Here is a 144,179-nt window from a genome sequence, read left to right on the forward strand (position 1 = left end):
CTAACTTCTAAATTGGACATTCACCTTATTTTCAATGTTATAATTTTAAATACAAGTGTTTAAAGCTATATATTTTCTAGTTTTGCAATATCCTACAAGTTATGATATGCTAAAATGTATTATTGTGCAAGTTCTGAGCATTTAAAGGTTTCTATTATTCACATTTTTTATGCATCTACTATTTTATCTGATTTATATACCCATAATTGAGAAAGGAATGTTGAAATCTCTCCTGTTGGTTTAGAAATTACACACTCAATTTAAAAAGTTATACACTCTATAATTTTTAGTTGTTACTCTTAAAATTTTGCCGTACTTATTTCAAACACTCAAAGTTAATTTCCAAAAATTTTCCCTGAACAATACAAGTTGATTTTAAAACTCTTAACAATGATTACCCCAAACTGGATTTCTTGTGTGTGTGTGTGTGTGTGTGCGTGTGTTTGTGTGTGTGTGTGTGTGTGTGCGTGTGTGTGTGTGTGTGTGTGAGATCCAGTATTTTAGTTTTCTTCTTTTTAACTCCAGGATTAGACATTATTTTGATTATGTTACCCAACTGGTGTTTGTTTATATTTCCTACATATTTCCAGATTCCTTTGCCCACCATTCCTCCTTGCATCCCAGACCATTGTTATGAGGTCTTCTTTTCTTCTTGAATGCTTTTAGAAGTTTATGTAGTAAAAACCTGTAGGTAGTAAGTACTCTCAAATTCTATTTATCTGAAAATGGCTTTATTTTACCAAATTCTTGAAAGATAATTTTCAGGGTATGTAATTCTAAATTTACAGTTATTTTTTTCTCAAAGTCTGAAGATATTATACTACTATCTTCAACCTCCTGTTGTTGAGAAGATTGTTGTTAACTTAGTCCTTTTGTAGGCGTTCTCTCATCTATTTTTGGGTGCGTTTAATCATTGCTTTACATTCTGTGTTCTCAGAGTTGCCATCATGTAAGGTGTGAATTTCACTGTATTTATCTAGCTTTGCATTTACTGTGCTTCTTATATCAGTGGATTTATAATTTTCATTAATTCACAAGTAACTGTTTCTTTGAATATTGTTTCTTCTCTATTCTGTCTACTCTTTTCTTTTGGGACTTTGATTGGATAGATGCTACATATTTCTTTTCTTATACCTTTTTCTTTCTTCATATTTTCCATCTTCTTTTACCTCTATTTTACAATTTTGGCAATTTCTTCTGATCTGTCATCCAGTTACCTAATTTTCTTTTTCGCCGTGTCTACTCTTTTTAACCGTTCACTGAATTTTTATCGTCCATGGTAACATTTTTCATTTATAAGTTGTTTTGGCTGTTGTTCAAACTATTATTTATTTTTTATTCCATTTTTATTTCTTTAAACATGTCATGTATAATTATGTCATATTTTGAGTCTAATAATTCTAATGTCTAAAGCACTTGGGAGCCCAAATCTTGTTTCTTCTGATTATTATCATAGTGCTTTTTTTCCCTCTGAGGATTTGTGATCTCCTATTTTATTGACCTTAAACTGTGGAAATCATGAGTCCTAAAAATGAGGATGCTTTCCTCTGAAGAGGTTTTGTGTTTACTTTTGCCAGGGACGGAAGATATCTCTGACCTAGGACACTCAGGAGTCCAGGCTGATGTTGGGTTTGAGGGTGCTCAGATTCAGTCTCTGACTTGTGGTGAGCCCAAAGATTAATGATGGGGCCCCTTAAACACCTTCCTATCACACATCTACCATGCTCTGTTAGTTCTACCTCCCAGTATCCTGTCTATGAATGCATTTCATTCATCCTCTAGTCCAGCCAACCTGAACTTCTCAGAACTCTCTTTTTCCTTCCTCATGCTGGTCTTTCTGGTGAGAAGGTCCTGTCATCACTGTTTCCACTTGCAATATCTTTCTTTCAAGGTCTGGCTCAAATGCCGACTCTTCCAAGACACCTTTCATTGTCTCCTCAGCTGAGCAAGCTCATGTTTCCTGTGCATTAAGCATCACATAAGCACACACACACAGATGTACACACACAGATGCACACTCACACAGATGCACACACACACAGATGTACACATACAGATGCACACACACAGAGATGCACACACGCAGATGCACACATGCACATGCACACACACAGATGCACACACACACAGATGCACACACACACAGATGTATGCACACACAGATGCACACACACAGATGCACACTCATACACATGCACATACACACACAGATGTACGCGCACACACAGATGCACACACACAGATGCACACATGCACCTGCACACACACAGATGTACACACACACAGATGCACACACACAGATGCATACTCACACACAGATGCACACAGACACATATGTTCACACACAGATGCACACTCACACACAGATGCACACACACACAGATGTATGCACACACAGATGCACACACACAGATGCACACATGCACCTGCACACACACAGATGCACACTCACACACAGATGCACACACACACAGATGTACACACAGAGATGCACACATGCACATGCACACACACAGATGCACACTCACGCACAGATGCAGACACACACACAGATGTATGCACACATAGATGCACACATACAGAGTTGCACACACACAGATGCACACATGCACCTGTATACACACAGATGCACACATACAAGCAGACATGCACACAGACATATCCTTCCTTTGGGAATTCGTGGCCTTGTGCTTTTTCTCAGAGTTTCTTCTTTCTTTCCTACTACTCTGAAGCTGCCTTTTTGGGTCAGGTTATATTTCATCTTTGTAGCCAGTCCCCTGTTTTTTTTCCACTTCAACCCCATTTTTAATAATTCTTCCATATAAAGGTAAAATGCATTTATGGGATACCATGTGGTTAAAAAAATTTTTTTTAATGCTTATTTATTTTTGAGAGAAAAAGAGAGACAGAGCATGAACAGGGGAAGGGCAGAGAGAGAGGGAGACACAGAGTCTGAGGCAGGCTCCAGGCTCTGAGCTGTCAGCACAGAGCCTGACGCAGGGCTCGAACTCACGAACTGTGAGATCATGATCTGAGCTGAAGTGGGATGTTACCCAGGCATCTCGGGATCCTATGTGTTTTAAAGGGAGCACCGTGGAGACATCCCTGAGAAGACTGTGGTGGTTTCTACTGCATAGTGACAGCCAGTGGCTCCCTAGAGGCTTTCCAGGTGGAGGGTTGGACTGGAAGTGGGGTGTGTTCAGTGGGTGCTTTCAGGGGGCTTAATTCTGAAGGGCTAAAAGGCTAAAGTGCCCTCCACTGATGTGTGTATTTTATATGGAAAGGAGAGATAAAATCTTGAATGAATGATTCAATCTTGAATGAGTAAATGAAGCCCAGGGCTGGTGGCAGTGACCGCATTCAGAAGGATAACTGAGCAGAGCCAGGGTGTAGATGAGGGGAGTGGGCTCTCAGTCCATCCGATGGGGGGCCGTGCTTCTGGGGAGATGCTCCGTCCTCATTTGGGAAGCCCCGGCAATCTCTCTTCTTGGAGAAGCTGCAATTTGGTGGCTCAGCAGTTGCAAGTTTTCCTTGTGATATTTGAAAGTTTGCATATTTTCTCTCCTGCCAACAGTTATAACAAGACATCTTGCTTTTAGAAATACATTCCAATGACATTTTCATGTTAGGCTCTGCAAATCAAGCAAACAAGTGCCTAAAGAGAATATCCAGCTTGATTAATTAGCCTTATTTAGGAGTTTGCTAACTATTACAATATGCAAAGTGGCCATATTTTGATTGCAACATTTGAACTTCTATTTGATACAAAGTTTATTAAACCATGCAGATAAAGCACACATTAAAGTGAATGATACAGGATTTGACCTTGTACATTTTGCCACCAAGATATCATTCTGCTAAAAGATTATTCCAGACACTGTGTCTTACTCATGTTTGTGCCTTCAGTATTTATCTCAGTGCTTGATACATGGTAGGTATTCTGTGCATGTTTGTTGAAAAATCAATTAAGGTATTTAAGAATGATTTTTATGGCCTTGTGTGTTCTCTATGTTCTTCATGGTTCTATGAGATACTAAAGAAGAATGAGTTTGCCATCAAGCCAGGAACAACAACACATGATTATGAATGATGTAATGCAGACCTAAGTGCCAAAGGAATTTGCAGGAAAAAATTCTTTGAAGGTCTAGTCAGGGAAGGCTTCCAGGAGGAAGTGGCATAAGATTTGAATACATCCTGCAAAGAAACATTTGCTGAAATGCACTGATTAGGTGAAGGAAAAATGGGGGGGGGGGGCTTCTAGGTTAAGGGAGGTGCATGAGAGAGACAGAGGAGGGATGGCCAACCGGAACAATGAGGACAGAGACATCCACTCACAGGATGCAGTCAGGGGGCCCTGCTAAATGCAGTGGGGCTGCAAATGGAATCTGTCCTGGATGGGCCTCTGCATAGACTTTATGAGCTACAACATATGTCATATTTTATGAGCACACGAGAAGGATCCTTGCCATGAAAGCAAACTAGAAAGCCATAACCTGGCTAAGAAACATGCTCAGGGACTCGGGCTAGTAGGACACACTGACAAAGGACATCAGAGGCAAGAGCATAAATAAGAGAAGGCGATGGAGAGTAGGATATCATGTTCTGTGACCCTGTAGGGAAAACATTCTGGGGCCTGGGCAGGTAGTGTGCCTTCCCCAGCAGCATGGCTTCAGCTGGAACCAAGGTGAGTGAGCTTGGAGCCAAGATCCAAATCACTGGTCAGTGAACTGAAGAGTTTGCATGAAAGCGGGATACCACTCGCTGTGTCACCGAGAGAATATAATGTAAGTTGCTTTGGGTGACTTCCGAGGCTGGTCATGGAAGGCATTGCTGCTTCTTCCTTGGGCTCCTACTCTGCTTGCTGCAGGGAATGCCACCTGCCAAGCTCTGAGGACACTCAGCCCTGTCGGAGGCCCAGATGAAGAGGAACTGAGGCCATTAGCCAACAGCCGGCACCGACTTGCCCACTTGAAAGTGGGTCCTCCTGCCCCAACAAACCTTCAGATGACAGCATCCTGAGCTGATGTTCTGACTGCACCTAATGAGAGACATCCATCCAGGGGTGCCTAGGTGACTCAGGCTGACTCTTGGTTTCAGCTCAGGTCGTGATCTCACGGTTCATGGGTTCTGTGCTGACAGTGAGGTCCCTGCTTGGGATTCTCTCTATCTTCCCTCTCTCTGCCCCTCTCCTGCTCCCTCTCTCAAAATAAATAAATAAACAACAAAGAAAAAGAGAGCCGTCTGGCCACAGTTGCCTACCAAACTGCTTCTGAATTCCTGACCCATGGAAGCTGGGAAGGGCAATACATGAGTACTGCTTTAAGTCACCAATATTTGGAATAACGGGAAGACATGCCTTCTGAAAAAACACGAAAAATAAACCTGCCGTATCCTTGAGTAATTGTTCAGTCACGGACTAGAAGAGAAGGAGATCATCTGGAGAGTGTCCCTCAATCTGTGCCTTTCTCATAGGACAGTGTTGGTCAAGGTGATCACCGACATTAGGTCTAAGTTCGTGGACAGCTCCTTGGCGTCAGTGGTTAATATTGCATTTACCAAACCGGCTGCACCATCTGATTAGAGAAATTATGGTGTCTGCAAATCCCAAGGCACTCACCACCTATCTGTTGGGTGAGTTAAAGAAACAACAAACAGGATGAGTGTCACTAATTAATGAAAAAAACTGGATTTGTTACACAGTTACTTGCCACTCATTCCTTCCCTGCCTTGGAAACAATAAATGAGTATCTTCTTGCAATTCCTAGACTCAGTGCACCAGTTGTCCAGAATGGGAAGTCTCGTGTTTCTAAATTGTGTTTGCAGGAGCATCTCTCAGCCTGATGACGTCTGCCCACGGGTTCAATGAACCGCTGGGTATGCATGGAGGGTATTCAATACAGCCAGGATTTGGGTGGGAGTGGAATGGCGGCAGGGAGGAGGTCCAGGCTCACCTTGCCTTCCTGCAGAGGCCAACTCTACCAAGGTTGTTCTGCTGAGTACAGAATGTCCTTCAGCCTACATGCCTCAACAAATGTTTGCTGTGCACCTGTTTGAGTCAGGTCATGCACCAGTTCCTGAACCACAGGGTGAGCAAAAACAGACCTGGTCTCTGTCCTAGTGGAGCTTACAGTCCAGCCATGGTGATGCATAATGATACGCACACGGATAAGTGCAAACATGCAGCCATGAGAAGGAATGCAAAGGAAAGTTGTATGATGCTTTGTGTGGGTTTACAGGGGGCTTTTTACCAGCTTGCAGAGGTTGGGGCGGTGGGGGGGTACTTTGGTATGAGCTGGGTTGTGAAGGAAAGGAAGGAAGGCAGAAAGGAATAGGGGAAAGGATCAGCTGGTGCAAAGGCCCTGTGGGAGGAGGCAGCATGGTGACTCGGACTGAGAGAGGGTGGGTGACGGTGCACACAGTTATTGTAGCAGGAGCCTAGGGGGTGTCTTCCACCGAGAGAAGAGAGGGAGAGCAGAAAAAGGCCCTGACAGCAAAGAAAATGGAGGAGGAGCGTAGGAGAAATGGAGGAGAAGCCAGGACAGTACTGAGCGTCAGGGGCCAAGGAAAGGGTGCTTGCAGAAGGAGGGCGAGATCGTGGGGATAATGCTGTATGGCCGAGGCAGGAGCAGAAGGGCTAAGGTCCCTTCCCAGAATGGAGGTAACCCATGCAATGGCTCCAGAGCATCATAAACACTCAGTTCATGAATTATGTTATAGAGAAGCACACAGGTTTGAACGGTACAAAATCATAGAAAGTTTCTTCTTGGGTGCCACTTCTGTGCTGATCTTTTCCCCTAAAGGATGTAAGAAAAATGGACTTACTTTGCTTCTCAAATGCAGCCTGGAAGAGTTGGTTATAAAGCTGGTGCAAAAAATGGGTACCTTTTCTAAAGTGCAAATGAAAGAGGTCCTAGTCTTAAATGACTGCCTGCTGATATTTTGTTGCTGCTAATTCACGGGAGAAGTGTTCTTTGGACTGGCCAAAAAAGCAAAGAGGACTGAGTTTACAAATGGGGCATCACGACTTAGTTCTGGCTCTGACACTTACTAACTGTATATACGTGGGCTGGGCACATAAGGTCCGTTTGTCCCTCTGTAAAACGGGCATAATAGTGTGTTTTCCCTCTTCGTGGTTCCTAAAGGTGAATGAGATCACGCTTTGCGAGTTGAAAAGCACCCAATACTTGTAGGGAAGAGCACCGTCCTGAAGCCCTATCAGTCACTTACTCCCATTTCAGCCAGAAAGGGGTGTAGGGTCGACCTTGAAGGCAGGTTTGGTAGTGGTGTTGGTACTGGTAGAGTGTCCATGGGCGGTGTGGACTGGGGTAAGGGATATAAGAGGGGGTGCCACCCAGGAGGAAAGGGGCTGGGGCTCACTGTGAACAAACTCTCTTCTTCCTCACCTTCTCCAGGGCTGGTCACGCTGGGTAGCACGATACTACCACCAGAGGTGGGTGTTCCTGGGGAGAGAAGGGTCTTTTGGGCACCAGGATTATGCTGGGCCATTCTGTGGCTTGCCCAGGGGTAGCCCCCTGGGCTGTTGATGGCCAAGACCAATCGGCTGTCTGCTGGTCCATGCCATTTCAGAGGTGACCACAGGTCTGTGCCCCTGAATATAGGCTGGGTATGTAGTAGGAGCTCATTAAAGGCTTACGGAAGAAATAATTCACTTCTGCATTTTGAGCACGAGTACTTGTCCACATGTGCGGGGTCTGAGGCGTGTGTGGCTAGTGTGACATGCTCAGCACTTGGCAGTTCTGTGCCCTTGGCTCTGTGGTACCCACCAACCTGCCCCATGTTGTGCTCTGGACCAGAGGCGGGGCCAGGCCAAGGCAGGCTGGAAGGCGGCCAGACAGGAGTTTTGCCAGCATAATGCCCGGGCCAGTTTCTCAAACTGCCAACCGTGACTCAGATATTGGACATCTTGAGCTTCTGTTCCACCCCAGTTTACTAATGCCTTCCCCACAAACCAGATTTCTTCATTCAGTAGGATTAGAGTGAGTGCACCCTGAGTGATGCCTGCCTGTGGAAAGTACATGTAGGGTTAAAGCCCTCCTTGGGGAAAAAGGAAAATAAAGAGAAGAGATAAGCAGCATTTAGAACAATGCCTGTAAGCTTCACGGCCTAAATATCATGGCACTCTGGGTTGCAATTTTTTTGTTTGTTTCTGTCTTACTTCGAGGCAAGCACTGCCTGAGCCTCAGTCACATTTTATGTCTAGATTCTAACACATCACTTGGCAGAGAGACAGATGTTCAACAGAGGATAGATTAATGAATGATTCCTCTCGATCTAGCCCAAGTCCTGTGCCCATTGACAAATGGTAGGTGATAAACTGGAATATCTAGGTGCTTCCATTTGAGTATGTTTGTCTAATGGCCTGGGCCACTAGACAGAAGCTTAGAATAAGGTCTGTGGGCTTTTCTCTCATGGCAATCGAAACATTCTCAATGAGAATCTTCAACAGGTCATAGGCTAGGTTGGGTATCTGACATCTTAATCCTTTCTGTTCCACCAATTCCCCATATATTTGCACAAAAGAGAACTTGCCTTGGCAAGAGGAAACTTGTTTCAGGCAATGATGGATTTACAGAAATGTCACTACCACGTTTCTCCTCCTGCACCTTCCAAACCCTGAGAAGGTAAATGATGTAATATCGAGGTCTTGTGTAAGGATTGCTCGCCATTTGGATGATAAAGAAGTGTGTCTGATAAATCTGTACTGGGCGTGGGACATGTAAAATGTATTTGTCTTCTCTGCTTTGATCCTGATGCTTCTGACGAAAATATAATAGACAAGAGGCATTTGGAGGTGCCACGGCATTGTGGAAAAGATGTGCCCCTGGAGTCAGATGGTGTGGGTGGGACTCTCACCCTGAGCAGTCACTAGTGTGGGTAGACAAACCCCACAAACTCTCGGAGGCTTGGATTTCTCTCTGTAAAATCAGAGTAGTGGCTCTAAGATTATTGTGGGAATCAGAACAAAATAGACACCACTCAAGAAAAGTTGGGGGAAGCATTATGTTATTATTTTACTGCTGGTTAGAAGCAATCTCCATCTTTTTTCTCGCATGTCAAGGTGAAGTCTACTTGCTTACCTCTATTTTCTTTTTTCTTTGCCCCTTCGCCTCTGTTTATGGCATCCTAGAGACTGATGCTCTCCGGTTCTGTTGTGCCTGGACCAAGTGATCTCTCAGTCACTGCAAGTGCTGTGAGTACTCCCTTCCTTTCATTCTATGTGATGGAGAGTCTTCTAAAAGCTGTGTGCACATCACCATCATGGAATGGGGATTATATGGTTTCCTGATGCTGTCACAGCATACAGATATATTCAGGTGTGCTGCTTAAAAAGGAAATTAAAGAGCCATGTGAGCCAAACATGGATGAGAGATTGGATGAGATTGGATGTCAGATGATGGTATGAGACATGAACTTTCTTTTTTTATTTTTTTATTAAAAAAAATTTTTTAACGTTTATTTTTAACAGACCATGAGCAGGGGAGGGGTAGAGAGAGGGGGAGACACAGAATCCGAAGCAGGCTCCAGGCTCCGAGCTGTCAGCACAGAGCCCAACGCAGAGCTCGAACTCACAAACTGCGAGATCATGACCTAAGCCGAAGTCGATCACTTAACCAACTGAGCCACTCAGGTGCCCCTTTTATAATTTAAAAAAACATTAAAAAAAATTTTTTTTTAACGTTTATTTATTTTTGAGACAGTGAGAGACAGAGCATGAACAGGGGAGGGGCAGAGAGAGAGGGAGACACAGAATCTGAAACAGGCTCCAGGCTCTGAGCTGTCAGCACAGAGCCCGATGCGGGGCTCGAACTCACGGACCGTGAGATCATGATCTGAGCCGAAGTCAGACGCTTAACCGACCAAGCCACCCAGGCGCCCCAAAACATTTTTTTTTAACGTGAGACATGCACTCTCAAAACTATACTGGATGGGCATTGGAACTTGGTTTCCATTTACCCACATGAGAATAGCATTTTAATCTACCCACCACATTGGAACACCATGACAATGTGTATGGAGAGTGTTGAGATCTTTGAATGTATGGTTATTTAAAAAATAACTAGAGCCAGACATAGTGATGTGGACACAGACAGATTCATAAACCTGGAAATAAACCATAGAAACAGCCTGGAGGCCAGCTAGGAAAGGGCCACAATTAAGTACTGATAATCTGTCTGGCCCAAGAGTGACATCTACTCTGTTTTTTGTGTGTTTTTTTGCTTTTTTTTTGTTTGTTTTTGATAAACAAAATAGAAGCAACAACCAGGAGCTTAAGAAATTATGTGAAAAAAATAGAAAAGTCTATCAGGACAATAGTAAAATAAAGTGGAAGAAAACTTCAGGGAGCTTTTATTTTTCAGGTGGTCACATTGAGGATAGGAGACTATGACCCTTAGATCATACTTTTTTGAGATGTTTTAAACCTCAAGTTTGAAGTCTCCTTTTAGGACTTTTTACGATGAAACACACTCTCAAATTTGTAATCAAATCAGAATCCTGACTCATAAATGTTGATAACTGCATTTCATATCTAAGTCCCTGACTGTTCTGATCCAGTGGGAGGCCATTTTGCTCATACTTGATTGTGAGATGACCCCACAAGGAAGTTGCTCTAATAAGTAACACGCTGGGAGGCAGGCGCACGCGCACAAGCATGTCACATGGAAGGAAGGAAGGTACTGGTCAGGACTCAGTGGTCACATGGGATGGAAATCCCACTCTGATTTAGCAAAAGGGAGTTTTTGTCTCCCGGACCTTAGGAAGCACAGGGCTGGAGCTGGAGCCCAGAACTTGACATCTGCCTGACTCTTTTTCCCTGTTCAGTTATTCTCTGTGTGTTGACTTCATTCCGTCTTGGATGGTGCCCGTCAAAGCTGGAGCCAGAGACATAGGCACCTCTTGGCTGCTGTATCAGTTTCCTGTGGCTGCTGTCACAACTACCAACCTGTGGTTTTAAAACAACTGAAATGTCTGGGCGCCTGGTTGGCTCGGTCAGTTAAGTGTCCGACTTCAGCTCAGGGCCTGATCTTACGGTTCATAAGTTCAAACCCCAGGTCGGGCTCTGTGCTGACAGCTGGGAGCCTGGAGCCTGCTTCGGATTCTCTATCTCCCTCTCTCTCTGCCCCTCCCCCACTCACACTCTGACTCTCTCAAAGATAAACATTAAACAAACAAAAAAACCCCTGATATGTATTCTCTCCCAGTTCTGGAGGCCAGAAGTCTGAAATTTGTTCCACTGGAGTCAAGGTGAGGGCCTCAAGGTGCAGGCAGGGTTGTGCTCCCTGCAGAGGCCCTCAGGGAGAATCTGTTCTTTGTCTCTTCCAGCTTCTTGTGACTGCCCCCTACCTCGGCGCATGGTGGCATTCCTCCCGTCTCTGCCTCTGTGTGCACACTGCCTTCTCTTCTGTGTATGTCAACCCCCCCACCCCTTGTAACGGTGCATGTGATGGCATTTAGGGCCCACCAGATAACCGAGGATAATCTCTCCATCCCAAAATGCTGAACTTATTCATATATGCAACCCCCACCCCCATAAGGTAACATTCATGGATTCCAGGGAATTAGGGTATGGATATCTTTTAAGGGGCCATATTTCAGCCTTCCACAGCTACCATCCTTCAACATCCGTGAATGACTGGAGAAAGACTTAACCACCAGCTCCAGTTAGAAAATTCTGACTTTGATCCTGCTTGGGCCACTGGGGATCCCGGACCAAATGGGCTGGGGATAGGTCCCACTGCAATCACTTGATTGGAGTGGGGGAAGGGGTTGCTATTCCCAAAAGAGCAGGAGGTGGGGGCTGCTGGGCAGACAAGAGCCACAGCTCCATTACATGACTTATGGAGGAAACACTGCAATACTGTGGAGTAATGGAAGGAAGTGTGTATTTAAACATTAAAATGCTTGCAAACTCCAAGAGCTCTGGGAGCACACAGAGCTCGCAGGATGAATGAAGAAGGAACCCTCGCTGTGAACCAGGAGAAAGCTTTCCAGAAGGAAGGCCGAAGGAATTTCGGATTTCATAGATGATCACTGGGCAAGAGGCACCAGCCAAGGTTAAGGGCATGGATGCATTGTCGCTTTGTTTCAGAAAAGAGATGCTGTATTTCTCTTTTTCATCGGTCTACAATTCATTTTATAATCTTTTCCACTCTGCGGAAGGACACAAATCTGGTCTTGGGTTGTCCCGATGGAGAGCTGATTCAATGTTACGTTGTGAGCTTTGGCGGGATCAGGTCTGCAACGAAACTGGGGGAGGGGTGACGACAGCACCCTGCGCCCCAACCTGGGCCCGCCTGATGCAGGTGACCCTGTCGCCTCCAGGGGCGCTCCCAGCCCGCTTGCAGGAGCGGCGGGGCTTCCGAAGGGCGAGGGCTGACTACAGACAGGTGGGAGTCTAATAGGCCCAGGGGCACCCTAATAGATACTGGAGGAAGCAAGCCAGCCAAGTCCTCGGACTGGATGCCCTCCTTTGAGACGAGTTGACGCGCTCCACAGAAACGACAGCCAGGGGCAGCAGTGTCTAGGGACATTAAAGCCCCCTCTCCTGGGCGCGCGGGCTGTGGGAAGGCCCGGGCGAGCAGCAGGCAAGACCGCAATGTGCAGATAGAGGTGAAGGGGCCTGGCTCCAGTCCCCAGCGTTGAAACCAGGGTGTTTGTTTAAGGGATCATCACAGGGCACACACTCTTGGGCTTGGCAAGCGATTGGACGCGATGAGCCATTTCCCGAGCCAGAAAACGAGACAGGTTAGACAATGGGAGGAACGTCCCAGGCCACTTCGCCCGCACCGAAATCACCGAATTTTCAGAACCGCCAAGCGGGGTTCCGGGGCGCTCCGGCAGCCGGAGCCCAGGCGCGGCACCCAGTGCCCCGCCCGCCTGGCCCCGCCGCCCCGCCGCCCCGCCGCCCCGCCACCGGCAGGGGGCGCCCGCTCGCGGCTAAAAGGCACGGCCGGCGGCCGGCGGCCTCAGTACGCGGCGCGGCGGCCGGTGCGCGGGCGGAGCGACCAGCGCGGGGCCAGGGCGCCGCGGACACCGCGCAGAGCGCGCACTCCCATACGGACGGCGGGGACCCGACGGCTGTGCCCCCGCGCTCCCCGACTCCGGCCCAGCGCCCACCGGCCAGCCCGCCCGCCCAGCCCGCCGCGCACCCCGGGCTCCCGATGGCGCCCGAGGCCGGGGCGGCCCCGCGCGCGCGGTGCCCGCTGCCCTGGGCGGCGCTGCTGCTCCTGGCGGCGCTGCTGCCCGTCGTGTCCCCGGCGGGGGCTCCAGGTACGCGCAGCTCCGGGCTCGGCTGCCGGGCTCTCCGCGCCTCCTCGCCGCTTCTCTGTCCACCCTTCGCGCGTCACCCACCCTGCCTGTCGCTCTGGGGACCGCCGTCCCGCTCTGTGCTGTGCGTGTCAGTGTCACTAACCTGTGCGTCTTCATCGCTCGCGGGTCGGGGAGCGGGGTCTGGGCACTTGGCGCCGCGCGCGCGGGAGGTGGGCGCGGGGACACCGTTGGTACCCGGGGACCTCAGCGCTCTCGGTTTTGACTTTGCCGTCCAACGCGCAAAGTTCTGGAGACTCGAGTTCTGGAGGCTCGAGCAGTGTAACTTCCCGGAGAGATTCAGGCAAAGGGAAAAAACAAAAAAGAAAAAGAGAGAGTGAAAAGCGACCCCTCGGTGGTGATGCTTTCCTTTGCTCAGAATTTCCCCGTGGGCATCTTTCTTTCCCCCAGTTCACCTGCCCCGAGGTAGGATTGCCCGTTGGAAGGTGGCATTCGACAGACCAGGGGGGAGGCAGGGAGAGGGAGGCAGGACTCTTCTAGAAGCGCACTCTTCTAAAAGCTGCGAGCTGTCCCGGGGCGGTCGGGTACCTCGGTGCCCAAGCGGCAGCCGCCCTGACGGAGGCCAGTACCTCCCGGTGAGAACTTTGGAGCTGGGAGAAGACATCGGTCTTGAGAGCGGAGAGAGAGGGAGAGTGGGGGAGCCGATTTGGGAGAAGCTCCCCCTTCCCCAAAGACTGAAGTTGGAGATGGGATGGTGATGTGAGCAGCGCTTTTGGGAAAATGCCCGCGGGCCGGTTGTCAGAGTTTCTGAACGTTTCCTGCAGAAAGAGATACGTTTGTGGTGGCGTTTTCACCCTTAAGCCTTTGGCGGCCCTTGTTCCCACCTCCTGTGCAGACATTTTCACACTTAAAGCGTGTGGCCTTTATTTATGCCATCAGTTTGCAGGAATCCAAGAAGTCCACGTTTTTGTTTGAGACTGTTCACTCCTGGCTGGGTTATAAAAATTCAGATGTGACTCCAATGAGGGCTACTTGCTTTATGATGCTATTTGGTGTCCCCCTATATAGCCCTTTTGTACAAGGGGAATGGGACAATGTTGGGGGAGGGGTGTCGTGTTGTCGTCCAATTCTTTTTGGTGGGTCCATCCTGCGTAACGCTCGGGTTTATGTCACATGCTGGGATGTCAGAGGCACGTCTTCATAAAAGGCAGTGCTAGTGGTGGGTTTTGTTTTCCTCTCTGTTAGCAATCTCTAGGAAAGCATTCACGGAATATGTGGTACAGTGGTTCACAAGAATACAACTATTTTAAAGCCTTTCAAATTCCCCACCTACAACCCATGGCTTTTTTTTTCCCCCCTAAGTTAAAATTTCTGAATGTTGGAAGAGTTTTTGTTTCAGAAAATGGGCTGGAGCTGGAGGTAATGCTGAACCGGCCTCGCGACGATCCCACCTTCATTCCTGTTAGATCCCGCTGCCACCTGCCCAGTGGGTTACGTTTGAGTGCGTCTGGACTCGGGGTTGTTTGTGATAGCTTCAGAAATGCTTCTGTGTTCCGTGCTCTTCCTTCCCTTGCTTCTGCTCCGTAAATCCACTGAGCTGTGGAATGTGCAGCCTGGAATGCTTGCTGGCACTCTCTCTACTGTGTTGACGTGGGATTTGCAGTACAGTGATGATCAGACTAGAAGTGGACAAGCACATTTCGAAACGAGTATTTACTGCATTGTAGGGAAATAGAAGAAGGAAAGAAACAGACATCGTCTGCAGATAGCTCCCCGATGCTGTGAAAGAAATCATGGGGCACATAATGTATTTCATCTGCTCCTCTGGAAGGCTTCCTGTCTGTCCTGCTGGACATAGCTCCAGTCACTTGCAGACTTGTATTCTGGGTCTGACAGCAAGGCCACGGGCGCACTGCTCCTGCTCTGGCTGAATCAGTGCATGGGCCCAGCAAGCTGCTTGTTGAGTCAAGCCTCCCCCTACTCTCCAACCTTTGGGGGCTAGAATCCCTGTAATGAAATCACCCAGAGCCACTTTAAATGGCAAAGCATCACAGCTCAGAGGGGGCTCTCCTTAAAACAGAGGTGAATTGCAGGGCATGCTGAGGATCTATATAAACTCTTTAAGTTGGTGGCCCATTAATGTAAAACAAAATAAGCAGGCAATGCCTCCACCATCCATCCCATCAATAAACTAACAGGCAACCCTTAAAATTATGATGGCACTTGCCAGTCTGATAGGATGCATTTCTCTAAAAATGTGGGGACACACACACTCACATACATTTACAGCAGTTCCCTCAGGGTGGTTAGGGGTGACGTGACTTTGCTTCTTTAAAACTTAAATATCCTTTCAGGGACTGTGCCAGGTCAAAACTATTTTCAGAGTAATACGAAGATACTCTTTGCCTTTTTTTTTTTTTTTTTACCATGTTGACATTGACAGCAAGGGTGAGAAGCTTGGTGAGTAAAGCCACTGGTGCTTTAGTGTGAATCAAGGCAGTGGCACCATATTGTACTCATAGTCACTGAATTTTTTAGGCCTTTGAAGTGCAGTAAAGCTATGCCAGTTCCAATGAAGCATGTCCTGTGGCAACAGTAAAAATGATTCATTTTGCCAACTCTCTACCCTTGAATGCATGTCTTTTTAATATTGTGTGTGGAGGGGACAGGAAAGGGACATAAAGCAGTTCTGCTAACTACCCAAGTTCAGTGGTATTCCTGAAGAAAAGTTCTTGTGCGGTAGCTTGAGTTGGGAACTGAACTAGCTTCTTTTTTCATGGCACGCCATATTTACCAGAAAGAATGACCACAGACAAACTTGGGTATTTGGCAGACATCTTCTCAAAAATGAACAAAGGGGCCTGCCACTTCTAATAGGATAACTGATTGTATGTCTTGCTGGTGATAAAATTTCAACTTTCTAATGAAAGAATTTTGCCAAGTCATCTCTAACATCGATCGAAAGCTTCCTAATACTTAAAAACTTTTCTAATAATATTGATGGTGATATACATGAGTGTGATGTTTTAAATATTATCTTATAAAAATGTCTCAGCATACTGGGTGCCTGGGTGGCTCAGTTGGTTAAGCGTCTGACTCTTGATTTTTGGCTCAGGGCATGATCTCATGATCTCATGATCATGGTGTGTGGGTTCGAGCCCTGCGTTGGGCTCTGCGCTGACAGTGCGAAGCCTGCTTGGGATTCTCTCTCTCTGTCCCTCCCCTGCTCTGTCTTTCTCTCTCTCTTTCTGTCAAAATAAATAAATAAACTTAAAAAAAAGTCTCAGGATGTGACCTGCATAACCAGGTGAACCAGTAAATCTAAGTGACCAATGCCAAGTGTTACAAAATCTTGCCTGGCTAAAAGATCGATCCAAAGTGCAAGATAGCCCAATGGATTTTTCATGTAACAAAATGTGAAAAATTCTTGAGATGGTTTCAGATTCTGTATCACAACTAACCTTTAAGAAACTGCTACTTGATGAGTTTTGGTGTAGTATCAAAGATTTTCCAAACTTACTCATAAGGCTTTTAAAATACTTTTCCAACTATAGATCTGTGTGAGGCTGGGTTTTTTTCAGGTTCTCCAACCAAAACAACATATTTCCATAGCCTGAAGGCATAAGCAGATAAGAGATCCTGCTGTTTTCTATTAAAGAGATATGCTGAAGTGCAAAACAATGCCATTCGTCAATTACTTTTTGTATTGGAAAATGGTGATTTTTCATAAAATCCAATTTTTTAATGCCAATATGAAATGGTTTACTGCTGCTATTTTAAAATGATTTAATACATGCATAGTAACTTGTGCCTAGTTTTAATTTCTGGTCAGTAGATAGCATCAGATAAAACCCACATAAATATAAATCTCTGTGAGAACCTCATTAATTTAAGAGTAGAAAGGAATCCAGAGAACAGGAAGTTTGGCAACTGCTGGTGTAGACAAGGGGAGTAATTCCAAAATCAGGATGCCTGGGTCTGAGTCTCATGGTGTCATTCACATGCTGTGTGGCCTTGGGCCAGTTAGTCAGTCTCCACTAGTCCAACTGAATGGAAAGATACCTTCCATCTCCAGAAGCCCTCAGTGACTTTCTTGTGGCCCAACCTACACCCAGCTCTGTAGGGTTTCACTCCTTACTTCTGTCCTCTTTGAGAGGAGGAGGTGAAATACCCTTTCCTTTTATCTTGGGCATTGGAGCGCACCCAGATGAACTGTTTAATTCATCAACTGAACATGCAATTTGTTACTGTTGAATCAGAGGTTGTAAAAGAATTGCAGGGTAACAATTCCTGTCATTGGAAAATTATCCCTGGACAATTCCAGAGCATTGTCAATATGTCTAACCAAGGCTGTTCATATCTCTAGCTAAGTCATAAAGGCCCATTCCCTGAAAACAGGCAGGGGAGGGGGTGAGGAGTGTGTGTGTATGTGTGTGTGTGTGTGTGGGGGGTAATTAGTTTCCTATTTGCTGTTGTAACAGAGTACCACAAATTTAGTGGCATAAAAAACCACAAATTCATTATCTTCTAGTTCTAGAAGTCAGAAGTCCAAAGTGGGTTTCATTGGGCTAAGATGAAGGGCCATGTTCCTTCTGTAGGCTCTTGGGGAGAATCTGATCCTTATCTTTACAGCTTCTAGAAGTGCCCACATTCTTCTAGGGGCCCCTCCCAGCAGTCCGGTGACTCTGCCCCCACCCACACATTGCAGTTTCTGACTCTGACCTTCCTGTCTCCTTCTTTCACTTGTGAGGACCCTTGTGGTTATATTGGGCCCACCAGGATCATCCAGGATAATCTCACCAGCACCAGGTCCTGTCCTTCATCACATCTGCAAGGTCCATTTTGCCACATGAGGTCACATATTCTCAGGCTCTGGGGAATTAGGACATACACATCTTTGGGGGCTGTTATTCTGCTACTGCAGGGGTGGGTGGGGCAGTGGGGGGGGGGGGAGTCTGGAAGCAAACATTCCAGGAAAGACCCCATCAGCCTTCAGATAATTAGGAAGCAAACCTCTTTCCGTTGTTCCCTGTGGAACTTGGGGATTTCTTAAGTTATCATTAAACTTCTTATCAGAGGATTTTATTTCAGTTTGGAAATACAGAGGCAAGTATCTAAAGCTATAAAAATAAAGGAGAGAGGGGCGCCTGGGTGGCGCAGTCGGTTAAGCGTCCGACTTCAGCCAGGTCACGATCTCGCGGTCCGTGAGTTCAAGCCCCGCGTCAGGCTCTGGGCGGATGGCTCGGAGCCTGGAGCCTGTTTCCGATTGATTCTGCGTCTCCCTTTCTCTCTGCCCCTCCCCCGTTCATGCTCTGTCTCTCTCTGTCCCAAAAATAAATAAAAACGTTGAGAAAAAAAAAAATAAAATAAAGGAGAGAAAAATATGTATCTATTTACTTGTTAATCCATAGACTGTTTATGTTAGAATACATTGGAACCTGAAACTCTGGGTGCCTTTGAGGAGAGCTGGGTAGCTGGGGCAGGGGCGGATATTGCTTATTTCCTTTACCGGTTTCAGTAAGCACATATTGGAGCATTTGGATCAGGGTATTGATGATACGTATGAGCTAACCTCTTCGTGTCTCTCCTAGAATTTAACCTTGTCTTAGTTACAAAGAATGTGAATTTCATTCTGTTTTTGGGAATTGTGTCATTGTTGATTTTTCATTAAGGAAATTTCTCCAATATGGGCCAGATGGTTAAAATGTAGACATTTTGAACACAGTTATCTTTGTGCCGCTGAACATTTAGGGGACGTCCTGAGGAAGACAGTTTTCCTGTTCCTTTTCCTCGGCAGCGCTTGCGCTTCGCGGCCCTTAGGGGGCGCTGCTGGCCTGCTGGCGGCGTTTCCACCGCCCGCGGGCCCTTTGCATTGGCGCCCCGGCAGCTGTGGCTTTTTCAGAGTTCAGAAAATTAGGACAAACGTGCTCTGGGTTTCTCTTAGTGTTTGCCCTTGTTCAGTTTTGCTCCTCACTGAAGCTTCCTTCAGACGTTAAGTCAGGAAGGACAAATCATTAAGAGTGGAATTGAGTGCTTCCTAGTAATTTTCAACTGACCATTGGTGAGGAGGAATTTGAAGCCTAAAGTTAAATCCGGGGGTGGGGAGGAGTGTCAGCAACCCTTTAGCCCTGGGGGTCCCTGGTATTTCTGCTCTTCCTCCAGAGCTGCGGCAGCTGGAACACGGGGGACTGGAGGGTCACTGGCGGAGGACGCAGCCTCCTGAGTGCTGCGGGTCTGTTTCGAATGAGTTGATGAATCAGTTTCTCCCCTTTACCCTCCGTGGATTCTCTTTGTATCCGGGGAGTAATGCAAGTTCTAAGGCAGATTTGTAAGTCTAGCAAAATAGCTGGACAGCTGCTAGTGTCATTGCTCACAGTTTTCTGCCTCGGTCTCCTCTATGTGGAGATTAACTTGTAATGTCATAATGGTATAACCAACACAATTCCATTTTCACTTTACGTGGCATTCTTAGGTATGCATTTTAATTTCTTTTTAATAATAATTGGCAGTTAAAAATGCCACAGAGTCTACCGTTTCTCCGTATGTTATTTCATTTGATTTTCACGGCGACTTCGTGAAGTTGGTATCACCCTCACCTCACCACGAGGGAACTGCGTTCAGGGGAGTTAACTGATTTTCCCAAAGCCGGTCCTGTAGTCTGTGGTATCCCAGGATTTGGACCCCCGTCTTCTGGATCCACATCCTCCGTGCTTCCCGCAGACTCTCCCAGCTCCCATTTGGTTGTTTGCTTAATTTCCCTTGTTTTCTTTCTTCTTTAAGCTGGTGGTGGGAACTGGCACCAGCATTTCTGATTTGCTCAGAGCGCCCTTGTAAGTCTACGCTCTGGTGACACTGCCGTTGGCTATTGGGAAATGATCCTGTCACACCCCAAAGCGTATTGAGCTCCAGTAGGGCTTAATTTCCGATGAGCCTATTCCCTATTACAAAATATATTTGGCATTTGGGTATAAGCATGATCTTCATTGCGGGAAGTGTCTTTCCTCAGTGGCTCCTGTTAAAACGTGCCCTTCAGATGAGTGTTCTGTGTCTGGTTTGTTACAGAAACAGTTCAGTGTTTAGTACAGTGGTTCTCTGTGATGCCTGATCCTTATGGTGGAATCTGTCGGCCTTGTGTTGTCACTAGAAGGTTCTCAGAATTCAAGTTTGTTTACAGCAGACCACGTAAGTCAGGGAACAGTGCTGACAGACGTTAGGTGTTAATCTCGGGGGTTGATGGATCCTCACCTCTCCTGGATGGTAAGACTGTAACAGCATTATTGTTAAGGTGTTTGGAACTTCTCAGAAAAAAGTGTCCTCTAAATGCTGGGATTTGTGTTTTAGGGATTATTTTGCAAGGTCACATCTCTTCACCTGCATCCGCATTCACTTCACCTGACCCACGTGCTGGCTTGTACTGTGTGAACTTGGGCAGGTCATGACCCTGTGGGCCTGTTTCTCACGAAGTGACAGAATAGGACTGTAGACATGGCTAAGGGCCCCTTCTGGCTCTAACTTCGTGTGAGTCTCCATCTGAAGGCCATCCATCCATCCATCCATCCATCCATCCATCCATTCTTCCATTCATTCAGTCAGCAAGGGTCAATGCCCAAGCGTCAGTGCCCAAGCATCAATGCCTGTCAGACACAGGGATACCAAGTCCAACAAACACAGTCCGTCTGTCCAGAATGCACAGGCAGAGAGGGGGTGGGGAAGAGGGTACACACAGTGTGGTGTGTATGAGGGCAGTCCCTGGGGGGAATCAGACTGGAAGTCTCGGACAGCCGTATTTGAGCTGGGTTTTGAAGACGGGGGTGGGCATTCGTTAGAGAAGGAGGGCAAGGAAGGACATTTCGGGTGGAGGACCACCATGCGGTGGGTGTGAAGGCTCAGAGGCAGGGGGCATCGTGACATGTGTGAAGAAATGTGAGTTTTCTGGTGGCCCCTGCAAAGTGACCCCTTGGGAGAATGGTGGCATTCAGGGCTGGAAAGGTCAGCAGCAGGCAGCTTAGGAAGGGCCTGGAGTTTGACCATAGTCCAAAGCAGTCGTGGCCATTGAAAGAGCATCCACAGTGGGAGATTGCGTGGCCTCTGAGTGGAGGACAGTGCAGGAGTCGGGCCAGATGGGGGGGTTCTCTTATATCTGCTTATTTTTTTGAGGCTTGGGGAGTTTCTTCATTACATGCTAGACCAAGCTGACAGCTCCTAACTACTGTCTTTACTTCCAGTCCTATCTGAAATGTTCTAGAACAATCCCATTTTAAAAAAATATTCATTTTTGGGAGAGCACAGCAGGGGAGGGAGAGAAAGGGGTCAGAAGATCTGAAGTGGGCTCTGCGTTGACAGGCTGACAGCAGCGGGCCCAGTGGGGCCTCAAACTCACGACCTCTGAGATCATGACCTGAGCCGAAGTCAGATGCTCAACCGACTGAGCCACCCAGGTGCCCCTAGAACATCCCATCTTGGAATGGGTTCCAGGTTACCATGAGTCTCATGCCTTCACGTGTGGGCAGGTTGGTAGACTTTATAGTTAAGATGGGAGTACTGAATGTCAGGTGTCTTTGGGGTTGAGGGTGGTTCTGTGGACAGAATTCAGTGTGGTTTCCAAGGGAAAAAACCGTGGGCAATTTTAGGAGTTTGTGGCCGTGGCGGTGGTAGGTAACTTGGAACTGAAATCGATGGGCATAATCTATGCAGACTCTTGGAGCCTAAGTAGTGATGCTCCACTCTGAAGGTCACCCAAGCATCCACTCGTTTCAGGGTCTGACGGCTGTCACGTCGTGGACAGGTGGTTGGTTACAGCCAGCCGACACAGACTGGGGAGGAGCCCGGCTGTTTCTGGCAGAGGGGTGGACGGTGGGTCCCCTAAGCACGGCGCTGTGGCTGGACCAGCTGGCACCCCAGTGAGCAGTCCTGGCAGGGTGCACAGCGATGGCTAATTGGGGGTGACAGCACGGTTGTCTCCCGGTGACTGACAGTCACTACGGTCAGAAACAGCAGTGCTGGGCAGGGGAAGAGGCCAGGGACCCTGAGCGTCTCCCCTCTGGAGCAGCGACCTCAGCCAGGCCAGGCGAGGGCAGCCGGGGCAGGCTGTCCTTGTGCGGGGTGGGGGAGTGGCTGCCGTTGGCAGGGCAGTGGCGGGGAGGACTGCCTTCTCAGGGGCACCGCAGCCTCCATCCTTGTTTTGTAAAATGGTCTAAAATCCCCTACGGAGATTAGGGTCACACTGTGATGGTGCCGCCTTGTAAGTTGCCACACGGACACTTCCGCCTAGAGAACAGAAAGCTTAGGTGAGCCTTCCCCACAGTGACACCAGTGTGGCCTGTTGCACTCGCTGGGGCTCATAGTGCTTTCCATGTTCATTTATCACGAGTCTGCTGTGGCCTGCTCTTTCCCCAAGCACAGGGGTCAGGGGTTTGCACTCCACTGTAGGCCTAAAAGACTATTTCTTAACAACAGCTTTTTATTTTTTATTTCTTCAAAAAAAATTTTTTTAACGTCTGTTTATTTCTGAGAGAGAGACAGAGGGTGAGTGGGGGAGGGGCAGAGACAGAGAGGGAGACACAGAATCCGAAGCAGGCTCCAGGCTCTGAGCTGTCAGTACCCAGTCCGACTTGGGGCTCGAACCCATGGACTATGAGATCATGACCTGAGCCGAAGTCGGACGCTTAACCGACTGAGCCACCCAGGTGCCCCTTAAAAATGGCTTTTTAAAGTGTTTACTCTGAGGTAGTTGGAGTCACGTGCAGTTGTAAGAAATAATGCAGGGATCTCAGGTGTCCTTCACCCAGTGTCTCCCTAGGGTGACCTCTTGTGTAACTATAACACAGTGTCCAGCAGGAAGGTGACGTTGATACAAGCCATCGACTCTTCCCATCTCACGAGTGTTACGTGCTTGTGTGTGTGTTTCTACGTAATTTCGTCACGTGTGTAGATTGTGTGACCGCCACAGTCATGATGCAGAACATTCCATCCCCGGACTACTCTTTTGTAGTTCGTCTTCCTTCTTCCCGTCCACCTCAGCCCTTGGCAACCACTAACCTGTTCTCCACTTCTACAGTTTTGTCACGTCAAGGACGTCATGTGAATGGAACTATACAATATGTCACCTTTTGTATGGGTAAAGGCCTATTTTTAAGAAGTATGTTTGGGGTGCCTGGGTGGCCCAGTCGGTTAAGCTTCTGACTTTGGCTCAGGTCATGATCTCACTGCCTGTGGGTTCAAGCCCCACGTCGGGCCCTGTGCTGACAGCTCGGAGCCTGGAGCCTGCTTCAGAGTCCCTCTCCCTCTGCCCCTACCCCACTTGCCCCCCGCCCCACCCCCCCCCCCGCCTCTTTCTCTCTCTCTCTCTCTCTCTCTCTCTCTCAAAATAAATAAATATTTTAAAAAATAAGGAGTATTTTTGCCCATTCTGCTTGAGATGACTATAATTAGCTTGCAAGTATTTTTGCACACACTGAGATACCATGGTATATAATTTGGCATAGTGGCAAAATACTGCCACCGCCTGGTCCAAGCCACCTTACCTGAATTATTGCAATAACCTCTTTATTGGTGTCCCTGTTTCTGCCCTCTTTCCCTACATCCTATTCTCAAAACAGCAGCCACAGTGATTCTCATGACGTGTGAAGTCACAGAACCTTCTAGTAACTCCCCATCTCTCTTACATAAAAACCAAAATCCTAACAAGTTTTCAAGGCTACACATAATCATCTTCTATCCCATGCCCTCCCTCACTGTCAGGTCCAGCTACTTGGCTTCCTTGCTGGTCCTCTAATGTGCTAGGGACCTTCCAGCCCCAGTGCCTATGCACTTACTGTTCCCTCTGCCCAAAAAACTTTCCATAAACATCTATGGGTACATTCCTCACTGTCTTCAGATTCTTCATGCAACATCTCACCAGGTCTTATGTGACCACTTCCTCCCCAATTTAACAATGTAACCCTATCCCTACTCCCCAGTGCTTCTTACTCTGGCTCTATTTTTCTCCCCAGCTTATCCCTACCTGCTAGGTCATGTGTTTTGCTTTTGGATTTGATAAGTGCCTGTTGTCCTCCACTGGAGTATAAGCTCCACAAGAGACGGATATTTTGTTGGTTTTATTCACTGAAGTCTCTTCATTGCCTAGAATGCTGCCTGCACAGAGTAGGTGCTCCGTAAATATTTGCTGAATTATTGGATGCACTTTCTTTGGTATTGATTACATGTGCTATAAATATATTGATGTACACTGACTAACAACAGCAGGATACGTGGGGTCGGGGGGTGTGGGACAGTGTCCTGCCCACCTGTCTCCATAGTCCTGTGAGGTCAGCCCTCAAGTTTTGAAGAGTGTTGTCCCTCTGCGGCTGGAGCAGAGAATTACATTTACTAGTTTCCTAGGGCCACAAACTGGGTGGCTTTAAACAACAGAAAATTTATTCTCTCATACTTCTGGAGGCTGGAAGTCTGAAATCTGTAGGTCAGGGTCACACCGTCTCTGAAGGCTCTAGAGAAGAATCTTTCCTTGCCTCTTCTTTGTGACATGATTTCCAATACTCCTTGGTGTCCCTTGGCTTATAGATGTATCACTCCATTCTCTTGTCTCCACTGTCACATGGTCTTCTCCCTGTGTCTTCTTGTAAGGATACTGGTCATATTGGATTAAGACCAGCCCTAATCAAGCATAACATCATCCTAACTTGATTACATCTGCAACAACCCTATTTCCAAGTCACATTCACAGGTCCTGGGTGTTAGCACTCAACATAGCTTTTGGGGAGACACAGTTAAACCCACAACACATGGTGTGCCTCTCAACACAATTCCTTTTCAGTAGGTGAAAGAATTCCTGCAGCTTCTAACAGTGGGGGCCATAGTTGAGCCATAGGAAGACATGAGGCACTGTGTTGCACCCTGGGTTGAATTGTCAACCCACATTCTGAAGACCTACGCACATTCAGTAGGCCTAATTCATAGGTCAAGCCTGACTCCATCCTTCATTCATAAAGTAAGTAATTAATTAATTAACTTGGATCTTCTATGGCCAGTGACTATGCTAGGCTCTGAGGCATGTGGTACAAAGAAGAAGTAGGGATTGATGTAGCAATAAACAATGGCATTGAGTGTGTGGTATAGCAATATAGGATCATCTAGTACTTTCTAATCAACTTTTACTTGCCAGGTATTGTGTTAAGTTCTGAATGTTTTTACATTAGCATACATAAAATCATAAGATTAGCAACAGAAATTAGCAAATTTGTGTGAGGACTTTGCCTGATGGGAGCAGTTTGATGTTGACTCGATCTACATTTTTTTTCCTATTCGATAAAATTTGGGATGCATCACTGTCTTTCTCTTACCTGGATTGCGGTCTGTTCGTCTCTCATCGAGATTTCTAGGTGATGAGGTGAGGCAGCCTTGCTCTCCTACGAATGTCCAACTTTCTGACATTCCATATGTTACAGAAAGCTGCCATGTTCTTTTTCTGTTATAACCCATGTCTGGGCCCTGCTCTGTTTTTTAACATTTCTCTACCCTACCCAACGATTTCCTTCTATTATTTTATGATAGACTAGGAGAACTGAAGCCTCTTCTTGTGGTTAATAACTCTCAGAATCCACATAGATACCTACAGATATCTGAGCAAACGACAGGCAAGGGGAAGAGAAAAGAGGGGCAGAGGGTATTATGCCCCCTGACCTCCCTGAAACCTTGATCTTATTTTAAAACTGTGCTATCACCATATTTTTATTCTAAATAGTAGGAAGGAAGAAGTCCTGGAGATGAAACACAGGATATTGTCTGAGCAGATTACATGTCTGTCTTGGGGAACATGAGGGTTTTGACTTAGAGTCTCTGGGATGAGTTTAATGGGGTCCACTGATGCTCTGAAATTGTAATACATTTTGATTACAGGAAGCAATTCAGAGCATTCTCAGAGGTAAAGGGTAGGTTGGGTTGGAGTCACAGATTAAATGTCCTCTTAAAATCAAAAGTACTGACCAGTGCTCACACACATGGGGGAAATCTCTGGCAAAGGCCCTTCTTGAATGCCACCAATGTCATACTTTGTTCTCTTATCATCCTTACTTGAGAAAGACTTCCTTCCCTTGCCCTTCGGAGCCCTGATAATGTGTATTGTTAGTAGCATGCAGGTGATATTAAATGTCTGATACCCTTACTCTTTTACTCATGTGCAAGTAGAGTGCTTCCCGCAGAAGACTGAAGACACTGCCTTTCTTACATACTTGTGAATTTATTCACTGGTATTCCCAGGGCAGCACTTGCATAGTAACTCTGCATCATCGCCCAGCTGAGGAACACATTCATAGAAATTTACCTTTGAAGGTGGGGGAATGTGTTGGGATTTGAGTTAGGTAGATATGACTAGTTACAGAAACTACTCACGACCATTTTAGGCACAGAATAGATAGGCAGATTGAAGAGGGAAGTTGATCAGGTTACTTAAGTTTCCTTTCAACTCTTAAGATTTTAAAATTCATTTCAAAGACTATGTCTTAAGATTGAGGAAAATGAAGACCCAAAGCCCACTCCTGCTAGGAGAGGAGGGAGAATTGGTCACGAGGTCCCAGGTACTGGGAATCATGCTGGGTCATTTTCTATTAGCCAATAGAAAATTAATTGGTGACACGAGCCCCGCACTGTGCCTCTTCCTCCTCCCATGTGTGTCGAGTGCCTTATAGTTTTCTTTCACATTTTATTCTTACATCCGTGCTTTGAAAGTAGCACTAGAAAAGGAAGTCATTAAGTTTGATATTTTCAGAAAGAAAGTTTGGTGGCATATTAGCTTTGTTTTGATGTTTTGAATGGGGTGAACCTGTCCTAATTATAAGTGAAGAAAAATGGGCTCTTCTCAGCATTTATTTGACTTGACACTGACAGATATTCCTTACTTTCTGAAAATCTCTCTATTTCTGTCTTCCATGATGCAACTATTTTCCAGTTTCTCCTCTTTATAGCTAATATTTCAAATTAAAGTGTCTTCTTTCGAGTCGTCCTTCACACATCTATGTTCTTTGGGTTCTACTGGGGATGTCAAGTAGACTGTTGGACACACTGGAACTCAAAGGAAAACCCAGGACTGGAGTTATGAATTTAGGAACCATCATTGTATGGATGGTATTTGCAATCATAGAACTAGATGTGCTAACTAGGGAGAGAAGACAGCGGGGTGGAGTGGGGGCAGTGCATGCAGAGAAGAGGGAGGGCCAGAGGTTGGGCTCTGAAGTACTCTAACATTTGAGTTCTGGCAAAGGAGACAGATGATGTGAAAGATAAACCAGGGAGGATGGTGTCCTCAAAGGCAGATGACTGTGGGGTTAGAGAGGACAGGAGAAGAGGACTTCTAGGAGAAGGACTCAACTGTTGTTGGAAGTAGAATAAATCAAGCACCAAGAGATGAAGGTTTGGCAATATCGACTCTTCTTAATATTTGTAATAGTTCACTCAGCACAATGAGCTCATGTATCGCCATGAATTCTGCTGCCACTGATAACTTTCGGTTTTATAGATTTGGTTCTGACTTCTCTCCAGGCTTACATTTATCTCTTTTAGTTATAATGGCAGCTGAGAGGCAACAAAGAATAGTGGAAAAGCATGGTCTTTGGTTTCATGGTCTTTTGGTTTAGCCAGTGTAACTTACTAGCTGTGTGCACCTGGGGAGTCACTTAACTCTATGAGACTCAGTTTCCTCATTTATAAAAATGGGGATACCAGGGGCGCCTGGGTGGCTCAGTCGGTTGAGCGGCCGACTTCAGCTCAGGTCATGATCTCGCGGTCCGTGAGTTCGAGCCCCGCATCGGGCTCTGGGCTGATGGCTCGGAGCCTGCAGCCTGCTTCCGATTCTGTGTCTCCCTCTCTCTCTGCCCCTCCCCCGTTCATGCTCTGTCTCTCTCTGTCTCAAAAATAAATAAAATGTTAAAAAAAAATTAAAAAAAATAAAAAAAATGGGGATACCAAAGTACATTTGATAAGGTTTTTATGGAGACTAAAGACCTAATAGTTGTGATAGCATAGAACTCTTTTTAATCACCTCTGGGTCCCCAGGGCCTATCTCAGAATCTGACACATAGTAAGTATTCAACCTATGTCTGTTGCAGAAATAAATGAAATGACTGGCACTTACTACATGGGTATACAACAAGTGTTCATTTTCTTTCTTCTTTACCTCTCTGTCTATTTGTTCTTGATCACAAATGGCTCCATTGCAAAACCTAAAGTCCTTGCTCATTAGGTGTGTTGAACATTTTTTTCCTCTTCATTGATAGATTGTTTGCCTATGCCTATTCATAACCATGAGGTGATATCTGAAATATTAATTTTTAAAATATTAAAGCATAATGTAAAAAATTATTATCATTAGCAGTCTGTGCTGTCATTGAGTCCAGGTGGTTGTTGGCTTCTGGTCGTGTCTGCCTCATATACTCTGTTTCATACCTGCCTCTGCACAACATTTGCTTGGCTTGTCTTCTAAGGGTATTTTGCAGGGAACTTTCCGAGTAAGATGAGTGGTGATTTCAGTGACAGTAGTGCCCAAGTGTTTAACATAGTTAGACAATGACTTTCACATTTTGGGAAAAGGAATGAATTTTCAGGGAGTTTTTTTTGGCTGGCGTGTCAGGCAGTTTATAGTAGGCTGAGTTTAAGCTGGACCAGCAAACAATGGTAATTCTTTGAGAAACTATTTCTCAGTTGCGAATTGAATTTGAAGAATGTGCAAAAGATCCCACAAAAACCTGGAAAGTACTGGTGTCTAGTAGGATCTCTGATGCTGGTCAACAGCAGGCATGAATCCTGTATTCCTTTCCAATCCATAGGCCTTTTCTCTTCGGGGTCCCTTGTTTTCTTGTTGTTATTATAAATAGGCATATCTATGGAATCCCTCCAGTTCCACTTCCCTAAATCATTCTGGAAAGCTGGTGGTTTAAATGGGGAAAAATTCTTGTCTTTTCTTTGAACAGTAGCTTTTGCTTACATTAGTTCCTGAATAAAATGGCCAAGACCTTTAAGACTTTAAATCCTAATGATCAAATCCTGCCAGCTCTGTGGGTTAAGTTTACTCTAACTTTTGGCTGCATCATTTTCTGGACAGATGTACTGACTCAAGTCTGTGGCATACTAACAAATAAAGCACTGACATTGTCAAAATTAAATTTCCAGAGAGGATCCCTTAAAAACAACAGAAATAAGTTAGTTTAAAAAAAAAAAAAAGGGAGCTCTCATTTAGAAATCAAGGGAAAAAGTGACTTGATTTTATGGATCCAGTAATGATGATACCAGGTAGCAATGGATTGGGTTGCTGATAGCACAGTATCTGATTAACAGTGGCTAAACAGGCAAGAAAATTGTTTATCTCACTCATCAATAAACTCAGGAGCAGAGAGGCTCATGAGGGACCCAGGATCTTTACATGTTTTCCAGTTGGCCATCCCAGGCCTTCCCAGTATGTCTAGTTGGACATACTCAGGCTTGTCATTTCATATTCCAAGATGGCTGCCGCATCTCCAGGTGTCATGTTGACATCTCAGAGTGGGGAAAAAACAGGAAGGTATGAAAGGTCAAAAGCACAGGAGAGCAGATCCTGCCCCTGTATAATGCTTTCCCGGAAGTGATAGTAACTGCCTTGTATGTGTCGTTGGCTAGAATCAATCACATGACCACCCTTAGCTACTGGGAAGGCTGAAGGGTCATGAATATTTAACATCCCAGTTTCTATTGTGGAAGAAGGTGAAGGAGGAAAAAGCAGCCAGGAATGATTCTTGGGTACCCAACCCACTGTTGACCATTTCTGAATTCAGTGCAAGTTCTAAACTGTTATAAATTAGTTGGGAAACTGTACATTCTTGAATGAGACTAATAAAAATTCAACTTAAAACATCTCAGGAGATTCTTGAGGGAGAAGGCAGATTCATTTTAAGAATGTTCTTTGGGCTTGAGCCCTTTGTTTTAGTTTTGCCACTTGCTGCCGGTTTTGAAACAGAATTCCTTGCTGCTTCTTTTTGTTGTCCATTTTTGTGTTCTTCCACTTTATAGATCTTTCCCAAGGTGGCTGGTGGGGAGGAAGAAAGATAATTGAAAGGGAATAATATGAAGTAAACTATATTAACAAATATTCTGACTTTCTCTGTTCACCCCTTTTTCTCCCCAAATACAAATAAACAAGGTAGACTCTAGAACATTCTAGGCAAAAATTTCCCATAAGAAGCCATTAACCTTTGAGGTAATGAGATGGTTTTTGAATACAGCCTTTGTTTACCAACATCACAGGACTGTGGCCGCATTGGGGATGCAAGTGGCCTTGGGTGGGAGGTTGGGAGCCAGCTCCTAAGGAGAAAGGGACAGGGGAAAGAAAGTGCAGCCCATACAGCATTGGGACTCTTTCCTTGGGAAGTTCCTGTGAGCTGGCAGGAATGCCTGGCAGCCTAGGGCATGACCAGCTTATGTGTGGCCCCTACCCCTGCCCTAGGGTGCAGTTTACTAAAGCCACATATGAGGATCGTCTCTTTCTGTGACATGTGGCCACCGGAAACTCATCCCGGGGAGAATGCTTGCACAGAGGCAGATGAGGGTGGTGGTGGCCCTGACTGTCTGGAAAGGATAGAAGTGGTCTCAGACAAACTCTACTGAAGTGTAGCCAGTGGCTCAAATTTTGAGATTTGGATGGCTTCATCATTTGGCTTCTTTGAGCTGATGGAGAAAAAATGTGATTCACAATTGTATTCAGTGACCATCTAGTGCCCTTATAAGCTCATTGGCATGTATGCATGTGAATTTGGCCATTTAGTTTGAATAAAATGATGCTTTGTTGTGATCAAAACACTGGAAAGTGCCCGAGGGTCTGGGGACAAGGGCAGGGAAGTCAGGTTTAGCTGAGGCTTGGGAGAGGTGAGCAGAACACACACTGAACCTAGTGGCTTCCCTCCTCCCTCTGTTCATTAGGAAACTCTGGGAGTGTGAGTGGCGGGGGTGCTCCTGCCGCACCAAGAGAGGCCTGGGGCATTCTGAGTCTTCTGGTTTCTCACTCCACTTGTATACACCCTCAGCAGGTAAATGGGACAGGACACGTTGGCCACGGGGGCGGAACCCGGTTACATGGGGTTACATCGTGACAAGGGGAGATGGATTGGGTTTTGAGGAATGTGAACCAGGGATAAGGTCTGGAGAACCCTGACTGCCCTCCATCTCCCGAGGGACTCAGGACATCTGCTTGCCTTCGTGTTTCCCTCTGACGTGAGGACAGCGCTGTGTGGCTTCCCTGTGGTGGGGTCAGAGGTTCTGTTTGCAGAGTTCTTTTGGCTCCCTGGGGTGTTTTTCAAGTTTAAAGACTCCAAAGACCTAGACTCCTAGACCTGGGTTTTGTTTTTTAAAGCAGTTATCCGTACAGAATCGTGCCAACTGTGGAAAACACTTTTATTAAACCCCATTCATATTGTGAAATGTCAGAACAGGAGCCAGGCCATTATTTTAATACTCAGACTGTGTCTACCCAACCCCAGTCTTCCAGGTGGAAAATGCAGTCAACCATATGTAGATTTTACTAGTATCAGTTTTACTTCCCACCATGGCAAATCAACCTGTACTTTCTCTGTTTTTTTGTTCTTGATTTTGTTGTTGTTGTTTCGTTTGCTTTTGCTTTTTGTTTTGTTTTTTTGAGGGAAGAGCCATAATTATTTGGCAAATATAATTCCAGCCATTTGACAAGTTATTAAAACTCAGTCAGGCATTTCAGTGTTTTGCCCATGTGTTGCCAACCATCTGGATATTTCTACATTTGTGAATATTCCTGTGCTGTCTGGTATCTTATGGACAATAGCTGAATTTTTCCCCCTTTTCTTGGAATGATAGTCTCAAAGTTGTAGACCACGTTGATTTCCTACCCCCCCCCAGTTTACATCCTGACCTTTCCTGGCTTATCGATTGGATTTTTGGTCAAACATTCATGGTTGCAGTGAGAGCTGTGTTTTCTTCATTTCAGAGTCTGGGAAGTATTTGGCGGTTTCCAGTGGAAAGTAAAACTTGAATTTCAAACAAAGATGAAATAGGGAGACTTACATAAACACGAAGGTTTTGTTGCATTAAAGAACAATCCTTGGTATACTTATGAAATAATTTTAGAATTTGGGGGGTTTTAAGAGACTCGTTTATTTCGAAAAGTTCTTAACATTCAGTTGGAAGTTTCCTTCTTAACCAAGGTTGTCCTCTCCGGCTCCTCAGCATCGACTGCCAGACTGGGTGGGCTGCGTGGAGCGCTCAGCTAGGAATGGCAGCTGTCCCTGGCTGGTATTTGCCTTAAAATTTTTTGGGGTGTGTCTGCACCCTGGCAGCCTTTTGTGACTAAATGTACTGGCTTACTGGGGTAGCTTCAGAAAGTTATTTTTGACTTTCATAGAGGATCTTGATTAACCTATCAGGGTTTGACTACATGTGGCAAAATCCCAACTTGAACGAATTTAAATCCCATAATTCATTGCTTTGTGGAGCTGTACGTTTGGAAGTGCAGGGATTGAGCTGGCCTTAGGGGTTGAGCCCTAGAACCCAGGTTTTAACAGCCCCCAGACTCTCTCTCCATCTCTTGGTGTCTTCTCTGTGTGACATGAGAGCTGTCACTAGCAATTCTAGGATGCTCCCTTCAGAGCCTTATGACTGGAAGGCAAAAGCAGTGCCTGGGTTCCAGCTCCAGTTAAAACGATTCCAGTGGAGTCTTCTGAGCCATCTGGACTCAGATGAACAGAACTCTGTTACCAGAATTGGGGGAGGCTTCACTGGATAGACAAAAGTGATATGTATCCTTTACAGAGCACATTTTGGATTTGCTGCTTTATAGAAATTTTAGGGTCTTGCGGCTCCTAAAGAATTTAGGCAAGTGGAAGACTTTGAATTAGAATCCACATCAATCCCAGTAAAAGACGGAAGAAGCTGTAGTTGCCAAGGGAGCCCTGACCTCCTCTGGGCACTTGATGAATGTCCTCTGGCCGAGGTTAGACAGAATAGGAAGAGCAGAAAGAAATTTAGATTTTAATTTCTTCATATTTTAAGCTCTGAGACCAAGAAGGCTTCACTCTTGGACTCTAAATTTTCCTTGAGAATTTTGTAACGGGAAGGACTTATATTGAAATCGGGATATTTCATATTTCTGGTATTGTATTATCAGAATACCTATCATTTCATCTCATTGCTTACACTCTGGTGGGCTATTTTAGACAGCATGAGTTGGCAGAATATGGGATTGGGAAAGGACAGGCAGGAGTGGATTTTCAGCTTAGAGGTCAGCATGGCTTTGGAGTTGGCTAAAGAATGAACCCTCCTCCTTTCAGAGCCTTTTGGGGGCTGGGGGAGATCCCTATCTGTAACCCTAGGAGGACACATGGTAGGACAGTGGTTGGCAATGGGGAGGCTCCTGAAGGTGGAGCCGGTGGTCCTGATCCTCACTCTGAAGGGGCAGCCACAAGTTGACCTCAGGGTAATGGTCATGCCCAGTGGGGCCAGGTTAATGGTCATGCCCAGTGGGAATAGTCTTCTGGGGAATAGTCTTCTGGGGATGTTAAGGGGACTTCCATTTTCCTCTCCTCATGTTTCGCTTCTGGCCTCTCTCCTCATCCCGTACCCCTTTCCTCCACGAGACTTGCTGTATCTGAGGGGTAAGTGGAAAGAGCCCAGTCTCCATTGGCCTACTTTCTCTAGTCGGTGACAGTAATGGGTTAGAAGACACAGACATATGAGTTTCCTCTTCGGGTCTGCCTTGCCACAGGCTCCATTCCTGCTTCCACATGGGAGGGTCCTGGGTTGTGGCTCAGGCCTGTTGCTTTCTCCCCACCTGTGAGGCAGTGGCCCTGAGGGGTTCTGCTCCTAGGCTCAGCTCTCCCTTCTGTATTCACCTGAGGGTCTGGAATTGGAGAAGAGAGGAAGACAGAAAGCATGATGACGGTCACACATCCGATCCACCCTCTTTAATTTAACCTTATCAATACTAAACCTGTTAGTTTGATTGTTTGCCTATGTAGAGAATATAATGAAGTCACAGTATGACTTTTCAAAAGTAGAACAAAACAAAGAAAAAAGCAAAAACAATATTTTGGATCCAGAAAGGGTTCAGTTACTGTTTTTAATCACAGTATTCAAATCATGATTTTTTACATGAATTGTGTCCATTTTGGATTACTTTTTACCATTGAATCTTTTTTTTAATGTTAATTTATTTTGAGAGACAGAGAGAGAGAGAACAAGCAGGGGAGGGGCAGAGAGAGAGGGAGAGAGAATCCCAAGCATGTTGGGTGGTGTCAGCACAGAGCCCAATTTGGGGCTTGAACTCATGAACCGTGAGATCATGACCTGAGCCAAAATCAAGAGTTGGACATTTAACCACTGAGCCACCCTAGTGCCCCTACCATGGATTCATTTTATCAATCAATTCTGAACTTTCCATCCCTTTATTCTGAGAAATAGCCCTTGACAGAATTCCCTTTCTAGGAATATACGTATTTTCGTTCGTTGTGGCTATGCCTGTACCCTTAAGGATGGATGGTGATGTCTGAACCAAGATAGTGAGAAGTGAGATACCAAGTTCACTTTGAACACGTTACATTTGGAACTCACATGGGACTATCACATAGGCAGTAGGGACTGTCAGTCTGGGATGGTTAGGCCAGAGCTAGACATCTGGAAGTCATCAGTTTTGCTAGTAGCTGAAGCCTGTGTAGCATCCTACACTCCCCTACCCAAAACCATCCTGGGGTGGACCTTCCTTTCTTCTTTGGAGCCCAGGCCAGTTTTGTTTTGTTTTTTTTTTTGCAGAGCCTTTAGGTCTCTCATGGGACAGAGGGTGGTCTGGCAGTGAGATAGGAATCCTTGAACAGATCTGTACCTAAAGTGAGACCAAATTGTGCCTTTAGACTCAGTGGACACTCCTTAATATGTCTTCACTATTTGCTTGATCTTCCTGGTCCTTGGAGGTATTTGGGTTGGATATCCTTGGTTGATCTCATGAGTCTAAATCCTGCTAACATCTTTTTCTTCAATCCATCAGCCATTTAAGTGAGAACCAGGCATATGGTCAATTGTGGTGTCAAGAAAGATGCCAGAGTGGCAAGGTGAGCAAGGGGCAGGTGAAGAGTTTTGCCCCGTCCACTATGAAAAATGGGCCCTGCAGATGTTGGTCAGGCCAGCCTGCCTTGGGAACCTAGCTCTGGCATCCCAAGGGCATTCGTCAGCCCTGGAGAATCCCTTGAGGTCACTCTGCAGAAGATGAAGACCTTCTAAGGGCAGACATTACAGAGCCATTGGAATTTTGGTATCTATCCTTGAGCAGAAAGGGATCCATACTTTGACCCTTGAAGCAAACTGGCCTTCTAGAGCCCTCTTGGATAAGACCTGAGGTTTGGAGCTAGACCAAAGGAGCAACTCTAGGTACTGACTGTGCCCTTATTTTCCATTCCTGAACAAACCAGTAGAGGTCTCATGGGAACCATGGCTCAGACATGTCTAGCCTGGCGTGGCTGGGAATCTGAAAGATCACCAAAATACCATATGCCACTTGGTACATGGCAAAATATTCTTGAATTTGGGTAATGGTTACTGGCACAAAGTCTGGAAGTGGCTTTGTCATGGTATGAAATTGCTTCCGTCACAGCAGACTTTAGTAGCTTCCTTCTTCTGTCTAGAGCATCTTACCATCTGCTCTATTCAAAGACAGCCTTGAAAGGGGAGAAAAGGGGAAAGACATGGAGAGGAAATTCTTTTTTACTTAACCTAAAATCCCTTAGGCTGCAGCTTAAGCTCATTTCCTCATTTTGCATCCTGTGGAGAAGAAAAAAACAGCTTGTTGTGGCCCTAACCTGTCGTGCATGCTCTGTGAGATTACCTCCCAGTGTTCCCTCTGTTGGGCCATATAATTCCTGTTGTGTTGACTTTGGGTTTTTCCTTTGTCCTTTTTAAAGAGGCAGCTCGTGGGACACATAGCTTTAAAGAATATACCCAGTATCATACGTCCTTATCAGGCAAGAATACTGAAAACTATTACAAAAGGTCACATGCTGCATTTGTCTAACAGAGGGTGGTCTCTTATAAGATTCTAAGAACACTTAGAATAAATGAGGAACCACTTTGTCATATTGCATCTTTGTACTCCCAGAATGTTGATCCCACAGCACAGAACCAAAATGCAGTCTGCAGTCCTGGAAACCAATTTCAAAGTCTTTATGCCTTTACTTCACATTTAAGGAAGGAAATCAGGAGACCTACAAAATGATCATCAGGAATAGAACATATTGGCATGTTTCTAGTCCCAAGAAGAAGCTTTCTGTCAGGTAATCCAAGTGTATGCACATTGATTTGTGCTGCCTGGACTGGCTGTTCCTTAGATAGATGCTGATTTGATGAGTTCACCAAGAACTTGGGCTCAGGGAGCTCTGGGTGGGGCTGGAATGACAGACAAGATCACTTTTGATCTAGGGTCTCTCTTCTTCTCTTCCTCCAGTTCTTTCTGAGGAGGGTACAGATGGTAGGAAGCATCACAAATGACATCAATTTTAAATATCAAAGTTGATGAGAATCCAGGGGGTGAAAATACCTGCTAATCAAGCCTCCGTATAGTTTGTTTAACTCTCCCAGTTTGCCTGTGCTGGGGGGTAGGGTGGGAGGAGGGGTCATGGTAGACTGGCCTCAGGCCTTTGGAAAACCTTACATTCAGGATTGATCTTAAGGAGATTGATCCTAAGGCTGCTTTGAAAGTATGGTTCCAGGTCCTCCAAAGGTCTTTGTGTTTAAAAATGACCTTCATTAGGTGACTCTCTAAGGTCTAAAACGTTGCTATTAGAAAAGTCATTTGGTCTCAGGTTTTGTCCTAAGAGTGCAAATATCCCTGAGAGAGTACCTCATCCACTTCCATGCCTTCAGAGAGAGGGAGGATGAGGACACCCAGCACAAGGTGCCATGACTGGGGTGGGTCAGGAGTGCCCCCCCGCCCCTGCCCCATCCCGAGGGGAAAGCAGCATGGTGGAAGAAATGGTAATCACAACTACAACTACGGAGGCTTTATCTTTTTTACAAGGGTGGTTTCACTGGCAGTGATCACAGATCATGTATGGGCCAGAGCAGATTCTGAGGATCTGGGAGCTGTGGGGGGAAGGATACCTGGGCTTTAGAATGGGACAAAGCAGGGCTTGCATTTGGCTCCCCCTGGGTGCAGCTGTGTGACTCTGGCTGAACCCTAACCTCCTTGCTCCAAGGCCTTCTTTTCCCCTTCTGCAATATGGAGGGAGTTATGTGTGTTCTCCTAGGTTATGTGTGTTCTGAGCGTCTCCTGCAGCATAAGGTTGGGTGCTCAGAGCGGTGCGTGGTGGACGGTAGACACTCGATAAATCCCCTCTTCCTGGGGCGCCTGGGCGGCTCAGTCGGTTAAGCCTCCGACTTCGGCTCAGGTCATGATCTCGCGGTCCGTGAGTTCAAGCCCCGCGTCGGGCTCTGTGCTGACAGCTCAGAGCCTGGAGCCTGTTTCAGATTCTGTGTCTCCCTCTCTCTGACCCTCCCCCGTTCATGCTCTGTCTCTCTCTGTCTCAAAAATAAATAAATGTTAAAAAAAATTTTTTTTTTTTTTTTAAAAATTCCCTCTTCCTATCCACTGAACTCTCCCATTCGTATTTACTTTAGAGCAGTTGCACGCACCAACCATATGGCCTTTTTCTCAGCATACACATGCTGGCTCAGGCAGTTATCAAGTGGAGACACACTGATGGTACTTGATCATTGGCAACAGGAGAACAAACAGACTCATGCATGGACGCAGTTGGAGGCTTTGATTGTGTGAGCACAACGAAATGAGATTCATTAGGTTTTGGCAACCCAGAGGTATTTGCCCCTTGCCCTTCTTTACTTGTGCCCCTTACTGGAGCTCCTTGAAGGTTTTGAGTGTTTCCCCATATGCTGGGCTGATGCAACCATTTGAACATGGATTCTTGCGTGAGTTGGAAATTCATCTATGCCGGGTCCAAGGGTAGATGTGAGGCAGAGCCGGGAAGAACAAGGAGTATGTTTATAAATTGTTCTTCTTTTCAGATACCGGTTATGAAAGTCCAGCATTTTCAGGCCTAGGCGGGTTTGTGCTAATTGAATCACGAGTGCCCAAGAGAAGATGTGACAGTGTTTGGGTTTCACAGGCCTCTTGTTTCAGCTGTGTCTGTCCGGGATCTAACTTTTCTTAGATTTGGAATGGAACCGTAAAGAAAAATGTTATTCACGCACTCATTGATTTGTTTTCGTCCTTGGGAGAACCGCCCAGCCGGTGAGCATCCCTTTGCAGGCTTTGGAGACCTCGCTTTACTCTTGCACACCTTTTGGTCACTGTGAAGTAGCGGATTCCTGGAACTGATTTCTGCCATTGGGGGGAACATGGAATGCAACTAGAAAAACCTCGTTAGTCAGATGGCAGAGGAGGAGGAGAGGTTTCTGGAATGAAGCCTTGGGAAAAATAAACGGAACCGAGGGAAGGGAGCCCTAGTCCTCTGGCTAAGTAAGTCCTGGAAGGTTTCTTGTGGGTGAGGCGGGAGTACGTGAGCATTATTGAAGAGTAGCCGTGATTGCTAGTAAATGCGCAGGAAGTCAACGCCTTACCATGTGTACAGTCTCCTGAACTCAAAATTCCACACAGAGTACCAGGTTTCTCTTCTGATTTCTCCCATCCTGACACCCTCATCTCTGGAACTGGGGACGGGTTGCTTCGTGGGTTTCTCTTCGTGCCCGTAGTCGGACAACATGCTTTTGTCTCTTTCTCTTCTGCTTTGAAATCATCATATTCATTCTCTTCTTTTTTACTCCTTGGATTTCTTTGAGTGGGGTCCACAAGTTCTCCCCTTTTCTCATCGTGTTCCTCCTGAGGCAGCGGGGAATTTTGGGGGTATGTTAGGGTCATCTGTGCTTCCTGTGTTCTGAATTTTCATCCAGCATTAAAATCACATACTAACCAATCCACGTTTCATCATGAAACACTTCCCCTTTCTTTTTCCACGAGGTTCCAAATTCACTTTTCTTAATGTTACTAAGTTAAAAGGTTTCCAGGTTTTTTGGCTACTTTTTTCTTTCCTGGGAGTGCCTGGCATCACTGAATAAACAGTTTCAGATCCAAATTTGCCTAAACTTTATTTGTGTGAATGTTTAGCATGTGTTTATATTGTGTTATGTGTTATGTGTTAGGATCCATTACGGTGTGGGCTGAGAGATTTTGTTTGACAAAATGTTATGTCTCATTTGGGTTATTTTTGAAAATCTAGAATACTTTTACGGAACCTCAGAACTGAAGAAACAAATGGAATTGTGCTTCTTAATAACTTGTTTTTCCTCTTCTGGGACAAAATATGGAGACATTTAAATTAGTTATATTCAGATATACCAGAGGCTTATCTCCCTTTTAAGCTGTTGATGATCTTGGTTTGTTTTCTTTGTGGAAATGAACACTTCCATTATCTCACTTTGGCTGCAATGGATAGTCTCCCTTATCATGAAAATTTTATGTTGCTCTCAGAGGTATTTTAAAGATTATCCAACTATACCATACAAAATGCTGAGAAGTTATTTGATACATGGTTGCCTCTGGAGAATATGTCAAATTATGAGTTCATTGTTCCTGTGCTAGCAAAGCAGCATAATCAAGCCAGAGAATGCCTCGAGTTTGTTTTGATTCACTTTTGTTTTAAATTTACCACCCACTGTTTTATCCAAAATACATAAAAGCTTGTGGGTTTGGTATGTTTGTCTTGCTCTCATCCTGTAATGATGTTCAAACATGATTGTACTTAAAGTCTTTAGGACCAGACAAATGAAGAGTCATTTGCTCTTTTGATAACAATATCAGAGAACACTGGAAAAAAAAATTCGTTTTCCCAGTCTGTGTTCCCGTAAGTTCATAGTCATGCTGTTTGCATAGCTGACCACCCACTGAAGCCAAGGCACGTGAAACTGCTGTCCACTAAAATGGGCCTGAAAGTCACATGGGACCCACCCAAAGATGCTACCAGTAGACCCGTGGAGCATTACAACATTGCCTATGGGAAGTCACTGAAAAGTCTTAAATACATCAAGGTGAATGCCGAGACGCACTCCTTCCTCATTGAGGATGTGGGTAAGTGACACTCTGGTCTTGTTCCCAGTCAGAACTAACTGTACACCAACCTTCTCAGTTCCCTTCTTAGGTAGGATGGCTGTTTGTGAGACACAGTGTGGACGGGCTCAAGGGACCTCCTGGTTCTTTGGGAATGGGGAGCCGAGTTCATGAGGCTGTGGCTTAACCTTTATCTTGCCCCTGGGCTTCCTCATTCTGCATTTGAATTCTAGTATTTCTGGATATCTCTCTAAATGGGTGTAGGAAACCATTTTTAGTTTCTGAATGTGCTTTTGGAAAATACGTTGGTCCTTTGTTTGTTTCATAGAAACTCAACTACTTTGTACTTCATCTTGAGCTTTCTAGTTTACAAATCAATCAGAGGTTACTCAAGTAATGAGTCCCTGTGAAGGTATGTATGTGCGATATTCGCTTAGCCACATCTGGTTCAAAGATGTAACATTCTCCCCGTTAAATTTGATTCTGGAAGTTTGTAATGTTTACAGTTTTTCCTAGATATATTGTTTTATAAGTGCAGGTATAGGCGGTTTTGAACTTAGGTTTTGAGCTGCCACCTCCCAGGGATCCCCTGGCTTCTGCGTTTTTGATCTGACGAGCCTGAAACTCCATTTATTCTACAGTCACGTCACAGCCCAACCTCACGATGGATCGTGAAGAAGTAACAGAAGTCAGCATCCATGACAGCCAGGTCTCCCTGTGCCAGGTCACCATTTTCCTGCCTTCCTCTGGTGGATCAAAATCAACTCATGACTCCTTGGGTTCCTGGCCGTAGTCTACGCACTTGCTCCTCCACCTCCTGCTCCCTAATGTTAGGTTTTCTGAGTAATGGAGCAGAGAGTGTATAGAAGGGGCATAAGGGGGGCCAGATTTCCTTCTTGGTAGTTCCAGCCACACATACATTTCTCTGAATCCTTTCCATGTCAGTATTACCCTAGAAAGTCCAACTACGAGGTTAAATGGAGATTCTGTTGGACCGAAGGCATGAGCAGGGTCATATCTGCTTGTTCAAACCTTAGGTTGTTAAGATTGCTGCAGAGAAGAAACACATGCAAAAAGAGAGCCCTAGAGCTCACTGAAAAACAAATAATCCCTCCCAAGTAACTCACTGATGAGTTAACAGGAGTCAGAGACATGTGGATTACATTTCTTTGAAAATACGAATAACCTCAGGATGAAGAGAGAAAGTGCCTGGCGAAGCATGATTTTACATTCTGTCTGGATCTAGAGCATTTTCCAGTTGGTCTGGCAGGTCGTGCCAAACCCTCAATGCCACCAGGCCCTGCCTCAGTCAGACAGAAGTCACACTGGCCTTGAGCACAGCAGGGATGCTAGATGGCATCACTGTGTCGCTGTTCCTGGACCTCTGGCCCGAGAACTAAAGTTCCGTTGCAGGAATACTCCTCACTGTGAGAAATGTAATAACCGTTATTGTCTTTGATACAACTAACTCTTATCTCTCCAGCCTTTGGCCCCTCACATGCCCGCACACTTTCGTCTCCTCAAGGAGTTCGCACCTTCACTTACCTTTCGCGGTAATTTATTTTGAGGAAAACCAGCACTACTGGAGTTTCGCTTTCTGAAGCTGCACATTTGGGGCGCACTCACTTGGTAATGTGGCGTCTTGGCTTCCCTTCCTGTTCCACTGACTTCAGGAGCTCAGCCAAAGAGAGCATCGCAATTTGACCTTGACCCCTAGATGCAAGTCAAAAAGTGGAGCCCAGTTATTTCAAGATTAGCATGTCCAAGATTCCAACAACTGTTTTTCTAGATATTTGTTGAAATAGTCAAAGTCAGCACGCAGATCTAGTAAAGGGAGTGTTTTACTGGGATAAGGGGAAAATTTCACGAAGCTTTATGTGTGTTGCAATGAAGATTTCCCATGTGCTAAATTTTATGAGTTCCACTGACATTTTCTTACTGTTTTTTGGAGATTTCTGTTTGGAGCTTTCATGGAGAGATATTATTGGCAGTTACTGATAGCATAGGTTAAAACATCTAGTTAGCAGACAGTGCATTTCTATTTCCTGCATTAATTTCACATTAAAAAACTCAAAAGCTTTTTCTGCCTACTGCTCACGGATCCAGGCTTATTACACATGCCATGTACTTTGTACTACAAATAAATTTTGTGTTCTTTGGGTCAGGTGTATTTTAGTTACATGAGAGGAATGTTAGCGATAGCGATTAAAACAGTGAGAGAGAAAGCCGTAGTTAGACTTGTCGCTTAATTCAGATTTCTTTATTTGGTTATATATGAGGAAGACGGTTAGTGAATCGAACTGTCATTCTTGGAGATGTGAAATGGTGGCTTGATATAAACCATATGTTTCAGAGCCGGGTGTAGTGTACTTTGTGCTGGTTACTGCAGAAAACCACAATGGAGTGAGCCGTCCAGTTTACAGAGCTGAAAGCCTGCCTGGTAAGTCTTACCTAGAATTGGAGGCTGTCTTTTTGTTACTTAGATTGGGAGAAACATCTCTCCTTGCTTTCTCAGGTCTACACAAACGTAGAATCTTTAAAGAGTTCCCAAACAGGAATTTTCTTTTTTTTTTTTTTTAGACTTGTCTAGCAAGCTGAAAGATTGAAAACTAGGAGAGATTTGCTCCTTCTTTTAAAGTAATTTGAATGTAGGTCATTCGTGTTTTGTCCTATTTTTTTGAACACTCGTTAGAGTAAACCACGTGCAAAAGACCAAAAAGATGTGTTGTCGATAAAGCGTATGTGCCTTGTTACTGATGTGGCCTGAGCAGATCCTCTGGAAGAGTGTTGAAAAGACCATTAAATATACGTTAGGGCTGCGCAGAAATGTGGAAAATCCAATCATTCTTGTTTCTAACTATGAAGTTGCATTTTCCTCATTTAGGAGGTGAATGGATCAAGATTGATGGTTTTCCCATTAAGGGTCCAGGACCATTTAATGAAACCGTCACAGGTACCTCGTGCTCCTTCGGTTCATGTCTTCACTGAGGCACCGTCTCGCAAGAGGGTGGTGTTTCTGTCACACACATGTGCTCACCAACCTTCATTCAGTTCCCATCGCTAAACTAACACACATGCCACACGGTTTTGGTCAACCTGCTGTGCACCTGATGGCCCAGACTGCAGCCATTGTTGCTCATTTCTCACTGTTCTTTCATGTTCTGGAGTGGGGAGGTGTCCGCATCCACATCTGGGGATACTGTTGCACTGTTAACAGGCAAATATGGTGGTTGAGATGGCAGTCCTGGCCTGATGAGGATTGTTACAGCTCTTTTTCCTGTGGATGGCGTAAATGAATGGAACCCACCAAGCAGTGGCTTTTATTGGCTAATATGCTGCCTGCATCAAGTCTTTCTCTGTTTTCTTGTAACCATGGGATATTTTGTGATATGTTAGAGAACCTGCCTTCCATCTCTGCTCCATATTTGTATATATGTTTTATCATTTGGATGTTGCTGTTGTCTAGTCATGTTGTTTTACTTGTTGAGAGAAGTGTGTACATTTCTTGTATGTTCTCGTATGAATGTGGTTGTTTTGGAGTGTGGTTGGATGATATCCCAAAGGCGATATGGCGAGGAACTGTATATTATTTTCATGACCCATGTTTTTAAGTACATCAGTCTGGTGTTGTTGTTGAGAGGAAGGTGAGTACTTTGAAACCAATGACCATAATCTACTTCTCAGGTCAGATTTGATGGGTGTAGGCAGCTTCAAGGTCCCTTTTCCACCAAAAAGGGGTGGAAAAATGAAACAACCAGAAAAGCAAACTGGCTTTCCAGGAAAGGTGATATGTTTTTGTTCCAATATGTTGGACTTGTGTTGACCCCAGGGGTGATCGAAGGGAGACATGTTAGAGGTGATTACATGTGAAGGGATGAAATTTGGAAGAGAGAAGTAAGAGACAGACATGCGTTGTGGAGTCATGCTCCAGAGTGAGAGTGCGAGCAGAGAGTGTATGAGGGTGACAGAAGAGACAAGAGCAAAAGGCCAAGGGTCAAAACGGAGAGGATGATGACAGTAAAGTAGCCAAGATGGTAGTACACCTAGGAATATGCAGAATAGACAAGGGTGTCTATTCCTCGATTGTCTACCCCTGAAGAGGGACATGTAAACTCTTTGCTGACAGAGGTTCAGTGCCTTGTATTTGAATCTTGTATTTTAAATGACCATTTTATTTTTTATAATCTTTCTGATAAAGTTTTCTGAATGTCAGTGGTTTTAGAACAAATAGTTTTCTTTTGCTTTTTCTTAAGTAATGAATTCCTTGTGCCTTCTTTAATAGAAGTACGTGTATGTATGACCTTTCTGTGTGTGTGTGTGTGTGTGTGTGTGTGTGTGTGTGTATGTATGACGTGAGCATGAATTACCGAAATGCTGGGAATTGGGACTCATGGACAATCACGTTCCAACTCATTATGGGTCTTATGTACAGTAAGATGATTTAACCTCTCTCTGTAGAAGACTTTGTGTGCCCTAGTTGCCAAAGAGCACACTTCTATAATACATAATAGTATATTTGTTATACATTATGATACAAAAGATACTGGAAGAAATTAGCTGAAACAATTTACAGCATATGGTGTAAAGCAGAATTTTTTTAATGAATATCCAGAATGCATAGACTTGGCGACAGTGCTCCAGAAAAAAAAAAAAATCACATTTCATTGTTATTAAAATAATAAGAATAATTTATGAGAAGTGATCAAGAAGTGATCGGCATGCATCTACCCCTTTTTTATAAGGCTTGGAAAATACTATGCTGCTGTTCTGAGGAATGGTTAATAAATTATAATCCTGGTAGTTAAACAAAAGAAGTATTCTGAATTCCAAGTATCTTCATTCAAAAGAAGGGATTTGTCCTGGCGATATTGGCAGACATTGGCATTGACTCCTGGGGTGAGGTCCCAAGGGTTCCCTTTAGTGCTTTGACTGGTGACATCCCACTTTATTCTAGTGTTTTATTTGAAGCCAGAGGGAAATCTATTCTTTTGCTTTGCTGGAAACAGTAGTTTCAGTTCAAATTCCAGAAGGCCTCTTTATGCTGCTGAGACCTATCTTGACCTCGTTATCTTTCCTTAATTATTAGATTCATTCATTTAGCGCCATTGGTTTTGCCAGCATGTCTGGATGCTAAAGATACAATAATGAAGAAGATAGACAAGGGCTTGCCTTAATGGAGACTGTAGTCTAGAGGGAAAGAAAGATAATAAACATATAAGCAAAACATAATGCATATAATCTGTATTAGTTTGCTAGGGTCGCCATAACAAAATACCACAGAGGGTGACTTAAACAATAGATGTTTATTTTCTCGCAGTTCTAGAGCCTGGAAGTCCAAGATCAAGGTGTCAGCAGGTCTGATTTCCCCTGAGGACTCTCTCTTTGGCTTGCCTTTCCTCTAGGAGTGCACATTCTTGGTATCTCTTTGTGTCTCCGAATTTCTTCTCCTTAAAAGGACACCAGTTAGATGGGATTAGGGCCCACCCCAGGGGCCTCACTGTAATTTAACCACCTCTTAAAGGCTCAGTCTCCAAATACATTTACCTCCTGGGATAACTGAGGGTCAGGACTTCAACACGTGAATTTGGGCGGGGGTGGGGGTGGGTGGGGACACAATTCAGCCTGTAGCATGATCATAAGTTCTTTGAAAAGTGAACAACATTGAGATCTAAAATAAGCAGGGTAGGGGAGCCCAGGAGTCGCAAAGATGGTGACGCCAGGCTGAGATGGTATGGGGACCGCGGGGGTGAGCGTTAGGAGGAAGAACGTGCCGTGCCAGGGCCGACTTGAGTGATTCTCAGACTGGTCGCTCGTCCAAATCTGAAAACCCAGAGGACTCAGAAAGTAAGAGGACTAAGCAGAACTGCAATTCCCTGGCAGAAATTTCAGCTTTGCCTTTGGGTAGCTCCTGGTCTATCTTTCAGCTAGAAAGTTCTCTGTGTATTTAAATGTAAGTTCCCTCTCACTGAGACTTAAACCCATATTCCTCTGTTTAGTCCCCAGGGAAGAGAAGTCCCAAGTCCAGATACTGGAATCTTATTATTTACCTCCCCTGAAGACTTCTTTTCTGAAGTTGTTTTAGCTTTTTTTTTCCCCCTGTTGACTGGATGTGGGGTCATATGGTCTGTGCAAAGCCAGACACTGGGGTCGGGACAGGACCATGGCCCAACTTTGATTCCAACCAGCCCAGCGACTGGGCGCGCAGGTCAACCTGCCTTCACCAGGCTCTTCATCTGGAAAATTTTAGTTCTCAGTAAGATCATATGTTTTTTTTTTTAAGCTTATTTCTTTATTTTGAGAGAGAGAGAGAAGAGAGCAGTGGAGGGGCAGAGAGAGAGAGAGAGAGAGAGAGAATCCCAAGCAGGCTCTGTGCCGACAGTGGGGCATGAACTCAGGAATCTTGAGATCGTGACCTGAGCCAAAGTCAAGAGTCAGATAGATGCTCAACCCACTGAGCCACCCAGGAGCCCCGGATCATGTGTATTTTTAATAAGGTGATGGTTTTCTAAAAATCATCATGCTGCCCTTAAGCTATGGGGCCCAAACTAGACATAATATGGAGGGAAAAGTCAGATTTGTGCCTCATATTTTGTTATATCATATTTTAGTTCCTGAAGCTTGCTCATTTTGTAGACAATTAACTTATAGCTCAGACTTGAGCCCACAGTTCTCTGTGGCCATTCTCAACCAACACTGGCTTGGTACCTGACCTCCAGCTTGCTCCCCAAATACAAATAGCATGTTGGCGCTAGGCTCATAATGGCCTGTCCACACTGACATCCTCCATGACAGTGGCCCATGTGACAGCTTCACCTCATGCTTTCCAGCTGCTGCTACCTACCATCTGTGGTAAAGCTGCTCCTCTCCACAGTCATCTCGCCTCCTCAACTGCCTCGCTCTCCTGAGCTCGCTTTCAGACCTACTCAGGCTTTGGGTCCAGAGACACGTCCCATTTCCACGGTCCAGGGCCGTCTCCTGGCTCACTTCTCGTCTTATCCTGGTCCCACTCATGTCAGCACGGCCGGCCCCCTGACAGAGGGACAGCCTCAGTGGCCTGCTAGTCCCCACACCATGCCCCGCCCCATCCCTCCTGCATGTGCATTGTTGAGCCTCGTGGGAGAAGCAGAGAGTTGAGCTGATCTGCACCATTGTCACTCCTTATGGCTGGTTAGCCAACTCCACGCGGGTCCTCAGCGCTGCTTGGCTGTTGTTCTATGTGCCCTAAATCCAGCTCCTTCCTTTCTTCCATGGGTTGGGCCAGAATGTTGCCACTTTGCTCAGGCTCCTCCCTCTGCCTGTTCTCCTCTCGCTTTTAGCCCTGCTTCCCTCCTCCCTGGGAAATAAAGGCCATCAGCATGACACCCCTCCTGTTATTTCCTGTGACCTCCAAACTCTCATCTCCCTTCCCTCCTCTCGGCTCTGAGGAAAGCTGCAGTCTCCACGTCTCTTCAAGGCTGACTTCATGCACGTGAAGCTGCTTTGCACGCGTGGTCAAGCCAGAGGGCAGGCCTGGGTTCGCATCCATCATGGCAGCCCCGACGCTCTCCTCAGTGCCTGCCTCAAACAGCTGATACCTGCTGTTGAACAGGTGTCCAATTATTTGACATGGAAATGATGAATCAGGAAGCCATGCGCCCCACAGTTTGGCGTCTTCCTGCCCTGGCATTTCTTTTCATAGGCAATACCTATAGGCATATGAGAAATGGGTATTTCATAATCTAGAAATACGAATTCTTCCCTTTTCTATCAGTAGCTCATCAAAATGAGCACCGACCTTCAGGTGTATTTTCGTGCCAATTTATTTAAATGTGACTGTTGTCGAGCGTGGAAACTCTAACCCCGGTGTGCGGCGATGGGCTGTTTCCTGACCTGTTGACTTCAAGCCGCTGTCCCCATCAAGCCGGTGTCTCTGCCCTGTGCACGGCTGCCCAGGCTGCCCAGGACATTCCCAGATCCAGATTCCTCAGCTGTAACATGCTGCACTCGACAAGAAGTTGTTAGGCTCCTTTCTAAGAACTGTCTCAGGTTCTAGGTTTCATTCTACGGTTCCTTTCAGCTTTGAAATTTCGTGAATTTTGGACACTAAGTGGATTGATTCACCACTTTTCATGGATGATTTTAAGCTTAGCAAGCGATTGGGAATCATTTTTATTACTGAGAAATGTCTCCGAGCCTTTCTCTCCACCCTACTTTGGCTGTTTTAGGTCAACAAAGTCAAAAATCCTATTAGCAAAGGGAGAAACACTGACTTGGAGTGTCTGGGTGTTGAGTGCATGCCCAAGGACACAAAAGTGCACAGAAGAAAGAATTGTCTCCAGGGATCCACTGAAAGTGCCTCCCCCAATGGCCCCCCCCGTCTGGGCTGCCCTCCCCTTCTCTGTGTGTGATGGCAGGAATCCTGCCACGTGGGCCAGAAGACACGCGTCCGTGTCACTCTGGGTAAAAGGTGCCGGCACAACCCACCCGTGGGCAAATCACACACAGTGCTGATTATCTGATTATCCATCAGGTAATGCTGGAGCCAGACCATGGGGCTGCTCTGTGCCAGACTTAGAGTAGACTGCAGTCCAGAAATTTTTAATTAATTATGATCAGTTGGTCTTTTCGCAAGCTAGTTTCGATTAACGTCCCGGCCAACAGGGGTTTAATAATGTCTGTGGCATTATTTCCTCGGGAGCTTTCTCATGCCATCATCAGTTGTTACTAAGTATGGTTTGCAGGGCAAAATCAGTTTCTGGTTCACAGCCCGGGTGGTGAGCTCCTCAAGGGCCGGGTCCTTTGATTTACTCATTTTTTTTAAATGTTTATTTATTTTTGAAAGAGAGAGAGACACACAGAGAGAGAGAGACAGAGAGACAGAGAGACAGAGAGAGACAGAGAGTGAGTGAGGGAGGGGCAGAGGGAGAGGGAGAGGGAGACACAGAATCCAAAGCAGACTCCAGGCTCTGAGCTGTCAGCACAGAGTCTGGCGTGGGGCTTGAACTCACAAACCATGAGATCATGACCTGAGCTGAAGTCGGATGCTTTAATCGGCTGAGCCACCCAGGCGCCCCAGTTTATTCATCTGTTTATCTCCAGGGCCTGGGGCAAGCACACAGTAGGTGCTCCATAAATGTTTTTTAAGCAGAAATGCACTTGGAGGCTGCTTCCACTGGGGGGCTGTGCCCTGGTATAGGAGATGAGCAGTGACGAGAGCTTCCGCATCACACAGCGCCCTGTCAGGAGGCCAGGGTCACCTCTGCCTGGTTCAGCCGAGGACGCTGGGGTGGTCCTGGGCCGGCCGGTGTGTCGGCCACAGAGCAGTGTGGTCGTTAATCAGAGATCCTAATTCTTGCCTTCTGTTTCTTGGAATGATATTGACTGTGTCTGTGGATTGGGATTCCTCAAGGCGGCTGGTCTGTGAGACGAGATGGGTGCACAGTCCCTCTGCTGTGGGGCTGCCTCTCGGTCCCTCGGAGGCACTGCCCGGAGACAGGTGCCTTCCTCTTGGGGGCTCCCAGCTCTTTATCAGAGTGACTGCTTCCAAGTCGCCTGTCACATTAGGGGGGAGACTTCCCTAACCTTCAGGCCCGTTCTTCAGTAATGAGAAAGTAGGGCGTGGAGGCTTGTGTGCGGAGCTGTGTGACTTCTCACGTGGCCGGATGTGCTTGGGTCAGAGCCAAGCCCTCGGGGGTTCCAGCCCCCACAGGTTTCCCCTGGAAGGGAGTCAGGAGCCATCACCGACGGCCTTCTCTGACACTAGGGCTTCAACCAGCCTTCTGTGGCGTTTCCCCTGTATTGATGAAAAGGATATGTGCTCACAGATTTTCCCTTCCGTGAGTTGCTAGGAAGCCAGTGGCCAGGAGTGAGGCTGTTTGCTCGGGGTGGGCTGGGTGCTCCCTTCAGAGCCGAAGAGTGGCTGCTCCAAGCAGACAGGGCAGGGCCGAAAGCTGGAGAGATGAGCTGTCCCCACGTGAGTGGCCTTGAGTGAGGGGCTGCTCTCCCTGCCTTCATGTCCTGCGGTCATTACTAAACCCAATGCTTCTGACAAGGTCAGCGTCCTGGGGGCCAGGAGCCGCTCTCTGACTTCATATCCACCGTGGCCTTTTCTTTTGATGTCTGAGTGAAAGAGAGGGAGGGTGTGGCCCCTGTGAGGTCGCCAAAGAGGGATGTGCTCATAAGGCAGGATCCCTGCAAATGCAGATCTTAGTCCTGAAAGAAAGCCCTTTTCTCTTTTAGCTTTTCAACCTATTCAAATATCGTAACTGGGTCTCCATTTGCAAAGGGCACGTTGGGTCACAGTAAGAACTTGAATTCTTCAGTAGCCACTCAGCAAAAACATGGTCTTCATTTCCAGGGAACGAGTGTGTTACTTAGTTGTCTACTCCCGAATGAGAGCGATGTAGACGAGCTTTAAGACTAAAACAACTGAACCAAACACACCTTTGAACTGGGACATGATTTTCCTCAGAATATTTCCCAGTCCTTCGTCTCGGCCTCCATAGTCTCCGTGTTACGCTGCGGGGTGAAGAAATGCCAGAGGTCTGCATTTCAGCCGCTGAGGAGGTCAGAAAAGGGCCGTTCCCCCTTTTGCTTTTCTGTGGCCCTCATGGGTCCTCAGGAAGTGCCTCTGGAAATGACGATACCCCCAGAGGGATCTAGAGCAGACGCTTTCAGTGACTGCGACTGCCCATCATGGATGGAGGAGGCCTCCACAGCTGGAGAAGCTCCCTGGATCCCCTCACGCTGTGTCCATGGGGCTGGGCCAGGGGTGGGCTCCCCCCAGGCTCCTGTCACAGGTGGCTGAGGACATCGGCGGCTGCTGTTGTTCTTCAAGGCTTATACAGGAGCCACTGCCGTGAGTAAGAAACAGACCCTTGCTCTGCCTACACAGTAAGATGGTCAGCTTAATGTGGGGAAGAGATGCCCCTCGAAAGGCTTAGGATCTGTAAGAACTGAGGAATGTGTCCATGCAGGTGGTTGCTGAACCTCTTAATTCTTGTGCCGGTGGCTGGGCTTCATGACCAACTTGTGCAGGTGTCACTCATGTGGCACTGGCCGCCATCTCAGGGTGACCTGGCATTTTGTAGCCCTGGTCCTGTGGGGTGAAATCGGTGGCATAAAGTACTTTTCACCGATATTCTTTGCACCACCGAGGTCAAAGTCAGCCACCGTTTGACACGTTGGATAACATCCTGAAGCTGCTGACGCACTAGTGGTTCTTGGGGCTTCTAAACCTGGGGTTCTTGGAACCTGGAAGTCCATGAAGGTATAGGATTCACCGGCCGTGTCCACAGGAAGTGCTTTCTTGATGATCAGTCATTCAAAACGTTACTTTCTAGTGTAAAACAAACACCAAAATATTAAAGAGTAGTCTGCAGAATTGACGTGCAATTTTGAGATAAAGTCTGCATAAATTGCCTTGCTCCTAGCTTCTGGGATTGTGCCATCTGCTTTTGCTGTTAAGTAAACTGGTGAAAAGTTTGAGGAGCTATGCTAAGTGATAACGTGAAACGAACAGCCAAACAAAACAAAATGGCCACAGCTGAGTGGTCCCAGGATGGCGGAAAGTATTTGCTTTGTTTCTGGGACCATCCCTACTGGATTCCGAGTGCCCTATTTTAGGGCACCAGTGCTGGCTGCCTCACACAGCCTGTGGGGTTCTGACCACACCGTCCTTTCTCCACGCCATGCCGAGAAGGATGCCCTGAGGCTTGTCATCTGGTGACAGCCTGGACATCACTGCATCATCCCAGGGAGCAGGAGAGAAGAGTTTGTGAAGACCTGGGCAGGTCCAGGGGGCAGGAGAAAGCTTGACGGAAGACACTTAGGTTGGTTGATTTAAGAGTTAGTGTGAGATGTTTTATAAAGGCTCTTTAGGGTTCATGATCCATCACAATGTTAGTAATTGGCATTGATTAGCTTGGGGGAGATCAAGGTTGTTTTTCTTTCTTTCTCTCTTTTTTTCTTTGAAGATCTTCTGTCTTCTCCCAAGCCCTGAAAAGGCAGTAAGGATCCAGTGCCTCCAGGTGTGGGCTTAGGGCCACCGCTCTAGTGTCTCTGAAGGATGGAGAGATGTGTCTAACTTGCAAAAATTCTCTCCTTCGTGTTCTGACTGCTTCCCCGGATGAGTCAGGCGGCCAGGCCGTCGGTGGTGCTGCCCAGGTCCTGGGCTCTTCATCAGACGGTCTTCCCTGGAGTGCTGAAATGTATAAATGTCAGGGGAACCGTGTGATGAGCGTATCCTAATGGGACAGATGGACCAACTTCTCTTAAGAGCAGCCGGGTCCTTGGGGTCTTCGCTGACATTTTCCGTAAGTGGGTGTCCTCGTGGTGTGGAAATCATGGGCAGTGATTACTGGAGCTGCAGACCAGATCCTTCACCTGAGGTGTCTGTGAGGCACTAAGGGGACCTTCTCCCAGGGCAGCCGCCGTGCTGACCGCTGGTGACACCGACTCTATAACCACCGGGAACTTCTGAACAAGAACGAAGTGGAGAGAATCAGAGCTACAGATCCCACAGATCAGGGTTGCCAGCCCAGCTTAGTGCCCCTGCTGTCTGGCTTTGAATTCCCCCTTAACCATTCTGAGCCTTGCTTTCTTTGTAAATGGGCCATTATTGGATTATTGTGAGGATGTTTGTCAAATGCCTTCTGCCTGGTAGGGATCCAGTTATCTTACGAAGGTTGGTGACATGGTGACACAGACACTATTCCAAAATAAAGAAATAAGACAGTCTTTCTCTTTCTGGTTAAGTAATTCTTTCTCGTTAAAAATATTTTCTCACTGTCGTTAAGTTGTTAGTAATAAACCGTCAAATAAAAATATTTGGCCTATCACACAAAAGCTTAGTAGTCAAATCACTGAGGATGTTTATTGGAAACGAAAACATGGCATTAAAAGGACCTCAGAGGAAGAACTACAAATGTGGGTGTGTGGAAGGAGAGCTTTGGGAAACATGCAGAGGTGTCTCAGGAGATTACGTGTCAGAGCTCGCCCAGGAAGGAGCCCTTGGCAGACAGAGGTGCTTGCAAACCTATCTTGGCAGATGTCAGTCAGTGCTGGCCTGGACCTATGTTAGCGACAGGGAATCCATACTCCGAGTGGGGACAGCAAAGCCCATGTCCTGTCTCTGTTCTGGCTGTCCGCGGTTCATCTTCACACCCCTCTAATGCACGTTTTCTCCCCTTTTCCCATCCTGTCTCTTCCTTATCATGTTTATTCATCAAATGTTCACATAAGCTTTGGACTCTCTGGCCCTGATGGGGGTGGCGGCTGGGGAGTGTTTCCACAAGCCTTCCAGGTGATTCCGCCCCACACTGCCGTGTGGGGGCCACTATACTCTAGCCTCACAGGCTGGACCTCTTCTCGCTGGACGGACCGGTGCCCCCGCTGGCCTTGGGGGTCTGATGTTTGGGGATGGTGGGGAAGCTGCCTGGGGCAGAGGACGAGTGAGCACACAGGCCTGCCCTGCGAGGCCGTGGGAATGGGGATAAGGGCCGTTTACCTTTATCTTTGTGAGGCCTGGAGGTCAGGGAAGTGGGGTGTCAAGTTGGTCAGTGGAAGAGACCACTTAAACCTGGTCCTCAGAGCTGCGCACCGAGTGATACCTCACACTCTGCGGAAAATGAGAATGTCCTGGTAGCTGAGGCCAGGCTGAGGAAAGTGGTCCCTGGACAGCAGTGGCCACGGACTCTTTTAGGCCAGCGAAGAGGAGGGACTTGATAATTGTTAGATGCTTTCAGTTCATGGTGCAAAAAGGGGTCTGGATTAGACCACCTCGCATTTGAGAAGGTTTTCAACGTAAAGAGTCTTTGGCAATAGGGCATCTTTTGCTTTTGTCTGGTTCTTTGCAACGCATTTTCGTGGCGCCCCCCGTGTGCAAGGCATCATGGTGAGCTGTGTAGCGCGAGTGTGGCCCACCCATCCAGTGAGTCTGGTAAACGAGGAATTTCATTTTTATCACAACTGCACACACAGCTAGCAATGAATGTGTGCTTAATATATGCCAGGAACAGTTTTAAATGCCTTTTGTGGATTAATATTACAAAATTCGACATGCTATATACTACTTTACAGAGGAGGAAATGGAGCTTCAGTGAATATTCTCAAAGTCACACAGCCAGTGAGTACCAGACTCAGATTCAAACCCTGACTTTAGAGTCTGTGGAAACCCAATTCAGAAGCAACCATGTTTAACTAGCTTCGAATTGTAGATGGGCAGAGCATCGCGTTGGTTTTTTTAAGTTTTTTTCTTTGCATCAAGAGCAGATTCTGAGTCTGTGTAATTTCAGAATATTTGCCAATTGGTGTGGCTGGCAGTACAGGTCAGGAGCGATGTCCTAATCCTGTTTGACTTTCTGAGGTCTGCTATAATCCAGATGGTAATTGTTGTCCCCAGTTGACCTGCCAGGTAGATGGTGTGTAATTGATCGCCACAGGTGTTCTGTTATTGACCAGTTCTGAGTAAGATCTACCTGGTCAGGTTGTACCAGGAGCAAGGGAGGGATTGTGTCCCGCCAAGGTTAAAATACACTCTGCACTGGTCAATGTGAGCGGGATTACCCGTGGCAATTGTGACTTCCTGTTTTCAAGATAAAAGACTTACAGAGATTTATTAGAAAAATTTCACAGGGCTTCTGTGAAGCTATCACATACAGCTTAGAGAAGACACCGAAATAGTTTCATTGCAAGTAAATGTGAACCATACGGATAGTTTTTTTTTTTTTTTTAATGTGTGCATCAGCTTAAAAGAGAGTTACCAGATGATCTATAAAAGATCTATGAAAGATGTTTGATGGTGTGAAGGACCCAGCATATTAAAGAAATTTTCAAAATACCTGAAAAAAAAAATATAGCTGGCATTTCTAAAACCAAGATTAGAAAAATGGAGGGCTGTGTTGAGGGGGGCATTTTCACCTTACTCTGTGGTTTTCAGAGTCTGGAACGTCCGTGTGGTGTGGGAACAGTTCTCAGGGCAGTCTTTGGTGAGAGGCCTTCTCTTGTTTGTTTGTTTGTTACCTGCTGGGTATACTGTCTGGTCCATTGAAACACATGCACGCCCACGTACACGCACACACACACGTGCGCGTGCCCACACACACACTCTTAGTGCCCACTGTACGAGGCATTATACGCATACCCTGAAGACGGCCTGTTCAGTTCTGAACCTTGCTTGACATTCGTTCATTGGCAGACGAGGTTAGGTGGTTGCCGAGGTGGCATATGGGGTGAGGGGAGAACATAAAGGGGAGGCGTCTAGTTAGACAAGATTGGAACTCGGCCCGCAGTGGTGGAATTCGGGTCTCCACTGGGCCCTCGGTAGCTGTGCGGCCTTGGGTCAGTGACTTCATCTCTTTGAACATCAGTTTTCTCTCAGGGATTATGATGTCTGTCCTACTTACTTGGAAGCTCTTGTAAGGACAACTAAAATAAACCATGTGAGGGCTTGGGATAAACTGTGAAGGTCTGTATACAGTAGGCAGTGTGGTTGGTGGTTGGGGCTAGCCTCAGCCCTGTGGTTGGTGGTTGGAACCCTCAGCCCCTCAGCCCCATTCCCTGTTTTCCCCTGAGTTCCTTGTACAGCAGGCTCAGCCTCCTTCCCCAGCCCTGGTGTGGAGAGGTTGGACAGCAGGTCGGAGCCGGGGGTGAAAGCCCATACGATCTGAGGGGGCAGCCACTGTCTTTGCCACTGGGCAGTGTGGTAGATAGTTAGTGGGCCTCGCGTGGGTCAAGACAGAGCCACAGGCACCTCAGGCAACAAACTTGTGCCGTCTGAGACTGAACTCCTTGTCCTTGGAAACTTACCCCTTCCTCCTCCTCAGGGACTCTGTCACTTTTCCTTGTTACTGTTTTGTCAGTATTTTACTGTTGAGTGTCGGGGGTTATTTGTCTGGAGCAGAGACCCGCCACGTTCCCCAAGGCCCAGCAGTGACAGTGCACCCTCCGGGAACACTTTCCACCGTAGCACGCGGGACACGGCTGGAAGCGTCCCAGGCCTGGAGCAGAGCTCCAGGGCAGGGAACAACCATCTCTGTCCAATAATTTATTTTTTAGCTGACTCCTGTAAGACCCGTGTGTGTGTTTTCAGTACATTTTCCCATTTTGCTGGACATCATCCCAGAACTCCCGTGCTGACGTGTTGCTTTCTGCAGTGGTAGGAGCATCACTGTAGGCCGCAGAGGGCTTTAGACCAAGAGCTCGGGGTGGGTGAGGAACACTGAGAACAGTCAAATTGATAACAGCACCATGGACATCTGTCCTGTTTACTGCCGCTCCTCGAGAAACAGACTGTGGCAGCCATGGTTGGGTGGTGACCCTGTCATTTCCACCCCCAAAAAAAAAAGCGGTGCAAATGGCCTGTGGCAGCTTGATCAAGAGTCATTTTCAACCCCACATCACTGAGAGGCGCCCTTGAAGAGGTATGAACTTTTTATAAAAGTCAAATAAACATATGTTGTTGGCAGAGATCATTTTCACCTTTTACGCTTTTTAAAAATGTAGTACCAACCCCTGCCCGATGCTGGGCATCCTGTGAAATCAAACCCCAACCTCAGGTGGTTCACCCTCAGAGAGTCTGTGTCATTAACTCATGAGAGGATCTTCTGTTAAATGGAATTTCGTGTGTGTGGTGACAGTTTGCATTAGAGGCCCATGGGTAAAAATGACTTAGAAGATGTAAAGACAGAATGAAGCAAAGGGTTTTGCTTCCTGTAAAATTTTCTTTCTTGACTTCTATGCCCATGCTTATGGCTCCTGTAAAGTCTATTTCATCACTTTGCACAAATCTGAAAATGACATGAACACTATTCCTGAGAAATTAAGCTTGGTTATGTATTTTGTTCTGATGAATGTCCCCCCAAGATCTGCTAACTTTAAAAAACAAACCAAAACGTCATTGTTGGTAAATGAGACTGAACATGCTGTTCCTTATTCAGATTTTACTTTTATATGTGTTGTTTTATAAGACATTTTCCTCAGTATTTAAAAAAAAAATCTTTTCACTGTAGCCCCACACAAGGTCTGTTTGCCAGTGACCCATGCTGTTGAAGAAATTCATGTCCACCTCTGTGACACCGTCATCTGTGGATAACCCAAACACTTAATAAGTTTTGGCAACCTGGATCTTTCTAGAAACATGGGACATCACATTGTTATGGGTATGAAGTAAGAGATCCCCACTGGGAACTCTTAAGAATAACAAATCATAGGATTAATATAGGAACTCGTACAGTTAATCAATGCTGTGTCATTAATGAGTATTAGTACTGAACAGTTTTGGCAAATTATTTTCTTTTGAGCTACTTAAATGAATATATTTGTCTTTCCATATCATTTGGTGGTCCTTAATTTTTAATAGAGGCTAGTCCTTGAAATTGAGAGCCTACCTCTTAACTTGGAACAAAACGGAGATCAGTTTGGTATAACCCCAGGAAAAGTTATTCGATACCAGGCTGCAAGTTCCATAAAGTTAGTCCCTTGACTACACTATTGGGCTAAAAACAAAAAATCTTAATAGTTACTACTTTGAGGGGCACCTGGGTGGCTCAGGTGGTTGAGCATCCAACTCTTGATTTTGGCTCAGGTCGTGATCTCAGGGATAGAGCCCTGCGTCAGCCTCCATGCTGAACATGGAACCTGTTTGAGATTCTCTCTCTCTCTCTCTCTCTCCCTCTTCCCCCCTCCCTCCCCTCCCTCTGCCTCTCCCCTGCTTGCATGCATGCTCTCTCTCTCAAATAAAAAAAAAAAAATTACTACTTTGATATTGGGCAAAATATTTATTTTACCATAGCATGATATTCTCTAAGTAGTCTTTAGGAATGCAGGTGCCCAGTAACTGAGTAGGTAACTCCAGCTAGTGTACAAAAGAATATCCCTTTTGATTACATTTAAGACATTGGAGCCATGTGTCTGGCTCCACTAGAATAGAATAACCATCCACTAGAATGGTTATTCTATCCACTAAAATAACCATCTCTAGTGTCTATTTGTGTTATTGAAACTCACACTAACTCGTGACATTAGATTCTGTTTCTATGTCTTTGCTTAGCTAAGAATGTCTAAAACACTAGTCAGAATTACTAATGGGCTGATGTAGGTTGAAGAACAATACCTGGGAAGACCTGGCCTCTATAACCAGAGAGACACGTATTAGCCTAACCATATCCTGATGCAGGGCTAGAATGTGGCCCACTGTCAGAAACAGGCAGTGTGGTCTCCCCAGGGCCCCTCACCCTTGTTCCCAAACTTGTCGGCTCTTAACTGATGTAAAAACAAGACTCAAAACACTAAGTACTGGCCACCAGAATGCATTGCTTTGAAAAAAGTGAACAGTCAGAGCGTTTCTGGAGATCGGCATTTAGCAAGAGGATTTCTAGGCATTGATGTCACGAGAAGGAAAGAGCGGAGACTGGGGTGAGCAGTGGGGTTTACCTGGCGGGGCAAGGCAGCCATGAAAGAGAAATTACAATAAAAAGCAGAAGCCAGTTAGTATTTAGCTCTTAGGGGTTTAACCATAAAGACAAGGAGAGGCTGTCTTTTCAGCCTTAGAGAGGAGAGCTTCCTGGAGGACAGTTAGAAATAGTACCGAATTGCATTTCCTATGTTTTTACACTGACCTTTAGCTCTCACCGGAGAATATATAGTTTTGGCCTTAAGAACTCAAAACAGGTGAAAAAGGACGTTGTAAAACATCCAAGATTTCTGGCTGGCAGCCCCACAGTGGTATGTTTCCACTTGAAGTTCTCGAGACCTCTCGGTCCGAAATGCAGGGAGGAACATGTGAGTGGAGTGTCGATACCCGTGGGGGAAATACGTTCCTCCTCGAATGCGTTAGCGAACATGGAGGTTTCGAGCACAGCTGCCAGACTTTGGACTGACTTGACATACTCAATGGTTAAGTCTGAGGGGTGTACTGTTTAATAATTTCTGTGTCATGTCCTCTTTAAGAAAAGGAAGTGCCAAACAAGCCCTTGCGCGTGCGTGTCCGATCCTCAGACGACCGGCTCTCCGTTGCGTGGAAGGCACCACGCCTGTCGGGAGCCAAGAGTCCACGCAGATCACGGGGTTTTCTTCTGGGCTACGGGGAAAGTGGCCGGAAGATGAATTATGTTCCGCTGACAAGAGATGAGCGAACACACGAAATTAAAAAGCTGGGTGAGTTTAATGGTAACTGATGTTTTGATGACCGATGCAATCTTGTCAATGTTTAGAAGCTCGTTCATGACAGAAAGGTACATGGTAGGCGTAGCGTCCATTTTCCAGGTATTGCGATTCTTCTGAACTGAACTCTGCAAGGTCTGCCCTCCATGCCTCTGCCCTTTCAGCCTTCCGTTAGGGGCAGGACAAGGCCTCCCCTCCAGGTGCCCATCAGTTCCTTGAGTTGGGCCATTTTTCTGGACATGAGAAGGAAGCTAAGGTTTTCTCATCTTGTCTCTGTTTCTACCATTTTGTCCTTTTTTTTTTTTTTTGTAATGTTTTATTTATTTTTGAAAGACAGTGCAGGTGGGGGAGGAGCAGCAAGAGGGGGACAAAGGATCCAAAGTGGGCTCTGCACTGTCACCCAGAGCCCGATGCACAGCTCAAACTCACGGTCTGCAGGATTATGACCTGAGTTGGACGCTGAACTGACTGAGCCACCCAGGTGCCCCACCGTTTTGTTCTTTTAAGCTTTGTCTTAGATCCCAGGACACTGGAACTTGGGTCCTTTCAAGATGAAATGTGGTGGCTGCTGATGAAGGCTGCATATCAGGCCTGCCTTCCTCCTTCTCTGCAAACCTTTATTGTGGGACGGAAGCCTTGGCCACGGAACGTGGAGAGATTATGTGCATTGTTCTTGCTTGGGTGGAGGCCTGACCTTTGCTGCCTTTACTCACTGACAGGCCCGGACAGTGGCACAGGCCATAGTTTTAGAGAGGCAATGCTACAAACTCCTGCCTTTCTCCCCCTTTCCTCACGCCCCCTTATTTACCTGATGAGTTTGGCTGTCAGCGTTGGGTAAGCGTGAGTTGCCCTTTTTGTGTCCTCCACTTGGGGGGAAGCCAGGCTCTAGAGAGCACATAGTCTGCTCAGCTCCTCTAGGCCTAAGTCATGTAGAGACCAGGGCTGCTGGGCAGGATGGCCCGCGTGATTCTAGGGCTCATTCCAGAATACTTACCCCATGTTCTCCAACATTCGCACCAGCAATAAGTATATTAGCCCCCCACTACTTATTCTCAGTCGTTTCCTAATTGGGTCAGTACTCGGGCCAGAAAGGGGGTGTGATTTATTGGGCCCTCCCACAAGACTCCTGTGGGACCTGGTGGTCTCTTCACTTGCATGCCAGGCTTTGCTCAGCTTCCAGCACCCGCGAGATGGACTGGAGGTGGGAGGGAGGATGGGCTCCAGGCAAAGGAGCCCACGAGGACACGGAGCCGTGTGCCGTAAGCAGTGTCCCTGGTGAGAAGGCAGTGGTGCCCGTGGCTCCTACTCAAGTCTTCTGTCAGACACGACAAGGGACAGGCAAGTAGTGGGAAGTGAGTCTGGCGAGACAAGATGGAGGAGTGGAAGAAGGAAGGGAGAAGAGAGCCCAGAGGGAGGGTGCCAGGCTCACAGGAGTGATGAACAGCGGTCGGGGGCTCAGTGGTGGTGGAGGAAACAAGTCAGCCTCCTGCTGGCCCCAGGCGCCTCAGGTGCTCCGAGAAGACAATCCACTCTGCTCGGTGACCACATATTGTGGAGTCTGGACAGGCAGCTCTGAGTTCCTCAAGACTCTCAAAGCCTGGCCCCCTGGGCTGCACGGCGGGCACTGATCGGGGCAGATTTGATCCGTGTGGAGACACCGGTGGAAGGCCAGGCTGGATTCCCCTTCTGCAAAAGCCCTGAAGTCACCGTCCTGCTCACTGCTCTCTGTTCAGCCACCTGCTGAAGACTCTTGGAAGAGCCTGGTGGGTGTTCTGTCAGGCATAGCATCCAAACCATCTCGAAATACAGACTCCAGACCTCCCCAACAAAAATGACCAGCCACCCCTCTGCTCCCGTGCCACTGGCCACCACACGGGGTCACAGAAGGAGATGGACACGTCTGAGCCGTGGGTACTTTGTGAGGCTTCAGTATGAGCAGCGAGGCCTGGAGCTAGAGGCCCAATCACTCTTTGGTCGTCCATTCTTGAGCCTACCTCTTGCCCTGGAGAGCCTACCTACCTCTTGCCATTTCTTGTAAAATGGCTCTGTTTTGGTGACACGGGCCAAATTCTACCCAGAGTATCAGCAGAAGAGTGGAGTCTCTGTTTTTACATTCCTGAGACTGCAGGGGGCCTTTTTTAAGTGGGCACTTTTCACTGTGCTGAGCCTCTCACAGACACCACGCAGTAAGACGTCGGTCAGTGTGAACAAGCGTCTCATCTGAGTGGTTCTGCTGCCTCTTGATTTGCTCGGTCATGACCCCTGGCTCACCTGAGGGCAGAAGAAGGATTTGCTTGCTGCTTCAGCTTGAACAAATGTGGGACCTGAGGTCAAGGATGGCTCCGGCCTCAGCCTGATGAGCAGTGTGGACCTCCTGTGCCTCAGCTACACCGTGTTAGCTTTTGAATTTTCACCAAACAAAAATGTGTTGGACTTGCCATTGCAAATGATCCCAGAGGCTGCCGTGAGGAAGAAGAGGTCTCCCTGGACGCTAGCTCCAGCACGGTTGGGAGGATGCCGTGAATTCCCGGGGAGATGTCGCAGCGGGCCTGTTGTGTTAGGAGATGCCTGTGTTCTCATTTTTACCAGAATTAGGATTCTAATTCTGTTCATAAGCCAGATGCCATGAAAAGCGTGGTGCCTGCAGAGCATGGCCACACATGAAGGAAACTTGCGGAAAGGTGGGCCTGAGGTCCCGTCAGCAAAAATCCTGCCTTGCGAGTCATTTACAAAACACCTTACTGGGCATCTTCTGTGCCAGGACCCGTGGGGTTCTGGGGCCCCAACAGTCCCTGGCAGGGACAGACAACGGACAGAGTGTCGTGCAAGTGGAGGCAGAGGTGCGGGCACAGGAGGTGGGAAGTGCTGTGGTGGGCACCCAGGGCTCAGGGGCCAAGTCCCCTCCAGGGAGGCACAGTGGCCCCGGGGCTAAGGAGGCGAGAGAACAGAGCAAGCACCAGAGCTCACGTGCGAGTGGGGCAGTAATGAAGGAGCGTGTGAGTTTGGGCTCCCTCAGGAAGTGAGGACAGACAAGTCTGAAGTCCAGACACCTGCGTTTCTGGTGAGTCACATGCCTGAGGTCAGGCTCTGTGGCTCCGAGGAGGGGCGGGGGTGCTTGGGGTCCCAGGGGGCACTGGGCTGGTGATGGTGGGATCAGTTTGGAAATTTTATTTCCAGACTATCAATAATCGGGCACAGAATGGAGTGTTTTGTGATACCAGTGAGGCTTCATTGCTTTTGTGAAGAACGAGTTGGTTGCTCCGTAGCCGGTGCTTGGCTCTGGGCCCTGCTCCCTCCTCACCCAGAGGAGTAAAACTTGGGTGTTGGACTGACCACCTAGTCCATGACCTTGGGTGGGTCACCTTGTCCCCCTGATCCTCGTTGTTCATCTGTGAAAAGGAGACTGTGAGAGTAGCTTCCTCATGGAACTTTTGTCGGGACTAAATGAGTAACTGATGGGACATGCCCAGCATGGCAGAGACAGACCCAGACACATGAGCTGTCCTGGTTTACTCTTCCTTCATGATAATCTTGGGCCAAGTTTAGTGTGGAGAGCTTGCAAATCAAGAATCTGGGCATTAAAAACAGTCTCGGAACTTTAAGAAGTACATCGCAAATATGTAAAAACGTCAATTGTGGGAAGTTACTCATTTCTTGGTGGCTCTTGATAAATGATGGGTCACATTTTTTATGTTTATTTATACGTGTTCCCGGGTTGTGAGGTTGGATGGCACAATTTTTCTTTGTTGACCTTGGGCTGCTTCCTTTGTCAATAGCACCAAGAAATTGATCCCCTGAAGGGACTTCTCTCTGGAAGCTTAGTTTGATGCTCTATGAATGCGAGGGTTACAAACTTGATTCTTCCCTTTTATAAAACATATATTTCAAAATTTTGTGGTAGAGTAAGATGTCAGAGACTTAGCCTTAATAATAATTTATCATCCCAGCATGAGTTTTACCTGCTCTCTCTCTCTCTCTCTGTAAGTATGTATGTATATGTATATATGTGTGTATATATACATATATATATTTGTATATACATATATATGTGTATATATATACATATATATATTTGTATATACATATATATGTGTATATATATGTGTGTGTGTATATATACATATATATATAGAGAGAGAGAGAGAGAAGAGGGAGAGTGGGGGTGCTCAAAGATTGTCAAACATTGTCCCCTTTCCCTGAAACGTGATTAGTCTACAGCAGTTTAGTTTACAGAAGTAGGTTTCTCCACGTGAGGTTTTTGAACACTGGTCTCCTTTTATGTTTAACTGCCATATTGTTTGTAAAAACAAAACGTTTGTTCTCCCCTTGCTGTGAAACTTTGCAATCCCTGAAAGCAGACCTCTAGTGTTACAGGTTTCTGTTAGGATCTCAGTGTCCCTTCTGCTAATTTGCTTAGGTATTACCTTATAAGATTGTTGTCTGCACTAGAATTATATCAAATTGCCTCATTTTTACTCTTGAGCTGATCAAGGCTGCTACAGGAAGGTTGGTCGGAAGAGCCTGGAGTTAGGCATTAGCAACTCTGGATTTGGAGACAACTTTGAGTCCTTCTTAGGGGCGTGGCTTTGGGCAAGTCAACCAATTTTTTTCATGGCTTTATGTCCTTATTTATAAAACAAGAAGGTGACATTGGAAGATAATGAATGAAGACTTCATCTGGGTCCCAGACTCTATGGTTCCAAGGTGCTTAAGAGTTACAAGTTTTATTTCATCATTGTATTTTTTCCCAAATAAAGTTTTCAAGTTTAGATTCAGTTGGATGCTAGTGGGCCCGATGTCCAATTAGGGGAGTGGGGTGGCGGGACCTAACTTAAAGAACAATCCAGAAATAAAGGGTATGTTTAAACTCTTACACTTGCTCTTAATAAATCTTTGGAGACTCAAGTCTGAGGATGTCGGTTTCTAAGGGCCCAGCATGCTCTCTGGACTGCTAATCGGATACACTCACTGTTTTTGTCTTGCTTCCTTCTTTTCGATGACAGAAACAGAGTGACCCCTCTTTCTATTTTGGAGGTAAAAAAGAAATTGAGGGATTTCTGTGGGTAAAATATACTATTCTTTTCTTTTTTAAACATTGCTCATCTTTCTTCAATTTTGGTGAGATAGAAACCTACTTCTCAAGAATTATAGGTAACCGTCACTCCCACATTTTCTAACATAATAGTGTTCTTCTTGAGCCTAGTTCTTACAGTTCTTGGTCTCATCTTTAATTGTCTAGAAGAAATTGGAATGCCCCCAGAAAGCCAAGATTGGTGGTAGGGGTGGGAGACGCAGACAATGAGGGTGTGCATTCCGGAAAGCCAAGTGCAGAGCCTCATCCCTTGCCGGTTGGTCCACAGCCTCGGAGTCGGTGTATGTGGTCTCCCTGCAGTCCATGAACTCACAGGGGCAGAGTCAGCCTGTCTACAGGGCTGCCCTAACGAAACGGAAGATTTCAGGTATGTTTCCAAGGACGCACCTGCTCAAGTCATGGTCTGTGTGAATGAGGTCTTGTTTCCAAATGATGCTGGCTAAGTGACAAATTAACTGGGTGTCATTCAGTGTGAAGGAAACAACAGGGCTGGCTCGGCCACATTTCAGACAGAAGTGTGTTTCTTTTATACTCAGAGCCTACAGAGTTCTTCCAATGAAGCATATTTCTTTGTGTATTTTGAATGGCTTCTCTGTGCGGCAAATTTGCCGTGATAGAGGCAGCCAATCGTTTGTTCCATTTAAGGATCCAGTCTGATCCAACATCAGTGGCCCTTGGGGTCAGACCGTGAACAGAGAGGAGTAGGGCGGCGTGCAAGATCTGTACTCATGCTTCATTTCAGCTAAAATCACCGAAACACAGCATTGAGAAGAGGAAGAGAAGGTAGTAGAGGCTTTCTCGTAGCCTGATCATTGGTCATTTACCAACAGAGGCTTTTTTTCCTATGTCCATTCACAGGTGGTTTTTAATATTACTGACATACTAAGAAATCACACATACCTATTCTGGATCCTGTGCCTTAACGTAAAGAGGCAAACCTATAGCATGATTATTTTCATGAATTCACAATTTATTTGTGATTACAATAGTATATTGTGGAATAGACATTCTATTACTATGTATAATACAGTAATAGAATATACTATGTATAATATATGTATTGTAATTCTATATCTGTGATGATTATGATTGCTTACACTGTGTAACAGAAGTCTCAAATACACGATGTGGCACTTTCATTTTTCATTATTTGTTGCTATAAAAGAAGTGTCTCCATCGCTTTTCTAACAGGCTAATTATTTCCACCTTCCCCTATTTGTAGCATAAGCCACATCCTTTTGAAATACCATCCCTTAAAGGTGAAAAGAAAAAACAAAATAAACAAAACCTCCAAGAGACTAAAAAGCAAAATTGAAACCTCTTAATCTTCATTTATGGTAGAGATTGAACAGAACTTCACGAAGAACAGGCTTTGTGACTATGAAGTATTCCACTGGAAATCTGCAAACTGAAATCTATTTTATGTCTGAGTGTAACTCTTAATCTGTCTTGAAACCACATTTTCTAAAATGCGAGGACATGGAACCCAGTGTGATTTGTGCAGTTGTTTGAGCCAGAATTTTGTTTCATGCCATGATCGCCAAGGAAATGCTCTGGCTTGACCTTTTCTCCCCCAAAACTTTTGCTTCCTGTAAAGATTGTGTGATTTCCCAGAAACTTACAGTATGTGTTAAGAAAACACTGAGTTGCTTGGAGAATCGTGGACAAGGGCAAAGCATCCCTTTTGTACTGTGCTATATGTCAGCTGGATTGGGCAGCTTTTCAAGTGAACTGCCCATTTCTTAGACTGTGTGTGAGAAGGACAAGAGTGGAGATTTTAGTTTATCTACATTAAGCATAAGCAATTTAAAAATTGTACAGCGTGATTAATGAACCCTGGGGGGCCAGAGGAACTCGGGGCAGAGCCTGTTGTAGAGACAGCCTCTAAGGTGTCCCGTTGTCATTCCAGAAGAGGATGACCTGGATGTGCCTGAAGACATCAACGTCCGGGTCATGTCATCCCAATCTGTGCTTGTAGCCTGGGTGGATCCAGTTTTGGAAAAACAGAAGAAAGTTGTTGCATCAAGGTACTTTTCCTTATTTCTTTGCCTTTAGGTATGAGAGATGTGGTTTTTCTGGTGCTCAAAAGACCTGTGTTTATTTGAATGACTGTATCTTCTGACATACATGGATGATGGCCTCTTCCCATAGCTGAATGGTCAACTATTCTCTGGCAGTCCAGCTAGTCTCGAGTGTGGTCACACACTTCCCACAGCTCAGATGCTATCATGGCCTCGTGTGTAATGCACACAGGAGGACCTCGCCTCTCACTTGCTCAGAGTTTTATCTTGTGTCTGGAAATTCCCTCGATTCCATCTCTTCCTTTGCCCCATTTGTGTTTTGCTTTGTCTCCTTACGATCTAGTTGTGCAGAGGATGTGGGCCCATCTTAGAAGGAGTCTTCCCGTCCCTCCAATTACCCAGGAAAGGTTGGCAGGAGCAAGGGTTTTTACACAGAGAGGTGGACATTTGTCAAATGCCTTGCACACTGTAGTTCTTCTTTAGACATTCTTCAGACACTGAATTTCTTTATGTCCAGCTCATTTGTGTACAGCAAAAGACAACTGTTTTGTCTCTTAAGCCACGATGTTATGCTCTTCAGATTTTTATACTGATTTGCAATAGCAGTAGAAGAAAAACCAATCACAAGGTTAAAATAATTTCTATGTTAAAAAAAGCCACTGGTGAACAGCATTTCATGTTACTGATAGGTTAATATAGCCATCAAAATTTTATGTGTTAAATGACTGAATAATTAATATTACCAAGAGAAAGCCAAAGATTTGGTAGCCACCAGGGCACTATGTATTAATTTTTGAACCTATCTACGACCAGGAAGAGTGAATGTCCTTTAAAAAAAAATGAACGGAATCGAATGCTGAGATTATGTACATATAATATATGTGTGTGTGTATATATGTATATATATACATATATATACACACACCATTATTTGTATTAGATATAGTTTCTGTCACTGTCTGTTAGTGAAAGAAAGAAAGAAAGAGGAAGAAAGAAAGAAAGAAAGAAAGAAAGAAAAGGAAGGAAGGAAGGAAGAAGGAAGGAAGGAAGGAGGGAGGAAGGAAGGAAAGAAGAAGGAAGGAAGGAAGGAAGGAAGGAAGGAAGGAAGGAAGGAAGAAAGGAAGAAGGAAGGAAGGAAGGAGGGAAGGAAGGAAGGAAGGAAGAAGCAAGGAAGGAAGGAGGAAGGAAGGAAGGAAGGAAGGAAGGAAGGAAGGAAGAAGGAAGGAAGGAAGGAAGGAAGGAAGGAAGAAAGGAAGAAGGAAGGAAGGAAGGAGGGAAGGAAGGAAGGAAGGAAGAAGCAAGGAAGGAAGGAGGAAGGAAGGAAGGAAGGAAGGAAGGAAGAAGGAAGGAAGGAAGGAAGGAAAAGAGAAAGAAAGAAAGAAAGAAAGAAAGAAAGAAGAAAGAGAAAGAAGGAAGGAAGGAAAGAAAGAAAGAAAGAAAGAAAGAAAGAAAGAAAGAAAGAAAGAAAGAAAGAAACAGAAAGAAAGAAAGAAAGAAGGAAAGAAAGAAAGAAAGAAAGAAAGAAAGAAAGAAAAGAGAAAGAAAGAAATCTGCTTCGTTTGAAGGACCTTAGAAGGGTCTAGTGATTCTCTCCCTAGCCATTTGGCCTCTCCCAACACAAAGCGTTCCTGATTACCACTGGACTTTGATTTCTAACATCTTGATGAAAACAAAAGAGGGCTTCAGTTTTCTTAGCAGGACTCTTATATTAATTGGTGGGCTGTGTCTGAAACTGAAGTCTTCATTATTAAATATAATGAATGGCCCCTTTTTAATGTTTCACATGCTTTCTACTGCAAAGTGGCTGCAAAGAAAATTTCTTGGAAAAGGAAGACACTAAGTGGCATTTGCAACTCTCAGAATGTTGAGGATGCCTTCTGTCTGACATTGTTACACCCTGTTTGCCCACACCATTTCTCTCTGTGATAATCACACAGTAGAGCTCCTTTTATAAGCTCCTCTATCCTGCTGTGTTTATTACACAGTTTTGCTCCTTCTCATAATGATAAGTCTACTCAAAACCACACGTTGTCTTCCCTCCTGATAACTGCTTTGGCATGAAATGGATCTTCTTGTCTTTCTTTTCTGGAGAACCAAGATACCTTGGGCTGTTCCAGTTTTTAAAAAAAAATTTTTTTTTAACGTTTATTTATTTTTGAGACAGAGACAGAGCATGAATGGGGGAGGGGTAGAGAGAGAGGGAGACACAGAATCCGAAGCAGGCTCCAGGCTCTGAGCTGTCAGCACAGAGCCCAACCCCGAGGCTTGAACTCGGGAACCATATGATCATGACCTGAGCCGAAGTTGGACGCTTAACTGACTGAGCCACCCAGGTGCCCCTGTTCCAGTTCCTAATATTGGCCTTTCCACACCACACACACACACACACACACACACACACACTCACTCACACTCACACATCCCTCATAAGGCACTTGCCTGGTCAAAGCTGTCCCCCTTCTGTCTCTTCCCTTCTGAATCTCTGCTCGATCTTTTGATCTGTAAGACACTAATCTCCGTCTTTCCTGGCCTACTTTAGACACCTTTCCCTGGAACTTAAGAGTAAATTCTCTGACTTAATAACGTAGTCAAAACTTTAGATTTTTCTCCTCTTTGATTTCTCTGCTTACCTCCAGAAGTCATTAACTTATGGGGAAGGAAAAATAGCAATGAATCTAGCGTTCAATTGCAGGGAATTGGTCAGCTGGGCGCGTGGCTGCCTTGTGTTTTCTTACAGACAGTACACCGTGCGCTATCGAGAAAAGGGGGAATCAGCAAGGTGGGATCACAAGCAGACCTCGAACAGACGCGTGTTGGTTGAGAACCTGATTCCAGACACCATGTATGAATTCGCAGTCCGTATTTCACAGGGTGAAAGAGACGGCAAATGGAGTACATCTGTCTTCCAGAGAACACCAGAATCTGGTCTGTATTTAAAACAGAGAGAGAGAGAGAGAGAGAGAGAGAGAGAGAGAGAGAGAGAGCAAGAGAGCGCACAAACAGGGGAGGGGCAGAGAGAGAGGGAGACACAGAGTCCAACACAGGCTCTAGGCTCTGAGCTGTCAGCAGAGCCTGACTCAGGGCTGGAACCCACGAGCCATGAAATCACGACCTGAGCCAAATTTGGATGCTTAACCGACTGAGCCACCCAGACGCCCCAGCAGAGGCAGTTTTTAAAGTAACATTACTCCAAAATCTTGGAAGTGTTTCTATGTACGAATGCAAAGAAGTTCAGGAACTGTTCCCTTGGATCTGTGTTTTATCCTTCACTGGCCATTTTCATTAGCATGTTAGTCTGACATGTGGAGCACATTACATCCTAGGATAGAGAATAATTAGGAATCACCACTTCTGCGTGAATGCCCCAGGGTAATGCCTGGCTCTAGAGGGTAGGAGAGACTCTTCCTTCCTAAGGCTGAGGTTGTGTTTGATCCTGGGGGAAAATTTTGCTCTGTATCAATTATTTTTTAAAACTATGTCTTTAAAAGCTTTATGAGAAAGAAGTTTGAACTGGATTTTAGTCTTCTTTTTATATTTCAATATTCAGCAATGAGAGGAATTCTGAAATTCTAAAAGCATTTCCCTAGATAAGTCTAAACTCACTACATAAGTTGGTGGCACTGACATAAATCACTATATTACACTAAGAGTAATGAGAGTGTAGATTTTTCTCTCATGTATAATAAAAATTAACACAGTATTGCTTCAGTGAAAAATCTGTATGTAGGACCACATGTCATACACTTGTTGAATATCCATAGGGCATTTTTAAACCTTGGGTCCTTGTTCTTTTGTAGCTCCTACAACAGCTCCTGAAAACTTGAACGTCTGGCCAGTCAATGGCAAATCTACAGCTGTCACTGTCGCTTGGGATGCACTGCCTGAGACCGAAGGGAAAGTGAAAGGTAGGAACCTCATTATTTAAGGTATAAGGTGCCCACCGCAGCAAAGTACTCCAAACAGAGATGTGTCCGTTGACTCTGATGAACACCAGTTCTAATAATAGCAGGATCAGTGACTGGAAAAGCAATAGGGAACAGTGTACGCTTGTGGGGCGCTAACCCAATGGACAAGGGTATTTCATGCAGGGTTTTCATTGTCAGGAAGGTCCAGGTAGTCGTGAAGATGACTTTCCGTCTTCCCTATCCACAGGGAATTTGGTGCTGCTATCAGGAGGGATGTTTTTGATTGTGTGGGTGTGACAGCCTAACCTTTATCAATATAAGCCACACCTTGTGTTTCATGCTAGGGGTCTTTTCATTGTACCAGGAAGATCATGGAACGTAGAAGTGAGTTGGAACCCTGTGGGACCACAGATGTCTTGAATGAGACCATAAATACTTAATGGGTTTGAAAATCAAGTAATGAAATAAAATTAAAAAATGGATTTTTTCCTATTTTTCAGCCTTTTTAATTATTATTATTATTTTTTTGGTTGAGGAAAAATAAACTATGACCTTAGAAAAAAACACAGAAGATGAAAAGAAAATAGAATAAAATATTCACAACTAGTTAAATTTAAAAATTGTTGACAATGTTAAAGAAAGCACAGATCATTTCTTTTTTCTTTCTTTCTTTCTTTTTTTTTTTAAATTTATTTGGAGAGAGAGAGCACGAGTGGGATAGGGACAGAGAGTGAGGGAGAGAGAGAGAATCCGAGGCAGGTTCCACACTGTCAGTGCAGAGCCCAATGTAGGGCTCAAACTCACAAACCTAGAGATCATGACTTGAGCTGGAATTAAGAGTCCAAAGCTTAACAGACTGAGCCACCCAGGCATCCCACAAATCACTTCTTTTTAATGTAAAAATATTTAAGAACCTTTCGGAAGTCTGTTTGGAGATATTTTAAAAGGCTATATGGAGATTCCCCCCTGACAGTGCCTATATAAATGCACCCTAAGGGTACATTTTATTGTTATTTGATTTTAGAAGACAACTTAAGTCTATGTCCAGAATACTCTGACAAGTTTGTGTAAGCTTAAAGAAATAGAGACGTTATTGCTAATCTCCTTTGAGGATTTCTTAATTAAAAAACTGAAAAGTTCTCTTGTATACAACTGTAAGTTGTCTTTGCGGACCTGTAAGGTTGTCCGTGGGACAAATAGAAGTTAAGAAAGGTAGATGTGGGGCAGTAGTTTCTAAACTTACTGCTTTCTCACTTTGCAGTTTTTAAAGAATATATTATACTGTTCTTGCTCATTTTTTTTTCCAGTGGAATAAATCAGAAGCAAATGAAGAGAAGAAAGTTGGCCCTTTTAATCATCCTTTTTATGACAGTTTGAGCTTTGGCTGTATTATTGTTGTGATGCTGAAAAGGATTGTGAAAATTGCGTAAATACGTTTTTTGGCTGACTACTTTTGTTAGTTATAAAAAAAAAAAGTCAATTGTTCCTCTTTTCATGACTTTATTACCATGCTACTTACTTGTTTTCTTTCCCTCTCCCACATCTTAGTTTATATTTATAGCTCTTTGGCAAATGAAGCTCCCTCGTAGTCAATGAAATATTTTCAGAAATAATAATAGCTACCGAGTTTTTGTGTCCAAAAGAACTCATGTATCTTAACCCTGTTAGGTGGTTTTAATAAAGGTGTGGTGGTGGGACTGAAAATTCATAATTACACGGGGGAATTTATATGTATGAGAAATAGAAGACATAATAGAAGAATATACTTCGACATGGTTACATTTTTTCCAGATGAATTGAATTCATAAAAAAAATCTGTATGACAATATTTTATAGCAGTGGGTTCTTTTAGTTCTTACTTGTGACCACCACAAATGACTAGTTTGCTCATTTTCAAAGAGAAAAGAATGTTTGGGTGTTTTTTTGTGTTTTTTTTTTTTTCTGGACAAATGCTACAAAAGCATTTTCAGTTGAAGTTTTTTAATTAACATACTTTTTAAAGATTAGATCTCAGGGAAAAGAAAAGGTCTTCTGTGCTCCTCTATGTAGGATGTAGATAGTATGACAGTCGCTTAGGTTTTCTGTGATTCCAATTATTTTTTGTGGTTAGTGCATCCTCCCATTAATGTGATGAGTTCACTGGGAAGAAAACAGACCTGACAGTTTTTAGTTGAGGGTGGAAATTCTGCTTTAAAACATGGCTTCTTTACGTTATAGTATTTCCACATAAGCATAGAGATATATTAGTTCCTTGGACTGAATTTGCTCTGATTTTCAAAGTTTAAGGACATTACATGTTTGTACGTGTCTATAAATATCACTGATTCAAGATGGAAACATTAGACATCACATAAATCTATGAATTAGGAACTTTTCCCGATAGTATTAAATACTGTGAAATGCCCTTATATTGAGTTAAGACTGTAATTCCTACAAAGGTGAAATTCTGCTCCAAGTATAGAACTTATCTGGCCTAAGACGCAAATAAAAATAGCTCAAACGAACACACTGAGGCTGTTGAAGGTGGCAGCAATTGAGACTCAGTTCCTACAGTTGTCATTTCTCCCATGGCTGCTTCTACTCAGCGTATATTAATGTGACATAGTAAATTAGCAAAAAGCACAATGAAGAAAAAGTCCCAATGCAGCGTAAATAGTTTGGGTAAGTTGTATGAAGACTGGCCTCCTGGGTTCCATGTGTTTAATTTGCTAAAAATGGAAAATTGCCTGCTAAACCCTCCATGACCCTGTCTGGTAGCCCGAATGAACGCTAGTTCACCTTCCACTGTCTTTATGCTCCAGCTGCTGACTCGGCGTGCATTGCTGGAGTATTAATTTTAGTAATGCACGTTCTAATTCATCCTGCCCATACAGTCTGTCTGCTGGACACAGGACTGTTTTCAGTTTCCTCCTTCCAACCGTCTGCCAAATCATTTCAGAATACATTCTTTCATACGCCCCGGCTCTCAAACCATTTGGAGCAAAGTCCCTCACCTATCCTGGAGAGACTACTTCTGCCCTAGTGGATGGTCTGCAGCCTGGGGAACGCTATCTTTTCAAAATCCGGGCCGCAAACAGGAGAGGACTGGGGCCTCACTCCAAAGCCTTCATTGTCGCTATGCCAACAAGTAAGCACTGTGTGTCTGTGCCTCTCTCTCTCTTCATTACTGCTAACTGTGGTGTGTTACTTTGAATCCTGCCCTTGGGTTTAGTGCTGCTCTGTTGATGATTTGGGGGGCTAAATTTGCCTATTGATTTCTAAAATATCTTTGTTGTTCCTTTAGAAATTAGTCTCCCCGGAGACTAAAATATTATTGATTGCTAGTAACATGAATTGCTATTACAATATTACAATAACACGAACGTATTAATTATGTGATTAACCTCATATCACTGTATAATTTAGGGCTTGTGATGACACGGGAAGAACATTTTTGCAGGTGTGATGTGACATTTTTATGTGTTAGCTCTCCTCAATTTCTAAATAGCACTGAAAATTTTTAGTTTGTGTTCCATTATTTTGGAGTGCAGCTTTAGTGGGAAGAATTTTAAGTACCTTGTGTGTCTGACCACTCTGAAAATTAATAAAATCCAAAATTGGAGTGAGGCATTTTTGGACTGTATTTTCTTTTCTGTTTTCCCCATATTGACACCCGATATCGGTAGCTGTCTCCTTCACTGTGATGTGAGGATGGCTTCACAGTGTATACTATAATATTCAACCATTCTGTGCTGGAAAAAGTGAAACGGATGAGGTTTGCTCCCTCCGGGTCCTCCATTGCCATATACAGTCTCCTTCTCTCCCCGCATCCCTTCCTACATTCAACCCTGCTCTCAAGAAAGGGTAAATTGTAGGGTACGTGTCATATAATGTTTTGCCTACATGAGGAGCCTTTTTAGTTTAGACCTTATTTTGAGATTGCAAACATATCTATTATTAAAGGGATTTTAAGTAAGAAGGAGGAAGCAAGTACCTGCATGTTAGGGGTGGGGAATAGGGAACACTTTGTAATGTCTCAAAGATTACAAATTTGTTGCTCACCCTTCACCTTCACATCACACACAGCACATCCCCATTTGGTCTTGAGTGTAGATCATTCAACATTTTGTACCAAGCTTATGTGTATTTCTTGCCTACATCGCTAAGAGTGGCTGTAATACATCTGTAATATCCTGACAGTTATGTTAAGAAAATCCTACATAAGATCTTGCATTGCCAAAATCAAGGATTACTTACAAGTACTCCTTTCAAAGTGCCTGCAGTAATAAGCTGTGACATAACTTGATTCAACTTCTAGAAATGTAATACAATTTGCTAGGACTACTATATCTTTACTTAAAACAAAAGAGGCGTTTAGGAGAGATTGCCATAATGTGGAAAATGTGTCCAATGTCTAAAGAATGAGAAATTATAATGACTAATTATAAATGCCTTCACACGGCCATGTTAAATGCTCACTGCATGTGGCACAGCTTTCAAATCTTTTTTGACGGCAAAATCTTTGAAATCTATTATAGCTGGTTCTGGTGTGTCCGATGTGCAGAAAACCCACGCAGAGGATAACTGGAAGCCTGAAAAGCCGGAGATGTCTCCCAAAGCTCCCACTTCCTCAAAACACACTCATTTGCCTGTTTCTCCCCGAGGCAGAAATGTCAAGAACCCTCTTCTTGACTTGAAGAACAAAATATTGGCTAACGGTGGGGTGCCCAGGAAACCCCAGGTTCACTCCAAGAAGACTGAAGTTTTAGATCTTCAGTCGACAGAAATCACCGGCGAGGAGGAGCTGGATTCTCGGGGAGACCCACCAACCACGTCCTCGGAGACTCAAGACCAGAAGCCACAGCAGAGGCCACCAAGTAGATCTGTCCCCCCAGCCCTTGCTCCTGGAAGGACTCCAGCCAGAGCTCACACACTAGCGCTGCCCCGAAAGGAAAGTGTAGACAGGGCTCCCTACCCTCGTCCAGAGGCCTCCCCTTCCGCGCCAGCCTCGTCTGCACCCCACACGCCCACTGAGGGCAGCCCTCACCGCCCTTCAGGGGGGCCCTTCCCCAACCTGCCCTCCAGCTCTGCTGACAATGACTCGGTGGGCCAAGAGGAGGAAGAGCCAGCTGCAGGCTCCCCGGCCCTCAAGGACACCGCTTCCCAGCGGCCGCCTCCCAAGAGCCCCACCCACGTTCGGCCAGCCGTGTGGCCCAGCCGCCAGGCCCCCTCCAGCGCCCTGCGGGACAGGAGCCCTGCGCACCACGGCACAAAACCAGCCTTGCCCGCTCGAAGGGCACCCCATTTGGGGGACAGGGAGGAAAATTCAGATGCTTCAGTGCCACCCTCCAAACTTTCTCCTCCCCAGGGAGGGTCATCTCGGGTTTTGCCCCCTGAACCACACCCCGGAGCTCCACTGTCCAGGGGCTGGAAGGCTGGGCACGACACCCCAGCTACCAAGTCCAGTGCACCATCACAGTCCAAGTCGTCCTCGTCTTCTGGTGTCTCCTCAAGGACACAGGCCTCTGAAGGAGGAGATGCCTCTGATGGTGCTGGTGACAATGATACAGAAGATAAAGGCAGGCAGGCTGAGGCCACGGCTCCCACGTCCCGGGCCCGGCTGCCAGCAGGTCCGCCTGTCTCTGGGCATTTCAGTTTGTTCAGAAACAAGCCCTTTGCTGCCCACACGAGATATCCCAGCCGGTTTGGCAGCGGCCGAGGAATCCGGCTGCATCCCTCCAGCTCTCCACCGTCCACCGTGTCCCCCCGAGTTCACTCGAGGGTGAATTCTCAGTCAGCTGCAGACCATACGCACGGCTCGAGTATCCACAGAGACGGCGCGGAGAGTGAAGCAGAGGACGAGAAGCCGCTTCCCGCCACCGTGGTACACGACCACGTGTCCTCCTCCTCCTCCTCCTCCAGGCAGCCTTCCTCCCTGGGTGTGGATCACCTCAGAAGAAGCCCGCAGAGAGGGGTGAGCGCTCAGCGGAAGGAGCCCCTGGCGGAGAACCCCAAGTCCGCGGGCCCTGTGGCAGGTGCCCATCCTCAGGGCAAAGCCCTGCCCCCCAAGGCGCAGGATGTTCAGCAGAGCACAGAAGTGGCTGTGGAGCGCGGCTACCCCAAAGCGCAACTGGCCCCCGCTCGGCGGTCACAGCACCACCCCGGGGCCAGCGTGCCTTCCTCCGAGGTCTCCGTGGCGCAGCCACAGCCCCGTGGTCCCCAGAACAAGGAGATGGGGCGTCTGCCGGCCAACCCCCAGCCCGAGCGTCCCCACCCCGCGGCGCAGGAAAGCGCCTCTTTCTCGGACCCCTACGCGGCAAGAGGCAGTCAGTCCCCACACACGGCCAACTCCCGAGGGGTGCTCCCCACATCTCCCCACAATCGCAACGAGGATTCCGAGGGCCGATCTGGCGGAACCCCCCACGACGGCGCAGAAGCAGCGGCCCGGGCCAGGGAGGCCACCGCATCCCTTCCCAAGCACAGCCAGCTGGAGGCTCAGGCAGGAGGCGCGGGCGACAGTCACCTCCGCAGACCCCCGGTCTCCCCGCCGAGGCCCGGCAGCCCCCGCCCCCACCCTCTCGCCCGCCCCAGGGGCCCGGGCCGGTTGGGGCCCCAGGCTGTGGGGAAGAAGGACCCAGCCTCCCCGTCCAAACGCCAGCCCCTGCCGTCTAAATCTCAGCAGTCCGTCTCGGCAGAGGAGGACGACGAAGACGCGATGTTTTTTAAAGGAGCAAAGGACAAGGACCCTCTGTCTTCCTCTGTTCTAAAGTGGCCCTCCTCCTCCAGCCCCAGGGGCGGCAAATACGCAGATGGGAACAGCGCTAAGGACAAGACTGTGCCCGCGCCTCCCAGGGTGAGCTCCCCCCAGGACGAGAACGACACTCCAGTGCAGCGTCCTCCCCTTCCAGGCAGCCCCCCGAGAGCCCCACACCTCCCGCCCCGACCCCCCCACCGCAGCCCGGCCACCGCAGGCCCCACCGCCCGGGTGCGGTTCACCACCCGCGCCCCTCCGGCCTATACTGCCACCACCCCCATGCTCTCCTTGCGCCAGCGCATGATGAACTCCAGGTTCCGGAACCCTCTGGCCCGCCAGCCTGTGAGGTCCCCTACCAGGCCAGGTAATGTGCTTTTAACTTAACATTCTCATTGTGGCTCTCAGTAGCGTTCCTAGCGATTTTGAGAGGCTTTCATTTTACCTTATTGAGTGTCCACTGTGTCCCCGCACTGTGCTAAGGGCTTTGCAGACGGAACGTGATTTCATTCTCTTAACCTTGCTTCTTGCCTTGTTTCTCCTGGTTTTCGGATGAGGAAGCTCCGGGATCTGAGTGGTTTGCCCGAGGTCAGACAGCTTCCCATCCCAGACGTGGATTCCGCCCCCCCCCCCACCCCGCCCCTGCCCTTCCTCTGTCACATGCTGCCTCTTTGAATTCCTGAACATATGCTCTTAATCCGTGAAAATGTGTCACGGTCGTGATGCCAGACTCGGGTTCCTGTGTTGTAGGTTATTTTTAGTCCTTCACCTGCCAGGGTAGATTTAAAGAATCCACAGTAAGGAATTGGGTACCTGTGTAGGCTTGACCTCGTTCTTGTTGATTCTCAACTTAACACACCCTGGGACAGACTCCGATGTGTCGCTTCGACTTTGCAGTCAGTGAATGTTGTTTAAAACTTCCAGGAAAAAAAAAAATGCATGTTAAGGATGATTGTCACACAGAGGAGTAATAGGAAGATGTGTGACTTACATTGAGGGCAGAATGTAGACAGCTATGAATTAGAGTCTGCGTGGACCCCAGGGCAGAATCCTTGCTTGGAATTGGGGCATGATGGAAGATTCTTGAAAGGATGTATTAGTGTTTGTTAGTCTGTACTATGTATTGTTAGTTTGACCCACTGTAAAGACATAGAACAATGCACCATGGAGAGGTCAGTTTTCTATTAAAATGGACTATTTTAAGCAAGTCTAAGACCTTGATAATAGATGTGAAATCCACATTCCCTGGTGGATAGCAGAATTTCCATAAATATTTAATTTTCATTAACTATTTGAGCAAGAAAAATAAGTCTCTGACCTGCAAATAGTTGTCAGAAAGCCCAAGCACTTGGTGCTGTGGGTGGGGCTGGGCCAGAGCCCTCCCGGCGCGGACCTTGCACTAACTGTAGCTGATCAGAAATGCCCAGAGATGAAGAGGAAGGGCAGGTACTAAGAGCAGACAGGAGCAACGGAAGGGGCCGCTAACTGAACCTTCTGTTTTCTCTCTGCGCTAACACTTCTCAAGCGGCGCCAAAGACGTGAGCAAACTTCGAGTCAGCCCCGAGCGTTCACACTTGGCGACTGATGATTGGACCTGATTCAGCTAGAAATAGTTGTTGGGTTTAGTATAATCTGAGAAGAGCAGGACAGCATCTAGTATATTTTAGAGGTAGTGTTCTCCATTCTTCCAACTCTCCCTCTGTCCTCCAACTGGCTAAAATAATGCTATAGCCATTACTGTCTTAAGCTTTATCTAGATAATTTACTTACTCTGGACTGTCACCTTTCCCCAATATTGTCAGAAAACTGTGACTTTACTGTACTTTTAATAGACATTCATACTGGGTATTTGGAAGTCACAATTTAAGACTGGCATCTAATATGTATAAGCTATTGGTTTAAAATCCTGTTTAGTATTTCTTTTAGAAATGATATGTTACTACTTAGAGTTTGGTATGAAACCAACTTGACAGGAGTGTTGAATTTACCAGATTTTTTTTTGTTTTTGTTTTTGCTGTATTTTTTCTTTCTTTGTTTCTTTCTTCCGTGCCATGTAGGTTATAATGGCAGACCAAATGTAGAAGCCAAAGTACTTCCTGGTAGTAATGGAAAGCCAAGTGGACAAAGAATTATCAATGGCCCTCAAGGAACAAAGTGGGTAGGGTAAACTTCTTTACACATACCAGTTATTTTCATGCTGTTGGGAGGAGAAAATGGTGGGCATTTTGCAACAATAAACGAAATGGTCTTTCGTTTTTCTTCTCTAGTTGAAACCACTCAATGTCAGTATACATGCGTGTTGTTTCTTCCAGTGCTCAGAAAGATCTTCATTCCCCTGAATCACTAGTGTGCTTTCTTCGCATTGCCAATAAAATAAAAGGGGTCTTTATTTCCTGTTTGCTTTGACAGGTTAGGAAAATCACACAGACGTATGTTCCAACTGCACGCTAATGCCTAGCCTCTCAAATGGGCTTCTTCTCCACCTCTGATAGCTTTATTTTTATTGTTTTTCTTATTACTTGATCAACTAGTATACACGTTTTCCCTGTAAATTATCTCAAATCCTTTGCAAACGAAAGCAGGGTAAAAACAAATGAGCAAATCAAAACATACTGAATCAAACAGGCAATTTTTAACAGATCACCTTTTGAATTTTCCAGTAATTGTTGTTTGACTGAAATAAAAAATAATTATTAGTATTTTATATATGCTTAAGCCTTAATGACTTTCACTTCCTGAGGTTAAGATAAATGCTAGGGATTTCTTGGCAGGTTAGAGGATAATGGGGAGAACACTTTACAAAGTCCCAGGATTTAAAATATTTTTCATTTTTCATTATTCATTATGCAATTATTCATAGTTTGACTGGGAATTCCCAGTCAAAACTTCCCCTTTATGACAGTAAGGTGTAAGAAAACATATTGAGAGACTTCATAAAAGTTTTAGTCACAGGTAAAAGATACATTTAATCATTTCTCAAAGGAACAGGAATTTATAAAGGAAGAATGTATATTAAAGCAAAATGTCATCGTAAATGATTTTTGCAAAACTTTTTTTTTAAGTTTATTTATTTATTTTGAGATAGAGAGAGAGGGAGGGAGGGAGGGAGAGAATGAACAGGGGAGAGGCAGAGAGAGAGAGACAGACAGACAGAGACAGAGAATCCCAAGCAGGCTCCAGACTGTCAGCGCAGAGCCTGACGTGGGACTCAAACTCACAAACGTTGAGATCATGACCTGAGCTGAAATCAAGAGCTGGATGCTTAACTGACTGAGCACCCTTCATTGTAAACAATTTTGCATAGAAACGGTATGGAGTCGAGTTCAAAAGTAGGGTTTATACAAATGAGTTTTAATTACCAAGACAGCACCCAACAAAGTGGCTTCCTCCTGTGGCCTGCTGTGCAGTCATGGTTCTCAAACATCATGGGACTTGTCAGTTAAGGTCTGGGGTAGGGCTAGGTAATTAGCATAGCAGACAGTTTCCCAGCTGACGCTGAGGCTGCTGGTCCAGGCCACACTTGGAGAACCACCAGTGTATATAGCATGAGCTTGTTTCTTAACAGGGATGGTAATAGCTTCCCCTCACCCCAATTTTATGATTCCTTAGAATATGAAGTTTTTGCATGCATTCTATATTAGGCAATTTAATTACAAATTAATTTGTTATAGCAACTTCGATGTTTAACATTAACAGACTGATGGAAACATTTCCTATTTTTAATACACTAGCAATACGTGGTCATGGCTGGAAGTTAAAACAATTCAGAAATCTATGAAACAGATATATTTTAGGCTAATAAATACCCCAAACTACGCCTCTGAGAAAACCATTACTAACAGTTTGGGGTATGTCTGTCCAGAGTATTTTTCCTTGCAGTTTTAAGCTTATATATACACATGGATATATTTTTATTTCTGCAAAATAGGCAGTCCTGTAATCTGAGTCTGTAGCAGTTGATGTCAATATATGTAGAATTGCCAAATCTGTATCATGGGCTGCTAGCATTCCACTGTATAGATGGGCCATAATGTACTTAACCCCTTCCTTCCACTGATGAACACTTAAGTTGTTTCCTGCTTTTCAGCATTACACACAGCATACTAAATGGTAGCAGCATTTTGCACATGTTTTGCATATTTGAGAAACTTAAAACAATTTACATATTCTATGGGTAAACAATAATGTGACATTTACACTTCATTCTTAAACCTTGCAAATGATGTGGACAAAAATAATGTTTCCTACTCACATTATGGTCTCCTTCTGTGGAGGCTTCATGCATATGTTTGTATAGTTGGATTAATGCTCAGTATATTCTTTAATCTGTGTCATGGGTTTAGGTCGTGGATCTCGACCGTGGGTTAGTATTAAATGAAGAGGGAAGGTACCTCCAAGATTCACAAGGAACTCCTCTTCGGATTAAACTGGGAGGAGATGGTCGCACCATTGTGGGTAAGTGACAGTGGTTTTTCGGCCACAAAAATGTTCTGAATTAGCTGTAGAATAACAACCCCCTCCCCATTTGTGATGGGTTCCCTTGGTCCAGTTACATTTAGCCATGTGGAAAGGAGTGCCCCACAGGGGCAGAACGTAGCTTTTCCCCTGATACAAGTGTAGTTATACCCTTGCTTCAGATCCCAGCCTCCAGAAAAGGTGGTGCTCGACTTTCTTCTTGAAATAGGGCAGCCTAGAGCCACAGGAGGCAGCAAACCATGGCACGAAGACCAAGCCCTGCCTGCTGCCTGCTTTTGTAATGCCTGTGAGGTCAAACGCGTTTTTGCACTTTTAAATGATTGGAAAAAAAATCAAAGAATAATATTTGTGAAGTGAAAATTATTCGAAATTTACAGAAACACCCCTTTGTGTACTCTCTATGCTTTTTTTTAAAAGTTTATTTATTTTGAGAGAGAGAGAGAGAGAGAGAGAGAGAGCGAGTGCTCACAAGTGGAGGAGGGACAGAGAGAGAGAGAGAGAGAGAGAGAGAGAGAGAGAGAGAGAGAGGAAGAATCCCAAGTAGGGATTCACAAAGCCTGATGCGGGGCTCAAACTCACGGACCTTGAGATCATGACCTGAGCCGAGATCAAGAGTCAGATGCTTAACCAACTGAACCACCCAGGCGCCCCAAAGTTTCATGGCAGAGTGGAGTAGCTGCAACATAAAGCTTAAAATATCTGGCCCTCCTTCTTCTCTGGCCCTTTGAAGAGTGAGTTTGCCACCCCTGGTACAATGTAACACTTTTCTTCCCGAGGCTTAGGAATCGGGAGGAGGAAAGAATTACTTTCCTTACCAGAGACTAAGAGTTGTTTCAAGGTAATCGGACATATCGATGAAGTATTTACATATTTAATAAGGTAATACAGAGTAATGGGCAATATAATAAGCCCAGAAATCTCTGGATAACGGCAGACATTGCTACCTCTGTTAATATTCTTTTATTCCTTCCTTTGCTTTTTACTGTTTAAAATACACAAATACATAAGTTTGAGAAGACACTCTGCGTTTATTTTTTACTTCCTCTGGATTATTTCATCTTGTTGCACGGCTTTGGTTCGGTTTTGTTTCAGATCTGGGAGGGACGCCTGTGGTGAGCCCTGATGGCCTTCCCCTCTTCGGGCAGGGGCGGCATGGCAAACCTCTGGCCAGTGCCCAGGATAAACCCATTCTGAGTCTTGGAGGGAAGCCCCTGGTGGGCTTGGAGGTTGTGAAAACAACCACCCGTGCCCCCGCCACAACCACACCACCCACCACGACAACCCCAAGACCCACGACCACCACCACCCGCCGCACGACCACCACCACACGTCCAACGACCACGATTCGAACCACTACGCAGACAACCACCACCCCTGAACCCACCACCCCTGTTCCCACCTGTCCCCCTGGGACCCTGGAGCGGCACGATGAAGATGGCAACCTCATAATGGGCTCCAGCGGGGTCCCAGAGTGCCACCCCGAAGAAGGTAACGGCCTTCGTTGTAACGGTGGCCCACGTAACTAGCATGCTGCGTTTGAGAGTAGAGTCACAGAGGCTGCAGGGAGGGGTAAGTAGGTCACCGTGGAATGGTGAGTAGAGGCGTCTCTAGTCCCACCGGCTTTGCTCAGGACACCGTGTCTCAACTGGGGCTGCCAGATTTAGCAAAGAAACGTACGGCATGGGACATACTTAATATGAGTAATGATTTGCCTGGCAACCCTATCACAACCCAAGTCAAAAATGTAGCTAAAACATGGAACATGACGAGTGTGGACTAGCGTTTCCCCAAGTGGCTATTACTGGATCGTCGTAGATCCGCACCTGCTGTATTTTTGTAATGAAAAGGTTCTGTGATTAGCTATGTGATTTAAACTAGGTTAATGATCTCTTATGGTCGGATTGTTCAGATCACTGAATAGCCTCATTGTGAGTTTCCAAGAAGAGTAGTGTCCTGAGCACATTTGCCAGCTGAGCACTTTCTTGATCAGCGCTCCCTTTGGAAAATGCTGATCCTTGAGCAGCTGGGCTCTGGTGGCTGCAGGGTAGGACTGCTGTCCGCTGGGTAGGGCTGTGTCATTTCCCCTGCTGCAGGACACCCAGTCAGGACTGTCCTCTGCCCCTGGAGTGTCTGCCTGCTGAGAGGGGCCCATTCCCCCTGAAGCAAGGACTCTTCGGTCTGGTCTCAGGGGAGCTGCAGAGTCATCACCTTTTCCACTCAGTCCCTGCTCAGGCTGCTTCGCGAGAGGTCATCCTGCATTTGTGTCAGGCTCGGAGGAAGCAAACTCATCCTCTTTCCCTTAGGTTGAGATGAATCGCAATGTAGGCTGTAAAACATGTCTTTTTAAGCTGATGCAGAGTGAAGGCGCTTCATTTCAGGAATCATTTTGCATGCCCGGTCTTTTGCACAGCCTTGTTGACCATGATAAGCCCAATCAACTTGAACTTGAACGCTGTATTCAAAATGGGAATTCTGTTTGAAGTCGGTCTTCCCGCAGAAACGGGAAATACACAGCAACATTGGACACATCTAAAAATTCACACCAAAGAACAAGGAAACATGCTGAGGAAGAGGGCTGTTGGGAAGATTTGCACACTATCATTTAACCCAGTGACCACGAATTGGAATTTACCTTTGGATTTCTGGTATGAAAATATTACGTACTTCCCTTGACCTTTTACTTCTGCATACACTGGTGCATTCATTTTTGTATTTTTTATTTGAAAACATTTTTTTAGTGTTTATTTAATTTTGAGAGACAGAGCATGAACAGGGGAGGGTCAGAGAGAGAGGGAGACACAGAATCTGAAGACGGTTCCAGGCTCTGAGCCATCAGCACAGAGCCTGATGCGGGGCTCGAACTCACAAACTGTGAGATCATGACCTGAGCTGAAGTCAAAGGCTTAACCAACTGAGCCACCCAGGCGCCTCAGACATGTTTATTTTTCTTTTAATTTTGGTATAATTGGAACAGATATTTACTTAATAATTGTTTGCAACCAGAAGAGTGACTATTTTGGATTTGAATTACTACCATTTTAATGAATATTTGCGTTTTCTTTTGTCTACTTTTACAGAGGGCTTGTAGCATATTCATTTCATTTACTTTGGATTTTTGGACTTTTATTTGGCTTGAAGTCAGTTTTTCATGGTATTTTTGTTCCTCCTCCTCCTCTTCCTCCACCTCCTCCTCCTCTTCCTCTTCTTCCTCTTCCTCCTCCTCCTCCTCCCCCTCCTCCCCTTCCTTCCCCTCATCTCCCCTCCTTCCCCTTCTCCTTCTTTTACAAATAATGATGTATGTGTATGTTTTTTACTTCATTTATGTCATCCTTCTGTGTCCCTAGCCCAGGCCGAATTAGTATCCAAGTGTTAATTATAATTGGCCTTTAGGCAGCATTTTCAAAATAAGTACAAATCAATACAAGGTCTTTGAAAAAACTAAATTTAGGGAAAGCAACATGTAATCTTTATATAATGTTAAAATGTACTATAATTATTATTTAAAAGTTTTTCCTATATGGTTGACCTTCCTTTTTTATTTAGACTGCTCCACTGACAGCTTTATTTTCTTCCTCATATTAATTCTAATCATAGTTATTTTCATTTAAAAATTTTAAAATTATAGCTTTCTTGAGATATAACTCACATACCATAAAGTTTACCCTTCTAAACTGTATAGTTTAGTGGTTTTTAGTATACAGGGTTGTGCAACCATCACCACTATCAAATTCTAGAACATTTCCATCACCCCAAAAGGAATTCCATACCCATTAGCCATCACTCCTCGCTCCCCCCTCCTTCTAACCCCTGGGAAACCACGAATCCACTTTCTGTCTCTATGGGTTTGTCTATTCTGGACATTTCATAGAAATGGAATCCAATATGTGGACTTTGTGTCTAGCTTCTTTCACTTAGCATGATTTGTATTCCAGTTTCATCCATGTTGCAGAATATATCTGTACTTTATTTCTTTGACTGCTGATCAGTATTCCATTGTGTGGATAAACCACATTTTATCCATTTACTGGTCAATGGACATCTGGGTTGTTTTCACCTTTTGGCTATTATGAATAATGCTGCCATGAACATCGTGTACAATTTTTTTTTTAACACCTGTGTTCAGTTCTCTGGGGTATAGGTAAGAGAGTTTCTGTGTCCAATGGGAACTCTGTGTTTATGTTTTTGAGGAACTGCTAAACTGTTTTCCATAGTGGCTGCATCATTTTACATTCCCAGCAGCAGGGTACAAGGCTTCTGATTTCTCCACACCTTCACCAACACTTGTTATTGTCTGTCCTTTTTATTCTCACCATCCTAATGGGTGCAAAGTGGTACCTCCTGTTGGTTTTGATTTACAGTCCCTAATAACTAATGATACCGACATGGTGGGTTTTTTATACTTTCCAATGATAGGTTCTGAAAGTGAAGGCCAGCATGATTAAGTTTTGGGTCTAGATCAGCCCTGATTTAGAATTGAGTACATTCATTTGATAGATGTTTTGTCTTTATCATTTTGGCAGGTGACATCATTTTGAGAAAACCCTCGCGGTAAACTAAAAAGCGATAGAGTAGCTCTTGTTTTGTTATTCTGGTTTCATTCAGAGTTTTATCAAATAAAATAAAATTAGCAGATGATCATTAATCATCTGCATGTGGATCAGGTGTCGTGGGAGATAACAGAAAAGTAGGTGACATGCCTCTGCCTCTGAAAAGCTCACAATATAATGGAAATGATAGCAGGTAGAAACAACTCACTCTCTTGTCAGAAAACCAAGTTGTGGGGCGCCTGGGTGGCTCAGTTGGTTAAGCAGCCGACTTTAGCTCAGGTCATGATCTCATAGTTTGTGAGTTCGAGCCCCGCGTTGGGCTCTGGGCTGACAGCTCAGCTTCGGATCCTGTGTCTCCCTCTTTCTGCCCCTCCCCCACTCACATGGTCTCTCTCTTTCTCCCTTTCTCTCTCTCTCAAAAATAAATAAACATAAAAAAAATAAAGAAAACCAAATTGTTCATTTATAAAATAAACCAGGACAAGCTAAAGATTGTTTGGCAGTAACCCAGAGAGCTCTCCAGGCCTAAGCCTTGGTGTCTCCTCTGACTTATTTTGCCCTTTGATCTCCACTGCCAGGTCTCACTGCCCGCTCATTATTCCTCCATCACACTTCCTTTTCCTTTAAAGTTTTTATTTTTTTTATTTTTTTTTTCAACGTTTATTTATTTTTGGGACAGAGAGAGAGCATGAATGGGGGAGGGGCAGAGAGAGAGGGAGACACAGAATCGGAAACAGGCTCCAGGCTCCGAGCCATCAGCCCAGAGCCTGACGCGGGCCTCGAACTCCCGGACCGCGAGATCGTGACCTGGCTGAAGTCGGACGCTTAACCGACTGCACCACCCAGGCGCCCCTAAAGTTTTTATTTTAATCACCCGGTGCTCAACACAGCAAGTGCACTCCTTAATCCCCATAGCCGATTTCCTCCTTCCCCTGCGCCCACCTCCCCTCTGGTTGCCATCAGTTTGTTCTCTATAGACAAGAGTCTGTCTCTTGGTTTGTCTCTCTCTTTCTCTGTCTCTCTCCCCTTACCCCGCTTTGCTTGTTTGTTTTGTTTCTTAAATTGCTCATATGAGTGAAATCATGTGGTATTTGTCATTCTCTGAATGACTTATTTCACTTAGAGTTATACTCTCTGGTTCCATCCATGTCATCGCAAATGGCAAGATTTCATTCTTTTTTATGGCTGAATAATATTCCATTGTATATCTATACCACATCTTCTTTATCCATTCATCAGTCAGTGGATAACCGGGCTGCTTCCATATCTTGCCTGTTGCAAATAAAGCTGCTATAGGCATAAGGGGTACATGTGTTCCTTTGAATTAGTGTTTTTGTGTTCTCGGGGTAAATACCCAGTAGTGTACTTGCAGGATCGTAGGCTAGTTCTCTTTTTAACTTTTCGAGGAGCCTCCATACTGTTTCCACAGTGGCTGTGCTAATTTGCATTTCCACCAACAGTGCACGAGGGTTTCTTTTTCTCCACATCCTCACCACACCTGTTGTCTCTTGTGTTTTTGATTTTAGTCGTTCTGACAGCTGTGAGATGATACCTCATTGTGGATTCAATTTGCATTTCCGTGATGATGAGCATCTTTTCATGTGTCTGTTGGCCATCTGGATGTCTTCTTTGGGAAAATGTCTGTTCATGTCCTCTGCCCATTTTTAATTGGACTATTTGTTTTTATGTGTGTCAAATTGTATAAATTCTTTATATATTTTGGATACTAACCCTGTAAAGGGATATGTCATTTGCAGATATCCTCTCCTACTCAGTAGGTTATCTTGTAGTTTTGTTTATTGTTTCCTTTGCTGTGCAGAAGCTTTTTATTTTGATGTAGTCCCAATAATTTATTTTTGCTCTTGTTTCCCTTGACTCAGGAGACCTCTCTAGAAAAAGTTGTTGTGGCCGATGTCAGAAAAATTACTGCCTGTGCTCTTTTCTAGGATATTTATGCTTTCAGGTCTCACATTTAGGTCCTTAACCCCTAATGAATTTACTTTTATGTACAGTGTAAGAAAATGATCCAGTTTCATTCTTTTTCATATTGCTGTTCAGTTTTTCCAACCCATTTGTTGAAGAGACTGCCTTTTTCTCATTGGATATTCTTTCCTGCTTTGTCAAAGATTAACTGACCATATAATGGTGGGTTTCTTTCTGAATTTTCTATTGTGCTCTATTGGTCTATGTGTCTGTTTTTGTGCCAGTACCATACTGTCTTGATTACAACAGCTGTGAAGTCCAGAATTGTGATGCCTCTAGCTTTGTTTTTCTTTTTCAAGAGTGCTTTGGTTATTCAGGATATTTTGTGGTTCCATACAAATTTTAGGTTTGTCTAGTTCTGTGAAAAATTCTGTTGTTATTTTGGTAGGGATTGTATTAAATCTGTAGATTGCTTTGGATAGTGTAGACATTTTAACAATACTTGTTCTTCCAACCCATGAGCATGGATGGAATGTCTTTCCATTTTTTGGGTCATCTTCAATTTTTTTCATTAGTGTTTTATACTTTTCAGGGTACAGGTCTTTCACCTCTTTGGTTAGGCTTATTCCTAGGTATCTTGTATTTTTGTTGCAATTGTAAATGGGATTGATTCCTTAATTTCTCATTCTGCTGCTTCATTATTGGTGTATAGAAATACAGCAGATTTCTATTGTTGATTTTGTACCCTTTGACTTCACTGAGTTCACTTATCAGTTGTAGCAATTTTGGGGCAGAGCCTTTTGGGTTTTCTATATAGAGTATCATGTCATCTGCAAATAGTGAAAGTTTTACTTCTTCCTTACCAGTTTGGATGCCTTTTATTTCTTTTTCTTGTCTGTTTGCTGTGGCTAGGACTTCCAGTACTATGTTGAATAAAGGTGAGTGGCGCCTGGGTGGCTCAGTTAAGTGTCCATCTCTTGATCTCACCTCAGGTCATGATCTCGCAGATTGTGAGATCGAACCCTGGATTGAGCCCTGCACTGACAGTGCAGAGCCTGCTTGGGACTCTCTCTCCCTGTCTCCCTGCCCCTCTCCAACTTGACACACTCTGTCTCTCTCAAAGTAAATAAATATTTGAAATGAAATGAAATGAAATGAAATGAAATGAAATGAAATAAAGTGGTGAGAGTGGACATCCTTGTCTTGTTCCTGATTTTAGGGGGAAAGCTGTCATTTTTCCCCCATCAAAGATGATATTAACTGTGGGTTTTTGATATATGGCCTTTATCATGTTGAAGTATGTTCCCTCTAAACTGACTTTGTTGAGGGTTTTTATCATGAATGGATGTACTTTGTCAATGCTTTTTCTGCATCTATTGAAGTGATCATATGGTTTTTATCCTTTCTCTTTTGATGTGATGTATCATGCTGATGAATATGCAAATGTTGAACCACCCTTGCATTCCAGGAATAAATCTCATTTAATCATGGTGACTGATTTTTTTAAATGTATTATTGGATTTGGTTTGCTAATATTTTGATGAGGATTTTTGCATCTATGTTCATCAGAGATATTGGCCTGTAGTTCTCTTTTGTATGTGTGTGTGTGTGTGTGTGTGTGTGTGTGTGTGTGTGTGTGTGGTGTCTTTATCTCTTTTTGGTATAAGGGTAATGCTGGCCTCATAGCATGAATTTGGAGTTTTCTTTCATCTTCTATTTTTTTGGAATAGTTTGAGAAGAATAGGTATTAAGTCTTCTGTAAATGTTTGGTAGAATTCTCTTGTGAAGCAATCTGGTCCCAGACTTTTGTTTGTTGGGAATTTTTTGATTACTGATTCAATGTACTTGCTGGTAATTGGTCTGTTCAAATTTTCTCTTTCTTCCTGATTCAGTTTTGGGAAGTTATGTTTCAGGAATTTACCCATTTGTTCTAGGTTGTCCAATTTGTTGGCATATAATTTTTCATAATATTCTCTTATAATCCTTTTTTATATTTCTGTATTTCTGTGGCATCAATTGTTATTTCTCCTCTTTCGTTTTTGATTCTGTTTCAGTCCTCTCTCTTTTTTCTTTTCTTTTTTTTTTTTTATTAGTCTGACTAAAAGTTTATCAATTGTGTTGATCTTTTCAAAGAGCCAGTCTCTGGTTTCATTGATCTGTTCTGCTGTTTTTTTACTTTCTACTTCATTATTTCTGTGTAACCTTTATTATTTCCTTCCTTCTATTAGTTTTGGGTTTTGTTTGTTCTTCTTTTTCTAGCTCCTTTAGATGTAAGGTTAGGTTGTTTATTTGAGATTTTTTTCCCTGCTTTTTGATATAGGCCTGTATTGCTATAAACTTCACTCTTAGAACAGGTTTTGCTGCCTTCCAAAAGTTTTGAACCGTTATGGGGTGTGTGTGTGTGTGTTTTCATTTCTTTCCATGTACTTTTAAAATTTCTTCTTTTATTTCCTGGTTGACTCCTTCATTGTTTAGTAACATGTTATTTAACCTCCATGTATTTGTGGTTTGTGGTCTTCCTAGATTTTTTTTTTCTTTGTGGTTGCCTTCTAGGTTCACAGTGTTGTGGTCAGAAAAAAATGCATATTATGACTTCAATCTTCTTGAATTTGTTGAGACTTGTGACATAATATGTCATCTATTCTGGAGAGTATTACATGTGCACTTGAAAATAATATGTATTCTGCTATTTTAGGATGAGGTGTTCTGAATATACCTGTTAAATCCATCTGGTCCAGTGTATCATTCCAAGCCATTTGTTTCCTTGTTGATTTTCTGTTTAGATGATCTGTCCAATGATGTCAGTGAGGTGTTAAAGGCCTCTACTATTACTTTATTTTTACCAGTTCTGGTATGAACTGCTTTATGTATTTGGGTTCTTCCAAGTTGGTTGCATAACTGTTTATAATTATTTTATCTTCTTGTTGGATTGTTGCTTTTATTATTATGTAGTCTCCTTCTTTTTCTCTTGTCACAGTCTTTGTTTTAAAGTCCATTTTGTTTGGGGTGCCTGGGAGGCTCAGTTGGTTAAGCATATGACTCCTGATTTTGGCTCAGATCATGATCTCATGGTTTGTGAGATCGAGCTCCACATCGGACTCTATGCTGACAGCACAAAGCCTACTTGGAATTGTCTCTCTCCCTTTCTCTCCCTGCATCTTTCTCTTTCTCTAAAAATAAATAAAGAAGGGGCGCCTGGGTGGCGCAGTCGGTTAAGCGTCCGACTTCAGCCAGGTCACGATCTCGCGGTCCGTGAGTTCGAGCCCCGCGTCGGGCTCTGGGCTGATGGCTCAGAGCCTGGAGCCTGTTTCCGATTCTGTGACTCCCTCTCTCTCTGCCCCTCCCCCGTTCATGCTCTGTCTCTCTCTGTCCCAAAAATAAACGTTGAAAAAAAAAAAAATAAATAAATAAATAAATAAATAAATAAAGAAACTTTTAAAAAAGTTTATATTGTCTGATACAAGTTTTATTTCTCTGACTTTCTTTTGATATCCATTTGCATGATAAATACTTCTCCATCTCCTCACTTTCAATGTGCAGGTATCTTTAGGTCTAAAAATGAATCTCTTGTAGGCGGAATACAGGTAGGTCTTGTTCTTTATCCATTCTGTCACCCTATGTCGTTTGATTGCAGCATTTAGTCCCTTTCCATTCAAAGTAATTATTGATAGATATGTACTTATTGCCATTTTATTACTTGCTTTGTGATTGTTTTTGAAGATTTTCTCTGATCCTTTCTTTTCTTTCTCTCTTTCATGGTTTGCTGGCTTTCTTTAGTGATATATTTGGATTTCTTTCTCTTTATTCTTTGCATATTTATTAGTGGCTTTTGACTTGTGGTTACCATTAGGTTTGTATAGAACATCTTCTGGATAGAGCAGTTTACATTTAGTGGATAGTCATTTAAGTTCAAATCCATTCTTTACTCCTCTCCTCCCTACATTTTAGGTATATGGTGTCATATTTTACATCTTTTTATTTTGTAAGTTCCTTGACTGATGTTTTTATAGAAATATTCATTTTTACTGCATTTGTATTTCCTACCTTAATACTGTCATTTTTGGTCTTTCCTTTCCACTCAAAGAGTCCCCTTTAATATTTCATGAAGGGCTGATTTAGTGGTCATGAGCTCCTTTAGTTTTTGTTTTTCTGGGAAAATTATTTTATTTCATTTTATTTATTTTAGAGAATGCAAGCAGGGGAGAGGGACAGAGAGATAGAGAGAGAGAGAATCTCAAGCAGACTCTAGACTTGAGCTCTGACGTGGGGCTTGATCCCAGACTCTGGGATTATGACGTGAGCCAAAATCAAGAGTTGGACATTCAACTGACTGAGCCGCCCAGGCACCCCAGTCTGGGAAACTCTTTATCTCTCCTCTATTCCGAATGATAGCCTTGCTGGATCGAGCATTCTTGGCTGCAGGCTTTCCCTACTCAGCACTTTGAATATATCATGCTACCTGTTTCTGGCTTGGAAAGTTTCTGCTAAAAAGTCTTCTGATAACCTTATGGGGTTTCCTTTGTATGTAACTGTCTTCTTTTCTATTGCCAATTTTAATATTTTTTTGTTATCACCATGTTTTGCCAGTTTAAATACAATATGTCTAGGTGTGGATCTGCTTTGTGGATTTTGTTGGGGTGGTGGTTTCTCTGTGTTTCCTGGATCTGAATTACTGTTTCCTTCCCCAGATTAGGGAAGTTTTCAACTATTATTTCTTCAAATAAATTCTCTGTCCCCTTTTTTCTCTTTTTTCTTCTGGGACTCCTGTAATACAAATGTTATTACATTTGATGGAGTCACTGAGTTATCTAAATGTTTTCTCATTTTGCATAATTATTTTTTTCATCTTTCGTTCAGCTTGATTGTTTGCCATTACTCTGTTTTCTAGGTTATTAATTCATTTCTCTGCTTCTTCCAGTCTGCTGTTCATTCCATGAAGCATGTCTGTCATTTCATTTAACAAGCTCTTTATTTCTGTGATCCTTATCTCTGTATTAATGGTCTCACTCGTGTCTTCCACTCTTTCTCAAGTCCAGTGAATATCCTTTTGATCACTGCTTTAAATATTCCATCAGGCATGTTACTTATATCTGTTTTGCTTAAATCTCCAACTGTAGCCTTGTTCTGTTCTTTCATTTGGGACTAATTATTCTGCCTTCTCATTTTGTCTTAGTCTCTCTGCCTATTTCTCTGTGTTAGGAAAGTCAGCTACATTTCCTGTTCTTAAGGGTAATGGCTTTATGAGGAAGAGTTCCTATAGTGCCTTTAGTGCAGTGTTCCCTATTCCCCAGGGTCTGGCACTTCTGGGAGTATCTCCAATGTGGGCTGCATGTTCTCTGTTGTTGCTTCCTGGCCACTTTATCCATCAGGCCAGTCATCTGCAGTGGCTCTCTCCACCTGTTGTGGGCAGTGTTTGGTCCCTGGCCTGAATGTGGTGAGTTTTGACTAGGTGTGCTCTGGTCTGCTTGTGAAATGAGACCTGTCACCACTGCTGTAGAATTAAGTCCCTGCAAAACTCCTGGGTCAGGAGATGTGATGTTGGCAGGGGTTTGGGTTGGTCTTCTGGTGGAGGGGGCCACCATGCTAGGACTGAGGCAGTTGTGACTGGGAAGGGCAGTTCTTCCAGAGTGTGGGTGGCAGGGCTTGACATAAGCAAGTTAAGTAGCCAGTGTCTACACTGTGCTGCTTCCTACAGGTGGGCCTGTGCTTATGCTGAGGGTTGGGGAAGGAAAATGGCACCTGCCAGTTCCTTTGTTCCTGGAGGGGTCTCTCTGTGAATGCTGTCTTTCTGGGATGTGCTCTGAGATGAGTGAATAACCTCCTCATTGTGTGCTTCAGGTGCTTTTCAGATCACTGTTTTCATGCTGTATGTCCATGGACTGTTTGTCTAGCCTTCTCTACAGGAACAGTCTCAATGTCCTCCGAGGTATCTCAGAGTCAAGCCTACTGACTTCTAAAACTCCAGGCTTTAAGGGGCACCTGGGTGGCTCAGTCAGTTAAGCATCTACCTTTGGCTCAGGTCATGATATCATGGTTCATGAGTTCGAGCTCCACATCAGACTCTCTACTGTCAGTGCAGAGCCTGCTTCAGATCCTCCATACCCCCCTCTCTCTGCCCCTTCCCCATTCTCTCTCTCAAAAATAAATAAATAAACTTAAAAAAAAATACCTCCAGGCTTTAAGCCATGCTGGTTTCCAGAAGTCATGAAATTTTGCTGCTCTCTTTCTTTGCAAGGCAATTGCCATGAGGATTCAATTTTCCCATGCACTCCCCTGTGTGCTAGTCTGTCTCTTATCCTTCTCCACAACCACGGTTCCCTCTCCACCATAGTAGCCATTATCTGTTTCTCTCCCAAGCTACATCTCTGCACTTTCTACCTTCTTCAATGTGGCCTCTTCTCTCTCTTTAGCTGTGGAGTTGGTTCTGCCAGTCTTCAGGTCGATTTCTGGGGTTTTTAGAATGATTTGATAGTTATCTAGTTGTAGTCATGAGATAAGCCTAGGGCCCTCCTTCTCTGCCATCATCTACCTCTTCCCTTCATCACACGTCTTATATTTGCTTCATTCTGTCCATCTATAGGCTGGCCCTGTTGGCCCATTTTCAAATTGTTATTCCTTATTGGGCTTCCTTCCACCAGCCTCCACTTGCCTGGGGATACCAAGCACAGTCCCTGCTTCATTCATCATTGGAATGAAATTTGTCAGGGCCAATGCTGGAGAGAGGCATAGGAGCAAGCATCTTGGGTGGGGATTAGCTTCTAAAGATGGCTTGTAATTTGAAAGACGGTCACAATCACTCTGGAAAATTCTATGCATTATATATGAAATGCAATGAAGTTTGTCATTTTTTGGTGGAACACCTTGTAGTAGCCTTGATATTTGTTCTGTAAATGTTGTAAAGACACTGAGAGCAGAGAGATGCTTTCAGTAAGAGACTCTGATGTCAGCTGAAGGACAGTCTCAGGGCTCCCCTTCACAAATGAACTGCAGAACCACCTGTATCCTGTCTCCCTGCCTCTTATTTGGCTCCCAAGTTTCTGTTTTTCTCATGCATCTTCTCTTTTGTTGTATTTAGTGCCGTCCATAATGAACATTCATAAGCACTGGGGCTTCATGTGCACACATCCAGTATTTAGCAAACAATATTTTGGTCATGGCATTTTGCAGCCTGGTAGCCTGAAATGCTCACTCTTGTAGTGCTTACGATCACCTGCGTTAGTGATCACTGAATGAATACCTTCCCTTCAAGACCCCCACTTCATACCCTCCACCCAGTGACCATTTGTTATTACATTCTGCTGGAAAAATCCAAAAATTTTGTTTTTAGCCCTCTAATTTTCAAATCATCTTTTCCGGGGGCCCCTGGGTGGCTCAGTCGGTTAAGCCAAATTCGGCTCAGGTCATGATCTCGCCCCGCGTCGGGCTCTGTGCTGACAGCTCAGAGCCTGGAGCCTGTTTCAGATTCTATGTCTCCCTCTCTCTCTGCCCCTCGCCCACTCTGGCTCTGTTTCTCTCTCTCAAAAACAAACATTAAAAAAATTTTTTTAAATCATCTTTTCCAATCCCAAAGTCTTGACTGCCCTAGTTAAATAATGCACCCTTTTCCTTTAAAATACTGCTTAAAAATAGTAGGAATAACCTGGTGTCATTCAATCATTCCAATAACTGAAGCAGTGTTTAAGTACTTCCTTATTTGTTATGGATGCCATATGTGTGTGTATGTATATCCGTGGAAGCACAAATGCATGTTATATGTTCATTTGCAGTGTTTTGTTGCTTTTACTCTTCTCTTTCTCTCCATACTTGCATGCGCACACACCCCCACACAGACACACACACAGACACACACACACACACACACTTTTTTTTTTGCTTGATATGACCCTCCCATTAGAGAATAAACTCCTTGCAGTGCAGGCAATGTCTTCTGCCTCATCTCACATTCTTCATGGTGTCTAATTATTCATGTTTGGTCGGTCTGTCTAAACAATATCTTAAGCTATAGGCATTCTCTGTTTTACTAACTGAGAAGTAAAAGCCAGTGATCTTTGTTTTTCAGGTTCCATTTCTACAGTGGATCAGATGATATCATCCGTGTGTGGAAATGTTGAGCCAGCTGAACATCTTCAGTCACTTGTAACATGATCTTGGGGCATGTTTCAGAAAAACATCAGTCATTATGGAAAGCTGTTCCACCCTCCCACACCTCACTCTCAGGACAGAAAACATAAGGAGAATAGTTGGAAATTCACTTGAGCTGGACCAACTGTGCAATTTACAAATATTGTTGGTTTTCAAATAGATTTTACCTTTTCTCGAAATTTCTACTCAGAATTTTTTAATAGTTTTGTTAAATATCTTTGGAGCTGAGGCCCTAATTCTTTGGTGACATCTTGCACTCGTGTTTTCTTCATGACCATTTGGATGAACTACTCAAGAGAATGAACCATACCACCATGCTGGCGGCTGGCAGTTGTGGCTCTTTTATGTGAAGAGGTGGAAGCTTTTGATATTGATGCTGAGTTGACTTACAAAGCATCTAGTTTTATGTAGTTCCAAATGCTTCCAAATGGCAATCAGGTGGGACAAATCCTGATGGTCAGTTTTTTTTTTTTAAAATACACTGACATCTGGAAGTTTCCATTACTTGGAACCAAGATGGTGCTATTTTAGGAAAACTATGCCTGGTTTTATTTGATCTTAAGGGGGAAAAAAAGAGCACTAAATCACTCAGTAGGATGTTTACTCTTGCCAGAAGACTGAATTGACACTCATTCAAGAAGTGATCCCAGTTTGCAGGTAAAAGGCATCATTTCTGTGGCCTGCGGCACATAATGCAATATTTTAGCGCCTTGAGAATTCCACTTAACAGTGAGAATCCAGCAAGGAAATGCTGTACTTTCCCCTTTTCTTCTTTACTCTGGGATGCAAAAATTATACAGTTTATTCATTTTTGATCTGGCTAAAGATTAAAATGGAAGAAACACATCTGAACCAATAATGAGGAGAAACAAGACTATGTTCTTAAAAGTTAAATTGACACAGAAAAGAAAGTGGTACCAAAAGAAACAAATGGCAAGATGGGCCCAAACTGGGTGATGTGAACTTGAAAACTGTCTGATTTGAACCAACCCAGAAGTAATTCCTCTTGGATCCAAGAATATTGACATTGGAATGACCTAAGGAAAAATTAGGTCTTAATAGTTGTTCTTGAAATGACAGTCCTGACCCCTGAAGGGTGGATGGTAATTTACAATTTCTGTCCTGCTGACATTCATTGGCCCCATCAGAACACACCAAGGGTCACCACCTCAATGGTAAAGCAGGTACCGGGGAATCTCACAGGCCCTGGACTGTGGGCTCCCCACCAGAGACTGGGGGGAGGTTAGAAGGGAAGCAGTGAAACATAGGGAACTCACATTGGTGTGGTTTGCCAAGGTACAATGGAGGAGAGGCAGGAAATCACCCTGCTTCCGAAACATGTGAGCGTGGCAAAATCGGGTTGGAGAGAATGAAGGCGTGATGAACAAGGGAGTTCGCAGATGGGGTGATTTTTGTTGGCATCCTGAGCACCAATCTCCCACTCTTCTGCTTTCTGAGAATGCCTGTTCTCAGGCCTGTGACCTGCTGGGCCAGGGCCCTACCCGCAGCCTCCTGAGAGCTGCCTGGGCAGGCTGGAGAGTGGGCACTGTGTGCAGAAGCAAGGTCAGAAAGCGCTTTGTGTTGGAAAGCCAGCGTGCTGGAGCAGGCGGCTTTCCTCTGACCCCTAGGGGGCGTTCTGAGCACCCCTGTCCGAGTGTGAAGGAGAGGATTTCTGGGTGTCAGCATTCTAATGCTCTCCCGTCTGAGAAAGCTGAGCGGCCCTGGCCTGGTGACTGACCCCCTGGGCCCTGGACATGATTCCAAGCTGCAGAGAGGAAACCTTTCTCCTCTTTCTTCACTAGATGATTTCTCAGGATTGGAGACTGACACAGCGATACCCACAGAAGAGGCGTATGTTATCTATGACGAAGGTACTAACTGGTTTTAGATAGATTGGATTTGGATAATTTCTCTCCTTTTAATTACTGAGTGGATGATCTCAGTTTTGAGTTTCCTTCAGACTCTGAGCTGCATGGCAGTGCTCGGGAAGGTGGTTTTACCCCAGCTTCCAAGTGAGGCCCCCATTCGTATTTGATCCAAAGAAGAACAGTGTGCTTCATATGTGAATACAGCCTCCAGACAAGCCCCTGTGCCCCCCATTGTCTCCCACCCCCCAGGAATTCTGGAGCTGCTTGTCTGGGCCTCTCCTTCGGCCACAATTTGTGAACCCACTTGGTTTAACCCACAACTCTGCTTCCTCTCATTTCCCCCTTTTCTCTTCTTTTCTAATTATGTAAAAGATGCAGTGCTATAGAGGTGCTGATTTTTTATCACAGAACCTTTTCAAGTAAGGGTAATCTCATAAGAAGAAGAATGCAAAATACCTTGGATAGAGTCTGGAACAGTCGTTTCGTAAATGTAACCGGGGCTCTTATTCCTTTATGACCCTTTGACGGTTCTGTGTATTTTATAAGTTGCCACAGCAATGCAAAAACTTCTTGTGGGCATCTTGTTCCCATCCTAGTGCTGGCCTTTGACACTCAGGATGTTCTCACTTTTGTGCTTCTTTGCCTGCTGTTATCTGTAGCTCCAGTGGCCTTAAACCACCAATGAGACAATAATGTCACCTTTGATGCAGTCATAATAAAGTTTGATATAGTGGTTTCATCCCACAGTTTAAAAAACAAAAAGAAAGAAAAAAAAACAAATGTCATAGAAAAAAGAAAAGTTTCTTAGCACCTTTGAAAACACTAAACTCCTTTCTTATTTGAGCAGTGGAAAGGAAGTAGCGTTTTCTTTTTTAAATTAAAGGATCAGGGGTGCCTGCGTGGCTCAGTTGGTTAAGTGTCCAACTCTTTCTTTGGCTCAGGTCAGGGTCTCACAGTTCTTGAGTTTGAGTCCCTCACTGGGCTCTGTGTTGACAGTGAGGAGCCTGCTTGGGATTCTCTCTTTCTCTTTGCCCCTCCTCCACTTGCGTGGTCTTTCTCTCAAATAAACAACAACAACAAAAAATGAATGTTAAAGGATTAATCCCACCTCCTCCCCAGAAAAAAAAAAAGTCCATTCACAGAAGGACTAAATTTCTAAATTTCTAAAAAGTCAAGTTTATTGTCTAATGTGAATCTTCTATGACTCTAAAAGAGAAAATTACTTAGGCAGAGAATGGCCAGGGACCAGTTACAGGAGCATGCTAAACCAGATTAATTCTAAGGTTCTGTCCAGCTCTGATCCAAAAATCTCATTTTTCTGCTCACATATATTTCCTTTTCCTCTTCCTTTCTTTTATCTGCAGCTGCTTTTCCAAGGGGACTGAAATGGGAGGAATAACTGTTTCATTGGGAACAAATTATGTTCAGGCATAGCATTTATTTTTGGGTGTGTGTGTGAGTGTTTTAGTCTCAAGTTGAATGTTAAGAAGGTGTCTCTTGGCCACTCATGGTGCCCCTTTTCTGGAAGTTCCCAACTGCAAAGCCTTCATATCATTTCAGATTATGAAGTTGAGACCTCGAGCCCACCGACCACCAGCAGGCCTCCCACCACCAGGCCTCCCACCACGGCTGCGGCCCCTGAGGTCATCCCGACAGAAGGCTCCATTAGCTCCTTTCCTGGAGAAGAGTTTGATCTGGCTGGAAAGAAACGATTTGTTGGTAAATAGAACCTCCTTAATCAGAAAAACATGGAGTTTTAACTTTTTTTTTTTTTAACTTTGAGGAAGAGCATAACTAATTTCTTGGCCTGGTCAAGGCAGACCATTTGGAGCAGAAACTTTCCCAGAGGGAAGTTTCCATTTGGGGGTGATTCAGTGAGTCAGTCCTGCTTGGATACACGTTAACTTGGTTTCTGCAGAAGTCAGGAGAGGGAAGTGTGCAGGAGAAAGTTCAGTATCCAATAGAGTAGAGCTTAGAGAGGCTGCCTCGTGTAGACCAAGAGGAAGGAACACTTTTAAACATCTTCAGGACCAGAGAACATGACTAGTTTTGTTCTAGCAACATTTCCAAGCCGGGGCTTCCACTAGGGCTCGCCTATGTGTTGCTTGTTAAGTTCTTCGTAAAAGACGAGCATCTTACTGAATTGAGCTACTGGTTCTTCTTACAATACCACAGAGCCAAAGTTCCTTCTCTTCCATTGTATCCTGTGATTTTCATTAGCCTCAGGGACTTGGGCTCTAGACGCTTACTTTATTCTTCTTTCTCAGCTATTAAACAATTTCAAGAGGAAATACTATTTCACTAAACTGTGCCTCAGTCCCTGTGGGAGTCTTCTTTTCCCATGCCCTTAATGAACTTCACTAACGAGACAGTTAGATTAATACGTTACTAAGTGGAAAAAAATATTACCAAGTGGAGACAGGCAACAGCTTAAACTAATATCACACTTTTCTGTTTCCAAAACAAATGTTCTGCCATAAGCAGAGAACGGCTCTCACCAGCCAAGATGTAGTACTGAGTGTCTAAACTTCATGTGCTTGAAGAGCAAGAATATTAATTTGAGGTAGCATTCCTGAGGCAAGTGCTAATGCTGGATCATGGCGTCAAGCAGCCTGGCTGAGTTCACCAAGTGTTCCGATCTTCCTCTCTGTGCTTCTACGACAGAAACGAAAATGCTTTCAGCACTGTTGTTTGCTGTTCCAAAGAACTTTTCTGAAGACTGAGAGGCTTGCTATTGTCTGGCTATTTTCATATGTCTGTAACTCTACAAAGCATAGTAGATTACTCCCCCAAATTTCCTGGTTAGATCCATCGACAAGCTCTCAAGGCCTAATTTTATCCAAATTATTGGAAAATAGAGGACCTAAAAATTGCTTTTAGTCCCAATGGCCACTAAGAAGGAGAGCCTGTACCAAAAGATGCAGTGGAACATTTAGAAAGTACTAGAAATTGTCACCTGAAAGCACTTGAGAGTCTTGCATGTATAAAGCCCTAGCTCCAGCTCCAATTCCTTGACATTTCTGTCTTCTTGCAGAGCATGTATGATAAAGAGGTGTGGCTAGAGGTAGAGTCTCCTGTCTGGCCCTTGTTTTGTGGGCCCTCTTGGCATTAGTGGCTCAGATGAAACATGAGATATCAGTCTATGCCCTGCTTTATTCCCGGGCCCTTGTAGCCACTGAGATACGTATGTAGAAAAACCTTGAACCTGTCCATAAATGAGAGTTACTGTTACTGTACTTAGCAGTAATGTTGTAAAGACTGTTCAGGCCTGACCTTGTATAGATATTCCAGGTGGTCATGGGTATCCCTGAAGCTCTACAGAAGGCCACACAAGGACTGAAGGCTAGAAACTGTACATTTTGATCAGTGTATTTTTTTTTCTGGTTCCAAGTCAGTCTAGGGAATGAATTGTGCTGAGAGAGTTCTAGAGCTCCAGTTAAGTGTCAGCTGGGCCCGATTCTGACCTTTCCAAATGTCTGGGCATACACATGGCAGAATGCTGCAGACGTATACTATGTTGAATTACAGTTTGGGGATCTTTCAAAATTACTTTGAAGACATAGTCATTGATGTTCATGGAGTAACAGGATCTTTTGAAACCACTAGATTGGAAGATAAAAACGCATGGATCCATTAAAGAGAGCTAAGCATGTGTTTCTGAGTTTAGCAGGTCTGGAGCCTCTGTCTCACCGAGAAAGACTGAATCGTGATGGCTCCATAGAGCAGACATTACGTTTCTGCCTCTAGGGGAAGCTTTCAACAATACAATTGGGTATCTCTTTTCTTTTCCAGCTCCTTATGTGACATACCTAAGTAAAGACCCATCAGCCCCATGCTCTCTGACTGATGCTCTGGATCACTTTCAAGTGGATAGCCTGGATGAACTCATTCCAAATGACATGAGGAAGAGTGATCTGCCCCCTCAACATGCCCCCCGCAACATCACTGTGGTCGCTATGGAAGGCTGCCACTCATTTGTCATTGTGGACTGGGATAAAGCCACCCCAGGAGATGTGATAACAGGTGTGTCCAAGGAAGATGCTCAGTGTTCCCATTGATCTGTAGGTGGAAAATACAGACTATAAGGGATGAATAAGTGATGGATAAGTGGATGGATGGATGGATGGAGGAATATATGGATGATGGATGGGCGGATTGGATGGATGAATGCAAATGCCTCCTTTTAAAAGGATGAAATAGGGGCGCCTGGGTGGCTCAGTCGGTTAAATGGCCGACTTCGGCTCAGGTCATGATCTCGCGGTCCGTGAGTTCGAGCCCCACGTGGGGCTCTGTGCTGATAGCTCAGAGCCTGGAGCCTGCTTCTGTTTTTGTGTCTCCCTCTCTCTCTGCCCCTCCCCCATTCACACTCTGTCGCTCTCTGTCTTTCAAATATGAATAAATGTTAAAAAAAAAATTAAAAAAAAAAGAAGGATGAAATATAGGCAAGAAGGAAAACTTGGGGGCGCCTGGGTGGCGCAGTCGGTTAAGCGTCCGACTTCAGCCAGGTCACGATCTCGCGGTCCGTGAGTTCGAGCCCCGCGTCGGGCTCTGGGCTGATGGCTCAGAGCCTGGAGCCTGTTTCTGATTCTGTGTCTCCCTCTCTCTCTGCCCCTCCCCCGTTCATGCTCTGTCTCTCTCTATCCCAAAAATAAATAAAAACGTTAAAAAAAAAAAAAAAAAAAAGAAGGAAAACTTGGTTGAGTAGTATGAAAAGCACTGGGTGGAAGTCTAGAGTCCTGAATCTTAGTCCCAGAATGGATTACAAGACCTTGAAATAGCTACTTAATCTCTTTGGACTTTAGTTTCTTCACATGCAAAATATGGTTATATCTCTAAATTCTATAACCCTGCAAATGGCCGAGGAGTCCACATAGCCATTTGTAAGATCAGATCTTGCAGTACACGTGATGAAAAACCTCCTAATGTGCACTGCCCCATGTGAGAGTCAACCTTGGGATCAAGACTCTGTCTCTGGACTTAATTCAGACACGATGCCTGTAGAATTGTAGAGGGCATGTTTCTGGACCACATACTCTTGTTAATATGAATCCCAAGCTGTCCAAATCTCCCTGGAGAATTCGGTGTCATCACGTCATCATATACCCTCCACCTAACCTGAAACCAAACCTCAGTGCCCTAATCACAGGTACTCATGCCCCTAGCATAAATAATGTAGGTGAGGTATTTATAGGGGCTTGGGCATTTCCAATATAAGGCTGTACCAATTGCTGCTATATTCATAACCATGGAACATTTTGGTGCATGACAGCCCTGCAATGTGCAGGAAAAGCAACAGACCTCAAAAGGCTAAAGGAAAAAATAGTTGGAGCTCTTTATCAGTAAATGAATCAAGCACCAGCCATCGTTACGTACAACGTCACTGTGAGCACACATGGCTTGCCGTCACTGTCATCAGAGGAGGAGGAACTCCTGTGGAGAGAGCAGCAGCCTTTCACAAGTTCTCCCACTATATTTGTTGAAGAAAGCAAAGAATGCATTCCTCCAGGGAACAGTGTGGAAAGGGCTTTGGAGCCCAGCACACCTGCTTCTGGTTCTGGTGTGCCCCTTGGTGAGCTGTGTGACTCTAATCCACTCTATTTATGTCACCAAAATAGCTCTTGTGAAAATAATCAGTCACAGGTAGCTTGCCTCTTAGATGCAGTCGATGCTGTTGCCCTTCTCCACCTCCTTGACTTGTGACCTGATTTTCTTAACCTCTGAGTCTCTCTCACAGGCTTGTCTGCTTTGCCCCAACAGTAAATATTGGAACTTCTCGAGATTTGGCCCCAAGTCCCCTTTCTTTTTTCCTCTAAGTTCTCTCCCTCCAGAATCTCACCCAGGAATGTGGTTTTAATTTATCTTGGAGATGAATCATTCATTGATAGCTCAAGGCTAGGCCTGCCTGTCCTCAAGCTTCAAACAGTAAAATCAAATAGGCACTTGATGTCATAACCAGGATGTTTCCAAAGCATCTCTGACTCAGCATATCCAAAATCAAACTCATGATCCTTCTGATACCCAGTCTGCTCATCTGTGTCTCCTATGTCAGAGAATGACCCCACTGCCCACCCCATTTCTGCAAACATGAAGCTTTGGGATTGTCTTCAAATCTTCTACAATTTCTCCACCATATTCAGTTCATCACTCAATCCTATCAGTTTTACCTTCCAGGCTTCTCTTGAACCCATCCATTTCTCTCCATTAACTACCGCATGAACCTGAGTAATCTGAGCGTTACCACCTCTCACCTGGATATGACAGTCGCTGGCTGGCTAGACCACCCGATCCACACCCCATACCTGATTCATTTTACTCTGCACCAGAGAGAGGCATCAAAGACAGTCTGGTTGTGTCTCCCTTTTGAATGAAAAGCAAAAACCTGTGTGACCTAAGGACACTGAGTATTTTCTCTCTTCTGTGCTTCTTCAGCTTCATCTTATGCTGTCCCCACCCCCATCACTCTGAGACTCCATCTCCTGCTGGTTCCTCTGTCTTCAACATCTTTCCTGGTCTTCCCTCTATCTGAGCCCCTCCCCCCACCTCCTACCCTGCACCTTGACTGCATCCCATCCTTCAGTGTTCAGCCCCATTTTCATGACCCCAGGGAGACTCTGCCTGCACACACCTCCAAATGCATGGACTGCCCCTTTGTGACTCTCATCACAACCATATAATTCTGCCTGTGTGTCTGGCTTGCTCCTCTTCGGGTTGAAATAAAACGAGTCACTGTTTTATCTCCAGCACGTAATATAGTATATGACAAATAGTAAGCACACAGTAAATATCTATTAAATGAATTAATGAATGTGAACTTGGACAAAATATTTAACCTCCGTTTAAGACTCTCTTTCTCTGGGGATAGCAATGCCTACATACTAGAATCAAGAGAATTAATCAAAAGAAAACTTGATTGAACGTGTTTAGAATAGTGTTTGGAACATAGGTGGTACCTGACAAATATTTTCTTCCTTTGTGTATGACATAAGAGACTCATGTAAAGGATGCACTGCGCTGTGGCATGAACTTCACTTGGCCTTCTGAGGCAGCCTTGAAGCCTTGGCAGATGTCATGGGCCCACTGGGATCCATTCATAGCACATAAGGCAGAAAGAACCACCTGACAGCTGTCACTAAACATCGAGGTCAAGGGCAGGCACAGATATTCAACAACTAGAAATCAAAGGAGATCCTTCACCAAATGGGTGAGGAGACCACTGTGAGTCTGGGGTCTTTCAGTCCCCCACACATACACGTGAACACGCACGTGTGTACACACACACGCAGAATTCACCATCAACAGTTTCTTTGTTTCACATGAAGGACAACTGCATATATCTCTGCCAGGAAATTCTCAAATACTCATGTAGGTCACTGATTTTTCTTCTGCTGCCTTTTTCTCTGTGCAGTCAAGGTTAGTCAAGGTGATTAGTCCTGACAAAATGAAGAAGGCCAGGAAATGTGGGAGATAAAGAGAAGGAAGGGAACCAGCAGTTGTGAAGAAGTATGTTTAATTTTGTTACCAATATCTGAATTCACCAGAAGGTACCAACATTATACCCCATCCAGATGCAGCATGCAGCTCTCTCTCATTCTTGAACTTTTCCCACAGAAGGGAATGCCGCTGTGCTGTTGCCTCTTCCTTGTCCTCTTCCAGGGGCATACCTCATGGGTGATGTGGTTCATTGATGCTCAGTGGGTTCTTCCTTATCTCCACTTGCAGGTTACTTGGTTTACAGTGCATCCTATGAAGACTTCATTAGGAACAAGTGGTCTACTCAAGCTTCTTCGGTAACTCATTTGCCCATTGAGAACTTGAAGCCAAATACAAGGTATGATGTGTTCATCATTAAAAAGAAACAGAGAGAGGGGTGCCTGAGTGGCTCAGTCAGTTAAGTGTCTGATTCTTGATTTTGGCTCAGGTCGTGATCTCATGGTCATGAGATGGAGCCCCTCATTGAGCTCTGCACTGAGCATGGAGCCTACTTAAGATTCTCTCTTTCTCTCCCCCTCTTCCCTTCCTTAGCTTGCATAGGCTCTCTCTCTCTCAAAAAAAATTTTTTTTAAAGAGAGAGAGAGAGACCTGTGTGTGTGGTCACAGATATCCTCAGGTTGAAAATGAAAAGATCGATGAATGGGTTTTATGATTTCTGTTGCAGTCTCTATTTACTCCTCATAGAGTTTCCAGGGATGCCCACTGTATGTCATGTATTTTCTTAGAAGAAATTATTCTATTGTGATTGTTAGTCTATCATGTTTCTGTTTTATTACCAGTTTTCCAGAGACTAGACACTACTTACCCTTGGGGAAAGAAAGGTGGCTCTGTGTGTTGAAGGGGAATGGATCCATATGCAGTCAATCATGCGGTGGCTTTAGGCAGCACAGCCTTCATATGTGACATCAATGGGGCAGCAATTACTAAACATATTAGTTAACTGGTACTCAGACTCTGTGATGTAGAAGATCGGACCATTTAGAAAGATGCATTTTACACATTAATAAAGGTTACAAGTGCATCTTCTGAAACTGGACAGTGACTGGTTGGCCAGAGGGCCATCCGGGAACCAGAGTTTCTGGCTCTCAGTATGAGAGCTACAAAACTTATTCCCAAGGCAACAAGAGGGTGAGTGTGCATTTCCTCTTTTATACTATCTGGTTTTGATAGTAATGATCATCAGAAAAGCTTTTCTGGTGGATGAAAATGGACAAAGCACCAAGAACATGATGGTCAAGTATGGTGTGTATGTAAACCAGCTCTCTGGGGAGAAAAATCCCTGATTGATGGTGTTTACCAATTTCTGTAGTGTGAATACTCCTGCCATGGCCAATTACAGGCTACCAGTGGGCCTGCATGATTCTTGAATATTTAATGATTGGCTTTCTCAAGCCCATACAAATGACTCCAGCACATCAATGTCACATCAAGCCCTATATTTATGGTGCAAAGAGCTCTAAATGACATGTCTGTGGACCTGAGGTCTCTCATTTTCTGTACAATCAGAGGAACACAGAGAAGGTTGAAACAAAATACTTTTCTTAAACAGAAATGTGCCAAAGGGCTAGAAACTAGGCAATAGCCATGGGTACTGAGACACTTGTGAACTAGCTGAGAACCTTCTTCGGGGGCTTGGAACTGCCATGTGGACTTACCTGAGTTAAGTGTTCACAAACTATTATGGGCTTCAGGATTTGAATAAAAAGCAAGGAGCAAAGCAGGAACCAGAGAAAAGCACTTTTCTTTATTTTTCCCTAGTAATTATGAAAAACTGATTAATTAAAGCAAACAAAAACAACAAATTTAAGACAATGGAGTCAATATCCAATTTTTGTGTTTGTGTGAGTGACAGTGCTTTTCCAGAACAGTCTCAGTGTCACAAGGCTGAAAGAGGTGTGAGAGAGGTTCTTCCTCATAGCTTCTGTGGTAGAACTTGAATCCCAGTCTCCTGAATCCCCACCCCATGGCCAATGTTCTTTCTACAACTTTTGCTGCTAGGCTGATCTTGAGTTTTGGATAATGTCAGGAGATGGTTATGCAGGAGGAAGGTATATTCATTCTTCCAACAGGTCTGCATGAGGGCTCATGATTCCTTAAATATGTACTTAGTATTTTCTCTGTGCCAGGCACCAGACTATGCACTGAGAAAGGGGGTGGGATCGGTTGGGGGTCGAGGGGGTGGATTAGGGTGGGGGAGGCAGACTGTAAACTACACCGTGGCCTTGTCTTCATGGAGCTCACAGTTCTTCAGCAATAATATAAATAATAAAATTTCACGAGTCAGTGTCCTGAGGCAGAGTATAATAGGGGACTTTTTTCCTGAACTTGTGGGGGGGGGCAGTCAAGTGGGCTTCCTTGGGGTAGTAGTAAGCAGCAGTTAATCTGGAGAATGTGGATGGGGCGAGGCCAGGCAGAAAGGACATCCAAAAGCATGGTATGTTCTAGAAAGGAAAGGAGGCCAGTGTGGTGGCAGAGGAGGAAGAGAGGAGGCTGGACAGGCTGGTCCCAGAGGGTCTTGGGAGTCCCTTGAGGCTCCTGTTTTACCCCCACCCACAGTCAGTGCCCTGATGGACAGGCTGGAAATAGCAGCTGCTACTGTAGCCTTCTCTCTAGGATGCCTGCTCAATTCTTCCTTCCTTCCTTCCTTCCTTCCTTCCTTCCTTCCTTCCTTCCTCCTCTTCCTCCTCCTCCTCTTCCTCCTCCTCCTCCTCCTCCTCCTTTCTCCTCCTCCTCCTCTTCTTCTTCTCCTTCCTCCCCTCCTCTCCCTCCTCCTCCTTTTCTTCTTCTTCTTCTTCTTCTTCTTCTTCTTAAGTTTATGTATTTATTTATAGAGAGAGCACACAAGCAGGGGAGAGGCAGGGTAGGGGAGAGAATCTCAAGCAGGATCCACAGTGTCAACACAGAGCCCAACATGGGGCTTGAACCTACAAATCGTGAAGTCATGACCTGAGCTGAGACCAAGAGTTGGACATTTAACCAACTGAGCCACCCAGGCACCCCTATTCCTTCTTCTGATGGAGAGTGCTGGCCAAGGCACAGAGCACACATGGCTCCTCTACACAGATTTCCTCAAAACCCCCGTGAACAGCCTGATGTAGGGACGCCCATCTTCTCCCTGTGTTACAAAATGTCTCTGGTGGATCCAAATTAGTGGTCCTCGTCTTTATTCCATGGAGGCTGCATGTCCCTGTTGTCAGCACTATCCTCAGGGCTTCTCCAGATCCCACCTGAGTCCCTGTGGGAGACATAGGAAGTCCCCTCTAGACGAGCCACTGTGTAAATAACTAAGCTTTGGTTGTTTATAACTGAATCTTGTACTTGAATTTACATGGACATTGCACACCTTGTTCACCCATCTTGGTCCCAGATCACTTTCTAGAGTCTGCATGTTTCATTTATACTTAAAGCACAAAGACTTAGGCTGGGGAGCTATTCAAAAGAAGGTGCCAAGAACTTATATAAGAAGGCAAAGTTGGATTGCTCTTGTTACTTGGGTGAGTCAGAGACTATTCAGTGTTTGAAATATATATATTTTAGTTTCTAGAAGAAGTTTAATGTGGTTTTGAAAGTAGGAACCTTACTTTTTTTTTCATAATTTCATGTTTTTCAGCTTAGTGTATTTAAATTTGCTTTGACACATTAGGTGAGGTTCAAATGGAAATATGTCCTTGGAATTGGGCCGTGAGGGCTTTGTTGGAGGACAGAGTAACTGCGTGGACAGAGAAGGTGGATGAGGGGAGCACTTAGGTTTCAGTGGTGAGACAGAATTGATACAGTGACGCAATCGGACGAGTCTGGCATCCTGTGCCATCTCCACAATTGTAGAGCTGTGCTTCCCTCAGTGGACCCTGGGGACTGGTATCAGGACCACTGCAGCGATGGCTTAAGAAATATTCAGCAGAAATGTCTCATGGAGCCTCTGAGTATGTGTCATTCCTTAGGTTTTGATTTCCCTTTTTAAGGAAAGAAAGTATCTGTAAGTTTGACCAGTATCATTGACGTATGCCAAACCCACTGCCTGCAGAATTTTGCCTTAAATAACTCCATAACCACTGAATAAAAGTATGCATAATTGGGAAAACACAGACTGCTGAGTGAATTGAGATTTGGAAACTCATATGTTCTTAATTGTGCATATCTTTTTTTTAAATGAAATTTAAAAAGGATTCTCTTCTAAATGAGATGTGAGTGACTTTCTTGAAAGGCTTAAAAGAAGACCAGATTTCCCAAATGAGCTTTTCTTTTCTGTTTAATCAAGCCCAATGTCAAATATCTCTGTGTAACTGTGAGGCCCAAGACTCCCTTGGTGATCTCAGAAGGTCCGAGGGCTTGGCACTGGGACAGTGATGTAACAGAAGTATGAATTTGCAATCTGAATAAATAATTCACTTCTTGAAAATTTAGCACACTTTAATTAATGCATATAACCTGTGTGCCACGACTGACCATAGGCAAAGGCTTGTTATGAACTCTCGGAAACGGCAGAACCACCACTTACAGGGGTCTCTTACTTCCTTCTTCACCTGTAAGTAGCTGAGGACCACAGGAGCACAGGTAGTGTCTGGTGTTCCAGAGGTAGAGAAGCCATGAAGATTAACAGTAGATTTAGTGGGTCACAGTTGTGGTGTTGGGCTCCGGTAGTTTGTAACCACCACTTCTTGTCCTGCAGCTCCTAAGAGCACAAACCAAGATGTCTAGGGACTCCCAACCTGCTTGGCCTGTCAGTCTCCCGCTAGATGAACAAGCCCATTCTCTGTTCCAAGACAAAGATTAATCCACAGCAGAACCTCTCCAGGCCTCTTCCCCTTCTTGGACTTGCTTCTCTTTCCTTGAGGCACAGAAGTTTGAAACTCAGTGACTTTTAAAGCTCCAGAGCCAACCATAGTACTTGTCCATGCCCAAAACATCATTGTCAGGTTAGTTCCATTGAGGAGGCCAACCTCGGGACTGGCTGACTTCTCCCTGCCCACAGTGAGTTGCATCATTACTGGGTCAAACATCCTGCTTTTCCACAGAGTCCAGTGATAAGAATTAGGTTACATTTGAATTCTGCTCTGTAAATGTCTTGCTGCTCTAGCTTCTCCTTCTCAAGCCGTGGAACCCAAGTGGGGCAAGAGCAGGGCGAGAGGGGTGTCCATCCAGGGATGAGCCTGTGTGGGGCCATGTAGCCTTGATGCCTTAAGGAACACACTCCCTAAGTGGCTTATTTGCCCGATTTGCTCCTTCTGTTGCCATCAGCTACATTAGTCTATGCTGTTAATTGTATTATTTTGAAAAGTTACTAGAAAATGAGAAAGTTCAGGAAAAATATGAATATCAGCGATGTATTAAGTAACACTCCAGGGCGCTAGGTGGCTTGGTTGGTTAAGCGTCTGACTCTTGGTTTCAGCTTAGGCCACGATTTCACAGTTTGTGAATTTGAGCCCCATGTCAGGCTCTGTGCTGACAGTGTGGAGCCTGCTTGGAATTCTGTCTCCCTCTCTCTCTCTCTCTCTCTCTCTCTGCCCCTCTCTTACTTGCTCTCTCTCTCTCTCTCTCAAAATAAATAAATAAACTTAAAAAAAATACTCAGGACATCTGGGTGGCTCAGTTGGTTAAGCGTCCAACTCTTGATTTTGGCTCAGATCATGATCTCATGGTTGTGGGATTGAACCCCACAGAGGTCTCCACGCTGAGCTGTCTCTCTCCCTCTCTCTGTACCTCCCCCTGCTCTCTCTCTCTCTCTCTTTCTCAAAAAGAAAAAAAAATTACAGTCAAGCCCTTCCACAGAGCAAATGCTTAATAGTTGGGGAATCTGTCTTATTACACAGAAATTAAAGAAGCTTCTCTTTCAAAAAATGTTTTCTTCCAACTTCAGGTATTATTTTAAAGTTCAAGCCAAAAATCCACATGGCTACGGACCCATCAGCCCTTCGGTCTCATTTGTTACAGAATCAGGTAACAGCAACTTCATATTCTCATTCTTCTCCTTTTCTCAAAGACAAATCACTTGGAATCATGACTACAATGGAATAAAAACTGAAGAAGTACAATCTTTTCTATTTAATGAGTTCATATTGGATATCACTTCATAAAATAAACATCGTTTTCTTTCTGCTGTGCTAAAATCTGGATAATAAAATTAAGAGTAATCGTCATTGGGAACTGCCTGGAAAGTGGAAAGGTCAAATTCCAATGAAAGGGAAAAAATCTAGTTTTCAACCATGTGGGAAAGATAAGTTTGAATCTCCCTGTAGAAGATTTAGTTACAGAGCTAATTTTTTTTTTTATTACAAACAGCTGAAGAGCATCGATGTCATGTGGCCAGAGAGGCGGTTGCTTCTTCCAATTAGTCAGGTCTTCAAGATGCTTCTTTTGCCAGGAGACAAAGATGTCTTTACTTCATACGGAGAGTTTAATTAGAATAGCAGCCAGTCTTACAAGCAGTGTCACTCAGAGGATGTCTGTGCACAGGGGCATGCTGGTGTACAGAGCTCTCTGGCCCTCCCATAAGGTGTTCTTGTGGTCATGGTCCACAGCAGTGTGCACAAACTGGCCACAGCCACAGTCCTGGGTTAGCAGCCTTTCCACATGGGAAACTATGCTGGGAGCTGTTACCTATGACTCCGAACGAACCAGGTCACCTTCAGAAGCCCGTGTGAACCGGCTGTGCGCTAAAATTGCTCTGGCTTCTCTTTGGTTAGATTATTTCCCACACGTAGTTTGATCCCAGGACATTTGTCATTGGAAGCTATTTTTAAGCGTGATGATTTGAAATCTGCATCACAGTAAGTAGAAAAGATAAAATCTTTCATGGGAATATGCTTCATACTAGAAATGCTGGCAAAGGACCTCAAAAGCGTTTTTACTAATTTCATTTAAGAAGTGTGTTCCTCATTAATAATTAAGAAAGAGAGAAAATCATTTCCAAGGGTTAATTTGGTAAAGAAGGGAACATGTCTAGTTCATGGCTACATTTCCTAAAAAGAGAGTGGACCTTTGGTGATGATCAGAATTAACATGATAAAAGTGTATAGAAAAAAATAATTCAAATCTAGAAAGCTATCAAGAAATTCTGGCCCCAAGTCTGAGAACAGAAATGTAATTTCTGAGACTGCCATACAGTTTGAAAGAGATAGCTCTCTGCTACTCCCCCTCCTAAGAAAAGTCCTGCCGTGCCCCCACCCTAACCGTTGTGGCTTCCAAAGAGTGAGCGTTGGCCCCCCCACACCTCTGAAGAAGACTGTCTTTTACAGTCAGCTCCGAGGAGATCCTTACGTATGTCATTTGACAATTTGATAATTACTTGCAATTTGACAATTATTTGCCCTGGGCATCTTTGCTTGTTCAGTGAGTTTGTTCAAGCTTCTCCTTCCCTTTGCACGGCCCCGCTGAAAGTGGTTACTTGACAACAGGAACATTGTCAAGTAATTGAATTCTGGCACTTGCCAAACATAAAAATCCATGAAGCAAACGTGTACGTGTAATGTAGGCTGCACCACAGGGGTAAGCTTTGGTTGTTGTTTGTGTTGTGCTGTTGTTCCATATGTTCCCCTCCACCCTGCCCTGGAGTATTTGACATTTTTTTCAGCAGACTGTTGAAACTTAAGAGCAGGAGAGCAAAACAGGCATTCACACTTACAGCTAATGGTAGGTCCCTGTTCTGTGAGAGTGAATGAAAGATCTGTACAAAGGGGTAGCTCAAGGGAGATTTGGGTAATGGAAATATTCTTTATCCTGCTTGTGAGGGTTCCAAGAACAAATGCATGTGTTGAAACTCACAGGATATTTCCCTGAAAGAGCAATTTTTCTTTATAATCATAAAAAAAAAAAAAAGAATGGCCCATGTTTACCTAGCCCATGGCATTTTATAAAAATGAACTATTCCTTTTAAGTAACTCTTTTTTAAGGTTTATTTGTGTTTATTTGAGAGAGAGAGAGAGACCACGTGCATGCATGCTCGCACAAGTGGGGAGAGGCAGAGAGAGGGGGAGACACAGAATCTGAACCAGGCTCCAGACTCTGAGCTGTAAGAGCAGAGCCCAACATGGGGCTCGAACTTGCGAACCGGAAGCGCATGACCTGAGCCAAAGTTGGACCCTTAACCGACTGAACCACCCAGGCACCACAAAAATGAATTTTTTCTAAAGCAGCATTCCTTAAAAAGCTAGTTCCGTATTTTCTTAAGTGGCATTTTTTGGGCTAAGATACAGAGATTTTAAGTACCACTTTGTTGAGGTGCAAGTGGCATACAGTAAGCCGCACACACACACGGTGTACAACTCAGTAGCTTTTAAAGTGTTTACCCCCTTGAAGCCATCACCACAATCACGCTAGTGAATATCACTGTCACCCCAACGTGCTCACTGCTGCTGTGCAACCCAGCTCCCCTGCCCCCACCATGCGCCCATCTTCTCCCCTGTTTCCAGGCAACCACTCCTCTGCTTTCCGTCTCTCTAGATTATTTACACTTTCTAGAATTGTATACAAATGAAATCATACAGTGTGAACTCTTTTGTCTGGCTTCTTTCACTCAGCAAAATCATTTTGAGATCCATCCATCCATATTGTATATATCAATAGTTTATTCTCTTTTATTACTTAGCAATATTCCATCATATGGCTGTGCCATAACTTACCCGTTCACTGTTCATAGACATTTGAGTTGGCTTCTACTTTCTGGCTATTACAAACACAACTGCTATGAACTTTCATGTACAAGTGTTTGCATGGACAAGTGCAAAGTGTTTGCATGGACAAGTGCAAAGTGTTTGCATGGACAAGTATTTGCATGGACATGTCTCTTGGATAAATACTAAAGAATGGGGTGGATAGATCATATAGTAGGTATATGTTTACCTTTTTAAGAAACCAAACTTTTTTGTCAAGATAGACACATCTTTTAAAAATGACAAATATTGAATTCTTTTGTAGTACCCGAATCAAAGTCTTAACTATATTGTCCCACAACTTCTATATAAATAATAAGGCAATTTAATTAGAAAAGAATATAGGTGGTGGGCAGGGAGGAAGGGACTTGTTGGGATGAGCACTGGGTTTTGTATGGAAACCAATTTGACAATAAATCATATTTAATATATAAAAAAAGAAAAAGAATATTTCTCAGAAGGAAATGCTTAGAAAATAAAAACTAAGGAAAACATTGGCATCTCTCAAATAAAATATATTGTATCTATTCCAGGGAGTTCTTCAGTTAGCACTCTCAGTTACAATAAACATTTCAACAATTGCATGGTTGTGAAATATGATAGTGAAGTCAATTATTTTTTTTTCACTCTACAGACAATCCTCTGCTTGTTGTGAGGCCACCCGGTAAGTTTCTCTTCTTGACGTAAATAATAAACTTAACATTCTAGAAATCATGTTGAATACTGAATATGAGATTGCTATGATTACTCACAAGTAGAAATGCTAGACCATTTTTGCATTTTTTTAATGTATTTTTGAGAGAGACGGTGTGAGTGGAAGAGGGGCACTCTCCAAGCTGTCAGCACAGAGCTGGACATAGTGCTCGAACCCAGGAACCGTGAGATCATGACCTGAGCTGAAGTCGGAAGCTTAATCCCCTGAGCCACCCAGGCTCCCTGACCATTTTTGCATTTTTATGATTTTTGATAACTTCTGTGGTTTCCTTGTACTCTTCATCCTGATCTAGGGAAAAGAATGATCTGAGAATTTTTTTTTATAGGACCCTAGCAGCTAACGTCTATAAAAGAAAACCATTATGGAGTGGCCAATATCAATGAAATAGATAACTATATTTATATTCCCTTTCAATATTTTAAATTGCTGAAAAGAGAGAAAAATGGATTAAGTGTACAACGCATCTTTTACTTGGTGTTTCAAACCAGCTGTGAAAGCCCTATTGCTCAAGTTCAAGACAGGTCTTATGAGTGACAGGAACAGTAGGAGCCTATGCTGAGGGACTTTCGGAGTGGAGAGGTAGGATGGCATGTCCCAAAAGATCAAATATGCCATTATATCTTATTTGCCTTGAGGCTTAAAGGCCTTTTCTTACTTCAAGAATCCCTTATAGAAATGCAAATACAGTACTTGAAATATGTTCAGGTAAGAGGAACTCTTCAATTGTACTTCAGTGCCAAGAAAGAAGGGGAACGAGGAAAAGGGTGCCCACTGAGGAGGTGAGAAAAGCCCTGAGAGGAGGGGAAAGGCCAGTGAACAAGCCAGATTTTCTGATACTTTGTGTGACAATAAATGTTGTGGAGTGCCATGACTTAGAGATTATGTTTTGTATTATCAAGGTGGTGAGCCCATCTGGATCCCATTTGCTTTCAAACATGACCCCAGCTACACGGACTGCCACGGCCGGCAGTATGTGAAGCGGACGTGGTATAGAAAATTTGTGGGAGTTGTTCTTTGTAATTCACTGCGGTATAAGATCTACCTCAGTGACAACCTGAAAGGTAGGTCTTTGAGAATGGTGTGGTGTGGGAAGGTATGGAAATGGAAATTTTTTATTTTACCAGGTACTAAATTGACATAGCAGGTGCATCAGAATGTATTTGAAGTGTGGACCCATTATATCTCACTCTGGCTCAACACAATTTGGATATTTAGGCTCTATTTTGGAGTTACTCATTTTTGCTTTCTGTATTTTTTAAATCCACTGCATTTTAGAAATGAGGTCCAAAATTCTGGTAGATATATGAAGTCCAATTTTCTTTGCCATTAATTCAATAATAATAGGTGTGAGCATAAGCCAGAAGTATTGAAGAACAGTTCTGCCCACTCTAGTCCTTGCCATTGCCACACCGTTGTGAAGAAAAACTGTAGACGGTGAAGCATACATCAGAAGTATTATTTTTTCTGTGTCTGAATAAAAATTGCATTGTTTTCATTATGGTAAGGCATTAAAACAAAGAATTTCATGAGTATCTTGAGCTGCTATTTCAAAATGCCATTTCTACCCAGCTGGCTTTGACTCATCCACCTATACAAATTTGGGTTTTTTTTATTTTAAAACTTGCACACCTTTAAGATTTTACTACATACATTTTTAAAACATTTATTCAGCTGCTATAGATTTTTTTCATAGGTCATTTTGTTTTTGTTTTTGTTTTTCATGCTAGTGGTGATCATTTAAAGACAATGTCAAAACAAAGTCTTCCCTAACATTCTCCACTCTGGCAGTTTCTCAGTGTGTGTACCTCTCCTAACAGCCACTGTCTATTTGTTTATCTGTGCTTTTTCTTTTCTCACCCACCATTGTGCTTTCCGTGTCCTGCATCAGAGTTCCCGGGAGAGATTACAGAGCCACTCCAGTATCCCAGGGTTGACTGAAACAACTGCCCTACTGTGCAGCTGTGGTTCAGTACCACGGACAGCATCTTATGACTCACACACACACACACACACCCTACTTCTAGTTATGTATGAAAATAGGTTCTATTTTTCACAGATCTTCATGCCTTTTGTAATTATCTCATAATATATTCTCTATCACAGTTTCATCTATTCCTTTTTTTAAAGAACCAAGGAGTAAAAAGCCCTACCAGTTAAAAGCTGAAACTGCCTATTATATTAATAGTTTCCATTTAGTGAGGACTTGTTAAGTATTTAGCATACACAAGCTTGCTGAATCCTTACAACACTTATGAGGTTGGTGCCATTATAATTTTTCCAATGTGGAAAGTATGACACACAGAATTTAAGTACCCAGTTCAAATGGTCTCCAAAGCTTGTGTGAACTCTCAAACCAGCTGTACATTTTTTGACCAGTCACTGACCCATTGTATTCCCTCATGCAGATACATTCTACAACATTGGGGACAGCTGGGGAAGAGGTGAAGACCACTGCCAGTTTGTGGATTCACACCTTGATGGAAGAACAGGGCCTCAGTCCTACGTAGAAGCTCTCCCCACCATTCAAGGTAATTAGAACAAAGGCCTGATTACACCACCCCGGGGGATGGGAGAGGAAGGCTAATGTAAGGAGAAAATCACCAGAACCCTCCTTTTTGTTTGCCATTTAAAGACAGGTGTTGGTAACATTTTGGATCATAAAAATAAGGAATCAACAAAATACTCCAACCATGTGCTAGAATTGGGGTGAACTTAGGAAAGGCAGGGATACCAAGGAATATAAGACCTTGTCCCTACTCTCAGAAAAATCACTTCCCTGCTCTGTAACTGGGAAAGGTAAACAAATAGTGAAAGGTAACTAATTTAAGGAACAACTTAAAATACAGATAATGACAAGAGTTACATCACATAATTGTCCTATTGTCAGGTAATTGTGCAGATTATAGTCTGCACAATAGAGAAGCAGGCCACTTGAAGCTATCAGGGAAGAAGAGCCAGAGTCTGAGCTGGGTCATAAGAAGACCTAGACATGCAGAGATTGGAGAATCTTCCAGGCAGAGGATGGCACAAACAAGGGTACAAAGGAGGAAAGAGTCAATGAACATGCAAACCAACCATAGCTTATCATACACTTCAGAAGATAGTGTATCAACTATTTCATTAGGCATTATAGAGTGAGAACAAAGTATATCACTCTTAAAGGTTAACAACTTGTAATACACTACCAACTCCCTCAACTGCCAAAAAAGTAAACAGAACAACTGAATGAGGTACAGCACTGTTTCCATTATGCCCTTAACTCTTAGTGATCTAGCATTTTCAAGACATGACATGTTCCAGCAACATGTTTTAGTTTACAAAAAAGGATACAATACGCTGGGATGCAAATTGCCCATTTTTAAAGAGTTAAGATAGAGTAAAATACACACAACAGTAAAATAAGTGATTAGAGTTCTCCTAAGAAACAGAACCAGAAAGAAAGAGAGAAACAGAAAGAGAGACAGAGAGAGATTGAGGGAGAGGTGTCTTAAGGAGTTGGCTCATATGATTGTACAGGCTGGCAAGTCCAAAATCTGCAGACTAGGCTGGAGACCCAAGGAAGAGTACGTGTGGCAGTTTGAGTCTGAAGGCAGTCTGCTGGCAGAATACCCACCTTTTCAGGGGAGGTTAATCTTTTCCTAGTAGGGCCTTCAATTGATTGGATGAGGCCCACCCACATTCTAGAATAACCTGCTTTACTCAAAGTCTGATGATTTGAATGTTAATCTCATCTAAAAATGTTTTTACAGAAACATCTAGAATATTTGACCAAATATCTGGGTACCATGGCCTTGCCCAACTGACATAAAATTAACCATCACAGTCAGTATATAAAATATATCACATTTCTTTATTTTTTCAGACTCTTGCATTGCCCCAGGGTTACTATGCATTATTTATAGTTCACTGTGTTTCTGCGACTGTGGCCATGGTTTTGGTTCTGAATAGAGGTGCTGCTTACTTAGTATGCTCACTGGTAGAATGGCGGGTAACCTTTCAGCTGGCAAGAATGAACAGGGCCAAAGGAGAGTTGTCACAAACGCTTTTGAGCAGGTTGGGGCCTCACTTTAACTTTATGGGAGAACTGCTCAGAAATGCTATAGTATTCTTTCCTTGGAGAGATTCACTGGAAAGATCTAAAAGCCTACCCCAGATTCCAAGAATTAAACCTGGAAGCTTGAGGTTCCAGGCAAGTCAGGAGGCCCGAAATTCTGTGAGGACAGGTGAGAATCTTGCTGAGAGTTGCAAGACTCAGAGAAACATTCTCTCTCTCTCTCTCTCAAAATAAATAAATAAACTTAAAAAAAAAATAGGGGTGCCTGGTGGCTCAGTCAGTTAAATGTCCAACTCTTGGTTTTGGCTCAGGTCATGATCTCATGGTTTGTGGGATCGAGCCACATGTCAGGCTCTGCGCTGACACTGTGGAGCCTACTTGAGATTCTCTGTCTCTCTCGTTCTCTGCCCCTCCCCCACTCATGAATGTCTCTCAAAATAAATAAATACACTTAATAAAAAAGACTCAGAGAAGCATTTTACTGACTAGGGTACCGACCAGCTTATTATAAAAGTGTACAGTGGGTGGGAGCAGACAGGTGGAAGAGACACATAAGGCACAGTGTGGGGAAAGGACACAGAGTGTAAACACCCTCTCTGGGAGTGCCCTCCTCCCAGCATCTGAACCTGTTCACCAGCCCAGAGCTTTCAGAACATCGTGCTTTTGTGTTTTTGTGGAGGCTTCCTTACATAGGCATGATTTAAGAAATCACTGGCCCTTCATGATTGAACTCAATGTCCAGCCCCTGTCCCCTCCTCAGAGGCCAGGAGGTGGGACCAAAAGTCACACTCTCTAATCACATGGTTGTCCTCTCTGGTGACTAGCCCCGCCCATAGATGTTTTCTGAAAGTAATCTCATTAGCATAATCTCAGGAGTGGTCCAAGGCATTTGTTATGAATGTCCAGATACCTTAACCACTCTTATCACTTAGGGAATCCAAGAGTTTTAGGAGCTGTGTGCCAGGAACAGGGATAAAGACCAAGTATATAATTCTTATTATAAATCACAATATCACAGATGCACTTTGTTTCCCTCTCTTTCCTTTTACCCTTTTAGGCTACTATCGCCAGTATCGCCAGGAGCCAGTCAGCTTCGGCAACATTGGTTTTGGAACCCCCTACTACTATGTGGGCTGGTATGAGTGTGGGGTCTCCATTCCAGGGAAGTGGTAACCATGGGATGATCATGCTGAAACTTGCCCCGTCCGGCCCCCCTGGGCTAACTTGCACTAGGGGCTGAGAGCAGGAACAGACAGAGAGCGTTCCAAGCCCCACCGACCCTGGGTGCCAGCAAGGCCACATGGTGGACAGCGGACATTTCAGGTGTCTTCAGTCTGGAACTCAGTCCTCCTCTTTGGCCTGGACTACACACAGTTCAATGTTGCTGTTAACTTTGCTTCTCCACATGGTTTCCTTGTAATAGCACATCCCAGAGGAACACGCAACTACAGTAGGAGATGCCCACTGATTGAGTACAGTTTTCACACTTTTTAGGCACAAAATTCAGACATGTCGTCTCCAGGGAACAGCATAAATAAACATGAGCTTGCTTCAGGGACTGCTACATGCTTTCTTTTCTCTCATTGGACTCTTCCAGAATTAGTCAAATTTAAGTTTCATATCACTCTCTATGCAGTAGAACTGAATTACTAAAAACACCACCAAAAGAAATATATCCTACTTCAGATTTATTCCATGGACTTACCCACTACTAGATCAAATGTACCAAATCATATTTGTAAATTCTCAATTTTGGTATATATATATATGTATATATGCATATACCTATCCTCACTTGTCTGCAAGAACACCGATTAAAGTTGCTAAATTTGTACTTGTTCACTAGATAAATGTGTGTGGGACTTTTTGGAGCAAAGGTACTGTTTACTAACATCTTTTGGAAGTATCCACAGAATCCACAGTATCCACAGAATCTGTATACTACGTAACGTGAACAATGGAAGTGCATGCCGCTAGACTGTGGGAGTGACGGGGATACTGCAGTGTTAGCAGTGACCTAGTCACAGACCGAGTGCTTTCTACCTAAGGAGACAGACAATCTTTCGAGACCCGGGTGAAAACTACTAGTCGCCTCTCTGGGGACATATCCCGTATGTTTTCAGAATAACTGGGGACACCTGGGTGGCTCAGTCAGTTGAGCGTCCAATTCTTGGTTTGGGCTCAGGTCATGATCTCATGGTTGGTGAGTTCAACCCCTGCGTTGGGCTCCCCAGTGAGTATGGAGCCTGCTTGGGATTCTCTCTCTGCCTCTCTCTCCCTCTCAAAATAAATAAAACATTACAAAAAAAGGAATAACTAAGATTTTACATCCCAAATGATTTAAAAATCCAGTTTAAAAAAATCCTTTCCCCTTTCCTGCCTGAGTATTTCCTTCTCTACATATGAGCATCTTATCCCTTTTGACTACCACACAAGAGCATTTATTTAAAAACACGTTATTCTAATTCTTTTTAAAATATGGTGTCCTTTCCACGAGCTTGGCTCCCCTGTGTCCTCAGGCAGCTCCGTGGGATGAAGATTTTGCCTTCTTTCATAAAGATTTCAGCATAGGGGAAGCAATGGTCGGAAGGAGCTGGAGGCGTGCCCTTTTCTGGGGCCCCCAGGCTGTACCACCGTGTACTGATTTAATGGCAGAATTCAATCCAGCCTCCTGGAGTCAATTATTTTCAGTACCAGTACTGTGTTGAGATGAAACCTGATGTTATCTGGTGGGTTTGAAGGTAAAACTTACATGGAAACAGGTAACTTTGCAGGGTCCTTTCGATGGGGCTGTGAAAGCTGATATTCTCCTCAGATTCCACAATCCCCTTCCCACGATAAAGAACAGTAAAGAAAATACAAGCATTCTGACAACCTGGGAAGATACTAGAATTCCTGAGGGGGCAGATTAGATACCCAGTTCATATGTTACTCACGGTTTAATGTGCAAAATAGGATGGGCTCCTCTAAGGAGCTTTTGGGGCTTTTGCCCATGAAAGGAGGATTATTTAAAAAAGGATGTCTGAAAACCTTATTCTGTACCCAAATGAATGTTCAAACATCACAGCTCTAAGTGAAAGATCTGATCTTTAAATATAAGTGAATTTTCCCAATAAACATACAACTTGCTTCCTCCATTTCTCCCGCCCACCCCTCCAAACTTCTGTCTGGTTTTAGCCTCCACTAGCATGCTATTGGAGAGCAGAGAAAGATGCCAAAATGAGGCCCTGGGGAGGGGAGAGAGCACCAGCAGATTGCACATTTCCTGAAAGTGTTTCCTTGGGTATAAATAATTCATTAGCATGGACAAGAGGAGAGCCATTTGGTCTGTTCCACAAGCCTGTTGTGGTTACGGGGCCTCCTTTGGAAGATACAGAGCTCTGGATCATCCTGGAGACACAGGCAACCCCTCCTCTGTGATTCACACACTAAAGGGTGCATTCCCTGCTTCACCCCCAAAGGACCGTCTGCTCATTTCACATACTAAAGGACATGTGTCCCTCAGAAGGAATTTACACTCACCTCACAGAAATAAAAAGAATTTACTTGCATTCACGCATGCAATGATTTTCAAGCCCTGCCTAGATCTTTAGACCATATTTCGTTATAGAAATCTAAACTTCTAGTGAAAGTAAATGCTTGCAGTTTTTGATGGAAATTCCTACAAACCCCAGATGACAGAGCAGCCAAAACAAAAGCAAAAACCACTGAATCTCAGTATAGGTTGGTGGTATTATTACTGATACTCTGTCCATACTAGGTTATGTAATGGTCCAAACACATGCATGGTGGCCACATCAAGTTTCTGGTTCTGTGTCAGTTCTGGATGCCACATTCTCGGAACACCACAGGTCTCAAAACCACTTCATGCCAAGTTCGGAGGAAATTAATGGACTGTTTCCCCAAAGAAGACTTGCTCTATTTCAGAGGCTCTGAGGAAGAAGAACTTGCCAACTCTAGAAGTCAGAAGTAGGCACATGCATGAATTAAAGGGAAAGAACATTTGGCTCCGTGGGATGCAGTTTTAGAAGAGTCCAATCATCAGAGGAGTCTCATCAGAAGGTAGTGAGATGTCCATCACCGAAAAGCCTCAAGTATACCTGGAAGTATAAACTTACAGTTGGAGGCCCACACCTGTTTTTCTATGGGCTGTGAGCTCAGAATGGTATCTATGCATTTAAAGCATTATAAACATAAGAGACAGCTGAACAAAAAACCAGTAATATATTACAGAGACCATATGTGGTTTGCAAGGTGTAAAATACCATCTCACCCTATTAGAAACAGTTTGGGTACCTACGGATCAGTTTTCTTGAGGTTGAAAGAAGGTTTAAGCATTTAAAAACTAGCACATAGTACTTAACAGATGTCCATTCAGTTTTCTCTTACTTGAGTTCTATTTATTTCTGACCATCTCTACAGCCTAATAATGCTTGAACGCTCCAAGTGGTTGGATCCTGGGTTCCCAGTTTTCCCATTTGGCAAACCCTTTGTGCTGTGGTCTCAGGAGGTAACTCGCTCTTTGGGAGGCTTCATGCATATTTATTACCATCTGGTTAGAACATAACTTGCAGCTTTTACAAGATGAGTTTTGACTTATTTTCTCCCCTTGACCTACTCGAGCCACATGTCTTGGTCAGTTCAAGGGGGCTGGGGAATTTGGAAATGTGATAAATGGGGTTACATTGGGGTTCCTCTCTCTGCATGGAAATCAGCTCTTAGTCACTAGTACAGTTATGTGGTGATTCTGCTGATAGAATCAATCAGCCCATGCTTGTGTAGCATCTTACATGTTGTAGATGCCTTAAAATCATCTCCTTGAGGTGTAACTATTTTGTAGTTACAGGTTAGAAGTGAGTTTAAAAAAAAATATCTTCCCAACTGTCCATTTCCAACCATTCTCAGATCAGGTTGAGCTCAGTAAAATTGTATGAAACCACAGAGTGTACCTGTTATGAATGGAGGTGTGGTTTTAAATCTTAGTTGTGAGATTATTAATGTACAGAGTTTAGCAATCAAATGAGAGCTAAGCACGCAAAGGTTTATGATAAAAGTGAAATGAAATTGATATGAAATTGCAAGTCAACGGGGGCTCCTGGGTGGCTCACTCAGTTAACCATCTGACTCTTGGTTCAGGTCATGATCTTAGGGTCATGAGATTGAGCTCCGCATTGGGCTCTGTGCTGAGCATGGAGTCTACTTAGGATTCTCTCTCTCCCTATCTGTCTCTGCCTCTATCCCCTGCTTGCACTCTCTCTCTCTCTCTGAAATAAAAAAATTTCAAAGCTATGAGAAAATGAAGCCGACAAATTTAACACACGCACAAAAATGTTTGATCTAGATTGGGAAAGCAATATTCTCTCAGGCAGTGGTTATTTGATGGCCAAGAATAGAAATACCTTGAGAGTTAAGTAAAGGGTTTGTGTAAGGTTGGACTGCACAGTCTCAGGACAGGAAATAATATGTGGGAGGCACCGCTGAGTCACAGGGATTGTCAGGTTGGGAAGTAGTTGTTCTTTCCTCTTTTCCTCTCTGGTATGTTGTCTCTCCTGCTCTCCATGCATAGCCCCATTCCCTTCCCTGCAGATGGCTTTCTCTGGATGCAAGTGGCCCAAAGGGCTGCCGTATACAACTGCAGTGTCTGGCTACCACACTGTATGCAGCGATCTGTCTACAAGACGTTGTAACTTTGCTTCTCCAACTCTCCAAGTCTCTCAGTTTCCAGTTCCAAATATCCCCACTACACTCTGATTGGATATGTTGGGCAAGGGTTCACATGCTGATCAAATCAGCTCTTCCCATGTCGGGGGGTCAACTGGTAGAAACCAGACTGCCTATGCCTGCCCCATGCACAGGGGCTGTTTGATATGGAGAAAGGTAATGACTGATGTCTTGGGACAGATACACATAGGTGAATAAGAAATCAAATAAGAAAAGTGAATCATTTTAAAATCTGGCCATTTTAAAATCTCTGGATGTATCACGTTTGTTCACTATGAGGCTTTATGTTTTCTATGCTCTTGTCTTTCTACCATTGGGGTAATCTCCTGATAGAATCCAGGCATCCACATCAGGCAAGATGCTACCCAAGCACAGGTTGATCAGTTCTATCAGTGGAATCAAATCAAAGAAGTTCGAGGATAATTCCAAATATTTCTGGTTAAATTATGGGCTGGATGCACTCTACCACACATATGTTTCTAAAGAAAAAATTATTGTATTCCTTTTACTGAGATGCTCCCAGAAATTGTTAAATTTTGCTATTTTTTTTTTAAAGTAGGCTCCATGCCCAATGTAGGGCTTGAACTCACAACCCTGAAGACCGAGAGTCAAACGCTCTATCTACTGAGCTATCCACGTGCCCCAGTTTTTAAATTTTGGACAGAAATAAGAAAGTATTCAAATACACAGTCTTTTGGAAGCTTTCTGTTACCAGGTCAATGATGAAATAAATGGCTGATACTAGCATAGTCTTCCTGAATGAGATGCAATGAATTAGCCAGAAATGGAAACTTCTTGATAGCCCTGGAAGTAAATGGCCCTGAATACTCACAGGGGTGGGTGGTGGTTGTGGAGTGTCTCTGGAGTGATGAGAGGTACACTTTGCTGGGTGCTTTGAGATACCCACCTTCCTCAGGGTAAAATCCTAGGTCCTTCCCACAGCCTCCAAGGTGCTCCACAATCTGGTCACCCCCCACCCATGCCCCCAACATACCCATGGACACCAACAACCCGGCCACCACTCTGCCCTCCTGCTGCCCCCTCCAGCTGCTCCTGCCTGTCACAGAGCCCGCACAGAGTGGGCTCACAGTAAATATTCGTTAACAGGGTAAACATATGGCAAAGATATAGATAGGAATTGAAAAGACAAAGCTTTTCCATCCAAGATTATCAATGAGCAAAACGTGCTCCTTCAGCCTGCCAGTCTGTCTAGGGTTCCCTCAGATCCCTGCAGCTTTCTGCAAAGCTGTCCCCAGGGTGCTGACATCTGCTCCCCATCGCCACTCACCTGCATCCTCCACTGCCCCTCATTCAGAAGACTCTTCACCTCTCAAGGCAGATGGAGCCAGCAGGTGAAGCCACCAGTCTCCCATGAGCCTGCAGTGTGCCCACTCTATGCCCTGGCCTTCCACCTCATCCCACACATTTGTCACACCACCGCCACACCCAGACCTCTGTGACCCACCTCACACCCAGCTCCCCTGGCCCCAGTCTCCCTAGTGGCTCAATCCAGTGGACACCGGTCAGTCTTTTCCAATTATTGAGGTTTGGCAGCACTTGAATACTTACCAGCTTGTCCTTGAGCCATTTGCCACATGGTTCTTCCTTTCCTGGCTCCAAAATGGCAGCCAAGTCCTCTTGTTTTTTAAGGGACTTTGGATAATACCTGAAGGCAACTTTCTCCTCTGCCTTTCTTTTCAAAAGCCTAAAACATTAAAGGGATTTATGCAAGGGCAGGGGATGAATGCTTTGGGAGTTACTGTGGGGAGGAGACATTTCCCCCAAGATGGTGGGTAGTTGCTAGATAGGCCCTGCAGGCCATTCCTTCCCATCTCTCCAGGGATGTGGTGGAACGAGGATGAATGTAGTGAGCCAGTAGGGCTGGAGCTGAGCTCACAGAGGTTTCTAGCTGACTCCATCCAGAGCCTTCTCCCACTGACACACTGCAAGGAGCAGGAGGGTGTTTCCTTCAGCTGTGCAGGCCTGGGAGTGAACACAGAGTGACAAGCCACCCCTTCTTTCATGCACCCTGCTAATGCCAATTGAATTAAAAATATGTGCCAGACATTCCTCTAGGTACTGCGGCTACGCTCCCAATACCTGCCCTCATAGAGATTATATATCATGGAGCAGATGGAAAACATGCAAACAAGTATACCAGATGTCAGTTGGTGAACGTGAATGAACATCAATAGAGTGGATGATTGCATCACGGGCAACTGGAGGCTAGAAGCAGGAAAGGCCACTCAAATGCTCAGTTCTGGGAAAGACCTAGGATTTGGTGAGAGAGAAGGAAAGTGGAGCATAGGAGGGAGCACCAGTAATGACTGAACCTAAGGAGTTTCTACCTGGGCATATGGGATCTCAGACTTGACATGTAAAAGCAGTAGTAAAATAATGCTCATTTCCTGGTCTTTGAACTCAGTAGGAATACCCTAGTTGATTATGTTGCTACAAGTTTAACACCATAGCAAGAGAGTCTAGATTTTGCCTACCCAAAGGACTCCTCCTACCCACGTCCAAACCTACCCACCCAACTAGTGACCCATCTTCAAGCCCAGACATCACCAGTGAAAAGAGGAGGGACAGCAAGGCTTTTTCATCCAAAGATCAAAGACTTAGGACTCATTTCTCCTTTTACACAGTAACTGGATACTTACTTTATGTTTGGGAGACTAAAGGGCTCTTTTGTAATTTTCCCCAAACAAAGGGTATCTCCCCTCCAACAGACAGATAATTGATGTCCATATTTTTTTTGGAATCTTGCCAAACCAACCTCCAATGCACACTGAATTATAAGTGTCATGGAGGCAGAGGCCATGTCTGCTGGGCTTTTTACTGTCATATCCTGGCATCATATACAGAGCCTGGCCCATAGTAAGTGTTCAGTAAGTAAGTCTTCAACAACAAAATGAATGAGCAAATGAATAAGTAAATGCATTCTCTGTTGCTCTCCTCTGATTGCATTTCTTCTAGGTATGCTACTTCTTTCAATCTACTGGCTCTGTTCAGTTTGTTTCAAAGGACAGAGAATTTGAGGCTAGGATCATTATCTCAAGAAAGTCCCACTATCCTGGAGAAATTCTTCCAGTGTCTCCAGTTAGTATCTCCTCCAGGTCTTCAGTTAGCTTATTTCCAGTTCTGTGACAATGTTTTTCATTTATGCAATTTTTTTTTGCATTTGGAAATTGGAAACCTGATACCTGAGATATATTATATACCATTGTCACATAGAACTTAGAATATGAAAGTTTGGTAACTCAAGACTATCATGCTTCCTTTATTTTTGCCAGGAAGCAGGGGAACTTGCAGTTAAGGACAAGAAAAATTGAGCAGGGGAGGAACCCCCATGCAAATAGCAGTCCCCTCAAATCTCCTCCTTGCCCTAGTCTTCCAGAAGGCTTTGACACTAGGTAGTGAGAGGGTCTGGCTGGGAGATGGGTCTCAGACTAGGGAAGGAGTGGCTATAAAGGATTCTAAACATGGGTCTCTATGACAACTGCTTGCTTTCACACTCCTACCCTGGTCTGTTTTTATGCCTTTACAGTCCACTTGTACTGGAAAAGTCAGGACTCCTCAAAGCACCTGCAAGTTACAATTCCACCTGCTGTCCCTTTCTGAGAAAAGAAGCATTATGAAAGAGCTGTCCCACCCAAGTCTCACTGGACAAGAATGATACTAGAGCTAGAGGGTGGTTGTAGGGACCCTCAAATGCATCCGTCAGATTATCCCTTTAGGGAGATGATAGAGATAGATAGATAGATAGAAGACAGATAGATAGATAGATAGATAGATAGACAGTAGACAGGTAGATATAGACAGACAGGCAGGCAGATAGATAGACACATAGATACATAGATAGATAGAAAGATAACAGACAGACAGATATACAGAAAGTAAAACCCACCATGATTTCAATAGTGACAGCAAGAAAGAGGCTTAGACAGCAAGAGACACATGGGAAGAGCCAAGCTGCTTGGTCCAGGATGTTTGTTCACAATTCTCTATCCTTGTTCTCCACAACTAATCAGACCTTTCCAAAGATGATACAGCCATCCAAGTAGACGTAGACCTTATACATATTTCATCAATTAACCAAACATTTATTATTTACTGATTGTATAAGGCACAGTGATGGTGGATTAGCATCCCAACAGTAAACAGATGTCACATTCAAATGAGAATCATTCAAGGAGGTTGAAGAAAGGGACTGGTTATGTAGGTTTGAGTGGGGACCCCAAGGAATACTGCATCAGTGAGCTGTGGCTGCTCTTGAGTCTGAAGGGCCAGAGGAAGGAGTGCTTAGCAGAATCCAGAGGGAGGTTCTCATACAGCAGTCCAGTTTTAGAAAAGCGATGACCTCACTCAAGGGACCACGCCAAGTTCCCTTATTTTCCCTTCCCCATCTTCCTAGTTCCTGCCAGATCCCCATCACCCAAAACCATCTGGAAGCCAGGTGGCAAGGAGGCCAGCTGATGAGGTTGAAACAGGTTGGCCCTGCAGCAGAAAGCAGGGTGAAGTATGGAACTGAGCATAACTGGAGAGACCAAATTAGAAGCATGCACCGCATCTGGGAATTGATAACTCATTTTTCACTATCATTAGTTCCTTTTAGCACATTATGATATCATTAGCAAAAATGAGTTGAGGACAAGTTTTAGAGCATTCATTCAAATAGAAATGGACTTCAAACTCTGTTCTCTTCCTGGAGCTGGTTGAGACCTCACAGGGTATTTCACCTAAATCATTATAGAGTTAAGGAAACTGAGACTGAAAGCTGAAATAAGCAGCTAACGCCACATACTGAGTCACAGGTCCTGCTCTTCTCCCTGGCAGGAGTGACAATATGGGCATAGGGGTCACCACTCGGCTTTCCCTGACCATGATAGACTGCGAATCAGTCAAGGTGGTTTTCTCCATCAACCTGCATTTGACTAGAGCGTCACCATCAACATCTATCTTGGGCAGTTGTCTCACTGAACAGTGCCAGCAGTCAAGGTCAAACCTACTTGCCATCTCATACTGTAAATGTGTCTTCATTTGGATTCCTGGCAAGAACCAACTTTCTACTCTCAGCCCTCCCCCCCCCCATATGTGGTCAGAATTGGGGGGAAATGATAGTTTGAATCAAATCAGTGTTTTCTACCGAACAGCATCCAGTTTTTGGTTTAATTGACAAATCGGGTTTCCTTCAGCAGCACCAAGTCTTCATTTAATTCAGTTTATCAAAGATTTGTTTATAAGCCTTTGCTACATAGTCAGCACCGTGCTAGCTGCTGCTGAGGCCAAAGGGAGAGAAGGTGTGCTTGTCGCCCTCAAAGGTTTAGTCAAATTTAAGGAAAAACATCCATCCCACTCTTCCTGTGTCCAGGCTGACCCTGGCATTACTTCCGGTTACTTTTCCAGCTACCTCCTGTGATGTCATATTCAGAGGAGCGTCGCATCCCCTCTGTCCCTGCCTCAGCGTGGAGCCAGCCATATTGTTTTCACTGCTCTCCCACTTGGCTCTATCCAGGCATGGCATACAGACCATCCGCCCACCCTACAAGACCCTAATAAACCCCATCCCCCTACCACCTGCTTGGAAGATTTGGAAATTCATGAATTTTCCTTGAAAAAGTAGGGGAATTTGATGGTGAATTGAAAGATGGACCTTGAAAGCTCTCTATGGGAGGTAGTCCTGCTCTAGTGGAAGTCTGAGGTTCATTCAGAAATGAATGTGTGTGGTGCAGAGTTCCTAGCATTATACTTCATTCTGAAGCAAGACTTCATGGGCTTCAACTTCAGACTAAGGGAAATACTGGGAGAGTGGGTGCAATCTGTCTTGTGCCCTCAACACGTGATGTTTAGGAGCAACGTGTTGATCCTCCCTTTTTGATTCGACAAACTTTCAACGGCATGATGTGCTAGGGGGTATGAATGAATGACAAATACACATAGCCCATGCCCATCTCAGAGTTCACAGTCTACACTAAAACAATACTTGAAAAGCTGGGCTTCTTTAAAAGATTGGGAAAATTGTACCTCAATGATGGATAGTGTGTATTTATTTGTATCTCTGTGCTGTCATCTTGATTGTTCTGTTCCATGTGAAGCACAGCTGCTTTGAGACTCTAAATTCCATTGACAGCATTTTTGGGTTGCCTCGTTTTATAGGAAATATTTATTTGGTGACCAGGGTTCTGTTCTGTTTTTGATATTGAATTGGAGAATGCTGTTTCCCCACTGGGAATGCTCTAGTTAATGAGAAACAAATGGTGGTCTGAGAGGTACAAAACTTGCTGACCAGTCCCAATTTTCTTGGTATTAATTTAGGGTTATATTTATGAGTCAGCATATTTATGAGTTAATTGGTAATTATCGAGTTGTAAAATAGATTGTATCTGATTTTACACAGGATGTAAAATGTTCAAATGCAGGGTAAATATTATTAATGCATCCATACATGCATTCATAACAGCCAATTTCAGTAAGTCCTTACCAAGTGCCAAGGGCCCTTCCAAATACAGATTCATTCCTGGTTTGTTTTTACTATTATATATATATTTTTTGGTCTTTAAATCATGTTGAGGTATGATTGACATACAAAAAAACCTGCATATAATTAGTGTATAGAACTTGGTGAGTTTGGAGATAGTATATATTCGAGAAACCATCACCACAATTTATGCCTTAAACATATCCGTTACCTTCAGAAGTTCCCTCTACCCTCTTTATTTATTATTATTTTGTGTGTGTGATAAGAACACTAACATAAGATCTACTCTCTCAGCAACATTTTAAGTATACAATAAGTAGTAGTAGCTGCAGGCACTATTCTGGACAGTAGATCTCTAGGGCTTATTCATTTTCATAATTGAAACTTTGTAGCCTTTGACAAATCCCTCTCCATTTCCCCCTCTCCTAGCCTCTGGAAACCGCCATTCTACTCTCTGCTTCCATGAGTTGGACTCTTAGATTCCTCATATAAGTGGTGTCATGTAATATTCTATGCCTGGTTTATTTCACTTGGCCTAATGGCCTCCTGGTTCATCCATATTGTCACAAAAAGCAGGATTTCCTTCTTTTGTGAGGCCAAATAACATTCCATTGTGTGTTGGTACCATATGGTTTTATTCACTTCTTTTTTTAAACTATAGCCACCATGCTTTACATTACATCTCCAGGACTTATTTATCTTATAACTGGGAAGTTTGTGCCTTTTGACACTTGACTGATTTCACCTATTCCCAAATACCACCTCTGGTAATCACCAGCAATCTGTTCTGTATATCCATGAATTCAGTTTTTTTGGGTTTTGTTTTGTTTTGTTTAGATTCCACATATAAGTGAACTGTTATGGTATTTGTCCTTCGCTGTCTGACTTATTTCACTTAGCATAATGCCCTCGAGGTCATCTATGTTGTCACAAATGGCAGGAGTTTATTCTTTATTATGGCTGAGTAATATTCCAGTGTATATGCACATCACATCTTTTTTATCCATTCATCTATGGATGGATACTTAGATTGCTTTCAAAACTTGACTATTGTAAATCATGCTGCAATAAACACAAGGGTGCATATATCTTTTCAAATTAGTGTTTTCATTTTCTTCAGATAAATACCCAGAAGTGGAAGTCCTAATACATATGGTATTTCTATTTTTAACTCTTTGAGGAACTTCCATACTGTTTTCCATAGTGGATGCACTAATTTACATTCCTGCCAACAGTGCACGAGGGTTCCCTTTTCTCCACATCCTCACCAACACTTGTTATTTCTTGTCGTTTTTATACTAGCCATTCTAATCGGTATGAGGTTGTACCCCATTGTGCTTTGATTTGCATTTCTCTAATGATCAGTGATGTTGAACACATTTTCATGTACCTTTTGGCCATTTGTGTGTCTTATTTAGAGAAATGTTTATTCAGATACTTTGTCCATTTGCTAATTATTGGATTGGAGGTTTTTTTTTTCTTTGAGTTGTATGAGTTATTTTTTTTTAATGTTTATTTATTTTTGATAGAAAGAGCATGAGCAGGGGAGATGCAAGGGTGGGCAGAACAGAGGATCCAAAGCAGGCTCCTTGCTGACAGCGGAGAGCCCTATGCGGGGCTTGAATTCATGAGCCATGAGATCATGACCTGAGCTGAAGTCGGATGCCACCCAGGCACCCCTATGAGTTTCTTTATATATTTTACTAACCCCTTATAAGATATATGATTTACAAATATTTTCTCTGATTTGGTAGGTTGCTGTTCCACTATATAAAAGTGTCACTGTTTGGTTATGCATTTACCAGGTGATGGACATGTGAGTATTTTCTAATTTGGGGGTGATTATGAAAAAAAACCACTGTGAACGTTCATATGCAGGATTTTGTGTGAACATAAGTTTTTATTTCTGTAGGAGAAGATTCCTTAGTAATGTGGTAATTATGTGCATGTTTAACTTTGTAAGAAATTGTCAAACTGTTTCCCAAAGTGGCAGTACCGTCTACAGTTTACCAGCAATGTATGAGAGTTTCAGTTTCTCCACATCCTTGTCAGCACTTGGATTTGTCAATTTAGTTTTAAAATTTTAGCTATTCTAACAGGTGTGGAGGAATATCTCATTGTGGTTTTCATTTGCACTTCTTAATGTCTAATGATGTTGAGCATCTTTGCATGTGCTCATTTACCATCCTCATATCTTTGGTGAAATGTCTTTTAAAATATTTTGCCCATTTCTTTTAGTTGGTTTGTTTGTTTTCTTATTATTGAGTTACAAAAGTGTTTTATATAGTCTGAAAACAGACTTTTGTCTTTTGTCTTTTGTCAAACATATGATTAGCATATATTTTCTTCCAGTGTGTGGTTTCACTTTTTAATTCTCTTAATTGTGTCTTCTATAAAGCAGAAGTTTTTAATCTTGCTGAAGCCTAATGCAACAGTTTTTTTCTTTCATGGATTATGGCTTCAGGAAAATATATAAGAAATTATAAATATTTTCTCCTCGAAGTTTTATAATTTCTTCTAGCAGCTTTATAATTTTAGCTCTAACTCTCAGGTCTATGATAAGCCATTTTGGGTTCATTTTTATGTAAGATACAAGATATATAAGTTGAGGTTCTTTTTTCTGCATCACATTCAGTGATACTCCAGCACTATTTGTTGAAAGACTAGAATTTCTTTATTCAATTGCTTTTGTGCCTTTGTTGAAAATCAAATGACCCATAAAGTGTGGGTCTATTTATGGACTCTATGTTCTTCTATGTCACTGATATTTTGGTCTATCTTTAGGCCAATACCATGGTCTCTTAAAAAAAATTTGTAGCTTTAGAAAAAGTCTTGAAATAAGATAATATGAGTTATACAACTTTGTTCTTTTGCAAAATTATTTTGGCTAACTTGCCTTTCCATATACTTTTTGGAATCAGCTTGCCAATTTCTACAAAAAAAAAAATGCTTGTGAGATTTTGGTTGACATTGCACTGAGTCTAAGATAGTTTTGAAAAGAATGTACAACCTGACAGTAATGAGTCTCCCAATCCATGAATTTGGTATTTCTTTTGATTTATTTAGACCTTGTTTGTTGTTTTCATCAACGTTTTTAGTTTCCAGGATATAAATCCTGCATATATTTTGTTGGACTTACCCTTATGTATTTCGCATTTTGTTTGGATTTTATTTTTTGCTTTACTTTAAAACTTTTTAAATTTCCAATTGTTTATTGCTAATATTAGAATTACAACTCACTTTGTATGTTGATCTTGTGTCTTCAACCTTGCTAAACTCACTTATTAGTTAATGAGATTTTTTTGTTTGCATAATAAGACTTTCTACATAAACAACCATATTTTCTGTGAATAGAGACAGGTTTATTTCTTCCTTTTCAATCTGCATGCATTTTATTTCTTTTTCTTGCCTATCACTCTGGCTAGGACATCCAGTATGATGCTGAATAGGAATGGTGAAAAAAAAATCTTTGCCTTCTTCCTGATTTTATGAGGAAAGTGTTTAGTCTTTCACCACTGTGATGCTAGCTGTAAGCTAACATTGTAGATTCCCTTTCTCTTACAGATAGTCCCTTCTATTCCTAGTATCCTTTGCATTATTATCATGAATTAATATTGATTTTTTCAAAAGCTTTTCTGCATCTCAGATAGCTCAACAGTTTCTACTATTTGGTCTTTTGATATGGTGAAATATATTATTATATTTTCAAATACATAACCAGTATTGCATTATTATTATTATTATTATTACTATTACATAGTATTAATTTCAGTTTGATAGTATTTTTGTTAAAGTTTCTTGCATCTATGTTTGTGAGAGATAATGAACTCTAGTTTTCTTTTGGTATCAGGGTAATTCTGGCCTCACAAAATAAGTTCAAAATGTTGTATCCTTTTCTAATTTCTTTAAGGACTTACACAAAATTGTTATTATTTCTTCCTTAAATGTTTAGTAAAATTCTCCAGTGAAGCCATTTGGATCTGGAGTTTTCTTTGTTGGAAGGTTTTTAACTACATATTCAATTTCTTTAATAGGTATGGAACTATTAAGTTTCTGTTTCTTTTTTTTATTTACTTTGAGAGAGAGAGAGAGAGAGAGAGAGAGAGAGAGAGGAGGGGCGAGGAAGAGAGAGGGAGAGAGAGAATCCCAACCAGGCTCCATGTTGTCATCACAGAGCCTGATGCGTGACTCGATCCCATGAACCTCAAGATCATGACCGGAACCAAAATCAAAAGCTGGACACTTAACCAACTGAGCCACTCAGGAACCCCTAAGCTGTTTCTTTTTTACATAAAATTTTATAGTTTGTGTCTTGCAAAAACTTTATTCATTTTATCTAAGTTGTGAAATTTATGGCATAAAGTTTTCATGGCATTCTCTTAGTATTGCTTTAATATCTATATGGTCTGTAGTGATGCCCTCTCCTTCATTTCTTTTTTTTTTAATTACTTTTAATTTTTTTTAGAGAGACAGAGAGAGAGCAAGCAGGGGAGAGAGATAGGGGGAGAGAGAGAGAGAGAGAGAGAGAGAGAGAGAGAGAGAGAGAATCTTAAGCAGACTCTGTGTTCAGTGGAGAGCCCAACGCTGGGCTCAATACCATGACCCTGGGATCATGACCAGAGCTGAAACCACGAGTCAGATACTCAACAGACTGAGCCATCCAGGTGCCCCCTCTAACATGAGTAATTTTCTCTTCTCTTTCTCTTGGTTAGTCTGTTTAGATCTTTATCAATTTGATTGATCTTTTAAAAGGAACAACTTTTGGAGATTTCCAGGGAAAACTGTAGAATAGAAAAATCCAAGGCTCACTAATCCCAAGGATACACCTATAAAATACCCACGTCTGTGTGAATAACCAAGAAAATGACCAGAAGACTGGCAGAACACACTCTCCGCAGCTAATGTAGGAAGGTCAGAGACACAGAGGAGAGGTAAAAGGACCCACAGGACTGTTTGTGGGAGGGAGGGAGAGATGCCACCAGTATGGAGAGGGGAGAGGAGCAGACCCCACACCAGGCACCCAAAACACAACAGACCTGAATTGGAAAGATGTCTCCCCATAACACTTGGCTTTGGAAACCAGAGGGGCCTAACTTCACAAGTTCTTATAATTATTGGGGCTTAACACTTAGAACTTTAAAAATCAGCAGGCTCAGCTCTAGGAGAGGCTGAGGAAGATAGGAAACTGAGTTCCCTTCCTTAAAGAAGCAGCACAACAAACAGCCTGTGGAGATGCAGCATATAAACAGCAGAAAAACCCCTGGGGTAAACAGGAGGGAGATTTCTTTACCAATCTCAGAGTATGTGCTGGAGGGGCACGGATATCTGGGAGACTTCTCCAAGAACAAAAGAGCTGGAAAGCGCCATTTTCCTTCCCCACCCCCCAGCCTAGGACACCTGTAGAAAACAGCACAGTGCCAACACTACACCTCGCTTGCTAACAATACACCCTGTCCCCACACTCTTCTGTGGTCTTGCCTCCTCCAACATGCCCTTGACAGGAGTCTATCCAAATTGGTCCCACAGCATGGCAGTGTGGCAGCAGCTCCAACAGGAGTCAGCACCACCCCAAAGTACTCCTGCCAAGGGGAGAAGGAAAGAAAATCATACACATCAGTTTGACTGTGGCCCCAGTAGTGGGCTGCTGGGAGACATCTGGTCTGAGTGCAAGCTATACCTACCAACAAAAGCTTCTCAGGGGACAACATAGGAAGAGCACCCTACAGTTTGGTGCTACCACAGTTCTGACAAATGCCTGGTCTGACTCAACTCAAGTCCAAGTTGGCTCCAGACCGGCCAGCTACCAACACAGGGACCAAACCTTGGTCACAAGCAAAGAAAGCTATTGCAGATGACTGGTCTAAAGACAAAAGAGTTTCAGCCACAACAATAGGGCACATTCAACATACATAAGAGACACCCCTCAAGCACTAAGTTCTGGTAAGCAGGAGACATTGCACTGCATGGCACTACAGGACCTCTTCTTCATAAGGTCACTACTTTCTAGAACAAGAGATATGGCTGACTTTCCTAACACTTAGAAACAGACACAGAGAGTTACACAAAATGAGGAGAGAGGAATATGCCCCAAATGAAAGAACAGGACAAAAATCACAGCAAGAGACATAAATGAAACATAGATAAGTAATATGCCCGATAGATAATTTAAAGTAATGGTCGTAAAGATACTCACTGGACTGGAGAAAAGAATGGAGGACCCCAATAAGACCCTCAATAAAGAGAGAGAAAACATAAAAAAGAACCAATCAGAGATGAAGAACTCAATAACTGAAATTAAAATACACAAGATGGAGGGGCGCCTGGGTGGCGCAGTCGGTTGGGCGTCCGACTTCAGCCAGGTCACGATCTCGCGGTCCGTGAGTTCGAGCCCCGCGTCGGGCTCTGGGCTGACGGCTCGGAGCCTGGAGCCTGTTTCCGATTCTGTGTCTCCCTCTCTCTCTGCCCCTCCCCCGTTCACGCTCTGTCTCTCTCTGTCACCCCAAAAATAAATAAACGTTGAAAAAAAAATTTAAAAAAAATAAATAAATAAAATAAAATAAAATACACAAGATGGAATAAATAGTAGACTAGGGGAAACAGAGGAACACATCAGCCACCTGTAGGAAAGAGTAATGGAAAGCAATCAAGCTGAACAGGGGAGAGCAAAAAGAAAAATAAAAAATTAAAATAGTAAGGGAACTCAGAGGCTTCATCAAGCATAATAACATTCACATTATAGGGATCCCAGAAGGAGAAGAGAGAGAAAAGGGGTAGAAAATGTATTTGAAGAAATAATAGCTGTAAACTTCCCTAACCTTGGGAAGGAAACAGAAATCCAAATCTAGGGGGCACAGAGAACCCCCCACCAACAAAATCAACCCAAGAGTCCACACCAAGACACATAGTAATTAAAATGGCAAAATTTGGTTAGAAAGAGAATTTTAAAAGCAACAATAGAAAAGAAAACAGTTACCTGCAAGGGAAACCCCATAAGGCTATCAGCTGATTTTTAGCAGAAACTTTCTAGGCCAGAAGAGAGTGGCATGATATATTCAAAGTGCTGAAAGAAAAAAGTCTGCAAGCAAGAATACTCTATCCAGCAAGGCTATCATTCAGAATAGAAGGGGAGATGAAAAGTTTCTTAGACAAATAAAAGGTAAAGGAACTCATCACCACTAGAACAGCTCTACAAGACATATTCAAGGTGACTTTTTGACTGGAAGAGACTAGCATTTGGTTGGGTACACTGAGTGAAGCAGATGACCCTCACAATGCAAGTGGGTATCATCCCAATCCGTCGAGGGCCTGAATACAACAAAAGGGTAAAGGAAGAGCAAACTTGCTCTTTACTTGAGCCACTCCTGTCCTCAGACATTGACACTCCTGGTTCTTGGGCATTTGGACTCTGGCTTTCTTGGTTTTCCAGCCATCAGATGACAGATCATGGAACTAATTGGCCTCCATAATCTTATGAGCCAATTTTTATAATAAATCTAATATTCGTCCGTCCATCCATCCATCCATCCATCTATCATCCACCCATTTCCTAATGGTTCTGTTTCCCTGGAAAACCCTGAATAAACACTCTTTCAATGGGTACAGACTGAAAGTAAATAATAAACATAGTGTGTTACAAGATGGTAGGTGTGGTGAACAAAAAGAAAAAGAGCAAGATAAGGGGCATATGAAGTACCTGGGTGAATGTAGAGGTGGAGATGATAATTTTAGATAGGGTAGTAGAGATAAGCCTCACTGAGAAGAGCCATCTGAGCAAGGCCTCAAAAGAGCTTTGCAGATATCTGGAAGATTGTTCCAGAAAAGGGATCAGCCAGTGCAAGGCAGGACTGACCTGCCAAGGCCCATGCTTTAGAAGGCCCCACACAGCACAAACACCCACACAAAATAAATCTATTGAAACCATGCACAGGTGCCTGAGTCATTGAGAATCTGGTGCACAGAGCTGGCACAGTGCTACCCATAGCCCCAAACATCTGCTGTTAGAGCCAGCACTGTTCAGACCCCAGGGCAATGCCTCTCCAAATCTCTTGCTGTATGTTTTTGAAACATTAGGCAACTGGTTTCCAAAGCTCCACTGTTGGTGGACTGAACTTTGGCCACCATCAAATGCAGAGAGGGCTGGGCAGCAGAAGCATGTTGGTAAGGGGTATGACAAAGTGATTAAAATGATCAAATCCTTAGTGCGAATGCACTAGATTCTTGCAGAACAGATGTCTTTCTTTTCCCAGTGGTATCAAATATCTACTTTTCTTTCTTCTCTTCATGTTCTAATTCTTGATCTGGGGTTCTCATAGATGAGTATGGTGTTTCCAACAGTTACACATGGAGGTTGAAGGGTATTCTGCAATAGTAAATGATTCATCTGACTCTTCAGTTTACATGTGTACACAAAACATGCCTGAAGCACTGTACCAATTCTTTCCAGTGACAACAAGATGTTCAGTCTTCAGTTACAAAATCATAAATTTCTATTAAAATATTTAAGATGAGTATTTGAATTAAAATCTCCAGACGTTTTGGCTATACTCAACTGATATTTATTTAAAATTGTGATATTAATAATCATGTTGTATATTTTGCCTTATAATTTCAATAGATAATAGAATAATTTAAAAGAAAAATTACTGCTTAAAATACAAAGACAATTTCAATTTTTAATTATTTACATTTAATTTATTATATTTGATGAAAATATCTTAAATTTTTGAATACTTTGATTATAACTAAATTTTAGTTTTTAAAGTTGATTTTTTTTTTTGAGAGACAGAGAGAGTGAATGGGGTGGGGCAGAGAGAGAGGGAGAGAGAATCCCAAGCAGGCCCTGAGCTGTCAGCATGGAGCCCTACCTGGGGCTCAAACTCATGAACCGCAAGACCATGACCTGAGCAGAAATTAAGAGTTGTCCCCCTAATCAACTGAGCTACCCAGGTGACCCCTAAATTTTAATTTTTAATGCTTAAATAATTATTGTCAATATAACATAAATAACATAAAATTTGTCATAATAATTTTACTGAAATAGAGACAAAGAAAATAAACATTATGGATAAATATAAAATAATTTGTGAAAGTCTTTATTTCATCTCCAGCCCGACAACACTGAAAGATCCCAATAATAATGAAATACAGGCTTCTTTGGTATTTTTCAGATTTTCAGTCACATAAAAACCATAACTTATGCATTGTTTCTATTTATGTATGTTGATGTTTTATGTTTATCTTATTAATTTTTATATGTTATTTTTAAGTATGACAGTATATCTGTCAAGGTAGGAGAATAGAACAAATTTTGTTTAGAATTGGTTGTTGCGATTTGTAGCTTCAAATTTAGACACATGGTATGCGTCCATCTGTTCTTGCCCCCTGGGTGTTAGGGGAGGACCTGGTCTGAGACACAGATTGGAGAAGGTGCATTCAGGCAGGACCACAAGCAATTGCAAAGTCTTTACCTGGCAGGCCTGGGGAAAAGCTGCCCTTCCCACACCAGACTTGTGCAAAGCCGATGCATCACAGCCTCGGAGAAGACCTGCAGTCAAGGACTCAGGCCATGCTCTTATGCATATCTGCATTCCTAGCCCGGGCATCTCCATTCAGAGGTCTCTTTATCCAGACCTTCCTCAAGCACCTCTGCCAAGACCACTTTATCAGGGGAGAGAGGAGCCTTGGAGATACTTCCTTCACTCTGAGTCAGTACTCAGTACTTTTCCACTCCCAGGCCTCCCCTTAGCTCCCAGGTCCATAAAATGGCAGGAACTTTTTGTTTTAGGCTCCTGGGGCAGTGAGGAGATGCCACGTCTTTGCTGATCCACCTTTGCTGATCCATGCCATTCCGTGAGGAAAAACGGAACAGGAGGGAGCCAGCACTTCCTCCTGTTTAGAGCATTATTTATACCATTGCAGAAAGTGATTAAGGTCTTGCCTGTTGCTTTAGTGTCGGTTTGTCCTCTTAATCAGCTATTTGAGCACCTCTCAGCTCAGCTCCCTCCACTCAGATCAGCTCCCGACGTGCCCTGGAGGACTTCTAGGCTACAGAGTACTTATTGCCACTCCTGAGTGAAATGGGAAGCCAGGGAGCAAAGATGTGACAGCATCTGGCTAATGTTATAAAGGGATTATTCTTGGTGCTATGTGGAGAAGACACAGAACACAGGAAACATGGGTGAAGGGAAGCAGGGAGATAGGCTCACCCATTCTCCATAGTGTGAGGCTTGTATAGCATAGTGTAATTACACTTTTCAAGGAAATATTCAGGATTTAAACCACATACTCCTAAATAACCCCTACATCAAAAAGAAAGTCAGAAAGTAAAATTGAAAAATATTATGAATTAAAAATGAAAACACAACATAACAAAATTTTCAGATGCAGGTAAAGCATCTTAGGGAGAAATTTATAGCATAAAAATATCCATATTAAGAAGGAGAGACTTCTCAAATCATTGAATTAAGCCTTTATTTTAAGATGTTAGAACTAGAAGAATAAATTAAATCTGAAGCAAGAAGAAGAAATAAAATAATAAAAATAAGAGCAGGACAGTGAAGTTGAAAACAACAGATAGCATGGGAAATTAAAACAAAAGCTGCTCTTTATTTTTTTTTTTACTTCCAGTTTAATTAACATACCGTGTTATATTAATTTCAGGTACACAATATAGCATTTCAACAAATCTATACATTATTCAGTGCACATCAGCATAAGTGTACTCTTGACCTCCTTCACCTATTTCCCTTACCCTACTCACCTCCCCTCTGGTACTATCAGTGTGTTCTCTAGAGTTAAGAGTCTGTTTTTTGGTTTGTCTCTTTTTTTTCCCTTCATTTGTTTTGTTTCTTAAACTCCACAGTTGAGTGAAATCATATGGTATTTGTCTTTCTCTGACTGACTTATTCACTTAGGATAATGCCTCTAGATCCATCTATGTTGTTGTAAATGGCATGATTTCATTCTTTTATATGGATGAGTAATATCCCATTATATATATATACACATATATATAATTTTCTGTTATATATATATATATATATATATGCCATTTTTTCTTTATCCATTCATCTATTGATGGACACTTGGGCTGTTTCCATGATTTGGCTACTGTAAATAATGTTTCAGTAAAAGATAGGGATGCATATATCTTTTCAAATTAGTGTTTTGTATTCTTCAGGTAAAAACTCAGCAGTAGAATTACTAGATCATAGGGTAAGTCTACCTTTAATTTTTTTAGTGGCCACACCAGTTTGTATTCCCACCAACAGTGCACGAAGGATTCTTTTTTGCGACATCTTTGCCAACATTTGTTTCTTGTGGTTTTGATTTTAGCCATTCTGACAGATGTGAGGTTTTGGTTTTGATTTGTGTTTCCCTGATGATGAATGATATTGAGCATCTTTTCATGTGTCTGTTAGCCATCTGTATGTCTTCTTTGGAAAATGTCTGTTCATGTCGTCTACCCATTTTTTATTTGGATTATTTTCTGGTGTTGAGTTGTAGAAATTCTTTATATATTTTGGATACTACCCTTTATTGGATATGTCATTTGCCAGTATCTTCTCCCATTCAGTAGGTTGTCTTTTGGTTTTGTTGATTGTTTCCTTTGTTGTGCAGAAGCTTTTTTATTTTTATGTAATCCCAATAGTTTGCTTTTCCTTTTATTTCCCCTGCCTCAGGAGACATATCTAGAAAGATGTTGCTATGACCAATGTTAGACACTGCCTATGCCCTCTTCTGAGATTCTTACAGTTTCAGATCTCACATTTAGGTCCTTAATCCATTTTTAGTTCATTTTTGTGTATGGTATAAGAAAATGGTCCAGTTTCATTCTTTTGCATGTAGCTGTCCAGTTTTCCTAAAACCATTTTTGAAGAGATTTTTTTTTTTCCTATTGCACATTCTTGCTTCCTTTGTTGAAATTAATTTACCATATAATCATGGGTTTATTTCTGGACTCTATATTCTGTTCTATTGATCCATGTTTCTATTTTTGTTCCAGTACTACATCTTTTGTTACTACAGGTTTCTAATATATCTTGAAATCTGGAATTGTGATACCTTCAGTTTTATTCTTTTTCAAGACGATTTTGGCAATTCGGGGTCTTTTATGATTCCATATAAATTTTAGGATTGTCCTAGTTCTGTGATAAATACTGTTGGTATTTTGGTAGGGATTCCATTAAATGTGTAAATTGCTTTGGGTAGTATAGATGTTTTAACAATATTTATTCCCCCAATCCATGAGCATGGAATATCTTTCCATTTGTTTGTGTCATCTTCAATTTCTTTGATCAATGTTTTATGGTTTTCAGAGTACAGGTCTTTCACCTCCTTGGTTACATTTATTCCTAGATATTTTGTTGGTTTTGGTGCAGTTATAAATGAGACTGTTTTCTTTTCTTTTTTTAAGTTTACATATTAATTTTGAGAGAGATAGAGCACACAAGCTGGGGAGGGGCAGAGAGAGAGGGAGACAGAGAATCCCAAACAGGCTCCGTGCTTTCAGCACAGAGCCTGATGTGGGGCTCCACCTCATGAACTGTGAGATCATGACCTGAACTAAAATCAACAATTGGGGCTTAACCGACTGAACCATCAGGCACCCCCAGCTGTGGTTTTTTCACATACGGCCTTTATTACATTGAGGTATGTTCTTCTACACAAACTTTGTTGAGGGTTTTTATCATGAATGGATATTATACTTTGTCAAATGCTTTTTCTGCATCTATTGAAATGATCATTTTTTTTTATCCTTTCTCTTGTTGATGTGATGTATCACACGGAAGGATTTGCAAATACTGAATCACCCTTGCATCTCAGGAACAAATCACACTTAATCATGGTGACTGAC

General features: G+C 43.9%; 1 protein-coding gene across 1 annotated transcript; it reads left to right on the top strand.

The window, feature by feature from the left end:
• The first annotated feature begins 13,018 nt into the window (after positions 1 to 13,018).
• On the top strand, positions 13,019 to 120,971 carry FNDC1 (fibronectin type III domain containing 1). Its single transcript, XM_043592681.1, has 23 exons — positions 13,019 to 13,290; positions 40,199 to 40,393; positions 42,726 to 42,812; positions 43,257 to 43,325; positions 59,300 to 59,506; positions 64,873 to 64,971; positions 66,514 to 66,631; positions 69,363 to 69,550; positions 70,423 to 70,530; positions 73,469 to 73,657; positions 75,048 to 77,627; positions 79,318 to 79,418; positions 81,604 to 81,715; positions 82,829 to 83,224; positions 98,151 to 98,219; positions 99,777 to 99,935; positions 102,009 to 102,239; positions 105,936 to 106,044; positions 111,565 to 111,644; positions 114,990 to 115,019; positions 115,970 to 116,131; positions 117,476 to 117,598; positions 120,182 to 120,971. Exons 1-23 carry the CDS (start codon positions 13,182 to 13,184, stop codon positions 120,295 to 120,297), a joined length of 5,637 nt encoding a protein of 1,878 aa, XP_043448616.1. The 5' UTR covers positions 13,019 to 13,181; the 3' UTR covers positions 120,298 to 120,971.
• The last annotated feature ends 23,208 nt before the right edge of the window (positions 120,972 to 144,179 follow it).

The sequence above is a fragment of the Prionailurus bengalensis genome, chromosome B2 (genome assembly GCF_016509475.1).
Source record: "Prionailurus bengalensis isolate Pbe53 chromosome B2, Fcat_Pben_1.1_paternal_pri, whole genome shotgun sequence".
NCBI lineage: Eukaryota > Metazoa > Chordata > Mammalia > Carnivora > Felidae > Prionailurus > Prionailurus bengalensis.

Bases quoted from the DNA above. Each gene is read 5' to 3' on its own strand.
- FNDC1 (XM_043592681.1), top strand. From the start codon at position 13,182: ATGGCGCCCGAGGCCGGGGCGGCCCCGCGCGCGCGGTGCCCGCTGCCC. The intron at 66,632-69,362 runs GTACTTTTCCTT...GTTTTCTTACAG, and splicing joins AAGAAAGTTGTTGCATCAAG to ACAGTACACCGTGCGCTATC. The intron at 77,628-79,317 runs GTAATGTGCTTT...CGTGCCATGTAG, and splicing joins GAGGTCCCCTACCAGGCCAG to GTTATAATGGCAGACCAAAT.